The sequence below is a fragment of the Bos grunniens genome, chromosome 16 (genome assembly GCF_055505025.1).
Source record: "Bos grunniens cultivar Pamir isolate PY7600 chromosome 16, Bosgru_T2T1.0, whole genome shotgun sequence".
In the NCBI taxonomy this organism is placed as follows: Eukaryota; Metazoa; Chordata; class Mammalia; order Artiodactyla; family Bovidae; genus Bos; species Bos grunniens.
In genome coordinates this window covers 39,151,955-39,285,037 of record NC_141180.1, presented here as the reverse complement: position 1 = coordinate 39,285,037, position 133,083 = coordinate 39,151,955, and the positions used below count along the sequence as shown (strand labels likewise).

At 49.8% G+C, this 133,083-nt stretch overlaps 5 protein-coding genes across 48 annotated transcripts; 3 read left to right on the top strand and 2 right to left on the bottom strand.

Annotated features, from left to right (window-relative positions):
- The first annotated feature begins 44,961 nt into the window (after positions 1-44,961).
- NPPB (natriuretic peptide B) lies at positions 44,962-46,426 on the top strand. Of its 2 annotated transcripts, none has more exons than XM_086342626.1 (3): positions 44,962-45,138; positions 45,455-45,701; positions 46,235-46,426. In XM_086342626.1, exons 1-3 carry the CDS (start codon positions 45,055-45,057, stop codon positions 46,249-46,251), a joined length of 348 nt encoding a protein of 115 aa, XP_086198752.1. In that variant the 5' UTR covers positions 44,962-45,054; the 3' UTR covers positions 46,252-46,426. The 2 variants fall into 2 exon arrangements, with proteins under 2 accessions (XP_086198752.1, XP_086198751.1); XM_086342625.1 differs by having other exon boundaries at positions 44,962-45,180.
- Positions 46,427-56,651: 10,225 nt separating this feature from the next.
- Positions 56,652-58,110, top strand: NPPA (natriuretic peptide A). Its single transcript, XM_086344550.1, has 3 exons — positions 56,652-56,866; positions 56,964-57,290; positions 57,817-58,110. The coding sequence occupies exons 1-3, from the start codon at positions 56,747-56,749 to the stop codon at positions 57,826-57,828; spliced, it is 459 nt and encodes a 152-aa protein (XP_086200676.1). The 5' UTR covers positions 56,652-56,746; the 3' UTR covers positions 57,829-58,110.
- Positions 58,111-60,899: 2,789 nt separating this feature from the next.
- CLCN6 (Cl-/H+ antiporter 6) lies at positions 60,900-94,713 on the bottom strand. Of its 30 annotated transcripts, none has more exons than XR_015143410.1 (23): positions 94,576-94,713; positions 93,729-93,788; positions 87,694-87,759; positions 86,950-87,015; positions 84,278-84,344; positions 82,211-82,317; positions 81,042-81,168; positions 79,785-79,852; positions 78,447-78,505; positions 77,468-77,600; positions 76,334-76,447; positions 75,920-76,086; positions 75,255-75,381; positions 72,826-72,952; positions 72,400-72,553; positions 71,902-72,061; positions 71,706-71,812; positions 70,532-70,718; positions 69,435-69,592; positions 69,162-69,284; positions 67,473-67,580; positions 67,204-67,329; positions 60,900-64,111 (listed from the first exon to the last, which is right to left on the bottom strand). XR_015143410.1 is itself a non-coding variant. In XM_086344518.1 (23 exons), exons 1-23 carry the CDS (start codon positions 94,660-94,662, stop codon positions 64,031-64,033), a joined length of 2,613 nt encoding a protein of 870 aa, XP_086200644.1. In that variant the 5' UTR covers positions 94,663-94,713; the 3' UTR covers positions 60,900-64,030. The 30 variants fall into 30 exon arrangements, 20 of the variants coding, with proteins under 20 accessions (XP_086200644.1, XP_086200650.1, XP_086200645.1 ...); XR_015143414.1 differs by having other exon boundaries at positions 93,609-93,788; positions 94,576-94,664; XR_015143411.1 differs by lacking the exon at positions 94,576-94,713 and adding an exon at positions 94,001-94,515.
- Positions 94,714-94,906: 193 nt separating this feature from the next.
- MTHFR (methylenetetrahydrofolate reductase) lies at positions 94,907-110,975 on the top strand. 14 transcript variants are annotated; one of them, XM_086344541.1, is made up of 13 exons: positions 94,907-95,047; positions 95,392-95,553; positions 97,819-98,064; positions 99,457-99,695; positions 100,513-100,623; positions 103,834-104,027; positions 104,968-105,218; positions 105,493-105,627; positions 105,773-105,953; positions 106,210-106,392; positions 107,485-107,586; positions 108,411-108,530; positions 109,047-110,975. In XM_086344541.1, the coding sequence occupies exons 3-13, from the start codon at positions 97,832-97,834 to the stop codon at positions 109,263-109,265; spliced, it is 1,968 nt and encodes a 655-aa protein (XP_086200667.1). In that variant the 5' UTR covers positions 94,907-95,047; positions 95,392-95,553; positions 97,819-97,831; the 3' UTR covers positions 109,266-110,975. The 14 variants fall into 14 exon arrangements, 9 of the variants coding, with proteins under 9 accessions (XP_086200667.1, XP_086200669.1, XP_086200671.1 ...); XR_015143423.1 differs by having other exon boundaries at positions 94,913-95,047; positions 105,834-105,953; XM_086344543.1 differs by having other exon boundaries at positions 94,913-95,047; positions 97,739-98,064.
- On the bottom strand, positions 110,349-131,923 carry C16H1orf167 (chromosome 16 C1orf167 homolog). The gene is given in 18 exon segments (XM_086344549.1): positions 110,349-110,645; positions 111,102-111,212; positions 111,550-111,685; positions 111,906-112,056; positions 112,437-112,530; positions 113,890-114,166; positions 114,711-115,094; positions 116,439-116,583; positions 117,466-117,674; positions 118,368-118,757; positions 120,413-120,599; positions 121,058-121,233; positions 125,150-125,336; positions 125,879-125,994; positions 128,569-128,705; positions 129,796-130,003; positions 130,445-130,488; positions 130,692-131,923. Coding segments are annotated over 18 exon segments (4,332 nt in total). The 5' UTR covers positions 131,895-131,923; the 3' UTR covers positions 110,349-110,468.
- Between the last annotated feature and the right edge of the window lie 1,160 nt (positions 131,924-133,083).

The window sequence follows — 133,083 nt, the reverse complement described above, 5'->3', positions numbered from 1 at the left end:
CATGTCTGACTCTTAGCGACCCCATGGACTGCAGCCTACCAGGCTCCTCCATCCATGGGATTCTCCAGGCAAGAATACTGGAGTAGGTCGCCCCAATCAGGGATTGAACTTCTCACCTGCAGTGGAAATTCAGAGTCTTAACCACTGGACTGCCAAGGAACTCCCATAAAGCTTTTTTAAAAATATCATTCTAACAATTGAACAGATTGGAAATTAGAGGGCTTTCTTTTGTTTTACTGGAGAAGGAAATGGCGACCCACTCCAGTATTTTTGCCTGGAGAATCCCATGGATGGAGGAGCCTGGTAGGCTACGGTCCACGGGATTGCAAAGAGTCGGCACGACTGAGCAACTTCACTTGCTTTCTTTCTTCTGTTTTACAGTAGGTGGCGCTATCGGAGAAGGCAATGGCAACGCTCTCCAGTATTCTTGCCTGGAAAATCCCATGGACAGAGGAGCCTGGTAGGCTGCAGTCCATGCGGTCGCTAAGAGTCAGACATGACTGAGCGACTTCACTTTCACTTTTCACTTTCATGCATTGGAGAAGGAAATGGCAACCCGCTCCAGTGTTCTTGCTTGGAGAATCCCAGGAATGGGGGAGCCTGGTGGGCTGCCGTCTATGGGGTCGCACAGAGTCGGACACGACTGAAGCGACTTAGCAGCAGCAGCAGCAGCAGGTGGCGCTATAGCACTATTTTATTTTATTTTATTTTTTAGTTTTGTTAGCTGCTCTCCCTACGGCTTCCCTGGTGGCTCTGCTGGTAAAGAATCTGTCCGCAATGCGGGAGACCTGGGTTCGATCCCTGGGTTGGGAAGATCCCCTAGAGAAGGGAAAGGCTACCCACTCCAGTATTCTGACCTGGAGAATTCCATGGACTGTATAGTCCATGGGGTCGCAAAGAGTCAGGCCCGACTGAGCAACTTTCACTCACTTCACTCCCTCAGGTTATATTTGAGAGTCAGCACTTTCCATCCTCCACTGTCTCTGTATGCAGCGCTATCATTATCACTGCTTGTGCCTCCAGAGGTTACTGGTGCCTTGCTGCTGCTGGTGTCACTGGCATCACTGTCTGGGACACGGGATGGTGGGCATTGAGTCAGGCTTCACTGCATTTGAAAGGGGAAGGATGGGGGGAACCCAGATTGTGGGTACATATACCTTGTCATGCATATGTCTAGGGCTTCCCTGGTGGCTCAACATCTGCCTGCAATACAAGATCTGCCTGTAATGGAGGAGACCTGGGTTTGATCCCTGGGTCAGGAAGATCCTCTGGAGACGGAAATGGCAGTATTCTTGCCTGGAGAATTCCATGGACAAAGGAGTCCGAGGTCGCAAAGAGTCAGACATGACTGAGTGACTAACACACACACATACCTTGTCATATAGTCAGGTTTAGGCTTCACCTCTAGGGGCAGGGGACCAGAGTCGTGGATGTCTCTACAGCTGGAGGGATGCCATAGGAGTTGCCATATAGGGTCAGGAGGCTGGAGTTGTGTATACCACCTCCCCTGCTGCTGCTGGATTCTCTGGGGCTGCACATTCAGCCGTCCCAACTGGGAGTCTGGGATGGCAGGTGCCATCTCTACCGTTCCCCTAGTTCCACCTCCTCTGTGTGCTCCAGTCCATCCCTGTTAGATGTACAAATGTGTGGAAATCTCAGGTGAGTTGGGCAGAGACATCTCTGTTTAGCTGTGAATGTTTTACTTGTTGCACATTGAAGGGGAGAGACAAAGAGTGCATCTCACTCCATCATGATGCTGATGCCACTTCTATCTTGGTCTTATTTTATACAAAGAATAAATTCTACGAATAATAGCAAGTCCTTCCTATTTTCCCACCTTTGGTCAACTGGTAATTTTGTCCATTTTTTTAGCATGAGATGGAATACTTTACTGATAGAGTCAAATTTTTCCCCCAGGGGTTATTTCACTTGGCCCTTGATAGTAACCTTTGGAAAGCCCTGGAATATTGATAATATGGTTGCTGAGAATGGCTTTTAATTATTTTAATTGCTTGGTTAAAGGACTCAATGAGCATTTGCTGAATTGAAATGGAACTTCTCTCAGCAGTGGCAGACACAGCCTTCCTGTAGATTAGAGTACTGAAACAACAGGAGAAGGACCTCAGAAATGGTCCCAGCTCTTCAGACAAGACACGGGATGAGCCTGGACCAGGAAATACAAGCCCTCATAGACTTAGAGGCAATGAATGTCACCTGAGGTAAATGGGCCCCCTCTAAGAGTCGCACTCACAGTTTAGGTCCAGATGCTGTGAAAGTGCTGCACTCAATATGTCAGCAAAGTTGGAAAACTCAGCAGTGGCCACAGGACTGGAAAAGGTCAGTCTTCATTCCAATCCCAAAGAAAGGCAATGCCAAAGAAGGCTCAAACTACCGCACAATTGCACTCATCTCACATGCTAGTAAAGTAATGCTCAAAATTCTCCAAGCCAGGCTTCAGCAATATGTGAACCGTGAACTTCCAGATGGTCAAGCTGGTTTTAGAAAAGGTAGAGGAACCAGAGATCAAATTGCCAACATCCGCTGGATTATTGAAAAAGCAATAGAGTTCCAGAAAAACATCTATTTCTGCTTTATTGACTATGCCAAAGCCTTTGACTGTGTGGATCACAATAAACTGTGGACAATTCTGAAAGAGATGGGAATACCAGACCACCTGACCTGCCTCTTGAGAAACCTGTATATAGGTCAGGAAGCAACAGTTAGAACTGGACATAGAACAGCAGACTGGTTCCAAATAGGAAAAGGAGTATGTCAAGGCTGTATATTGTCACCCTGCTTATTTAACTTATATGCAGAGTACATCATGAGAAACGCTGGGCTGGAGGAAGCACAAGCTGGAATCGAGATTGTCGGGAGAAATATCAGTAACTTCAGATATGCAGATGACACCACCCTTATGGCAGAAAGTGAAGAAGAACTAAAGAACCTCTTGATGAAAGTGAAAGAAGAGAATGAAAAAATTGGCTTAAAGCTCAACATTCAGAAAACTAAGATCATGGCATCCGGTCCCATCACTTCATGGGAAATAGATGGGGAAACAGTGGAAACAGTGGCTGACTTTATTTTTCTGGGCTCCAAAATCACTGTGGATGGTGATTGCAGCCATGAAATTAAAAGACACTTGTTCCTTGAAAGGAAAGTTATGACCAACCTAGAGAGCATATTAAAAAGGAGAGACATTACTTTGCCAACAAAGGTCTGTCTAGTCAAGGCTGTGGTTTTTCCAGTAGTCATGTATGGATGTGAGAGTTGGACTATAAAGAAAGCTGAGCATTGAAGAATTGATGCTTTTGAACTGTGGTGTTGGAGAAGACTCTTGAGAGTCCCTTGGACTGCAAGATGATCCAACCAGTCCGCCGTAAAAGAGATCAGTCCTGGGTGTTCATTGGAAGGACTGATGCTGAAGCTGAAACTCCAATACTTTGGCCACCTGATGCGGAGAGCTGACTCATTTGAAAACACCCTGATGCTGAGAAAGATTGAGGGCAGGAGGAGAAGGGGACGACAGAGGATGAGATGGTTGGATGGCATCACGGACACAATGGACATGGGTTTGGGTGGACTCCAGGAGTTGGTGATGGACAGGGAGGCCTGGCGTGCTGTGGTTCATGGGGTCGCAAAGAGTTGGACACGACTGAGTGACTGAACTGAACTGAACTGAACTGATCAAGGCTGTGAAGAAAGAGGGACCCAGTGTTGCTATTTCTCATTTTCCAAGAGAAGCTATAAATTTAGAATTTGATTTAAAATTTCCAGCACTTAAAAAAATTGAGAATTAATTCAAAACTAAAAAGTAAGACCAGACACATCTGCAGTCAGCAGGTAATCAGTGGGCTGCCAGCAGCATAGCCAGTGGCGTAACTAACTGAATGATAATAATGACATTAGCCAGCATTTATGTGTACTTGCTCTAAGCTAGGTGCTGAGAAATGCTTTATGATCCTTTAATCCCCTCCCAACCTTATGAGGCAGATGGAGAGAGGTTGTTCAATATATTTAACGTCAGACAATATAAAATATAAAAATGACAAACTTGAATCTAGTCAGGTCCAGAATCTTACAGATCTGAGGTCCAGTCTACAAGAAGCTTAGAGGATACAGGAAAAAATTAAATTTGGAGGGAGAAATACCTACCACGAGGGAAAAATTCAGACAAATTCATGATGAGGACATTCCTTAGGACAACTAATCCAGTCCTTCAAAAGTTACACACACACACACACACATACACACAGAGTGTTGGGAAGCAAAGCTGTTCAGATTAAAAGGGACAAAAAAACCCCCATAATGACAAAATGCAATATGAGGATCCTTTTTGGATCTTAATTTGAACTGCTGCTGCTGCTGCTGCTGCTAAGTCGCTTCAGTCGTGTCTGACTCTGTGCGACCCCATAGACGGCAGCCCACCAGGCTCCCCCGTCCCTGGGATTCTCCAGGCAAGAACACTGGAGTGGGTTGCCATTTCCTTCTCCAGTGTATGAAAGTGAAAAGTGAAAGTGAAGTCGCTCAGTCATGTCTGACTCTTTGCGACCCCATGGACCACAGCCTACCAGGCTCCTCTGTCCATGGGATTTTCCAGGCAAGAGTACTGGAGTGGATTGCCATTGCCTTCTCCGTGATCCGAACTAGCTAATGATAAAAAGTCATTTTGGAGATAACTGGGGGCTTATCATATTAAAAAAAAAAAAAACCAAAAAAACAGAGCCTAGAAGACACTTTAAAATGTTGAAAGAAAAACAGTTGTGACTGCAAAATTCTGTATCCAGCTAAGATATCCTTCAACTAAGGGGGTGAAATAAAGACTATTTCAGACACACAAGAAGAGAGTTGAGAAAAATATTTCTCCAGCAGAACTGCATAACAAGGTATGCTAAAGGAAGTACTTCAAACTGAAAGGAATAACTTGGACACTGATGTTCATGGAAGAATGCACCAGAAAACATAGGGCCAAACATAAAACTATCTTTTATGACCTTAATTTGTTTAAAAGGCAATTGTTTAAAACAAAACTAGTGATTTTGTTTTGGGGAGTTTGTAACATATTTAGAAGTGAAATATATAAAACTGAGAGCACAAGTGAAGAGGTTAAATGGAATTATACTGTTTTAAAGTATTTACCTTTTACCTGAAGTACTAAAATATTAATTCTAGGTACACTCTGGAAAATCAATAATGCATAATAGATTCACTAGAGCAATATAAAAAGGTATAGCTAAAAAAAAAACTAGTAAAAGAAATAAAATGGAATATGAAATTATTCAATTAGCCTAAAATAAGTCAAGGAAAGAGTAACAAAGAAGAAGTAGACTAAATAGAAAACAAATAGTAAGATGCTATACTTAAACCCAACCATATCAGTGATCACATTAAATTTAAATGAATGAAATCTTCCAAGGAAAGGCCAGAGGTTATCGAATAGGATGAAGACAATAAGACTCAGCTTGTTGCTGCTGTAAGTGAAAGTGAAGTCACTCAGTCGTGTCCGACTCTTAGCGACCCCATGGACTGTAGCCTACCAGGCTCCTCTGTCTATGGGATTTTCCAGGCAATAGTACTGGAGTGGATTGCCATTTCCTTCTCCAGGAGATCTTCCCGACCCAGGGATCGAACCCGGGTCTCCTGCATTGTAGACAGATGCTTTACCATCTTGAGCCACCAGGGAAGTCTGTAAGTAATACATTTAAAATAAAAGGACACAAATAGTTGAAACTAAAAGGATGCAAGATTATGCATTTATTATAAAGTTTGTATGATTATAGTAATATGAAGCAATGTATATTTTAGGGCATGGAATGTTATCAGAGATAAGTGAGATATTTCATAATGATAAAAGTGTCAATTTATTAGGAAGGCATAACAATCCTAAATGATTATTTAATAATAGACTTTCAAAGTACAATGAAGCAAAACTGACAGAATTAAAGGAAGAACACTAAAATCTTAGAGAATACGTTGTCTGACCCCAAGAGAATTAAATTTGAAGTCTAGAAAAGCCCTAAATATCTGATAATTAAACAATATCCTTCTAAATAACCCATGGTCCAAAGAAGAACTCAAAAGGGAAATTAGGAATTATTTAGCAGTCTCAATGCTAATAAAACTAACACATCAATGTGGGATGAAGGGCTTCCCTGGTGGCTCAGTGGTACAGAATCGGCCTGCCAATGCAGGAGACACAGGTTTGGTCCCTGGCCCAGGAAGATACCACAGGCCATGGAGCAACTAAGCCCATAAGCCACAGATACTAGGCCTGTGTTCTAGACCCTGGGATTTGTAATATAACTACTGCATCCTGCACACCTAGAGCCCTTGCTTTTCAACAAGAGAAGCCACCGAATGAGAAGTCTGCACACCACAACTCCAGAGGAGCCCCTGCTCACCACAACTAGAGAAAGCCTGTGTAGCAGTGAAGACCCAGTACAGTCAATAAATAAATAATAATTAATAAAAAAACAATGTAACAACTATATGGCAGAGTCACCAGTCAGAACTGACACCTGCTGTGCCAGCTAGGGAATAAAGAGACCTGGGTAGGTGCTGTTACAACCTCTATATCACAGGCAGAGAATGTGGGGCTCAGAGAAGTCAAGTAACTGGTCGAGATCACAGTGCTGGTCGGTGAGGACCAGGACTGGCAGTCTGGCTCCAGAGGCTGCCTCCTGACCACTCCATCATGCTTCCTCCTTTGTGGCTTCAACAACAGAAAGTGATCAGCAGGACTGGGTCATGGGGACCTCCGTCTAGACAGAGACTAGCGTGGCTACCTCTGGGTATGAAACTCCCTTCTTCATTGGTCACAATCAAAGTCAATGAGACCCGGCGTGTAGTGTGTAGGCGCATGATTTGACACAAAGGACACACTTGAGAGATGTTAGCTGTGGGGAACAGCCTGGATCTCTTCCCTCCGCTCCCTGGGGCTGAGCTGCTTGCTTCTCCCGGGTTCCTGGGGCCAATCACCCCAGCCCCCCGTTCAGTGGATGCTGTAGACACTCAGGCTGGGAGAGGAAAGATAGGGAAGGTTTATAGTGGCAGCGGCCACAGGCTCATTAATAGTCATGACTGTTGTGAAAATTTCAGGCTGATCAGAAATAGAGTTGACATGAGTCTCCAGCTGGCCTCTCCAATCATTTTTTTGGACTTAAACAGCCAGGGCATTGTGCAGAAAATTGCCTAAAATTGCCTTGTTTCCATGATACAGCAATTATCTAGCCTTCCTCCTAGCTTGGCCCTCAGCAGCTGACATGCCTCCATCCATCCATCTGTACTTGCAAGGTCAGGTGTATTTTGAGCGCCAGATGCAGCTAAGTTTCTGGCAGGAGGAACCCACACCTATTTATAGGATCAAGTATAGGACTAATCTCCTGAGAAGCCGTCTTGCCCTGCTCCCTGCTGCTCGTCATACCTCCCCAACCCCAGTTTCCTCAGTGGCCAGGGATGACGTGTTCTGGGGATGCAGGGTCCGCTAGAGATGCTGCTACGGTATCTCCAGCAGGTGGCGCTGAAGGCTCTCTGTTCACCTGCTCATTTGGTCCTCACTTTGGGAAGGAGCAGGCCCGCCAGATGGTAGGAACACAGGGCAGTGGCTCTGTCCAAGGCCGGCGGACTAGGGAAACTCACAAGAGATTTTAGGGACTTCCCTGGTGGTCCAATGGCTAAGACTCCATGTCCCCAGTGCAGGAGGCCCAGGTTTGATCCCTGGTCAGGAAACAAGTTCCCACATGCCACGATTAAAAGATCCCATGTGCCGCAACACAGCCAAATAAATTAATAAAATAAAATAAATATAAAACTAGATAGATCTTAGTTCTTTTGTGGGAGTTCCTAGACAGTTCAGGAGGCCCCATCTCTTCTGGTCAGGGATCAGCTGCGCAGTAGTCAAAACCAATCTCACTCTGTCTCCCCTGAGAGTCATGCCTGGTGCCTTGAAAGGGCAGGGACCTTGTAGTTACATAGACCTCAGTTCAAATCCCAGTTCTGATTTTATGGGCTGTGTGACTGTGGGCAACTTGCTTCATCTTTCTGAGCCTCAGTTTTCTCACCAGTAAAATGGGGGTGTGTACGTGCTAAGTCGCTTCAGTCGTGTCCGACTCTCTGTGACCCTGTGGACCATAGCCAGCCAGACTCCTCTGTCCATGGGATTCTCCAGGCAAGAATACTGGAGTGGGTTGCCATGCCCTCCTTCAGGGCATCTTCCCAACCCAGAGATTGAACCCACGTCTCTTACATCTCCTGCATTGACAGGCAGGTTCTTAACCACTAGCACCGCCTGGGAAGCCCAGAATGGAGGTAATGCTCAGGTTAGTGGCAGGATTAAATGGGTCAGGATGCAAAAGCATCAAATCCTAATAAGTGGTCAGCTGGTTCTCTCTCCATTCCCAGGCCTCGTGTTGGTGGCCCTTGAGCAGCCAGAGCCCAGCATGGGGCCTATATTTCTTGCTACTGTATGCTGTTCCCTGAGCAAGGATAGAATTGAGCTCCTGGTAAGATAGAACGGAGGCGCCAAGCAAGGAAAATCCCAGAAACTGCTTCCTCAAGCCCACTTCTGGCCATACTCATGTCTGTCCCCACTTTGGGAGACCTGGGTGCATCACCCTGATTTTCCAATAACTCTTCCATACCTTTTTTTTTTTTTTTTTGGCCATGCAGCATGCAGGATCTTAGTTCCTAGACCAGGGATCGAACCTGTGACTCCTGTGGTGGAAACACAGAGTCTTAACCCCTGGACCACCAGGGAAGTCCCATTCAATAACTCTTGCTTCTCTCACAGCAAGTTGGAGGGAAAAACTCTACTTAAGAAATCATTGCTTTCTAGAAAAAAAACCCTTGATGTTTTAAGGCAAACATCATAGTGGTAATATATGAAGTTAAAACATGTCAAAGATGAGGGATTTCTGAAAAAACAACAGTCCTAGAGATGGGGGTTCAGTTCCACTCCCTTGAAAAGGCTGTGTTTGGCCCACTGGTAAACCGTGGGGCTTGGGGCTTGCTTCTGAGCAGGAGCAGCAGAATGTCCGGGGCCAGTCAGAGTTCCATCCACTTGGGATAGACGTTTGCCCACGTAGCAGTGAGTGATTACGCTAGGGAGGATGGGCAGAGAACCAGGGAAACTGCTAGACAGGTGTTTCAGAGGAATATCTATGTCCTGGGTGTTCTGAGGCTGGAGTCTCCTGCATCGATGGGTTGAGTGGGATTCCAAGTAGCTTCTCTGGGGTCTCTTTTCGGACATCAGTAATGCTATCTGGTCTCGAAGGCAGGATTCACAGCAAGCTTTCTGCTCCTGCTATAGAGGACAGATGAGTCCAGTGGGAGACATCTGGGACCTCAGAGCTGTGGGACCCCAAGAGGCAGGCGAGCCCCAGGACCCTTTGGAGGGCAAGGAGCCAGGGCTGGTCAGACACAGGAAATGCACAAGTGGGGAGGTGGCCTTGAAAGTGAGGCAGGTCTCAGCCCGGAGCCCCTGGGATTGACACTGGAATCTGCCCATCATGGACGCCCTGTCCATCACCTGACCTTCTCGTCTGCATTCCTCCGGCCAGACAGGGAGGGTGGGGGCTGGCTTTGGAGCTGCAAAAATCTGCGTGTCACATGGCTCATCAGCACCTCGGCCACCTTATCTCCACCCTTAGCTTTACTTGGGGTGCTGAGAGCAGGGAGCCGGGAGTTCAGGTAACCAGGTGGGGTCAGCTCTGCTGGTGCAAAAGTGCAGGCAGTGGCCCCCATTTCTATGGGCAGCCCCCCTACCTTCCGTTAGTACACAGACTTCACCCTCTGGGAATCAGAGACCTGAGTGTCTGCTTTGCCACTGCTGTGTGACCCTTGTAAAGTGCTACAGTCTCTTGGGTCTTGGTTTCCCTAATCTGTCAGGTGGGCACAACAGATGTTTCCAGGCTGCTCCCAGGCTTGGGGTGACAATTACACCAGACAATGTACTTTGTAAACAAGAAAAGCATAATTTCACAGCAAAGGCTGTCTCCTCAGCCCTCTCCAGGGCTGCAGACACCTGTTGTTAGAAACTCTCAGTGGTAATAATGGTAATGACAATAATAATTTCTTATCATTACTAATGGGCTTCCCTGGTGGCTTAGATGGTAAAGAATCTGCCTGCAATACGGGAGACTCAGGTTTGATCCCTGGGTTGGGAAGCTCCCCGGGAGAAGGGCATGGCAACCCAAGCCAGTATTCTTGCCTGGAAAGTCCTGTGGACAGAGGAGCCTGATGGGCTATAGTCCATGGGGTCGAAAAGAATGGGACATGACTGAGCAACTAACACCTTCAGGGGATCATTACAAATAAATATTAATAATATAGTAAAATAAATGTAATAATAATTTATACACTACCAAGTGTAGAATACATAGCTACTGGGAAACTGCTGTATAACACAGGGAGCTCAGCTTAGTGCTCTGTGACAAGCTAGAGGGGTTGTCAGGATGGAGACTCAGGAGGGAGGGGAATATATATATGTATACTAACACAACACTGTAAAGCAATTATCCTCCAATTAAAATAAATAAAATATAATGATACTTTATCTATACTATTTATTAATAATATAATAAATATAAAACAATTTACTGGTATTATGTTGGCCAAGATTTTAAAAAATCAGATTTTTCAGAAGACTTTGAATTTACTTCTGCACCTGACAATAGAGCTTGTTGTTGTTGTTGCTCAGTCACCAAGTCACGTCTGACTCTTCGTGACCCCATGGACTGCCACATGCCAGGGTTTCCTGTCCCTTACCATCTCCCAGGGTTTGCCCAAGCTCATGTCCATTGAATTGGTGATGCCATCCAACCATCTCATCCTCTGTCACCCTCTTCTCGTCTTGTCCTCAATCTTTCCCAGCATCAGGGTCTTTTCCAATGAGTTGGCTGTTTGCATCAGGATGATAGAGGTGTTCGCCCCCAAGATGGCACTCAGGCACACTGAGCTTCTCCTTCAGACAAGGTCCCACAGTCCTCCACATGCCCTGTTACATCCTCAGCACCTAGCTCAAAGGTCAGGTCCTGTTTGTCACCTGGCTTGCTACGTACACTCCTTACATCACCCACTTACAAGTGTTTGATCATTAGTCCCTCTGGCCATTTCAAAGTCTGGCACGTGAGCTACCGCCCCCTTCTTCCATTGCCTCCTGCGTGTGTGTCCACCTGCCAGGCCCCAAGCCCTGATTCTGGAGATGGCAGCATGTAAGGAAAGTTGTTGGTTTCAGAAGGGCGACTCTTTATCCACTCAGACAATAATTGCATTTCCTATTCTGACAGTCAAAGGCTGCTTGGATAAAGCCGGATGGTGTGGGGTTTGAAGGTTCTTCCCACTTCCCAAGGCCCTGACGTGCTCTCCTGCGTGGGAGCAGCTCATCCTGCCTGACTCACTGCACTGCTGCTTTCCTCCACCCCACCCTGGTCACTGCTGAGCCTGGTCAGCAGGCAGGCGGGAGCCCATGGAGGGAACTGGGCCTCGGGGACCCAGGAGGGAGCTGCTGCCACTCACAGACACCCATGGGTGTGGGGTTTGGGCTCTGACTGCAGCAAGAGGAGGCCTGGGAAGGCCACTCTGGCTTTTCTCCTTTGATGTGTCCACTTCCTAGCAGGATGATAGGTCCCCAGGGGCGTGCCCCGGTTGCCTGCTGAATCATGCTTCCTGGCCACCCATCATTCAGCCTGCTGGTGGCCCCTTTAGGAAGCATTTCTGCAAATGAGCACATGGGCCTGTTAGGGAGCGGGCTGCTGGTGAAAACATCCCAGCCCAGATGCACACACCCAGCGATTACCGGGACCACCTTGTTTGTCCGGATGCGGCTGACACATCTGTAGCTCTTAGTGGAGCTGCAGCCTCCTTTGGGAAATGCCCTGTTATTAGAATTTGGGGGTTGAATCTTCATCCACCACTAGTGTGCTGTGTGACTTCTCACAGGCAAGATGACCTCTCTAGCTTGCTTAGGAAGCCTAGAAGAATCTGAATGGAGTACTCTAGGAAAGGGCCTGGGACAAAGGCAGGGGAGACAGGGCTGTTGTGAGGGTCCAAGGAGGTGTTTGGGTGGAGATGTCATGTGAACAATGAAGCAGGGGGCTGGAGGTCAGATCTCCTGAGTTCCAATCTCAGGTGCCCCGCCGACTTGGTGGCTCCATACCTTGGGGACAGTAACAGTACCTACCTCACAGGGTGGTTGAGAGGATTAAATGACATCATGCATGAGAAGCACTTGACACCATAGTATGCTATGCTGTGCTATGCTATGCTAAGTCACTTCAGTCGTGTCCGACTCTGTGGGACCCCATAGACAGCAGCCCACCAGGCTCCCCGGTCCCTGGGATTCTCCAGGTAAGAACACTGGAGTGGGTTGCCATTTCCTTCTCCAATGCATGAAAGTGAAAAGTGAAAGTGAAGTTGCTCAGTCGTGTCTGACTCTTAGCGACCCCACGGATTGCAGCCTAACGGCTCCTCCGTCCATGGGATTTTCCAAGCAAGAGTACTGGAGTGGGGTGCTATTGCCTTCTCCGTGACACCATAGTAAGTGCTCAGAAAATACTACTACTAAGTGTTATTGATACAAGGATGGCACAGAACATACGGAATGATAAACAGAAGCTCCGCTGGGTCAAGGTGTCTGCTGACCCACTGTTACCACAGGCAGAGGCTGAGGCTCAGCAGGCTTGATTTCCAGTGGGCTGGGGACCTGAACTTGGGCCCCATAGGCCTGTGACATGCCTGAGCATGGCCAGTGGACAGGGAGAGGGCAGGAGTGAGCTCTGTGGGACCCCTGGCCTGGTGGGCGCTGAGCTGCCCTCCCCAGTAGAGCCCTCTGGGTCGGGTCACCAGGAACAGACCACAGAGACACGAGTCCCTCTACCGAGACCCATACAAGGCTGTGGGCCCGTGCTCACCAGGCCGGATCACGGGGATGCAGGGGGTTCACCTTCTCCAAGGAAGGGGCAGGGCCGGGAGGGAAAACAGGGAGCTATTTCAGGAAGGTGTCGAAGGCCGGGACACTAAAATTAGACCCTTGGTTCCTAAAAAGATATTGGCGCCATCCAAGGCCTTGGAGAGGGGCTCTCCAGCGCGGAATGTGACCCCAGGAGGGGCTCCGCGGGCCTGGGCAGTGAGGTCAGTCCGCGGGACCAACGGCACCGCCCGACGGCTGGTGGTCACGGGCATCTCTCCCCCACCCACCCCGCCTGCAAAATTCTGGAGCTGGTTCCAACTGCTTCCTGTCTGCACCCAGCGCACTCGCGGGAAGGCGAGGGGGCAAAACCGCCCAGTCCCGGCGCCATCTGGCTGCATTTTTCCTTGTTTGACTGTCCCTTTGCCTCCAGTGCGTTCTTTCTGCTCCATCCTGGGGGTGTGTGTTGAGGGGAGCGTACTGGGGGGTGCTCAGAAGTGACCATCTTGAAGCTGGGGCTCCCAGGCCTGGACGGGGAGTATGAGCCAACGCAGGGCCTGGGCTTGCAGGTCAGGGAAGCCCATACTCTGAGCTTTCTTTCCTTGTCTCCTCCCTCAGTCCTGAGGCTTAGCTCCAACCCTAAGTGATGTGGCTGCTAAGCAAGCCAGGGATGGGTTCTAGTGGGCCTCAGGCTCTTGGTTCCTCTCACCCCCTCCCCAGTGCCCTGGCCTGGGATACAGGACTTTGTCACCTGCATTTGCTCTTGTCCCAAGCTGTTTTCTAGGGCGGGGAAGGTGGAAGATTAGATCCTATCTCAACATCTGTCTGAATTCATTTAACAATTGCTCGTGGTTCTTGCCCTATCCCAGGTGGCGTAACAGTAAAGAATCTGCCTGCCAATGCAGGAGACACAAGAGATGCGATCCCTTGGAGGAGGAACCCACTCCAGTATTCTTGCCTGGAAAATCCCTTGGACAGCAGAGCCTGGTGGGCTACAGTCTGTGGGGTCTCAAAGAGTCAGACTGAGCAACAGAGCACACACAGACATTTCTTGGCATACAGTCTAGAAGGCCCACAGGGTCCAGCCCCACCTACCTCTCACCTCATACCCAACCTCACAGCCTCTTTCCCATTCCCCAACTCCCTGAGTTCCTTCCATGGGGCCTGCTACCGGCTCATCTCTCCTCCTTGCCCCGCTGAGCCTCAAGCATTCCATTTCAACGTTACTTTCTCAGAAAAGCCCAACACTAGCTCAAGACTCCTTTCTCTCTGTGACCCTCTCTCCTTTGCTAACATTCATCACAAACCATTGCCTGTGGTCCCCACGGGGATGGAAGCCCGGGTAGACTGGGCTATAGTACCGCTGCTGCTGCTGCTGTGATTCCAGCGTCCGACGCAGAATAGGTGCTCGAAACACCTGTAGTCAAGCTGACGTGGAACCTGAGACGGCAGTGCCCTGGTCACTCTTGGACAGCAGGATCCTGGAAGTTGGGGGAACTGGTTATATCCCTCTGCAGACTGGCCACTTGGGTAAAGGAGGATGGAGGCCACGAGGGAGGCCGAAAGGGAATGTGGGGGAGGGTGCAATTGGAGTGGGGTATCGCGCAGCTTCTGCTGGGCTCACTCACAGGGGTGGCTCGTCTCCTACCGGCCAGCCCACCTGGCCTTCCTAGCCCTGTCCTTGCTGTATAGCTTGGATTTCTGGAGAATCTCTAAGACCAGAGCAAACAAGCAGATGGAGCTTGAATCACTGCTCAGGGTCCTGCTGGAATTTTCAAAGCAAAACTAGGAGACAACCTCGAGAGGGGTGCTTGAGTCTTCCCCACAGCCTGGGAACTTGGTCCTCTCTAAACTCCAGGAGTCGCTCAGATGTGAAGGCTGATGGCTCAGAGCTTGGGGGAGCTCAGAGCCTGGACTGAGGTGTCTCCCGGCCCCAGGCCTCCCATCACCTGCTTGGAAATACACGAAACACTCAGAAAGATGTGTTCGGTTGTTGATCTATGTCCAACTCGGCTTTAGCTGGTCCCCTCTCATGACTCCTTCTAAGACGTGGGTGTCCAGGCTATCGAGTCAGCGTTCACCATCTGGTTTAAATCCACCAAGTTTCATGCTCAAAAGCGTCCTGGTTTGGACTTTATGTTGCATGATTATGCCATTAGGTCTATAAGTGCTAAGTCACTGCAGTCATGTGTGACTGTTTGTGACTCTATGGACTGTAGCCCACCAGACTCCTTTGTCCATGGAATTCTCTAGGCAAGAATGCTGGAGTGGATTGCCATGCTCTCCTCCAGGGGATCTTCCCAGCTCAGGATGGAACTTGCATCTCTTACATCTCCTGCATGGGCAGGCGGGTTCTTTACCACTATTGCCACCTGGGAAGCCCAGTAATTTAATTTACTAATTGACTAGCTTGATAATTTGGGCTTCTCAGGTGGCGCTAGTGGTAAAGAACCCACCAGACAATGCAGGTAGATGTAAGAGGCATGGATTCAATTCCTGGGTCAGAAAGATCCTCTGGAGGAGGGCATAGCAACCCATTCCTATTCCTGCCTGGAGAATCCTACGGACAGAGGAGTCTGGCGGGCTGCAGTTCATAGGGTCGCAAAGAGTCAGACACAGATGAGTAACTAACACACATACACATTTACTTCTTCCATACAATAAAATGAATCAGCCATAGGCATACATATGTCCCCTCCCTCCTACCCCCACCATCCTACCCCTCTAGGTCAGCACACAGTGCCAGGCTGGGCTCCTTGTGCTATACAGTAGGTTCCCACTAGTTATCCCAATTTTCTTATTTATTACAGTGAGCATGTGTTACTTTTTCTCAAACAATAAACTTAAAGAAAACAAAAGGCTGGTCACGTGCCACCCCTCACCCAATCCAGCCCCTCCCCGCCGCCTGTGTTTCTAGTTTTGATTTTATGGCATAGGGAGTTCTTGGTTGTTTTTCTTTTTGTCTCAATGTTTACTCATCTATTGCAGCACACCGACTCTCTAGCTGCGGCACCCGGTCTCCAGAGTGCGTGTGTGTTCTATGTAGTTTCCACATTCGGGTGTAGTTGCTTTGCGGCATGTGGGATCTTAGTTCCCTAACCAGTGATCAAACCCACATCCCTTGCATGGCAAAGCAGATTCTTAACCACTGGACTACTAGGGAAGTCCCTCCTTGGTTATTTTTCTATCACTTATTTCTGGATTTTGGCCAGAAAACTCGTGAGATCTGGCCATCACATTTGATAACATAGCAAAGTAAAATACCACAAGAAATGAATTGGTCATTCTCTTTCTTGATTACAAATTACCTGAAATCAGGGACATTTGGGGCCTCCTTTACAACAGTGTTAGGATCATGGTGGGTGTTGACAGATCTTTACTGAGTCCCAGGGATGGAGGAGGACCTGATCTGTCTCCCGGAAGCAGGAGGCCGGGGAGGATGTCTTAGAGGTGACCATCCTGAGCTGCCCTGCCCTCCTACTAGGAGGCAAACATGCTCCATCTGGCAGCAGTTTCTGGAGGGAGCAGCCCTGGGCCTGGCAAGGGCATTTGCTGGGATGTAGGATTTGAGAATGATGTGCCCACATGGGGGTAGGTTATTCTGCACGGGAGGTGGGTGGGGTGCAAAGCCATCCTGTGTGATGGCAGCCCAGGCTCTCATCAGACTGCACACTCCCCTGGGTCCCACACGGGGCTGAAGAATCCCTGGAACGTGGCAGAGCTGCTGATAGCACTTGATGCTCTGCGTGTGATCAACCACGTGACTTCCTCAGGGAACCGTGTGAAGGAAAGTCTGCCGGGCGGGCCCCAGCACCCCGATGGTGAATCTCCAATGTGCTCTTGTTCCCACCTCTGAGAAGCATGATGGGGTTCTGGGAAACAGGGCACGGGGGCCCAGAGATGATATCTAATCATCGTCAATAGCCCGACCCTCCATCTTCCTGGGACCATAAGACAGAGTCATACCACAGTAATAATCATAATTTGTTGTTGTTATTCAGTCGCTAAGTCATGTCCAACTGTTTGCAACTCCATGACTGTAGCACTCCAGGCTCCTCTGTCCTCCACTATCTTCTGGAGTTTGTTCAAATTCATGTCCATTGAGTCAGTGATGCTATTTAACTATCTCATCCTCTGTCGACCCCTTCTTGTTTTTCCTTCAATCTTTCCCAGCATCAGGGTCTTTTCCAATGAGTAGGTTCTTCTCATCAGGTGGCTGATGCTGAAGCATCAGTCCTTCCAATGAATATTCAGGGAATATTGATTTCCTTTAGGATTGACTGGTTTGATCTTCTTGCCCCAAGGAGGGACAAGACCCCAAGGAGGGTCTTGAGGGACTCTCAAGAGTCTTCTCCAGCACCACAGTTCAAAAGCATCAAATCTTTGGCATGCAGTCTTCTTTATGGTGCAACTTTCACACACGTACATGACCATTGGAAAAACCATAGCCTTGACTAGATGGACCTTTGTCAGCCAAAGTCTTGCTTTAAAGGACCTGCTGGGTGCTAGGGCACCTGGCCCAGAAGGAATAATAGAAACGTGGTCAGAGGCTGCCTTTAGTTGGACAGTTCAGAGCTCCACCAGGGGCCCACCCCTAGCACCTGTGTGACTGTATTAGTTCCCTGAGGGCTATTGTACAAAACACCACAAACTGGGTAGCTGAAGCAACAGAATTTCTTGTCTCACAGTCTTGGAGGCCAGAAGCCCAAGATCACAGTGTCAGCAGCTTGTGAGGGAATCTTGTGTCGCCCTGGCTGTTGGTGGTTTCCTGGCAATCTTAGCATTCCTCAACTTGTAGGTGCATCACCCCGATCTCTGCCTTTAGGTCTGTGTGTGTGCACATTTCTGTCCAAATTTCCCCCTTCTATGAGGAGGTCAATCTTATGGGGTCAGGACCTACCCCAAAGACCTTATTTACATCTGTTCACCTCTACAGAGACTCTGGGTTTTCCCAGGTGGGGCTAGTGGTAGAGAACCCACCTGCCAATGCAGGAGACATAAGACACTCATGTCTGATCTCTGGGTGGGGAAGATCCCCTGGAGGAGGAAATGGCAACCCCCTCTAGTATTCTTGCCTGGAGAATCCCATGGACAGAGGATTCTGGCGGGCTACAGTCCATGGGGGTAGCAAAGAGTCAGACATGACTGAAGTGACTAGCATGCACCCACAGAGACCTTACCTCCAAATAAGGTAACTCTCAAGCACTAGGGTTTGGGGCTTCAATATGGCCATAATAGTGACCTCGGGTAAATCAGGTAACAGCTCTGAGCCTCAGTTTCCTTGTCTGTTATAAGGGGTTGGCAATAACCCCTCCCTCCTGGAGTTGCTGTGTAGAAACTGGAGTGGGTAGTCATTTCCTTCTTCAGGGGATCTTCCTGACCCAGGGATCGGACCCAGTTCTCCTGCATTGCAGGTAGATTCTTTACCAGTTGAGCCACCAGGGAAGCCCCTTGTAGAAACATTAGAGGAAGTAAAATTCCTGGCTCAGTGCCCAATCATAGTTGGAGCTCAGGAAAACAGCTGCTATTATTTCCTATGTCCTTCCTAGGATGAGCTCAGATAAGAGGCTGCAAGGTCAGGATGTACCTGAATATGATGGCTGAGGGAACGACAGGACCTGGTGGGGCCAGTCTTGGGAAGATGCTGCCTTAGTCTAACTTGTCCCAAGTCATTTGGTACATGAGGATAGGGCTCTGCCTGGCTCCCAGACAGTGCCTGGGCTTGGCTTCTGCATCTCTGGGTGAGGCATTTGCAGACCCCACTTCCAGGCTTTGCCCCCTATGGTGTCCAGCTCAGGGTTTCTCAGTCTCGACACTGTTGGCATTTAGGGCCAGGTAATTCTCTTTTTTTGGCTGTGCTAGGTCTTTCTTGCTGCTCAGGCTTTTCTCTAGTTGCAGAGAGCAGAGGCTACTCTCTAATTGCAATGCGATGGTTTCTCATTGTGGTGGCTTCTCTTGCTGCTGAACAAAGGCTCTAGGCATCTGGGCTTCAGTAGATGTGGCACATGGGCTCAGTAGTTGCAGCTCCCAGGCTCTAGAGCACAGGCTTAATAGTTGTGGCACATGGGCTTAGTTGCTTCGCAGCATGTGGGATCTTCCCGGATCAGGAATCAAACCCATGTCTCCTGCATCACAGGGTGGATTCTTTACCACTGAGCCACCAGGGAAGCCTGGGGCCAGATAATCCTTTGTCATAGGGCTGTCCTGTGCTTTGCAGCATCCCTGGCCTCTGCCCACTCGAAGCAGATGGTGCCCCTTCCGTAGTTACGACTACCAGTACCGCCTTGAGTGTGTGTGAAAGTCACTCAGTCATGTCCAACTCTTGGACTCAGCCTCATGGACTATACGGTCCGTGGAATTCTCCAGGCCAGAATGCTGGAGTGGGTAGCTGTTCCCTTCTCCAGGGGATAATCCCAACCCAGGAATCGAACCCAGTTCTTCTGCATTGCAGGTGGATTCTTTACCAGCTGAGCCACCAGGGAAGCTGTGGTTAAGTCTTCCGGGGGTTAAGATCATAGCCTTGGTCTAGCTGGCTGCCCTAGGAAGGGCTAGGAGGGTGCTGAACTGCCTTAGACAGTCAGAATCCCACATGGCCCAGTCTGGAAATAGGGGCCTGAACAGTACTCGGGGCAGAAAGAGTCCATCACAGTTGGACCCCCTCCATATCCAGAGCAAATTGTCCTTCCCAATCTATTGCTGCAAGCCTGGCTCCCTAGGGTCATCTCAAGGTGACTGTGGCCTGGCCTAGGCACGGTGGCCAGGGCTTGGCTGTAAACAGGCAACAGGAAGCCCAGAGCAGGGATGGGCCTCCGGAGGCTGAGCCAGGAGAAGGTGTGGACGCAGTGCTGACAGGCCCAACTTATCAGGACCAGGAGCCCAGGCTGCAGGCGAGTGGTTTGTGGGTCTTTATCAGCCGTTAGAGTGACAGAGTTTGCAACAATCCCGCTGGCCATGGGTGCTGACAGCCAGGAGCCTGGCCGGCGGTGGAGCACAGCTTCTGCTCAGAACCCTGGCTTCCCGCTGCAGGGTGGGAGGTATACTCTGCTGGGACAGTAGAGGAGAGGATGGGCAGGAGAAGGAGGAAAAGAAAGAGATGATCAGAGAGGCTTGCTTTGTTCCTCACTTTTCTTGCCTTCACAGACTTAAAACTGTGTGTACAACATCAAAGCTGATGGCTCTTTACTGAAACAAGTTGAATTATTTAAAAACGGATGGGGTATAATTGGGGCCCATTAGAGAGAGATGGGAGGAAATGAATGAGGGAAGGGGCGGGGAAGATGATATACTAGGAATGAAATCTGAACTCCTCCCACCCTTCACCTGCCCTGCAGAGCCGGGCTCTGCTCACTTTCTCTTCCCATAAGTGAGATGCTTCCCATAGTCACAGGGCCCCAGGATGTGCTCAGTCAATGTTAACTAGTTCACGGGGCTCTCAAGGCTCCCGGTGTGTGTGTCTGAGCACAGGAGGTAAGCGGGGAACAGAGGCAGGAAACTGGCTCTGTGTCCTGGACACTGGCTTCTCCTCTCTGGGCCTCAGTTTTTTCTCTGTTTAAACAAGAGGGTGGAAAATGGATGATTTTTAAAAGTCCACTTCATTCTTGTTTGTTTGTTTTTAAGGCCGACAGCAGCTGAGCTGTCTTAGCAACAGGGGCTAAGCATTTCTCTCTCTTCAGATGGGCTCAGGGCTTTTCCAGGTGGGCTTGAGACAGGCTGGGACCTGGGACCCTTTGCTGCAGTGGTTGCACCTGGACAAATGTCTCCTGGAGCAACAAAATACAAACAAATTGTAAGGGACTAAAAATAACTGTGTGGCCAAGCAGTTGGGGGCAAGTTATGGACAACAAGATACAAAATGAACAAAAAAAATTTCAACTGCTACTTCTGAAGAGCTGGAAGCAAAAATAGGGTGTTGGGAGCAAAAGCAGGGTGCTGTGCATGCCCCCTGCACACATCACCAAGGAGGTAGGCAAACCACCTAAGCCACCCCTCCAGCCCCACCCTTAGACACATCCCTGTCGTTGTTGTTCAGCTGTTAAGTCGTATCCAGCTTTTTGTGAGCCTGTGGACCACAGCATGCCAGGCTCCTCTGTCTACCATTGTCTCCTGGAGTTTGCTCTCATTCATGTGCATTGAGTCAGTGATGCTATCTAACCATCTCATCCTCTGCCCCTCCCTTCTCCTTTTGCCTTTAATCTTTCCCAGCATCAGGTTCTTTTCCAGTGAGCTGGATTTTCACATCAGGTGGCCAAAGTATTGGAGCTTCAGCTTCAGCATCAGTCCTGCCAATGAATATTCAGGATGGATTTCCTTTAGGATTGACTGGTTTGATCTCCTTGCAGTCCAAGGGACTCTCGAAAATCTTCTCCAGTACCGCAATTCAAAAGTACCAATTCTTCAGTGCCCAGCATTCTTTATGGTCCAACTCTCACATTAGAACATGACTACTGGGAAAAATCAGAGCTTTGATTATAGCAACCTTTGTGGGTGAAGTGATGTCTCTGCTTTTTAATACGCTGTCTATGTTTGTCCTAAAGAATCTCCTGCAATGAAGAAGACCTGGGTTCAATCTCTGGGTTGGGAAGATCCCCTGGAGAAGGAAATGGCTACCCACTCCAGTATTCTTGCCTGGAGAATCCCATGGACAGAGGAGCCTGGTGGGCTATAGCCCATGGGATTGCAAAGAGTTGGACACGACTGAGGGACTAACACCTTCACTTTCACTTTCTAGGTTTGTCATAGCTTTCCTTCTAAGGAGCAAGCGTCTTTTAATTTAATGGCCATAATCACCGTCTGCAGTGATTTTAGAGCCTGAGAAAATAAAACCTCACTGCTTCTACTTTTTCCTCTTCTATTTGCCATGAAGTCATGGGACCGGATGCCATGATCTTAGTTTTCTGAATGTTGATTTTCAAGCCAGCTTTTTTCACTCTCCTCTTTCACCCTGGTCAAGAAGCTCTTTAAATGTACCCCTACCTTACCCTATATAAGGAACCAGCTCTCCTCACTTTGGGAACTGAGCAAGGGAACCTGTTACCTGTTTTTGCTTCCCCCTGCTGCAGCAAAAACCAGTGAAGCCTTGCCTGCATTTCTTGTCTGGCTTCTTATCAATTTCTATTGATTGGGGAAGGTCAAGAACCCTGACTGGTATCAGGCTAGTTTGGGCTTCCTGAGAGCATGGCAGTCCTCACACACAGCAGATCAGGAGTCCAGTGAAACTTAAACTCACCCAGACAGGTGTAGGTCCTACCCCACTCTCACACACAAGCAGACACCTCTGAAGAACTGAGATTTAGTTCAGATGCTGGTGATGGGGTGAAGAGGTGGGGACTGTGTTGTTCTAGAAGAAAAGATTATGAGCCTCACCTCTGAGCCAGATAGATTGAAACAGACGGGTGGACCCTGAGAGCAGGCGTCATCTCTTGTTGGCCATGAACAATGAGTATTTTAAATGATCTTTAAAAGGTGTGGGAGTCTATCCAAAAACTACCTTGCCCCCATGTAAAAAAATGATCCTAGTAAGTTGATTGCCAAGAAGGGACATTATAGTTATTGGTTGGTGTTATTCCCTGAGTGCTCCACCCTGGGGACATTCTTGCCACTCTCCTCCCCTTCCCAGAGTTTCTTCTGGGGCCTAAGTGCCTGACTTGCCAGCACCCAGCAGATCTCTGAGAGTAGGGGGCAAGGGAGGGCACACCACCTGCCCTCTTCACCAGTTGCACCCCGCATAGATCTGCACCTCTACCAGGATGTCTCTCTCTAGACTACTCCAGGGGGGTGGGCAGTGGGAGATGAGGTCATCAGCCCCCAAGAAATTAATTTGTGGGGTGAGGAAAGCCCTGGGTGTTGGGGTCACAGAATTAGAGACAGGTAGATTGAAGCTGAATCCTGGTTGTGTCATTTCACTGTGACTTGAGACCACATTACTTAACCTGCATGTGTCCTATGCTAGGTGAGGAGGGGAGCTCTGTATTCCTTGTTGTCTGTTAGGTCCCAGAGGTTAGACAGTGCTTGGCATATAGTAGACACTCAATATGTAGTTGTTGGAGGGGTGAATGAATGCCATACTTTCCTCATCTATAAAATAGAACAATACCTACCTGTATTAGTTATCTACTGCTGCATAACAAATGAACCCTAACAGAGGATCCTGGTGGGCTAGAGTCCATAGGGTCACAAAGAAATCGGACATGACTGAAGCAACTAAGCATGCATACAATGACTTGAAAAACAAACATTTATAATCCCACAGGTTCTGTGGATCAGGAATCTGGGTGGTTCTGGCCCATCTCTTGTGTGGTCACCACCAGGATATCAACAGGGGCTGCAATGTCTGAAGGCTTAACTGGAGCTGAAAGATCAGTTCCTGCTCCCCAGAATAGATACAACTGACTTTTTATTAATTAATTTTTATTGGAGTATAGTGATTTACAATGTTATGTTAGTTTCTGCTGTACAACAAAGTGAATTAGTTATACGTATACATATATCTACTCTTTTTTTAGATTCTTTTCCCATATAGATCATCACAAGTATTGAATAGAGTTCCCTGTGCTCTACAGTAGGTTCTTACTAGTTATCTATTTTATATATGTGTGTACGTGCATGCTAAGTCATTTCAGTTGTGTCTGACTTTTTGCAACCATATGGACTGTAGCCCACCAGGTTCCTCTATCCATGGGATTCACCAGGCAAGAATACGGGAGTGGGTTGCTATTCCCTTCTCCAGGAGATCTTCCCAACTCAGAGATCGAACTTTCATCTCTTACATCCTCTGCATTGGCAGGCAGGTTCTTTACCACTAGCACCACCTGAGAATCCCTATTTTATATATAGTAGTATGTATTTGTCAGTCTCAGTCTCTCAATTTATCTTCCCTTGTGGTTCAGCTGGTAAAGAGTCACTTGCAATGCAGGAGACTTCGGTTTGACTACACCCCAGTGCAGTCCATGGAGTCACAAAGAGTCGGACATGACTGAGCGACTTTCACTTCACCTCAGTCCCCCTTATACCCTGGTAACTTTAAGTTTGTTTTCCACATCTGTGAATTTATTTCTGTTTTGTAAACAGCTTCATTTGTACCATTTTATTTATTCATTTATTTTTAAATTTTATTTTATTTTTAAACTTTACATAATTGTATTAGTTTTGCCAAATATCAAAATGAATCCACCACAGTTATACATGTGTTCCCCATCCTGAACCCTCCTCCCTCCTCCCTTCCCATACCATCCCTCTGGGTCGTTCCAGTGCACTAGCCCCAAGCATCCAGTATCGTGCATCGAACCTGGACTGGCATCTTGTTTCATACATGATATTTTACATGTTTCAATGCCATTCTCCCAAAACTTCCCACCCTCTCCCTCTCCCACAGAGTCCATAAGACTGTTCTATTTGTACCATTTTAAAAAAGGCTCTACATGTATCATGTGATGTTTGTCTTTCTCTGCACAACTGGTTTCTTGGTGGAAAGTATATACAGTAACTGTGTATAAAGCAGTTATATACAGTAATCATAATAATAATGGGCACAATTGATAATTTGTATTGAGTACTTAACTTTGTGCCAGGCCCTGTGATAAGCAGCCTACATATTTCATTTAATCGGTCCACTGCCTCATGAGTCAGGTACTATTATCAATAAGCAAAGAGAGGCTGCAGTGGCTTTCCCTGAAATACAGCTAGCATCTGGTTATCAATTGCTGCATGACAAATCACCCTGAAACTTGGGGGCTTAAAAAGTGTTTTCTTCTCTCTTACAATTTCTGTGGGTCAGGAATATGAGAAGGGCTAGTTCAAGGTCTTTTGTCCCAGAAGTCAGATTGTCCCAGAAGTCAGATGGTGGCAGAGCAGTTATAGGTGGGGAACATCCTTCTCCATGAGGCCTCAGGACGGGTGGGTTAGCTTGGGCTTCCTTACAGCATGGCAGTCTCGAGGCTGTTGGACTCTTTACACGGCAGCTCAGGACTTCAGTACAAGTGTTCCGCTGGGCAAGCAAAACAGAAGCTCCTCCACCTTTTATGACCCAGCCATAGAAGTCACAGGGCTTATTCTGCCTTATTCACAAGCCTGTCCAGATTCAAGAGGAGGGAACACGGACCCCCTTTTCAATGGGAGGAGAGTCAAGTCCCCATTGTAGAAAGAGCATGGAGTGTGGGAGATCCTGCAGCCCTCTTTGACGGTTCAATCTGTCACACTAGTGAGAGGCGGGACTGAAATCTGAATGCCAACAGGCTGACTCCTGGACCCCAAACTCTGCCTTTCTGTACTGTGTTGCCCCATAAAGGCTAAGTCCCCCAGAGACCTAAGGCATAAACAAAAGGATATCAGATCAAAGATCCTTTGCAAATACTAGATGTCCCTGTCCTTTCTTGAGGCTGCTGCAACAAAGCACCACAAACTGGGTGGCTTAAAACAAGAGAGATTCATGCTGTCGCAGTTCTAAAAGTTGGAAGTCAGAGACCAAGGTATTGGCAGAGCCATGCTCTCTTCTAAGGCTCAAGGTAAGGATCCTTCCTTGCATCTTCCAGTTCTGGTGGTTTCACGAATTCCTTGGTGTTCCTTGGCTTGTAGACATGTGGTTCTAATCTCTGACTCGGATTTTATATGGCTTTCTCCTTACATGTCTGTCTGTATCTGTGTGTCTCCTCTTCATTTATTTATGTATTTATTTTTGGCTAAAGTGGGTCTTAGTTATGGCAGGCAGGATCTTCGTTGTGGTGCACAGACTTCTCTCTATGGGCTCCAGAGTGCACGGGCTCAATAGTTCCTGTGCATGTAAGTCCTGAAGCATGCAGAATCTTAGTTCCCTGACCAGGGATTGAACCCAAGTCCCCTGCACTGAAAGGCAGATTCTTAAGTGCTGGACCACCAGGGAAGTCCCTGTCTCCTCTTCTTATGAGGACACCAGTCATGTTGGATTCAAGGCCCTTCCTGTTCCAGTATGATCTTATCTTAGCTAATGACATTGGCGAAGATCCTATTTCCAAATAAGTTTGCATTCTGAGGTTCTGGGTGGTGTGAGTTTTAGGGGACACAGCTCAGCCCAGTACAATGCCCCTTTCTGATTTTCCAGTCACACCTACTAGGTGTGACTTACTTTCCGGTCCTTCTCATCACTCCACACAGCCATTCAAACGGGGGAGCACAGCTCTAGGTCCAGGCCATCAAGGAGGATGTGGCTAGCCCTTGTGGGGGTGGCTGCCTTCCCTGGGGAGTGGCGTCAGGGGAAAGAGCCAACCAGGGTGACATCAAAGCCCTGCCAGCGCCTCCCCCACTTCCTGTGGTAGGGCTCTCACGGGGCCTGCTTCCCGTACACCCGGGCCTGGTCCTGTGTCTGACCCTGCCCAGCACAGGGTGTCCTCTCCCGGAATGGCTCTATTAATATCCCTCATGTGGACGTTCCGGGCTGGCCATTCATGAGCCCGTCCTCACGTGTGTCCCCCACTCCACCATTCATGAGTGTTGCCCTCCAGGCAGGGCTGGCTCCCTCCCCTCTCCTGTGCCCTGTCTCTGTTCTCTGCTCCTTCCCACCCTCCTCTGCTCTGTTTGCGGAGAACCTTCAGGATCTAAGCCACCGTGTGCTTCTTCTTGACTGTGAGCTAGAGGCTCTGCGTTCACATCATGCATTGTACTCCGAATGAATGACATCGGTCTAGGACACGTCCCAGGGGCTGCTCTGTGAAAGGCGCCCCCTGCAAGTGTGTGAGCAGCAGTGGGCAGCCACTCTTGGTGAGATCTGCTCTTTCATAGGTGTCCACGAGGATCCTTCATCCCCTTATCCTGATCCTTGTGATGAGGCTGTGAACTGCTGCCATCCCTGGAGGGTTGGCCACTGGCTGGCATTGAGACCCATGAACAGACTCGTAGCCTCTATCAGTGAATCTCATTCTTGGGCATTTGTTATTTTATATATTTAATGTTTTTGGCCACACCACACAGCATGTGGGATCTTCATTCACCTACCAGGGATTGTACCCACACCCCCGCAGTGAAAGAGCAGAGTCCTAACCACTGGACCATCAGGGAAGTCCCCTTGGGAGTTTATCTTGAGTAAATATCTAAGACCATGGCTCTCAGTCAGGTGCATTTTTGCAATGTCTGGAGATACTTTTGGTACTTTTGATACAATTTGGGTAAGGGGCTAGAGACCCAGAATGCTGTCAACTACCCTGCAATACACAGGACAGCCCCCTGACCCCTACAGAAGATTATCTGACCCCAAATTGACTATAGGGCTGAGGCTGAGGAAAACTGATCTAAAAGTCTACATAGTTAAAGACTTTCATAGTAGCACTAATTAAACTAATAAGAAAAATCTAGGCACTATCAGATTAGAACAGTTAATTATATTAAGAATATTAAATTCAGTGAGCTATAAAATAGCCATTTAAAAGGATAAATATGACAGCTCTTTAGCAACATGTTGGGCTTAGTTGCTCAGTTGTGTTCGACTCTTTGTGACGCTATGAACTGTAGTCCATCAGGCTCCTCTGTCCACGGAATTCTCCAGGCAAGAATACTGGAGTGGGTTGCCATTGCCTTCTCTGGGATCTTCCGGACCCAGGGATTGAACCCAGGTTTCCCTCATCGCAGGCGGATTCTTTACCATCTGAGTCACTAGGGAAGCCCTGGTGGCTTTAGCAACATAGAGAAGTATATTAAAATTATATATGAAATGAATATTATACATAATTATATATATGAATTCCTCAAATGACTGAACATAGTTTTTCTATAATAGCTCACCAATTTCACTCTTAGGTATATAACTAAGAGAGATGAAGACATATGTCCACATAAAAACTTGTACATGGAGGTTCATGGCAGTATTATTCATAATCACCTAAAGGTGGAAGTAACCCAATCATCTGTGGATGACTGAACAAACAAAATGTGATATGTCCACAGGATGAAATACTATTTGACTATGAAAAGGAGTGAAATACTGATACATAAATCTACAGCATGGATAAATCTTGAAAATATTATGCTAGGTGAAAGAAGCCTAACACAAAATGCCATATGGTTTATGATTACATTTATATGAACTATCCAATATAGGCAAATATAAAGGTAGAAAGAAGATTAGTGGTTGCTTAGGGCTGGAGGTGATGATGGGGGTGGTGTAGGGGCTGAAGGTGATGATAGGGGTGGTGGAGGGGGGTAATGGCATGATAAGGTGATGAAAATGTTCTAAGATGTCTATGATGATGGTTGCATATATCTGCAGTGTACTAAAAGCTATTGAACAATACACTTTTAAAAATTTAATTAGATTTTTAAAATTGTTTTAATCACCTTCAGTTCACCACCAGCTGCACATTTCTTTAGCATGAATGATAGACTTTCAATGGATGAATTGTATGGTATGTGAATTATATCTCAATAAAGTTGTTTTAAAAATACCAACAGGGACTTCTCTGGTGGTGGCTAAGACTCTGTGATCCTAGTGAAAGGGGCCTGGGTTTAATCCCTAATCAGGAAACTAGATCCCACAAACCACAACAAAGATTGAAGATCCTGCATGCAACAACTAAGACTGGGAGCACCCAAAATAAATAATTAAAAAAAAAGAGAGAGCGAGAAGGAGATCTGAGACTCAGAGAAGAGAAGGTGATGTGAAGACAGTAGCAGGGATTGGAGGGATGCTGCCACACGTCACTAATGAACATCTGAAGCCACCAGAAGCTGCAAGAGGCCAGAAACAATCCTCCCCTAGAAACTATAGAAGGAGCAAGACCCAGCCAACACCTTGATTTTGGACTTCTGGCTTCCAAGAATGATGAGAGAACCAATTTCTGTTGTTTCAAGCTAAGGAATTTGTGGTACTATGCTTTGGCAGTACTGGGAAACTCATCTGCAGTGAATATGAGGGAAATCTCCCTTTTATCACCTTCAGGTCATCCTCAGAACTAGAGACTGGGTTTCATTCACAGGGGAAGGTCTGCCACTGAGGGTACAGCCAAGGGCCAGCTGAAGACAGGAACCATGTTGATTTTTTTTTTAAAAATTTTTATTTTATTTTTAAACTTTACAATATTGTATTAGTTTTGCCAAATATCGAAATGAATCTGCCACAGGTATACCCGCGTTCCCCATCCTGAACCCTCCTCCCTCCTCCCTCCCCTACCTTCCCTCTGGGTCGTCCCAGTACACCAGCCCCAAGCATCCAGTACCGTGCATCGAACCTGGACTGGCGATAGCATGTTGATTATTTTAACAGAGACCATTTAACATAGGAGAAGGTGATGGCACCCCACTCCAGTACTCTTGCCTGGAAAATCCCATGGACCAAGGAGCCTGGTAGGCTGCAGTCCATGGGGTCGCTGAGGGTCAGACACGACTGAGTGACTTCACTTTCACTTTTCACTTTCATGCATTGGAGAAGGAAATGGCAACCCACTCCAGTGTTCTTGCCTGGAGAATCCCAGAGACGGAGGAGCCTGGTGGGCTGCCGTCTATGGGGTCGCACAGAGTCAGACACGACTGAAGTGACTTAGCAGCAGCAGCATTTAACATAAAGTTACTTTTTTATTTTTATTTGCTTTTTTTTCTATGTGTAAACCTTTAAAAAACTGTTCATTATTTATTTATTTTTGGCCATGTGTAATTTGGAATCTTAGTTCCCCAGTGAAGTGAGTGAAGTGAAGTCACTCAGTCATGTCTGATTCTTTGCGACCCCGTGGACTGTAGCCTACCGGGCTCTTTCATCCATGGGATTTTCCAGGCAAGAATACTGGAGTGGGTTGCCATTTCCTTCTCCAGAAGATCTTCCCAACCCAGGGATTGAACCTGGGTCTCCTGCATTGTAAGCAGACACTTTACTGTCTGAGCCACCAGGGAAGTCCTACCAGGGATCAAACCCATTGGCCCCTGCAGTGGAAGTGTGGAGTCTTAACCACTGGACTTCCAGGGAAGCCCCTAAAATTGTTAATTAGCCATGAAAACCTGAAATATCATGAGAAGTCTAGGTGTCAAGGAGGGAGACACTGAATGAAGAAGCTGTGCCCCCTGGAACTGGTTAAAACTAGGTGTCAAGGAGGGAGATACCAAAAGAAGAAACTGTGCCCCTCTGGAATTGGTTAAAACTTAGAAGCTGAGAAATGGGGCTGAGACCCAGAACTCTGAGGAGGATGGAGAAGAAGCAGAAGAGTCCTTGGGGCCAGCTCTTCAGACCAGACATGGACACACTGAGTGTTAGGTCATGAGTCAGATCATATCCATCTTTGGCCTTAAACCCTGATGGCCCCATCTTACTTGGAGTAAAGTTAGCCCAAGTCTGAACGGGAAAGCTCTGCTCTGTTCAGCCCTCACCACCTCTCTGATCCCGTTTCCTCTCTCTCTCGTCTCACTCACTCCCTAATGCTGACCTCTTTGCCATTCTTGAATGTTGCAACTCACTGTAGTGTTGCCTGGCTCCCTCTTCCCCTAAAACCATTGAGGCAACCTCCTCACCTCCTTCAAATCTTTGCTCCAATATCACCTCCCTGGTGAGGTCTTCCTGAGCTTCCTGCCAACAACTCAACAGCCCCTAACACAGCCCTCCCTCTTCTCTGCTTTATTTTCCTCCTTAGAATGATCACTTTCTAATATATTAAATGGGGCTTCCCAGGTGGTGATAGTGGTAAAGATTCTACCTGCCAATGCAGGAGACGTGGGTTTGACCCCTGGGTCAGCAAGATCTCCCAGAGGAGGAAATGGCAACTCACTCCAGTGTTCTTGCTGGGAGACTCCCACAGATAGAGGAGCCTGGCGGGCTCTGTAGTCCATGGGGTCACAGGAGTTGGATATGACTGAGCAACTGAGCACACACACAGTATACTATATATTTTAGTTACTTCATTTTATGGGTCTATCTCCTTCTATTAGAACATAAGCTTCCCAAATATAAGGCTTTGTCTGTTTTGTTCACTGCTGTACCCTGGACACCTTGACGAGAGTAAGCATTCCATGAATGTTTATTGAATGAATGAGTTAGAACCTGGCCCAGTTCAAATGTAGGTGCTATAAAAAGAGATCACATGGCTCCTCATGTCTGAATGGCCTGGCCTGCCCTCCCTGCCCCTGGCAGGAAGCGGGCTGCTGAGGTTGTTCTGTCCTGGGCAGAATTGGAGACTGGCCAGTCACTCCTGACCCACGGCCATCTAGAGCCTCCAAGCCCCCTCCGGCCCCATCCAATCAGGAAGAGGGTGTGGTTTCCTGGGGGACACTGGCCAGAGCCTGCCAGGCCAGGGAGGAGAGCTCGGTACAACGCATGGGTGTTACCTGTCGCCCTCCCACCTTCAGATCCTAAAACCCTAGTGGGAGATGGTGGCTGAGAGCAGGTGACAGGCCAGAGGGCTGCCTTAAGATAAGTCCCTGGCAGCAGGGCCTTGTGACTGTCCTGCCTTCTTCTGTCTCATTTTCAGGCCTGGGGTGCCTTCCTCTCCCTCACACAGAGGGCTCATCTCAACCAGACAGAACCTGGACAAACCATGGACTTGTCTGAAGAGCAGACACAGCAGCCATAACCAGGAGGAATAAACACCCAAGGTCAAAAACATTACGTGATGGTGATGACAATGATGATGAAAGGTATTGGTGAGGGTGGAAGCAGAAAGCAGCAGACTTAGAATAATTCAAGGAGGTTTAATAAAAGGGGCTGTTTATGAAAGAGTAGACATGGAATACCAAGTCCTGTACACAAGCACTGTTTATAACAGCCAAGACATGGAAGCAGCCTAAATGTCCATCAACAGAGAAATGGATAAAGAAGTGGCACATACACACAATGGATTACTACTCAGCCATTAAAAAGAATGAAATGATGCCATTTGCAGCAAGATGGATGGACTTAAGAGACTGTCGTGCTGAGTGAAGTAAGTCAGACAGTGAAGGAGAAACATCATCCCTTATATGTGGAATCTAAAAAGAAATGATACAAATGAATTTATTTACAAAACAGAAACAGACTCACAGACTTAGAGGGCGAACTTATGGTTGCTGGGGAGAAAGATTCGGGGAAGGGATAGTTAAGGAGTTTGGGATGGACATGTACATACTGCTGTGTTTGAAGTGAATAACCAACAAGATCCTACTGTATAGCACAGGGAACTCTGCTCAATGTTATATAGCAACCTGGATGGGAACAGAGTTTGGAGAAGAATGGACACATGTACATGTGTGGCTGAGTCCCTTTGCTGTCCACCTGAAACTATCACAACATTGTTAATTGGCAATACTCCAATATAAAATACAAAGACTTAAAAAATATATATACAAATTCCCAGAAAACTGAGAAATTGACCTGAGGCTATCCATTCCAAGATATACACTGATAAAAATTATTAGAAAATATGATCAGGTCACCCAGGCTAAAAGAATATACCAAATTATTTTATGCGGATAATAAATTAGGCTATGATCAGACATCCCAAGAGCAACATACAAAGCAAGGCAACAACAGACAGAGCAACATTTTCAAGAGACTAAGGAAATAAGTGTGTCAGTGTTAGTTGCTCAGTCGTGCCTGACTCTTTGAGACCCCGTGGACTATAGCCCGCCAGGTTCCTCTGTCTATGAAATTCTCCAGGCAAGAATACTCGAGTGGGTTGCCATTCCCTCCTCCAGGGGATCTTCCTGACCAAGGGATTGAACCTGGGTCTCCTGCATTGTAGGTAGATGCTTTACCATTTGAGCTACCAGGGAAGCGCCAAGGAAATAAAGTGTGAAGTAAAAACTTTCTATCTAGTTAAATTGTCCTTCAAGTATCAAAGGTTGAAGATCTCAAAGAATATAGTTCACAGGCATCCTTTCAGAGAAATCTCCTGGCTGTAGGGTGGCACAGTGGAATCCATTTGTTACCTCCAATGATTAGCTCTTTCACACACAGAGTGTAAGCTAGAAGGGCATGCCCATGGATCTGCCCATTCTTGGAAATACTTGCTTTAAATTCACCAACACCAGCAGCAATAGTCAGGATAGCACAGTCAGCCTGGAATGTGCCTGTAATCATGTTTTTGATGTACTCTGTCCTGGGGGCTTCCTTGGTGGCTCAGTAGTAAAGAATATGCCTGCAGATGCAGGCAGGCACTGCAGGAAATGCGGGTCTGATCCCTGGGTTAGGAAAATCCCCTGGAGAAGGGAATGGCAACCCATTCCAGTCTTCTTGCCTGGGAAATCCCGTGGACAGAGGAGCCTGGAGGGCTTAGTCCATGGGGTTGCAAAGAGTCAGACATGACTTAGTGACTAAACAACAACAAAACTAGATGATGAGCTGGATCCAACCAAGAGGCAATTGGGGAAATGTAGGTTAAAAGGTTGATGGTGAGCATTTAATATATTTATTTGCAGAGCAAAAACTACAACAATTTTGAGGGTATAATGGGAAGAATAGTACCTATCAACAGAGAGAAAGTTTAAATGTCAAAAGACACTACTTTGTACATTCCAATACACATTAATATGAAAACCTAGATGAAATAGATAAATTATTAAGGAATGTGGTTTTCCAAAATCAGTTGTGACTGAGGTAAAATGAACTTACAAATAAACCTATTTCCATAGAAGAGGCAGAAAACTACTCCTGTAAAAAGACCAAAACACCAAAAACAAACAAACAAAAAACAACAGAAAAAACCCAGTCCCATATGATTTCATGGGGGAAATCCTACCTCAGCTCTAGGATCAAGATAACCCCACTGTTGCATTGTTTCAGAATACAGAAAATTAAGGACAATTTCACATGTTTTTACTGATATAATTCACATCCCATCTTTTAATCACACATTGAGAATATTCACAAAGATGTGCAGCCGTCACGACTAGTTCCAGAACATTTTCAACATCCTAAAAAGAAACCCTGTACCCATTAGCAGCTAGTCCCCATTGCCCTTCTCCTTCCAGTCTCTGGCAACCACTAATCTCCTCCCTGTCTCCATGGATTTGTCTATTCTGAACATTTCATAGAAACCGAATCACATAATATATGGTCTTTGTTTCTGCTTCTTTCATTTAGTGTGATTATTTTCAAGGTTCATTTATATTGTAGCAAGAATCATCATTATTCTTTTACGGCCAAACAATATCCCATTGTATGGCTAGGCTATGTTTGTTTATCCATTCATCAGTTGATGGACATGTGAATTGCTTCCACTTTTTAGTTATGATAAATAAAGCTGCTCTAATATAAACATTTGTATACAAGTTTTTGTGTGGACATTATTTTCATTTTTCCAGAGTATATTGATTGGAGTAGATTTACTGGGTCACATGATAACTCTATATTGAATGGTATAAAGTTTATCATATGGTATCTCTATATTAAATGGTATAGAGTTTATCATGTGGTAATTCTATACTAAACAGTGTAGCATTTATCACATGGTAATTCTATATTAGATGGTATATAGCTGTTAGTTGAATTTAACTTCTCTGATCCTCTCCATTCCTCTTAATCAGCCTCTTTCTTAAGGGAACTTGAAATCTGGGTGATACTCTGGTGTTTGTTTAGATTCTCATTCCACTTGTCTGGCTGGAATTTGGGAGGCAAGACCAAGGCTAGGGAATGACTCTGGGGGAGAGACTGTGTTAGCCAAAACACCCTTACATGCCTGCTGTTTAGCTCTCTTCACCTTTTGACCAAAAAAAAGGTATAGGGTTTCTCACGTGGTAAGTCTATATTAAATGGTATAGAGTTTCTCATGTGGTAACTCTATATTAAACAGTATAGCATTTATCACATGATAACTCTTTATTAAACTTTTTGAGTGGAGAAGGAAATGGCAACCCACTCCAGTGTTCTTGCTTGGAGAATCCCAGGGATGGGGGAGCCTGTTGGGCTGCCGTCTCTGGGGTTGCACAGAGTCGGACACGACTGAAGCGACTTAGCAGCAGCAGTGACTATATAACATCCAGCTGAAGACTAGCCAGGGGGGTACTCTTCCTGCCCCCTTCTGATGCCTATGTCAGAAGCTTTCTCTGTCTCCTTTATAGTTTAATAAAACTTTATTACACAAAAGCGGTGAGCAATCAAAAAAAAAAAATAAACTTTTTGAGGAACCACCAAAGTGCTTTCTTAAAGAGCTGCATCATTTTCCATTCCCACTAGCCACATATGAGAGTTCTAATTTCTGAACATCCTTGTCAACCCTTACTATCTTCCTTTTTAAAAAAAAAAATTAGAGGCATCTTAGTGTATAAAGTGATATCTCACTGTGGATTTGATTTGCATTTTCTTAATGGCTAATGACACTGAGCAACTTTTCATGTGTTTATTGGCCATTTGTACATCTTCTTTGCAGAAATATCTATTCAAATCCTTTGCCCGTTTGAAAAATGGGTTATTAGTGTTTTTGTTGCTGTGTTTTAAGAGTTTTTAAAATATATTCTGGACATTTAAATATATGATCCACAATTATTTTCAAATATGGGCTGTCTTCATGTTCTTGATAGTGTCTTTGATGCACAAAATTTTAAAATTTTGATGAAGTCTAACTTGTCTACTTTTTTTCTTCAGTTGCCTGTGTGTTAGTTGTCCTATTTTACCTGATCTGAGAGCAACGAAACAAATGTGGCAAAACATTAAAGAATGGTTTTATCCGAGTAAGGGGCATATGGAACTTCTCTCAGTTATTCTCAGAACTTCCTTATAGGTTGGAAATTAGTTCAAAATAAAAAGCAACTGGCCCTAGAAAGCCTTCAGTACACCGAGAGTGTGGGTGTCACCTGGGATGATGTGTCCTTTGTATGGACTGGTCCATGGGTTTCCATAGCCTCCCTGCAGGGCGGATACTGGCCTCATGTCCATCTCATGATTGAATCAGTTGAATCACTGCCTTCCTGTGTGACCCTGGACAGGGACTTTTGTCTTTCTGGGCCTCTGTTTTCCCATCTGTAAAATGAGGAGAGGGACCAGTGGCTGCATTTTCCAGGGCAAGAGTGGAGATGCACTGGGGAAAGGAGGAGGAGGAGGAGGAGGAAGAGAGCTGGAGGGAGGGGGTGCTTAGAGTTTCCCTGCAGTGGCAGCAGCAACAGCTCCTGGTTCTTTGGGACTGACCTGACCTGATGTGTGTGTGTGTGTGTGTGTGTTTGTTAGTCACTCAATCATGTCCAACTCTGCAACCCCATGGACTATAGCCCTCCAGGCTCCTCTGTTGATGGGATTTTCCAGGCAAGAAAACTGGAGTGGGTAGCCATTCCCTTCTCCAGGGGATCTTCCCAACTCAGGGATCAAATCCAGATCCCCTGCGTTGCTGGTGGATTCTTTACTATCTGAGCCAACAAGGAAGCCCCTGTGACCTGTGGGCTGGATTTTAAAGGAAGGATGAAGTTAAATTCCATTCTGTTCTTTATTCCGCTCTTACCTAAAATGCTTTCTCTGCCTAGTGGGAGTGGAACTCTGTCCCAAGAAAGAAGGTAACGATGAACTAAATGTGCAGGAAAAGCAGACTCTACTTTGATCTGATGCCGAGCAGAAAGGGCACCAAGTTCCAAGAAGAAACTAAGCTGTTTGACTATGGGAATTTTAGAGAATGCTCGCTTGCAAAAGGACCACTCAAGACCAAGAGCCTAACATAAGCCAAACACAGTTAGTTTGATAAATGTTTTAAAATGTTGAGTCATAACAGGAAAGATCTCTAGGGAAAGATTCCATGGTCTTTCCTGCAAGGACAGGATGGAAGTTCCAAAAACCGTTGTCTAAGATGGCACTATGGGGAAACGCAGAGCACAGGGATTGGAAAACAGCCAACACAGCAGCCAAGGTTTCTGAAAGATTGTATCTGCTTGGCATTCTCCTTTTATCCTCATGTGCACACATGGGTACTCAGTCCCTTCAGTCGTGTCTGACTCATTTTGACCCCATGGACTGTAGCCTGCCAGGCTCCTTTGTTCATGGGATTCTCCAGGCAAGAATACTGGCGTGTGTTGCCATTTCCTCCTCCAGGGGATCTTCCCGATTCAGGGATGGAACCTGTGTCTTCTGTATCTCCTGCATGACAGGTGTATTTTTTAACCACTGAGCCGCCATGGAAGCCCCTTAATCCTCACACAAGACCACATGTTCCTATTTCATGGATGGAAAAACAGCAGCACAGAGAAGTCTGTGACTTTCCTGAGGTGGCACAGCTCTTGGCACCAAGGGTGCTGGAATCTTGTCCATCCCTCTGCCCCACCTCCGAAGGTTGGATGAGGAGACTGAGGCCCCAAGGGGATGCGGCTTCCACAGAGCTGGAAGCTCAGTGACCAGGCAGGGCTGACGGTGTGGGGGTGGGAAGAGGGGTGTCGTGTTGTGAGCCTGTGCTCTTTCTCCTGATACTGGAGGAGGGGTGGGGTGCAAGGACCCTGCCGATTGATTGATGATGGCGATGAGGGGGAGGCATGCTGGCCTGCTGCACCTGCAGAGGTCCAGTCCTGTAGTTAGCCCCCTGGGCTGTGGGTCAGTGCTATCGTGCAGCAGAATCCTCTCCACCCTCTCAGTCAAGGGCTGCACTGTCTCGCCCCAGACTAGCGGTGAGGTGGTCAGACCCAGGATGTCAGCGCTCTTGAGGACAGACAGCTGGAGACCCTCACAGTGAAGGCCGGCGGTGGATATCCAAGCACAGTGAGGTGGAACTGGGTGGGGATGCTAATGAAAATTGGAGAACTCCCCTTTGTCCTGATTCCCACATCTACTACCTGCAGACAGAAGAACCTGGGTAAGAGAGCAGCCCCCAAGCCCACTCTCCTCTCCGCATGTCCTGTTGCCAGATTGAACACAGAACAATATAGGATGTCCAGATAAGTTTGAGTGTCAGACAACACGGGACTAATATTTTAGGGTAAAGACACCCCAGTTTACTGGGCTGAGCTGTGCCCCCCAGGAATTCCCCTCCTGAAAGAGTCCTGGAGGAGTGAGCTCCTGGCCTCAGTTCATTAAAAAAAGTGAAAAAAAGAAGTTGCTCAGTCGTGTCCAACTCTTTGTGACCCCGTGGACTGTAACGTACCAGGCTCCTCTGTCCATGGGATTTTCCAGGCAAGAGTACTGGAGTGGGTTGCCATTTCCTCAGCTCATTAATGCTCTCTATCCCAGCCAGTCTAGATAGGAGGAGACATTTGTTTAATTAGGGAGTCCCAGGTCTGGGAACAGCCTCTCCCACCTAAAGACAGGGCACAAGCTTGTCCAGGGTCAGCTCCTGACCCAGTGAGGTCAGCTGCTTGGGCCATGGAGCATCTCTCCAGGGGCTCCCCGATATGGCTTTTTCCCCTGAAGCCAAAACCAGTCCTTTAATTGGTGACCTTGAGCCTTCAAACCAGACAGGCTGGGTGAAGCCAATGCCCTGCCACCACCCTCATAGGTTAAGAGCTGCATCCCCTAGACCAATTTAAGTTAAATTTCTATCACTTCTCTCTCAAAGATTCTTAACTGATGCAGTTCCCAAAAGAAACTGCATACCTTTTCTTAGAAATGTATCTTAAGAACAAGGTATCTCAGCCCTTGGTAACAGCCCTAGGTCTAGAACCTTTGCAGACAAAATTGCTGAGCACTGTCCAATTTAATTTTCTCCTCTTGTAATGTGAGTTGATCCCCGTGGTCAGACAGAAAGCAGAAAATACTAAGTGCAGACTCCATGTCCCTCCTGGATTAGCAGGGCCAGAGAACGGTTGTCACACCCGCTTCCAGGCTCCTGGCTCTGAGCTAAGATAATCCTTTGTCTTATTTCCTGTGGGAAGGAGGTGAGATTCCTGGACCAAGACAACCTTGGGAGGGAACCGCCTCAGGAGGCAGAGGGACCTCTTCCCCATGATGTCTCTGGCTCAGCATCACAAGATGCACAAATGTCCAGCTGGTCGGTGGGGGTCAACATGTATGTCCTCAGTCCTGCTTCTTAAGGACCCCTCCTCAACCTGCTGAAGGGGGAAGTCTGTCTGCCTGTTAAGACTGTAGGCAACTTGAAGGCAGTCTTTGGACTTTCTAATTCCTCCGTCTCTCCCCACTGTGCCAGGACAGAACTCCTGTAAGGTGTGGATTCTGGGGTGGATTCTCTCATCCTTCCTTCTGTATCCCTCCCACCTGCTGAGACAGCTCAGACTTTCCAGCCTTTTGGAAAGTTATTGAATGTGTTTTCTGCTTTCTGTCTGACCATGGGGATTAACTCACATTACAAGAGGAGGGGGTTAAATTGGACAGTGCTCAGTACTTTAGTCTGCACAGGCTCTAGACCTTGGGCTGTTACCCAGGGCTGAGATAGCTTGTTCTCCAGATACACTTCTAAGAAAAAGATTTGCCGTTTCTTTTGGGGACTATGTCAGTTAGGAATTTTTGAGACAGAAGTGATAGAAATTTAACTTAAATTGGTCTAGGCAAAGGAGGGGTATATTTATTGGTTGAAAGTAAATTGACTTCAAGATTTGCTGAGTCCAGGGGCCCCAGTGATGTCACTAGAATGTCAGCTATGGAGACAAAGAATGAATACAACCCTTTTTGGAGGTGAGGGGAGGGATAAGGTGACCCTTTCAGAATTTTTTTTCCTTTTGAGGTTATAACAATGAGAAAGAGAGGGGAATAAAGGAGAGACAGGGAGAAAAGGGGAGAGAGAGAGACTATTACCCTGCGACACACAGGCAACCATAGTCAGATGCTTTGAATATTGTTGTTGAAGCTGGACTTGGGGTGCATGCTCGATTGTGTCTGACTCTTTTGTGACTGCATGGACTGCAGCCAGCCAGGTTCCTCTGTCTGTGAGATTCTCCAGGTAAGAATACTGGAGTGGGTTGCCACTTCTTTCTCCAGGGGATCTTCCTGACCCAGGGATCAAACCTATGTCTCTTTTGTCTACTGAATTGGCAGGCAGATTCTTTACCACTGCACCACCTGGGAAGCTAGACATGGAGTAGGAAGAGTTAATAGCTATTTTTTTCCAGGCTACCAAACTCAGACCTTCCTCTGCTAACAATAAGTCTAGAAGTTCACTCCAAGAGCAGAGACAATCTACACACTCAGATTGGTTTCTAAAGTACCTTCAGCATACATGCGCACACACACACACACACACACACACAGGGCTGCCACTGCTGTGAAGGATCTGACAGTCTCTCTGTGGGTGGTTTCTGGCTTTTGGAGAAAGTCTAAGGGTCATAGAGGATAGAAGTTTTGCCGGGGGCTGGGAGTTGGCAAGTAGACCTAACCAAGAACTAGGTAGGGGTAGTTGACTATAATAACGTTTTTGTCTAATTTCATCTTTCTGCACAAGGGGAAACAGAATCCCAGCCCATAGAAAGGACTTGCATAATGCTATTCAGTGAGATAGCAGTAGGCAGAGGCTCGCCAGCTGCTGACTCCTGGGGCAGTGCTCCTTGCCCCACCTTCCCCTGTCCCTGGGTGCCCAGTGCTCTTATGCTGCCCCATAGCTGCCCAGGGCTGTGCTAGAAGTAGGGTGTGAAGAGAAGCTGTAGGGAAGTAACTCAGCATGATACAGCCAAGCCACACTCCCTGATGGGATCAGCTATCCCAAACCTTTCTTTCTTGCATCTTTTTCCTTCTGCCAAGAGCCTAGGTGCTATAGACTGAATGTTTGTATCCCTCCAAAGCAGAGACATTACTTTGCCAGCAAAGGTCTGTCTAGTCAAGGCTATGGTTTTTCCAGTAATCATGCATGGATGTGAGAGTTGGACTGTCAAGAAAGCTGAGCGCTGAAGAATTGATGCTTTTGAACTGTGGTGTTGGAGAAGACTCTTGAGAGTCCCTTGGATTGCAAGGAGATCCAAACAGTCCATTCCAAAGGAGATCAGTGCTGGGTGTTCTCTGGAATGAATGATGTTAAAGCTAAAACTCCAATACTTTGGCCACCTCATGTGAAGAGTTGACTCATTGGAAAAGACTCTGATGCTGGGAGGGATTGGGGGCAGGAGGAGAAGGGGACAACAGAGGATAAGATGGCTGGATGGCATCACCAACTCGATGCACATGAGTTTGAGTTAACTCCAGGAGTTGGTGATGGACAAGGAGGCCTGGCGTGCTGCAGTTCATGGGGTCACAAAGAGTCGGACACGACTGAGCGACTGAACTGAACTGAACTGAAGTTCATATTTTGAAACTTAACCCCCAATGTGATGGTGTTAGGAGGTAGGGTTTGAGGAGGTGATTAAGACATGAAGGTGGAGCCCTCTTGAATGGGATCTATAAAAAAGACCCTGCTGGGACGTTCCTGGTGGCCCAGTGGTTGGGACTTTGCCTTTCAATGCAGGGTGTGTGGGTTCGATTCCTGATCTGGGATCTAGGATCCCAAATGCCTCATTGTCAAAAAATGAAACTTAAAGAAAAAGCAATATTGTAACAAACTCAGTAAAGACTTTAAAAATGGTCCACATCAAAAAATCTTTAAAAGAAATCCATATATCTCCACCCCTTCTGTCCTGTGGGATTTCAATGAAGACAACTTATGAGCTCTCGCCAGACACTGAATCTGCCTGCACCTTGATTCTTGTATTTCCCAGTCTCCAGAACTAAGAGATATAAATTTCTGTTGTTTAATCCACCCAATCTATGGTATTCCTAGTTCATACAGCAGACTGAATGAACTAAGATGCTAGGAGAGGTAGTTGAACACTTAACCAGCCCCCTAGTTCTCCCTGGAACCCTCCTCATCTCCTCTCTCATGGCTGACCCATTCTTATTCTTCAAGCATTAGCCAAGAATCACCTTCTCCAGGAAGCTGTCTCCTCAACTGAGTGTTCCTGCCACGTTCCCAGAGCACCCAGGTCTCATTGTTGGATCAGTCACCACCTTACCCTGGGGGCCTGTGACTGTCTGTTTCTCTCCCTACACTGTATGCTCCTCAAAGGCATAGGGATTTGAGAATTTGGATATATACATCTTAGGGAGGCTCTTATTCAGCTTACCACATATCCATCTCATTTAATCCTTGGGTGGTAGTGCTATGACATAGCTCCATTAAACAGAAGTAGAAAAGTGCATGGCACAGAGTAGGCATTCAATAAATGTTGATGGAGATGATCTGCTGTAAGAGTTGTCCTTCCCTGGACAGAAGTCCCTGGAGTGTGTATTCAGTCTTGTGTCTGCCCTAAAGTCTTCTCCCTCAGTCTCCTCCCCTGGAAGAAGATAGGGGTTCAGTCAGAGTGCTCAGCACTCATTTTCCCCTGGAATGGCTCTGTCTCCCCATTGAGACAGAATCTCCTTTGAAGCAAAGATGAACTCTTATATGTCTTCTGAATTCTTTGGCTCTTTTCACACTGCTATTGACTTTCAAAGACACTTTTTTCTCCCTTTTAGTCCGTGAAAGGAGGGAGCATATGCCCATTTTGCAGAACAGCAAAGCAAGGCTCAGGCTAGATACAGAATCAGTTCTTGAAAGGTATTGGTTGATGGACTCTCTCTTGCTCCCAACCCTTAGTCTCATGACTTCCAGCTCTAGGGATTCTCTACACCCTCAGCAGCCCCAGTCTTAAGTCCCATCTCTGCTCTTGGCTGCCTTTTGTTGTCTCTCTCCACCATTTAACTTTTGGATATTCTTCCTTTGGTGTGCATGTGCACACACACACACACATACACACACACGCACACACTGTTCCAGCTCCCAGAATATTTCCAGGACTGACATCTTTACACAGTCCTTAACTCTCCCCCATCTTTATGTGTAAAATGCTGAACTTGCCTTTGCTTGACCTCCTTCCCCTTGTGTCAGGGACCAGATTTACACATACTTCACTGCACAGCTTTCTGTAACTTCAGAAATGACCATAGGGTAATCTAATTTTTCTTTAGTAGAAACACCTAACAATCACCCTGGCAGTGATTAAGAGCTTCAGGTCTAAAAATCAGACTACCTAGGTTAGAATCCAGGTTTTAGCACTTGTCAGTTGTGTGATCTTAAGAAAATAGATTAAGACAACCTAAAAATTCCATGGATGGAGGAGCCTGGTGGGCTACAGTCCATGGGGTCACAAAGAGTTGGACACCACTGAGCGACTTCATGATTCACGATATTGAATGGGAGAAAACATTTGCAAATGATGTGTCTGATAAGAGGTTCCTATCCCAAACAAACAAACAGCTCATACAAGTCAATATTTTTAAAATCTGATGGAAAAATGGTGAGAAGACCTGATTTGATGTTTTCCCAAAGAAGGCATACAGATGGCCAAGAGGCACATGAAAAGATGCTCAACATCACTAGTGGAGAAATGCAAACCCAAACCAGAATAAGATATCACCTTACACCTGTCAGAATGGCTATCATCAAAAAGACCACAAAGAAAAAATGTTGGCGACAATGTGGAGAAAAGGGAACCTTGATGCACTGTCAGTGGGAATGTAAACTGGTACAGCCATGAAAGACAAATACTATATGTTTTTATTTCTATGTAGAATCTAAAAAAATAAAACAAATGAATGATATAGCAAAATAGAAATAGATCCAGAGATACAGGGAACAAACTAGTGGCTGCCATTAGGGAGCGGGATGGGGGAGGTGCAAAACAGGAGTAGGGTATGAAGAGGTATACTACTAGGTATAAAATGATATGATACAAGGATGTAATATATGGTATATGGAATATAGCTAATATTTTATAACTTTAAATGGAGTATAATCTATAAAAATATTGAATCACTATGTTATACACCTGAAACTAAGTAAATCAATTGTACCTTGATTAAAGTAAAAAAATCAATTTTGCTGTAAAAAATAAAAGAAAAAAAGTACATTAACTTTTCTGAGCTCAGTTTCCTTATCCACAAAAGTGAAGGTGCTGTTTTTCAGGCAAGATTTGCTTAGTGGTCCCAGCTTCTGCCCCTTTCTCCATTTTTGTCACAACACCGTTCCTTTCCTGAACAACCCTTCTCCCTCATCCCGATGCTTGCCAACACAAGTTATCTGGAAGGGGAGGTGACATCAGTCATGCACACTTTACGGGGGATTTAATCTGCTGTTTCTCTTCCCAGGGCCATTTTCCCCTTGGAGCCCCTTTTGCTATCACAGGCAGGAGGCCCAGACCTGCAAATTGCAGACCAGATCTGCAAATGGGAATGAGATCCTGGACAACCAGTTGAAGGAGGCACTGCAGAAGACACTCCTTCACACCCATAGTGTCCCATAAATAGATAACCATCTTGCAATCATCCCTGCTTTTTCCGTTATGTTGACTTGGTGGGGGAGAGGAGGTGTTGGCACCTGGAGGAGATGTGATAGAAGGCATTCCTGAATGACTTCATCTCTGGGCTTTGCCTCTCAAAATTCCTGTCAAATCAGCTCTACCCTTTAAGGGACGGAAGAAGGGTCAGCATTCCAGAAGTTCCTTGTCATACCCAGACTTTTAATCAGGTGACACTGGAGAATTAGCATCCTAGTGCAGGAGGACGTGAGAGGGCGGGGAGGGGGTCTCAGGCGTCTCTTGGCTCCTGCCCCGTGCTTGTCTTTCTGGCAAGACGGGAGTTGAGGAGAGCAAGAACTCTTGCGTTGGTGGCTCAGCGTGATCAGAACCACGGACAGCGGTCAGCGCGCCCGGGGGACCGGCGGTCTGGCGCAGGGCAGAGTTGCAGGCTTGCGCGCTTTCAGGCGGGGTGCCGAGTTCCAGGCGGGGAGCGAAGACGCGCTGCAGCGATGGGGTGTTGGCTGGGGCTGTTCTTTGTGAGTCACCTCGTGCGCCCGGCATTTGCGTCGAGTCTCTGATCGCTGGGGTTCTCTCTGCTCAATCCAGGAATGGGGGTGGGGAGGAAAGAAAAAAATCCACGCTAATGCCCCCGGAGGTTTCGCAGGAAAGGAAGCAGAGAGAGACGAAGGACCTATTGGTGTCTACTCCTCCCTGCCTACGCCCCCACTCCCGCATCCCACCCCTCCAACCGCCCCCCCCCCCGCCCCCCACCCAGGGCACGCGTTCCAGCTCCCGGTCAGGTCCATTTCTATACAAGGCCTGCTCTCCCCAGCCTCCACCCCCTCGGCGCGGAGAGGTGCATTCCCCCGCCCTGAGCTCAGCGGGTCGGGCCGGAATGCGGCCGATAAATCAGAGATAACCCAGAGAGGCAGGGCCGGCCCGGCTCCCAGGACCAGGAATAAAAGGCCGCTGTTGCCCAAGGATCCGGGAGAGCGCCCACCGGGCTCTTTGAGAAGGTGAGACGTGAAGCGCAACCCAGCGAAGCAGCCGCGGCCGCAACCTCTATCCGCTCCGCCAGCAACATGGACCCCCAGACGGCGCTGTCCCGGGCGCTTCTGCTTCTCCTCTTCTTGCACCTGTCGCTGCTAGGATGTCGTTCGCACCCGGTGGGTGGCCCCGGCCCGGTCTCGGAACTACCTGGGTTACAGGTGAGCGCTGCTGAACTGCGTAAACCCGGTTCGCCAGGAGGGCGCGGACAGCAGCAACTAACGGGTCCCCATCCACGCCCCTACTTACATCCCAAGAGGTCCCCACCCTCCCTAGGGAATTAGTGATATGAGAATCAGAAAGGGAATCAGAAAATGGCGAGACCGGGTGCGGGAAGCCAGTACTCAGCGCGGTTGGATCGCTTTGGCGCCGTCGAGGGCGGCTGGGCCCAGGTGCGGGTTTCTGAAGCTCTGGCTCCCCCACCGTGCATTGCAGGAGCTGCTGGACCGTCTACGGGACAGGGTCTCGGAGCTGCAGGCGGAGCAGCTGCGCGTGGAGCCCCTCCAGCAGGGCCAGGGCCTGGAAGAAACCTGGGATTCCCCGGCGGCAGCCCCCGCGGGGTTCCTCGGGCCCCACCACAGCATCCTCCGGGCCCTGCGGGGCCCCAAGATGATGCGCGACTCTGGCTGCTTTGGACGGAGGCTGGACCGTATCGGCTCCCTCAGCGGCCTGGGCTGCAACGGTGAGCACCTATCCCCATTCCAACTGCACATCATTAGAGCCACTTCTGGGTCCGATGTCTCAGGAGACCAAATTTTGAACAAAGAACATCACTCTTCTTTGCTGGCAGTCCTCAGGGCCAAGGCATGCCTTTCTGGGAATATTAAATTTGGACAACATTCATTATCATGTCTGGGAGCCCCTTCTATCCACCTCCTGCCTCTGACTGAAAGGGGCAGAATCACCTTAGGATGTAATTCAGTCACTATTCAGCAGGCCCTCCTTGGAGCAGAGAATAGTTAACATTTTTCCTCCTGGTTTCCCCTGAACTGTCTAAAGCTGTGAAGGCAGAGGGGAAGGTCACCAGGGGGGATGGTAATCCCCGGTTTACAAGGAGGAAGGGGAGGTCCAGGGAGATGGGTTAGTCCAAAGTCCCAAACATGCAGATGAACTGAAGAGGGGGGTGGCAGGGGTGGCACAGGGTGAGGGCAAGCTCAGATCCTGCCTGTCTCCCACCTCAAAGTCATCATCACCCTCTCTTTCCCCCCCCCACAGTGCTGAGGAGGTACTAAGAGGAGGTCCTGGCTGCAGATATGGCTGCATCTGATTCTCCATCAACCCCTGATCCCCTTGGAAGCAACTCCTATTTATTTTTATTTATTTATTTATTTGGTTGTTTTATATAAGATGGTTCTTCTCTTTGGACACAAATTTTCCATGATGAAATAAAGTCAGTATTATAGCTTTTTCCTTTTGAAATTCATTTGTCTCAGTGTTTAAAAAAAATAATGCATCATTTAAAAACAACAACAACAACAAAAAACCCTGTGTTTTCTTGCAAGTCCCAAAGGTGTCCATTTAATGGTGGGGTGGGGACACAGCTTCAAGGGCTGATGATCAAGCAGTTGGTGGGAGGGGGACTACTTTTCTTGAAAGATTTTCTTGTTTGGAAATATCTCTAAACACTCAGACACTTGAGACACTTTCCAGAAACTACTTTTGAAAGCCTGACAGTTTCTCCGTGGGAGCTGAATAGACCCTGATGTATTCCTGCTGCATGAGGGTGTGTGGCAGGGTATTTGCCCCTTGACAATAGCCTTCCTTCTGCCTAGAATTCTGTGACTGAAGGCACTCTCCGTATATTTGTTGTTTCCAGAAGCTCTCAGAGATCGAGGGCAGTGTGTGTGTGTGTGTGTGTGTATCAGAGAGAGAGAGAGAGAGAGAGACAGGGATGCTGGCTCATTTGCATTCCTGATGAGTGAGTTCTCCCTCCTGCCTCCAACCTCAGGTTCAGGCCTTCAATTCCTGATGTCATCCTGGAAAGGTGACTTCAAAACCCTGAGTTTAATAGCATTTTCATTTTCTGAGCCCACAAGCATAGAAGTGCCTGAAAGAGGCCCAGCATTTCAGAGTGCCCTTCCCTTGGGGTCCCACATTTTTACTTCCTCTCTGCCCTAGAGAGGAAAGATTTTTATTCTAAGGCAGGAAAAGAGACAAGCCCCAGAACCCTACTGTGCTGCCTTAATCAGCTGGGAGTCCTGGTAGGGGGTCACTTCCCTCTCCTCTCAGGATGCCCCTCCCCCTGCATCTTGGGTTCCAGGCATCCCACGTCATGTGATGGAACTTGCTCTTGCTTTCAGCCTATGCAGTTTCTTTTGCCAAGAATGCCTTTTATGGTACCAGCTCAGCAGGAGGACAGGACTATAAGTATCTCCATTTTATGGACGAGAAAACTGAGACCAAGAAAAGGGAAGCATCTTACATAAAAGCATACAGCTGCTAAGTTCCAGAGCTAGAATTTGAGCAGGGATCCTTGTGAATCTGGAGCCTGTACTCTTTCCCTGAGCTCCAGACCTTTAACTGCACTCATGACTTTCCTGCTGTCCTCATCTGATGTTTCTTTGAGTGAGGGGGAACCAGAATTGGTGGATCTTTGTGTTATTTCTCATTTTAACCCAGTTTGCATCTGAGGTGATAGGTATCTAATGAGTTTAAAGTTTTGAAAATAAGGTTTTAGGGCCAATTTATTCTCAAAACAAAACAAAAAACCCGTGAGTCATCTTTGCCTAATTGTTTTGGCCCTGGGTGGTAATGAGTAATTAGCATAATTAACATTTATAAAGGACTTATAATGTCCAGGCACAGTTCCATGAACTCATATCAGCCCTCACAACAGCATGCAGGAAGAACTCTTATTATTGTTCATTTTACAAATTGAGGCACAAAAAGGTAATATATCTTGCTCAGGGTCTCTCAGTTGGTAAAGTGGCAGAGCCAGGATTCAAGCCCACACAGGCTGGCCCAACATCCATACACCTAATCACTGACCAATCCATCCCTTCCCAGGCCAGTGAATTAGGCTTGCTGGTGGGATGGATGGTCCCCTCGTAATAGCATCAGTCAGTTCAACATCTGGGGCCAGTGCCTGTTGTCAACTTCCCTCCCCTGCTCAGGTGATGAAGACAGATTCCTCCCAGAACACCCACTTTACAAACCCAGCCAGCACTTCAGAAGTCTTCCAGGTAAGTCCAGTTCTTCCATAAATAGGGCTCAGGTGATAAGAGTCTGTGCATGATACAGACACATCTGTTACTTGAGGCTTTTCACCCAAGCCACGGTCCAGGAAAAAGGACTCTAAAACAAACCGAAGAGCCAAATGTGACTTCTGGAGGGTGGGGAGTTGGTGGTCTGATGTACCCAGCGGAATGACATCTCAGCAAGCTCCTCCTGTTTGATGTTTGTGGGCAGTGAAATGGCACATGAACTGTCTAAGGATGCCCTTTAAAACCAGCCCTCCCTGACCTGTGGCCCTGGCCCTTCAAACACGTCCCCATGGAGCTACAGCCATGGCCTTAATCTCCCTGACTTACCTATGATCAACCTTGTCCTCCAAAGAAGCTGCTAGATAATGTATCTCCATGGATGCTTGTCACTGTAACCTACCCAGAAAAACATGGTGAACACAGACCCATGCTTCACAGCCCACAGCTTTGCTGCTGAAAGGAGCTTCAGTAGAGGGTGGGCCTGCTCTGCTGGGTCTCCAGTGTTAAAGCTATTGAATGAAGTCAGGACAGAGTTGGACCTGAATTCTTCATCTCTTGTCACTGATTTTACACTCCCCTCTCCATCCTTTTTGGGGAAGCTTTGACCTTCTTGAGAATGATTTGTGGCAAAAAAGTGCATCTCCCCCCACCTCCACAGAACCAGGTCTAAGCACGAAGTCATGAACTTGGCCATTTGTCTTGTTTATGTTGCAGTTCTCAGCTGTCTATCTTTGTAGAATTTTTCATGAAATCAGTGCATTTCCACTAAGAGGCCTGTCTCTCTCATGGAATGAAGAGCCAGGCCTCATGGAACTGTGTGGGCATTCTATAGCATTTCAGCCCTGGGACAGTGGCTCCCACTCTCTTGCCCCTAGTATTGTGTCTCTGACACTGCCAAACACAATCCTTTCCCTCACAGTGCACAACAGCCCTGCTTCCATCTGGAAGTATCCCACTTTCCTGCCCCAGGACTTTCTCTGGCAGCCAGAGCCCACTTCCTGGGGGCAGGCAGGAATCTGGGAAATTGACATGGACCAGGAGCAGCACTCAACCCATACCAAGTAGTGCCTTCGGTTCACAGGCAGTGTGCATCTTTTACTGGTCCCCAGATTTCTCTGCAGGGGATGGGGATTAAGTTTCAGCTGCCCATGGTGATCACTAAACCCCTCTCCCTGGTCACTTCCCCAGTCTCCTGCCAATATTTCCTGGGATTGTCTCCAAAATAAACTACTTTGCTTGAATACATGTCTCAGGCTCAGGAGAACCCAAACTAAGACACTCCCAAATGAGTAAACCTTCTTCCAGGGCTCCCCACCCTTGATGACTTCAGCCCTTGGAATCTTCCTTGACTCCCTTCTTTGACTGGACCACCCAGGCAGGTACCATGTCCATTCCTCCTTCTTTCCCTCACCACTCATGCCCATATTGGTACACCAGCTTCCTAACTGGCCCCCCCTGTTCCAGGCTTTCTACTTGGTTCTTCCTGCATCAGGGGGACAGAGCAGAACCATCATGCCTTAGCCAGAGGGAGACTCCTCCTCTCTGTGAGGCCCCCAAGGAGGGCATGTATTCCTTGGAGGGCATACACCCAGATATGTCCATGGGTGGTGTGCTGGAGTGGGGGTGGTGAATCAGGTCACTGCGGAGGAAATTAAGATGAGGTCATCCTGGAGTAGGGTGGGCTCCTGATTCAGTATAAGTGAGTGACTGTTAGCTACTCAGTTGCGTCTGACTCTTTGTGACCCCATGGACTGTCATCCACCATTCTCCTCTGTCCAAGGAATTCTCCAGGCAAGGATACTGGGGTGGGTTGCCATTGCCTTCTCCAGGGGATCTTCCAGATCCAGGGATGGAACCTGGGTCTCCTGCATTGCAGGCAGATTCTTTATAGTCTGAGCCACCAGCGAAGCCCAATTCAGTCTGACTGGTGTCCTTACAAGAAAAAAAGAAAGAAACCCAAGAAGGAAGAGATGACGATCAGAGAGATGCATCTGTAACCAAGGAATGCCAAAGGCTGCTGGCAGCTACCAGAAGCTTCAAGAGACAAGGAAGGATCCTACCTTACAGGTTTTAGAGGGAACATGGCCCTGCTGACTCTTCGATTTTGGACTCTAGCCTTCAGAACTGTGAGACAATACAGTCCAGTTGTTTTAAGATACCCAGTTTGTAGTACTTTGTAACAGCACCCCAAAGGATCCGATGCAGTGCCCTCATCCTTTTCTTTCCTCACAGACTGTTCCAAGATGCTGGGCCCCATGAAATTCTCTGGAGATGTGCACCATGAACAACCAACCAACAACCAACCAACACACTGACCAACCAATAACCAACCAACCTACCACTAAATTGTTTTCTCAAAGCTGTGACCAACTTGGTAACATATCACTGTGTATTTGCTCTTTCTCTTTCCTTACCTGTGGTGGGCAGCCTCTGAGATGGTCTGCAGTGATGCTCATCCCCTAGTATTCATGCCCTTGGTAATCACCTCCCTCTGAGTATGGGCTGGACTTAGTGACTCACTTCTAATGAACAGAGGACAACAAAAATGATGGGATACCACTTCCAAGATTAGGTTACAAAAAGATGGCGGTTTTCTCTCTACCTAAAAGAAGTCAGCTGCATCTCTATGGAGAAGTCCATGTCATTAGGAAACGACATCTCCAGGCAACAGTCAGTGAGGACCCAAGGTTTGCCAAAAGACACATGATTGACCTTGAAAACAGGTCCCCAGCCAAGCCTTGAAATGACCATAGCCCTGGCCAACATCTTAACTGTAGCCAGTGCAAGCTCTGAGAAAGTTGGTACCCAGTTAAGCAGAGCCAGATCCCTGGTCCACAGAAACTGTTAGATAATAGATATGTGTTGATTAAAGTTGCTTAGGTAGGGACTTCCCTGATGGTCCACTGATTAAGAATCCGTCTGCCAATGCAGGGGACACAGGTTCTGTCCCTGGTCTGGGAACTAAGATCCCACATGCTGAGGGGAACTAAACCTGTGGTGCCACAACTACTGAGCCCTCGCACTGCAACTACTGAAGCCCACACACCTTAGAGCCCATACTCTGCAACAAGAGAAGCCACTGCAATGAGAAACAAGCATACCATAACCAGAGAGTAGACCCCACTCACTAGAGTGAAGCAACTAGAGAAAGCCCGTGCACACCAACAAAGAGCCATTGCAGCTGGAAAAACAAAAGGTTGCTAAGAGGTGGGTAATTTGTCATGCAGCCATAGTTGACTAATTCTTCCCTTTTCCCCTCACTCTTATTTCACTTGAAGTAGAAGCCCCAAAAGCTTTAGCAAATACACTTGCCTTGGGCCTTTTCCCCTGGGCAACCTGCCCCCAAATTCCAGTTTCAGTGACCTCCAGTTTGCACCAAAGAAACAGAACATTATTTTCAAAGTCTAAAGCAATCATTCCTAAATACGGACCAGTGTCCTACCGATTTCTCCCAACCGGGGCTTCTGCTTTAGGCTCTTTAGGTCTGACAGAGTCATGCCAGGAATGTGATGGGTTTTTCACACCAGTTCTGCACAGGTGTAACATCTCTGGGGACTCGTGGCTCCCTGAAGCGGCCCACAGCATCCCCCTGGAGGATCATGAAACCAAACTCAGCTAGAGACGAGATGCCCCAATTCTGGATTCTCCCAGCCATTTGCAACCCTCATTCCATCATATGACTAAGACGACTTCTTTCCAGTGATAAGGAAATAAAGGCTTTTGATTTTTCAGCTAGTGGAAGAGGTGGGGGTGGGGGGTGGATCTGATCTCCTGTGTCTTTTGCTTTTCACTCCCACAGGCTGGCTTCTAAACACCCCATTAAATATTAACTCTTTCACACACATATCCTGAAGTGGATCAGGGGCATGGAAAGAAAGAGAAAGTGTACGTCAAGTCATTTTCCATTTCAGGCTCAAATCAAAGGCTTTCATAGCACTGGGGTAATGAGTATATTGGGGACTCTCTGTTTTCCCTGGGCTCTGTTAGTGCAGGAGGTGGTGTTCTGTACAAAGTCCTCAGGGCAGAAACTAAGTATTCTTTTCTTGCCACCCACCTTCTGCCAAAAAAAAAAAAAAAAAAAACACAAACAAAAACAGAGACAAAAGAAGAAACTCAAAAAATGACACTTGTGCCCCTACTCCAGATTCACTCTGGAAGGGGAAAAGTTTTAATAATAAAAGTAAACTGAAAAAAGTTCTAAATTCTTCTTCTGGAAACTTGCATGGGACTTTCACTTTTCCTTGAGCCACTGACAGACTTCAGAAGAGGCGCTGGATGCAAGAGCAGCATCAGCCCTCAGAGGCTAAGCCACAGCAGAGGCCACCCACCATGGTGCCCTTCCGGAAGTCTTGCCTGCATCAAAAGCCTATCTCAAAGGACATCTCCAGGAGACAGCCTGTGTGACGCACACTCAAGGAGCATCAGTTCCCCCAGGGTGGCTGCTCACTGAATCCTCTGCTAATAATAACCCTGCTACCCGAGCAATTAAGCTGTGAGCTCATTCTAGGATACGTTAGGATATGGTGGTTCTTGGCCTCCCGAGATACATATGTGCAGAAAGTCTCCTTGAAGGTCAAAAGTCAAGGGATACCAGGCCATAATGGGTCTTGCTTCTTTCCTCCCAGACGCCTCCCTACTCAGAATTGCACTCATTTTGGATTTGAAGTTGAGTTTGGCCAATCCAAATTAGTAAAGGGGTTTGCTTTCTCCTTTAGAATAAAGCTACCCTGGATGTCTCTCGTGTCCTCTGGACACGTACTGCCCTGATACCCTGTCCTCTTGCTGTGTAACAGCCTCTCCATCTGAGCAGCCAAGGACTAAGCATAGGTGGAAGAGGGTCTGGCTAGGACAGAGCTGTCATTCCATTTGCAATTCCTGAAGTTCTAGAGGGTAGATTGAAACAAGTTAGGTGTGTAAATAGGTCACGGTAAGGCAGGAGATAGATGGGCTCCAGTTTAGGCATTCAAAGCTAGCTTCCTGTTTACATTTCATGGGGCAAGAAAAAGGGGGCTTCAGGCTGGACCTGTACAACTAGCATCCTGTTTACATTGCCTGAGACAGGACATAGGTGGGCTCCAGGTTAGGCACTTTCCAGGTGGCTCAGTGGGAAAAGAATCCACCTGACAATGCAGGAGACGCAGGAGACACAGGTTTGATCCTCGGGTTGGGAAGATCCCCTGGAGAAGGAAATGGCAACCCACTCCAATATTCTTGCCTGGAAAATTCCATGGACAGAGGAGCCTGGTGGGCTACAGGCCATGGGGTCACAAATAAAGCCCCAGAGATGCATGCAATTTGACTGCTTGGGGCTGCAATGCAGGGTTCTCATCCCTTCAGTGCAGTGTTTCCCCTCTGGACTTGATTGAGCACACATGCACTCTCTCACTCCTGTTTACCCTCGGAAATGAAAGTAACAATAGAAACAGGGTAAATAGCCAGGCTTCGTCTCTTATGCACACCTTAAGATAACAATCATGGCAAGAACAGAAAAGGGCTAAACCTTGTTTGAGTGAAGGGTCAAAAAATCACATATTCCCCCTCCTTGGGGCAAGGGAGACACTACACAAGTGCAGAAAGTCTCCCTGGGGGTCAAAAGTCAGGGGATGCCAGGCCATAATGAGTCTTGCTTCTTTCCTCCCAGATGTCTTTGTGTTGAAATCTATTTGGTTGGGAGGGGAGGGTCTTGAGACAAAGTAGCCAGGAGGGGCAAAACAAGACTATTGGCCAGAGGGGAGACAAAGACGCAGAAAACTGGCCCTTTATAACGATTTAAACTTTCCAAAGGTGTGACTCTGGAGACAGCTCTCACAGAGTTCGCCCATGCGTCTTTCTGCAAGCACTCTGCCTTTCCAATAAACATTTTACTTTTCTCTTTACCTTCTACCTCCTCATCAGAATTCCTTCTTATCTCAGTAGGCAAGGACTGGGGATTTAGGCCCTAGCTGCTGGCCTCTCTGGTCTAACGGTTAGGATTCTTGGTCAGGGAACTAAGGTCTGGATTCCAGCTCACTACTGCTGCTTACTGCAAGATACCACTTGCTGCTGTGTGCGTCCAAAATTAATGGGGCTTGGGTATGCTGATTTCCCGAGACAGTCCACATACTCACAGACTTGCCAAGCATGCAAAGCTACAGCCCCAGGACAGGGGGACGGCAGGAGGTGCTCAGAGGCAATCTAAAGGACTGGGACTAGGGCAGTGTTTAATCAGGAACTGAGACTAAAGGGATTGTTAAGGAAACTTTGTGCTAAGAAGCAGCAGTATCTGAGAAGTGGGCTGAAATTACAGGCTTTGGCGTCAGATCTGGGGTTCATGTCCTGATCCTGCTGAGTGACACTGGGCAAGTGACAGATGCTCTCAGGCTCAGTTCTGTCCCTCTGTGAATGGGGACAAAACCCACCTCCTGGGGCTTGTGATGAAAATGGAAGAATCCACATAAAGCTCTCAGCACCATGTCTCGCATATTTCAACCAAACAATAAAGATAACCATTATGAATATCATGCAGTTATATGGCAGTTCACACTTCTGATCAGTTCAGTCGCTCAGTCGTGTCTGACTCTTTGTGACCCCATGGACTGCAGCACACCAGACTTCCCTGTCCATCACCAACTCCCGGAGCTTGCTCAAACTCATGTCCTTTGAGTCAGTGATGCCATCCAACCATCTCATCCTCTGTTGTCCCCTTCTCCTCCTGACTCAATCTTTTGCAGCATCAGGGTCTTTTCCAATGAGTCAGTTCACCCTTCAAAATGCATTTATACAGTAACAGTTCTTTTAAGGCTCACAGATGAGGAAAAGAAGGCTACAAAGATGCATGCAATTTAACTGCTTTGGGCTGCAATGGAGGGTTCTCATCCCTTCAGTGTAGTGTTCCCCCTCTGGGTACATTGCATTGAAGAGTGTATAGCGTTGGGTCTGGCACTTAGTAAATGGAGGCCAGTGCTGTACATTTTCTCCAGTGGTTATGTATGGATGTGAGAGTTGGACCAGAAAGAAGGCTGAGCACCAAAGAATGGATGTTTTCAAATTGTGGTGCTGGAGAAGACTTGAGAGTCCCTTGGACTGCAGAGATCAAACCAGTGAATTCTAAAGGAAGTCAACCTTTAATATTCATTGGAAGGACTGATGCTGAAACTGAAGCTCTAATACTTCAACCACCTGATGGGAAGAGCTGACTCATTGGAAAAGGCCCTGATGCTGGGAAAGATTGAGGGCAAAAGGAGAAGGGGGCAGCCTCTGAAGAGATGGGTAAGATGGCTCAATGGACAAGAGTTTGAGCAAACTCCAGGAAATGGTGGAAAACAGGAAAACCTGGCATGCTGCAGTCCATGGGGTCACAGAGTTGGACACAACTTAGCAACTGAACAAATGAACAACAACAACAACCAAAAGAGGCCATTCATTGCAGATAGAGAGGCTCACTGCCTGGTGTTTCTCTTTGGGGGGCCAGGAAAACAGAGACCTTGATGGCTCATTGCTTGCTGGGCCTTAGAGAAGGACATGAAAGACCTTAAAGGAAACTGCATGGGTCACAGCTGCCTCCATCAGCCAACCTCACCTTGGGAGTGTTCCTAGGAAGGTGCGAGGTGTTACAAACTTCACATCCGAGTGTGAGTTTCTAGAAGCAGCAAGCTTCCATAAATGAAAATATCAGCATCCTTCTAGAGTCAAGTTCCCCCCACACCTTTGAGGGAACCATGCAGTGAAGGAGGGCAGGCTCTGCACAGGAATGATCGTGTTCCCAAAACTTGTCTTGTGTTTCTTTTGGGGAGTGGAGTTCTTGGGACATTGGTCCCATTTGGTTCCGGCTGACTTAGGACTCTAGAAAACTACTTTTTCTTCACCTGGACACTGAGAGGGACAGTCAGGGGTGGGGGAAGCCCTGCGGAGGGAGAGGTCTGCTCTCGCCACTGCTGATGAGTCAGGTGTGAGGCCAGCGCCAGCATCTGGACTAATTTGTCCTGAGCCGAGCAGCCGGCTGCCTGCCACATCCTCCCCTCCCGCCCTTATTTGGAGCCCTGACAGCTGAGCGGCAAACCAACAGGGGAGCTGGGCGCCCGCCAACCGTCACCCTCTGCTTCCCCGCATGAGTCCCGTTGCCGAGGAGAAAGAAGCCGGAGGCATCGTTGTGAGATAACCAAGGACTCTTTTTTGCTCTTCTCACACCTTTGAAGTGGGAACCTCTTGAGACAAATCAACAAGAATGTGGCTCCTGCAGCTGAGGGTCCTGGGGGTTGTCGGGGCTGCTCAAGGCAGAGGGGCTGTGACAAGCAGGCTGGACTGATAACTTTAAAAGGGCATCTTCTGCTGCTTCCTCACTCAGCTGCTTTATCACTGCAAGTGACAGAATGGGGAGGGTTCCGTCCCTCTCCCGGACGAGCTCCCAGAGAGCCAGGGGGCTATAAAAAGAGGAGGCTCAGGGCAGCTGGGAGACAGAGACGGACAAAGGCCAACAGCAAAAGGCCAAAGAGGACAGGGAGGAGGCAGCAAGCACCAGACCGACCATTCCTTGACCGACGCCAGTATGGGCTCCTCCGCCATCACCGTGAGCTTCCTCCTCTTTCTGGCATTTCAGCTCCCAGGGCAAACAGGAGCAAATCCCATGTATGGCTCTGTGTCCAATGCAGACCTGATGGATTTCAAGGTAGGGCCAGGGAAGCGGCATGGTCTGGGGTGAGGGGGGTTGTGACATTGTGCCAGGCAGCGAGACCTCTCCCTTTCCCTGTTTTCCTTTTGTAAAGAATTTGCTGGACCGTTTGGAGGACAAGATGCCTTTAGAAGATGAGGCTGTGCCCTCACAAGTACTAAGTGAGCAGAATGAAGAAGCTGGGGCCCCTCTCAGCCCCCTTTCAGAGATGCCTCCCTGGATGGGGGAGGTCAACCCAGCCCAGAGAGAGGGGGGCGTCCTCGGGCGGGGCCCCTGGGAATCCTCCGATAGATCTGCCCTCCTGAAGAGCAAGCTGAGGGCACTGCTCACTGCCCCTCGGAGCCTGCGGAGGTCCAGCTGCTTCGGGGGAAGGATGGACAGGATTGGAGCCCAGAGTGGATTGGGCTGCAACAGCTTCCGGGTAAGAGGACCTGAGAATGGAAATGGGATGGGGAGGAAGGAAATTGTGGCTTCATTGAAGTTCAAACCTTGTGAAAGAACATCGCCAGGGAATGCCTTCAGTAGGAAAGGGACAGCATAGAAGCAACCCCTTTGAAATTTCTGCCCCAGCTTGGCAGGGAGGAGGGTGTGCTCTGAGTCTCAGGACAATGATACCAACCTCAGCTACAGTTTGCTGAGAGAATGCCAAGAAAAAAAGACTTTACTGCCATGAGCACTGGGGACTTAAATTGTTCATGGGGCCAAATAACCTGTGCTTTGCTGATTGGTAGTTTGTGTCCTTTGCAGAATCATCAGATCCCAAAGGATTGAAATTGAGCAGGACTGACTTTACTAGTTCCTAATGGGCAATTTGTTTACCAGTTTATAGAAGTCAGAGGGTCATCAGGCTGGAGTGGAGGCTGGTGGGAAGGGAGCACAGTCTGATGAAGCTGGCTTTTCCGGTGGAGTCAGGTCACCAAACCAAACATGTCTCTGCTCTCTTGTAGTATCGAAGATAATGGCCAGGGAGGAAAAGGCAGGCCAGGCCCCGGGCAGTCTTCAAGAGAATCCCCTGGGGTCTCTCACTCAACTTTGTCGCATCTGGTTGCCATCAAGTTGAGCTGTGACGAGCATTCTATTCAAGCATCAGCTTCTTGTCAACATTTCTCACATTTTATGCTAAATGTAGACAAAGTGATTTAACTGTGGCTTCTCCACCTCTCCCACCCATGTGTTAAGTTTTAATCACCTGTTACCAACATCAGTTTGAAAATGAATAAACTTCAGCACCATGGACAGAAGCAGTAGGCTCGGGTTGGTGTGATTTCTTTCATTTCCGGAAGGGAGTTCAGCCTGATACTCCTTGTCATTTTACCTTTTGTTGGAGAGAAGAATTCTCAGTTCCTTTTTCATTCTTTTTTTAAAGGAATTAACTTGTTTGGGGGAACAGTTTTAGGTTCACAGCAAAATTGAGCCACTGAAGAGGTAGTTTCTTTGTATCTGCTTCTGAAATGGGTGTTGCCCTGGTTTACCTGTAACAGGGAGCAGGGCTACCGAGTCTCCGTACGTACCCCTGCCCACCCCTCGTTCACATCCTCTTCCATAACCAACATCCCCACCAGAGAGCGACACTTGTTACCATCGATGAACCTACACTGACACATCATAATCATCCAACATCCGTAGTTCACATCATGTTCATCCTTGGTGGTGTGTGGCTTTGGGCTTCAGCTTCCTTTCATTTCTCCCTCCAAGTGTGTGTGTGTTTGGCGGGTAGGGGCTCAAACTGCAGCTCTCTACTTGCTCTCACTCACACTGCAGCCTCACCACTGATTCTGAAAAAGCCCTAGGAGACCAAAAGGGCCTTTATCTTTACTCAGACTTGCTCACATTCAGAGCACTTAGGTATTGAAAAGAAAACTTATGAACATTTGGGTTTTTTTCCTGGTCACATCTAAGGTAGACTGTCCTCAGTATGACACTTTTGTACACACAGTATTATTTGGTTACAGTTATCTTTTTTTTAGAGGGGCATATATGAAATCAGGACACTAACTCTTCTCTGACACCTTTTGAGAGTTAAGTGTGGCAGCTGAGTGAATTGCACTTTCGTTCTTCTTCAGCAGTTCTTTGAAGAATAGGCAGAATATTTGGGCTTAAAAGCTGAGCAAAATGAAGAAAGGAATGTTTGCTGTGCTGACATACTTCAACTTCATGCATCTTTGGGGCACCAAATTTAAAAATTAGCCACTGGTTTTCCCAAATTCATGTTCAAGGTGTTTGGACTTGCATGTTTTACTGAGGTGGGAGCTGCTGAAGAGGTAGTTTCTTTGTATCTGCTTCTGAAATGGGTGTTGCCCTGGTTTACCTGCACCAGGGAGCAGGGCTCTGAGCCACCTCCCACCCATTACCCCTGACACCACACTCGCCGTGTCAGATTTTATGACATTCCTCCAACACCCCTACACCTTCACTTCCCCATGCCTTTATTCATGCTGTTCCTTCCACGTAGATGCCCTTAATCCAGAGCTCCCCACCTCTCCCAAACATTTTACTCATTTCTTAAGCTCATTAAGAATGCTACTTCTTCCCTGAAGCCTTCCAGGATACCACATGCCCAGGACAGATCAAGCTCTTCACTGGCAGCATTTTATAACTATTACCAGTCACCACAACATGCCTGGGTATGCAACTGGGTCTGTGTCCCTGATCTGCAAGCTCCTGGAGGTAAATGCCCCTTCAGCAGGCCCTGCAGCATGTGGCACAGCAGGCACCCTACATATAGTTGGTCAGATTGTACAGAAACTGAGAGAAGAGGAAGTAAAGTAGTAATATGCTCCATGTAGAGTGAGGGGGAGGCCAGCAGAGAATTGATGGTTAGGCAGGGAGGTAGGGAAAGAACTCTAAGGTAACTGCTTCTAAAAGAGATGTTCTTTGCGTGGATTTTGAATGCAGAGGGTGGAAAACTAAGAACAGAGGACTAACAAGGACCAGGAGGGTGGAGAGAAAGGAAGCGTCTGGCTCCTGAGGTCTGGCACTGGGGGAGCAGGGGCTGCTGGCAGGGGAGGGGGGGGGGAGCTGGGCTCACTGCCAAGGTGTCACAGTGACACAGCAGGTTCTCATGGATGGGATTGACTGAACGTGCCAAATACATGAGACGCCCCTGGAACCTAGAGGACACTGGGGAATGGGTGGAAGGGGTGATGAATTGCGGGAGGGACAGGTTGAAGCAGGGATGGGTGAAGGGGTGACAGCTGAGGGAGGATGCATGGAGGGGCCTGAGTAGGCTGAGGCTGCTTCTGCCACTGTGCTTAGTCGCTCAGTCCTGGCCAACTTTGCGACCCCATGGATTGTAGCCCGCCAGACTCCTCTGCTCATGGGATTCTCCAGGCAAGAATACTGGAGTGGGCTGCCATGCCATCCTCCAGGGATCGATCATCCCAACCCAGGGGTTGAACCCAGGTCTCCTGCACCGCTGGCAGATTCTTTACTATCTGAGCCACCAGGAAAGCCCAGCCAGTGTTTCTGCCACTGGGGGACAGCAACTCAAAGCAGATCACCCAGAGACCAAGAAATCACATTTCAGGCAAAACACAATGTGACCCAAAAGCCCTGAAAGGTGGCAGTGATGGAGGCTGGCACCAAGGTCTGAAAGTCCTTAGGCCCAGCACCGGGTCCATTTCTTCTGGTTGGACACTGGGGGAATCTGCCCGCAGGGCTGTATCCTAAATGAAGCACTGGCAGGAACTGAATGGATTCACCAGCTGTTCTGTGAGGGAGTGCCTGTGAGGACAGGCGATATTATAGGTGGAAAGGACCCGTGAACAAGCCCGGCAGTGTTGATCTGAAGGGGGGACAGAGCAGGGCTACTGCTGTGGTTTTTGCTGAGATCTGTAGGACTAAGTGATTCTTACATTAAGGTGCCAAGTGGCCCCCTGAGGATGAACAGTCCTGCTGGGAGAGCTACAGGAGACCTGAGGCTACACACCCCTCTCTACCTTTGCAATCTGTACATGTTAGAGAGGGGGAGGAATGAAAGGAAAACAAGTCCTCACCACGCTAAAAAAAGGGCACTGTGGAGACAAAAGGATGATGGAGATGGATGGAGACGTTTTATTCTGACACATTACGGTTACAATGAGAACCTCCAAGTTTCAAGAGTTCAAATAAAAATAGAACTTTACAAATTAAAAAAAAATACAATTTATATACACCATAGAATTAGCTAACATTACTGTATAAACAGTGCAAAGAGAAGAAGGAAGCTGCTACTGATGAGATGATCAAGGTCCACAAGCTGTGGCGTAATACTGCACATCACTGCTGTGGGGCCGCCAGGGTGCTGCTGGCCTTCCTGCAGGCTTTTTCGTCCCCAAGGGCCATGTCAGTGCGTGACTTTGCATGAGAAATGTCATATGGTCAGCTGGGTCAAGCAAGCAAGTGTCCATCCCAGCCAGGAACTGTTAATGAAACGTAGCTGTTATCGTTCAGTTGCTGAGTTGTGTCTGACTCTTTACACCGCCATGGACTGCAGCACACCAGGCTTCCCTGTCCTTCACTATCTCCCAGAGTTTGCTCAGATGCATGTCCACTGAGTTGGTGATGCTATCTAAACATCTCATCCTCTGTGGTCATGAGCAGTTATTTCTCAGAGCACAAAGGTCCCACAGTGGGGTGGGACTTGCTCCCTCCCCTGACACCTCAGCTGGGGAACATGACACCACCTCTAGCCAATCCCAAGCTTGGCCCCTGAGAATCTATCGAGGCCACATCCCTGGGAGGTGACCGTGCTGCAAACAGGCAAGATGTTGAAATGCAGGTTTCTAACTAACAGAAATCAAAGGAATGAGGCTGACAGTTAATTGTGTTACAAGTGGAGCTGTGCTAGTCTTTGGGCTTGTCTGGAAAGGGCAGACGCCAGGAGAGGACAATGACGTGCCATTCCAGAGGGGCTGGGTTTGGGTCTGATGCATCTGTTCAGGGGGAGGGAGGTGTCTGCATTCTGCCGTCTATCTCTGGGCTGCACCGATGGGAACAAAATATCAGGTGACTTAAACACAACATGGTGTGCGGGAAGGATAAATTCCAGCAACACTCACCCAGGGCAGCCTCCCAGACAGCTGTATGACCCCGCCCCCTGAAGGTGGGAGGACCTCAGTCCTGCCAATTTCAGGAAGGGGAGAAAGGCAGCAAGAGGGGAGCAGGTTCCAGTTCCGGATGCTGCCTGAGAACAGTGGCAGCTGGCTGAACACCATCACACTTAGGAGGGCTTGCTCTTTTGTTCCTGGTGAGTTCCTCAATTACTTACTGGAATGTTCATCTGTGTTTCATAAGTCAAGTGCACCCAAGGGAGTCAAAAAATTTATATATCAAAGTCATGTTGATCAAAGAGATGAGAAAAAGGGAAGAACAGCGGGGCCCTAGTCACTGGGGACGATGTGGAAACAGCCCCTGGGTGCGGGTGTTGTTCCCTAGAGTGCGCGGAGCACAAGACCAGAGCTGGCAAAGCAGGGCAGGTACTCATCCCCAGGCTGAACAGCAGTCTTGGCAACAAAGCTGGGAGGCTCAGGGGAGAGAAAAGCCTTGCTGTGGCCTGGCACTAATGCCCTCTGGCAACTTCCATGATTAAAGAAAAAAAAAAAAAACGGGAACAACTAACTAAATGCAAACAGATGCCATCTTGAGTCTTCAAGCACATTTGCTGTGGGGCTGTCTAAAGGGATGGGAGGGAGGGAGGCTCCAGAGAGGGGGCTGTGTGTATATGTATATAATTATGACTGATTCAAGCTGTTATACAGCAGAGACCAATACCACATTATAAAGCAATTGTCTTCCAATTTAAAAAAGAAAAAAACATGCTGCTGAATGTAGAGAGAACAAAGAGGAAAGTAAGTGCAAATGCCTGACACACAGATGCTCATTCTGGGTGCCTGTTCAGAGATGACCAAACAGCCGAGAGGGAAACTGAGTCACAGAAACAGAGAGGGAGGCTTCCTATGTCTGACGCTAAAACCTTGGGGTGTGAGCTGGCAGGAAGCACCTCCCACTACCCATTAACCCTTCCTGAGGTTGCCACTGCTGAGCCCCTCAGGAGGGTGGGGACGGCCGGCAGCAGGCGAGTGTGAGATGCTTATGAAGGGCAGACACCCTCTTCCTCGAATGAACACCTGCTGTGCGGTCACACTCGGGCTTTCTCAGCCACATCACGGACCCGCCCACATTCCTGGTTCAGGATTCACTCCCTCCCGTCTTATGAATAATGGCACTGTTCCCCAGGGTCAAGTGAAGCAGTTTTATCTAAGGGAGCCCTGCTTTTAGGGGTGATGCAAGGTCCTCTGGGCTGTGGCTGCTTCACCACGAAAACGCAGGTAGAACTTGAGGAAGTTTAGTAATCTGATGGAGAGGAGAAGGACCGGGGTGAAAACACAGCACAAGGAGACCACGGGTAATCAGGAAATTAGAGAGAAAGCCGAAATGCTCAAAGCTGGGACAGGTGGAAATCTGACCCTGTCATCAGCTTTATCATAAAGTTCAGGGACCACGAGCAGGATTTAAACGCTTTGTGCTTCTGGAGCTGGTGGTTCCAAGGAGGTTCACACCACAGGGGCCCCACCTCACACCCAGAAGAACTTCCCTTAAAATGAACTAGTGAAGGTGTCAACTTGAGTCTCAATGAGTTGGAGGGGGGTGCTCTCTGAAACATGGGTGGTTTTCTCAGGGCCCAATTCCTCATTCACTGAGTTCCGCAACTGGCATATCTCCCCCAACCCGTGTTTGCCTTGGCCAAAGCCCCTCCCATGATGCTTTAAGGCAACAGCTGGCTTCCCTAGGAAAGTGGCAAAGAGGAGGCGGGACACCTGCTCTGAGGGTCACCCTCCAGCGGGCAAGGCCTGACTCTCCTCTGGTCCTGGTGCTAGCAGGGACAGGGGCTGGGGCCTAGGTCGGCACTGGATGGAGGAACGCAGGAAGCAGAAAATGGGAAGATACTTGCTGAGCAGTGAGACAAATCCAGGCTCTAATGGTCCCATACCACCCCCAGGATCTCTGACGGCAAAGTGTTCGATGACTGTAGGCTTTCCAAGCGAGTGGGTGACTGGGGATCTTCCATGCCCGGGAACAGTCTGGCCAGCCGTGGTGGCGGAGCCCGAGCTGCTGCCCTCCAAGGCGGCTTCCGGAGAGGGCAGCCGGCACGCGGCTGTGAGGCTGAGCCTGAGCCCGCTGTCAGAGGGTCTGGTAGTGCTGCCGCAGCCGGGCCTGCAGAAACTCGTGCGTCAGGTTGTGTCGTGTGATGACCCCCACGATCTAGGACCAGGAAGAAAAGACCCAAGTCATCTGCAGAGTGAAACCCACTGGGAAGACAACTGACTGACAGGAGTGAACAGAGCTTGCCCGGCCTGTCTCAGGCGGCAGGGCCAGAATCAGGTCTCGGAAGGACCAGGGCAGACCCGACAACACGATCAGGACGCTTGTTTCGAAGGGCACCTCATTTCTAGATGGAAACGAGATACAGAGAAAGCTCGGGATCGCAAGCTGGAAGCCAATGGGACAAATTCAGTCGCAGAGATTTGAGCTGGGCCAGCTGGATCTGGACACTAAGGTCTTCTTAAGCAGAGCTCACCGTCTGTAGCTTCACAGCCACCACACCCAGCCAGCTTCACCATTCAGAACTACCTGAGTCACTGTGATATTGGATTTATAGTAAGAAAAATATATTTGGTCATCAGCCTAGTTTCTGGCACACAGCTCTTAAAACTCTCAGCACTTCCTAAGTGGTGAATAATAAGGGTGTCTTGTTATTCATAACAAGCCCCTTTCAACCACAGCTGAGTTTATGCTAATGTCATCACTTCTGGGAAGCCTTTAAGGATGGAGGCTGGTTTCCCAGGGAACTAAGTGTATGACTAAGGGATTGGAGCTGTCAGCCCTACCTACCCGGTGGGGTGGGGGTGGGGGGCGGTGGGAAATGCTGAATCCATCGCCAATGGCCATAGATGTAATCAACCACACCTGTGACATGAAGCTTCTATTAAACCTGAACCACAGGGTTTGGAGAGCGTCCAGGCTGGTGAACCCGTGAGGTGATAGCAGGGTGCCCAGCCTGCCAGAGAGGAGGCAGAGCTCAGCCTCCCCTTCCCCCATCCCCTGCCCTGTGTATCTCTTCCATCTGCCCATTCCAGGTTATGGACTACAATCTATTATAAAAGAATATGAGGGGGTGTTTCCCTGGTGGCTCCGTGGTAAAGAATCTGCCTGCCAGTGCAGGAGACATGGGTTCAACCCCTGGTCTGGGAAGATCCCACAGGCCATGGATCAGCTAAGGCTGTGACCACTACCACTGAACATGTGCTTTAGAGCCCAGAAGCTGCAACCACTGAATCCCACCTGCCTAGAGCCTGTATTCTGCACAAGAGAAGCCACTGTAATGAGAAGCCCATGCACCACAACTAGAGAGTAGCCCCCCGCTCACCACAAACAGAGAAAAGCCTGTGCAGCAACAGACCCAGCACAGCCAATAAGTCAATAAATAATGAACAAATGAGTAAACAAATGACTGAATGAAGAAAGACATTAATGAAAGAATATGAGTAACTGTTGCTCTGAATTCTGTGAGCAGCGGGTCATGGGAACCTTCTATTTATAGCCAGTCAGTCAGGAGCACAGGTGACAACCCAGACTTTCGATTGAGAACTGAGGTGGGGGAGGGGTACGGTGAACCGTCTTTGGGGCTGAGCCCTTAACCCAAGGGACATGACACCATCCCCAGGTAGACAGTGTCAGGACTGAACTGAGTTGAGGACACCCAGCTGGTATCCAGAGAACTGCTTTGTGTAGGGAACTCACCCTCCTCCCTAAACCAGCAAAAGCAGCTCAGCAGAGCAGGAGAGTCCAGAAAACCAGGGGGTTCCACAGTCACTGCAGCGACTCATGTCTCACTGGGGTGGGTGTCCCAAAACTGTCAGCACAGCTGTGTTCCAAGGAACACGATTCCACCTCCAGCCACTAAACACATGTAAGGGCATGTATGCTATCGGGGTTCTGCTGGGTAGTCCTCATTTTGGAGAAGCGTCATTTCCTGCAAGGCAGCTAGGGGGCACTGACTGAAAGCCTCAGAAAGGTGACCATTACAGTGACTGTAAAAAAAAAAATCTGCCTGCAATGCTGGAGACACGGGGCAGGAGACCTGCGTGTGAGCCCCGGGTTGGGAAGATCCCCTGGAGAAGGAAATGGCAATCCACTCCCGTATTCTTGCCTGGGAAATCCCATGGACAGAGGAGCCTGGCAGGCTACAGTCCATGGGGTCACAAAGAGCTGGACACGACTGAGTGAATAACACACTCACATTTTCACTTTCACAGTGAAATTTAACTAAATATCCCACCACAGAGAACTGAGTAAGTGACCAGGCAACTGTACAACAGAATGCTCTTGAGCCATTAAAATGTCCTAAAGGAATACTTTTTGCCATGGAAAGTCATTTCCCATAGATTCATTGAAAAATTAAGATATGAAACAGTACAGGCACTGGTAACGTTTTCACTGAAACTTGACATACAAAGTCTCTTACTCCTAGATGCAGAAGAAAAAACAAGAGATACTTTAAAAAATTAACATGGCTGCCTCTATAGAGATTTTTTTTTTTAATCTATAGTTTCACACTTTTCTACAATCAAATACTGCTGTAGTAAGAAAAAAAATGAAGTTCTAAGAAGAAAAAAATGGAAAAATCTGTAATAATAATTAGGTAGGTAGTTTATCTTTTAACACTCTCTTGAGTAGTTTGCCTGAAATTCTCTCATTTAGTGTTATAAATTCCCGTAACAGGTAGGGAACTGACCCCCTTCCCATAAGAAGGCACCACCAAGTCCAACGAGAAGAGAAAGATTTTAGGATATAGAGAGGTTTGTTGTTTAGTTGCTAAGCTGTGTCCCACTCTTTTGTGAGTCCATGGGCTGTAGCCTGCCAGGCTCCTCTGTCCATGGAATTCTCCAGGCAAGAATACTGGAGTGGGATGCCATTTCCTTCTCCAGGGGATCTGTACGACTCAGGGATTGAACTCGCGTTGCCTGCATTGGCCGATGGATCCTTTACCACTGAGGCCCCAGGGAAGCTCCAGGCCTAAGCTTTCCTGTTCCACAGAAAGGAAGACCAGTGTGACACTGGCTCCACCTGCCAGCCACACAGGAGACCACATGTAGGAAACACCCAGGAGGCCAAAGGGGAAGGTTTCGGAAGCTGCTTCTCTCCCGCCCACCCCTCCGCCCCTCACTTTTGCTGGGGGAGCGCAGAGCAGGTTGAGTTTGAGGGGCACCCCTGTGGGGTTCTGCTGCTCCTCCTATAGCGCTGAGCTTAGAGGCTCCCCTCCAGGAGACACAGCCTCACAGGTTCTGACTCACCTCGCCCACCGCATTTACCACTGGCAGATGCCGCAGGCCCATCGTCCTGAACAGGTTGAACACTTGGGAGACGTGGGTGTTGGGCGAAACAGTGAAGGGTGCGGGGTTCATGTACGGGGTGACGTCCTGCAGAGGAGACAACATGGTGACCCACAGCCAGTCCTGCCTGCCCAAGATGTGACTCTAGCCACGCAGACGAGGAGCAGGCCGTGCGGGATGGGCCCTCAGCCTCCTCACCCAGCCCCGGCCCCCAGGGAAGCCCTGCTCACCACAATCATGCGCGGGTTCAGCAGGGTCAGGTCCAGGTCGTGGATGTCGGGGTACCTCGGGTAATCCTCGGCCATCTCGGCGTAGGAGAGGCGTGGCTGGCTGGCACTCTGCAATCCCAACCCAGACACTGTCCTTTGCACTGGATGTGGCCGCCGGTGGAACCACGTTTAGGGGACCCTCCCTCAATGTCTGAGAGCCAGGCGGGCAGCGCAGGGCCAGGACAGGTGCTCTGGAGTGAGACCTCCTGCTCCAAAGCCATTTCTCGGCCAATTCCCTAGCTGTGTCCCCTGGGCGGGTCTCCTAACTTCTCTGAACGTCCCCTTCATCTGTAGAACAGATGTGAGCTATTCTAGAGTTTCAGTGAGAAAAGTGCTAATAGTAGCTGTAGCTGTAGCGACTTGAGTCCCCTAAAAGATTCGTCTGCATTCTAATGTCTAGAATCTGTGAATGTAGCCTTCTTGGAAAAGAGGCTTTTACAGATGTAGTCAAGGTAAAATGAGGTCACGTGGAGGAGGGTGGGCCCCAAACCCAGGGACTGGTGTCCTGCTAAAAGAGGCGAGGGCACAGAGGGAGGGCCGGGTAACAAAGAGGCAGACACAATTGATGGGCCTCCAGCCAGGGCAGGCCGAGGGCACCCACCACAAATGAGGAAGGCAAGAATCCTCTCCTGGAGCCTTCAGAGGAAGCACAGCCCGGCCGACCGGGCGTTCTGTCCCAGGGCCTTCAAAACCAAGCAAGGACACACTGCTGTTGCTGGAAGCATCTGAGGGGCCCGCCTGCGGGATTTTGCCCAGTTTGCAGCGACTGCAAACGGCAGCCCCAGGAAAGTCAGCCCAGTAAAGTCACAAGGGAGCTTTACCACTATTCCTGCATCCTGAGTCTTCTGGACTTTCCCTCAGCTCTCAAGGCCGCTGACCATCACAGGGCACCGAGACCATCAGCTCTCAGGCCAGTCACCACTCCTCCCCAATCTTCTTCCCCTTCCCTCCCCTTGGCCCACGGTCTTTGCTGTCCACCGCTGACCCCCAGGGCTTCCTCAGGCCAGCACTGGTGGCTTCTGTCTGCAGGCGAGGCCCTGTATAGTCTGGCCTGCTTCATTCCTCCAACTCTCGTCCCTTGGGCCATTCCAGTGAGGTTGGGCCTCCCAGAGGCCATACCCCCAAGCCTGAGCCACTCCATCCGTGGCCCTTCCTGTCCTGCCCACGTGAATTGCTCTTCTGCAGACTAGTCAGACCATGGGTGACCTCAGGCTGGCTGCCCACGGGCAAGACCCAAAGGAAAATTAGTTTGGGAACTAGGTCTCTGTGTGAGTTTTTCAGGCTCCATCTGAAGGGGTGAAGTGTGTTGCAGGTCACTATATGGACCACTTTGAACACACATAAACCAAAGGAAAGAAAAGACTACAGGGAAATGAACAAGAACAAAGGCATTTCTTTGGATAACACATGTAACAAAGTGCATACATGGCAGAAATTAAAGTGTAGAAATTATATTAAAAGGCTACTGGCTAGAAGGACACTTAACAACAGATGCAGAGACTAAGGGGCAAGGCCCTGGAGGGACTCTGAGCCCTGCTCAGCATAGGGCAGCGGGGATTGCACGCACTGCTCAACAGCAGGTGTGGGGACTGGGTTCCAAGCACCCTCATGCTTTCCAGAGGCCTGGTGTGGACAAGAAGGGAGACTCACCGACTGGCTTTCAGAGTAACAGACTCCTCGGACGAGCAGGGTGACGAGCTGCGAGCGCAGGATCAGGCCGTGGAAGGTCAGCGGGCGGAAGCGTTCCTCCATGGTCCAGTCTTCGCTCGGGGACTGGTCAGGGTATAGGTTGGGGTAGGGGGTGTATCTGTTATACAAAAACCAGACGCTGCCTAGGACACCCTCAGCAGGACCGCGTCCCGTCCACAGCCCCAAGCCCCGCCCGCACTCCCAGGGATGGCCCCGGGCGAGGGGCCCCCTCACCTCCGCTCCAGCATCTGCTGCAGGAGATCCTCCTTCTCGCCTGGCTCCTCAGAGGTCACATGCTCATCGCACATGTTGCGCAGCTCACTGGATGGGTAGGACTTCATGGACTGGCTTCGCCGGCGCTGCTCGCCGGCGCGGGTGAGGATGCTGGACTTCTGAGGATGGGAAGGGGCAGTGATGACAGACTGCTGCTCAAGGGCGGACTAGCATCCACTCAGGGGAGGAGGTGGGTGACCCTGAGGGTCAAAAGGCACAGGCCCACACCAGAACGGCAAGAAACCTGCATGGCGGCTCAGAGACTTGTGATTCAAGGAGCCTCCTGGAGCCCAAGGTTTCTGCCGGCTCCACGGCCCGACTCCTTTGATGTGGGGACAGCAAGGCAGTGCTCCCACGTCATATCTCTGCAGGCCTGTCAACTGATGTGCCCCCAACCTCCAAAGCCAAGGGTGGGCACGTGGCCCAAGTGAGGCAGTGGGACCCTCCCTCAATGCTGATGCCTCCTGGTACCCACAGAGGAGCCGCCAGCCACCTGCTCATCCAGGGTGCACCACGCCTGGTTCCTCAGCTTCCCTGTCTGTCCCCCAGCTTCCTACGAACGTCTTTCTTAAGTAGGTCAAAGCCCACTGTTGGCAATTCAGAACCCTCTCTGGGACAACCTGCACTGAATGCTAACCACTGCTGATTAAAACCAGGCTTCCCTGGTGGCTCATATGGTAAAGAATCTGGCTGCATTGTGGGAGAGACGGGTTCGATCCCTCCATCAGGAAGATCCCCTGAAGAAGGGAACGGCTCCCCACTCCAGTATTCTTGCCTGGAAAATCCCATGGACTGAGGAGCCTGGTAGGCTGATTAAAACCACCACTTATCCACAGGCTTGCTGGAGTGAGAATGCACACACATCCTGATGGCCTAACGAAGTCCTTACTCCCTGTCCAGTCCTTACTCACTGTCGCGTACGATGACAAGAATGCTGACTTTCTCAAGAGCCAACCAGGGCCACCCTGTATACAGGGTACGACAAGCATGGGGTCAGTGTGTGTGTCAGGGAACCACTTGTCCATGGTCCACCCCTCCTCCAGGATCACTTTCTTTACCTTGAATTTGATGTTGTTACTGATGAGCTGGTTGCCCTTCATGAACTCCCTCTCGTTGCCCCGGTTCTCTGTGACCACCGGGAAGGCGTGGTGGACGGTGGTGCGTAGGATGCTGACCAGGGACTGGATGCGGGTGTGCGGGTAGACGTAGGTCAGATTGGGCTCCATGATGTCGCTGGCTCGCAGTCTGCGGGAGGGAGAGAAGTGGTCCAGCCTCACGACGGAGCCTGTGGCACTGGGAGCAGCCGTGACATAGCCATGCTCCCTCTCCGTACTGCCTGGACCACCAGGGTCCCTCTTCTGAACCACCTCCAGCTGATCCTTGAACACACGTGTTTCTTGGTACTCCCATCCCCTTCATATGCACTGTTCCCTGTGCCTGGAATATGCTCTTCCCTGCCTTGTCAGATGGGTGGGCCAAGACCCTCATCTCTATACAAACGCCCCCTCACCATGAACCCCATCTGCTTGCCCAGGGTTTCGGCCATCCCTCCTCAGCACCCCATGGCACATGTCATGTATCACCATTGAACTGCTAATGACACGGGAATTAAAATGAAAATCTTTGGGTGTCCCTTTAGACCAGGGATGGCAACTATCACCCACAGGTCCAATCTGGTCATGCTTGCTCATTTACATGTTGTCCACGGGTGCTTCTGCACTAAAATGGTAGAACTGGATAACTGTGATAGAGACCACATAGCCTGCAACGTTGGAAATACTGACTGGCTGGTCCTTTCTGGAAGCTGGCTGACTCCTACGGGACAGACTTTAAGCACCTCACGTGATTCCAGACATGAGAGGCCTGATGGATAAGCTGGTGTTTATGCCCAGAGGAGTCACCGCTGATAGACAACTCTTCACTGGGCACACATGAGGCAGCTTACTGTCACTCACAAGGATCGGACGCTTAAACATTCAATTGTAACACTTCCTGTTTCACTAGAATGCCACAGCGGCTGAACAGTCCATGAAGCGACCCTGCCCACCCCAGCCTCCAGCCCACGGGGCCACTCCACTCTCCAGAAAACACTTGGGGACAAACGTGCTTGCTACTGTTACTTACCTTCTTCCAACCCAAGAATCTGTACTACTACCCCCTAATACAAAAGTTCCTGGGCCCTAGACTTTATAAATTCTGGAACTAGGACACAAAGAGAAATCCTGGCCTTACTTGTCCATTTCCACCTCTGTCTCCCATTCTAGCAGCGGCACGCCACGCAGGCCCACATGGATGTCATAAATGCCTTTATTGAAAAAGTCCCCTGTCCATTTGGCCACCTGAAATACAAAGGAAAGGCTTAAAAATAGGCTGCTGTGGGGGGAACTGGGCCCTGAACCTGAACGAGGCCTAGAAGGGGCGCACTCACCATCAGGGTGATCATAATGGGAAGACCATAAGTGATCTCGTTGGTAGACTCAATCAAGATGACCGTGAGACTGATGGTCATGCGGACGACCCCACCCAAGAAAGCCGCAGCACCAATCAGGGCAAAGGTCCCGGAGTAGATATGGCCCAATCCAATGTAGCTGGTGAAGAAACAGACCGAGAACATGGCTCAGAATCACACAGTGTGTGGTGGGGTGAGGGTAGTTCAGTCGCTAAGACATGTCGGACTATTGAGATCCTACAGACTATGGCCCGCCAGGCGCCTCTGTCCACAGGATTTCCCAGGCGAGAATACTGGAGTGGGTTGCCATTTCCTTCTCCAGGGAATCTTCCCGACCCAGGGATCAAACCCAGGTCTCCTGCACTGCAGGTGGATTCTTTACTGCTGAGCCTCCGGGGAAGCCATGTGGGAAGCTATGATTCCTACACATGTGCATACGTGCGCACGCGCACACACACACACACATGCACAGAGTACCTTTTGAGGACATTGGCAACTAAACGTCCAAAAGCAGCTCCACACAGCAGAGAAGGCACGAAAAGGCCACTTGGAACAGAAATGCCGTAAGTCCAACACGCAAGTGAGAAATAGAGGACGAAGAACAAGGCCAAAGTGACGGGGCTAAATGTACCTGCGAAGCAAGAGCAGACTGACCTGAGTCCACCAAGATGCTTACCAAGGCCTCCCAGACCAGCCAGCTCCCACCAGGTCCTACTGCATCCTGTCCGGTTCACCTCCAGTGCTGGAGGCAGAAAGCCTATCTTTGTCTGGGGTGATGTCACCAACAAAAAGCCCTGTTCTTGCTCAAAATTAGGGGTAAGCCAAGCTGTGTCTGAGGGTAAACGGAAGGGGCGGGTGAATAATCATTTGTACCTGCCCCAAAGCCCAGCCCCTGAGACTCACTATCCTGGTGGAAAAGCTGAAGGATGGCAGACTCCTGGGGATTGAAGAAGAGGGTGGCCATGTCATTGTAGGTCTCGTTGGGACAAAAAAAGGTCTTGATACTTGAATTCACATCTTCTGATGTGACCTGAGAAACAAGAATCAAAAAGTCAAACACAGGTCCCTGACCAGGGCACTTGAGATTTCAACTGGGACGTCTCCAGAGAGGTTGCAGCAAACCTGGCATGCAAGCTTTACTCATAATAAAACAGGTAGCAAAAGTAGATTGAGATCCAAAAGCAGCCAACTGTGATATTGTATTCCTCAGATTTTGAGAAAGAATCAGGAATGATGGCCCTTATTCATCCACAGCTGCAACAAAAATATAACTATACCCAAGATTCACTGTAGGTCTGGCTCAGTGCTACTTCTGTCAGAGGCACTGGGGGAAGCCTGGCCCCCAGGGACCACGGACCGTGGAGGACGAGGTAGAGGCCTGACAAGAGGCCCAGAGTGGTCAGGTGGCTGCAGAGGAGAGTGGGCACTGTGTACCTAAGCCCAGCTTTGTTCCAAGTGGAAAAAGCCTCTGCCCCGAGTTTGCTGCAGAAGAAACCTGTGTCTATGAGGCCTACTGCAGATACCTTGCTCCTGGCTGCCTATCCCTCACCTGGCTGAACAAAACCCAAGTTGGGAAAAGACGGGATTTCTTCACATCCCAGCCCTCTTACCCCCTTCATCATCTTGTGTGAGCAGATGAGAGCCTGGCACTGCTAGACTCATCAGTGCGGTGTTTGTTTTCTGGCTGCTGGTGTTCAGCAGCACAGGGGGTGAACCTCATACCTGTCCCTGGGCAAACAACTAATGGGTGTTACTGCAAAGCTAACTGAGGAGACGGATTGTTCCTGGATCCCATTCTATCAATGATACTGTAGAGATGCCCTTACGTGGACACTGTAACGATAGCAGGCCATGGGCTAGTATAATTCTACGAGGTGCGCCTGGCTGGGCAACAGCTCAATGAAGGCTGCTGCAGGAAACAGGGAGCGCCCCCTATGGGCAGAACCTGGCATGGAGGAGAAGGCAACTGGGATGTGTGTGCACAGTTGTCGAGGGTGGACAAGCTGAGGAAACAGCTTAATAACCAACAATGCAATGTTTCCCCAACTTAGGTCTGGATGAACCCAGTGCTGAAGGCGCTCTGGAAAGAGTCCTGTGGTCAAGTGCATAGAGGAGCATCACTGCACTTGCTGGAAATCAGTGTATCTGCAACGAGCAGGGAACAGGCTCCATGATCAGACAGACCCAACATGCACCCTGTCACCCTCCTATGACTTCAGGAAAGGTACTCCATTTCGTGAAGCTTCCGTTTCCTCATCTGTAACAGGGGAATGACACCTATCTCAGGCTACCTATTACTAGCTGACTGGTCTTGGGCAAGACCTCAGTTTGCCTCAGTTTTCTCATCTGTCAAGTGGGGACAATACTAGCCAGAGTGGCCATGGTAAAAACTAAGTGAGGTCATGTGTGTGCAGTGCTTAGTGGAGCACCTGGCACACGAAGAACACGCCGAACATTCCTAACACTTACTGGAACTTTAAAGGCCCGGAGAAGTCCTGTGTTTAAGAAACCTACTTAGGCCTGGTTATCTCATTTGACCACAGAATCTGTTTCCATTTGTTTGCTCTTGAATCGTGTATAAATGCTCCTTAGAACACACTTTGGAAAGTATTGGCCTGGAAAGGAGGTGGTCTTGGGGAATAACCATCAACCGGGATCAACAGATTTTTCCTGTGAAGAGCCAGAGAGTAACTATTTTAGGCTTTGCAAGCCACATATAGTCTCTAGTGCATGTTCTTCTGGCTTTCCTTTCCCAACTCTTAGAACTGTAAAAACCATTTTTAGCTTGGGGGCTACACAATAACAAGCAGTTGCCAAGGGCTAGATGTGGTCCATGGACCATAGTTTACTGACCTCTGATTGAGTACATTCTAGCCATTTAGTGTTCCTGGGGACATGGAAGATGCAGCCGTTCTAGACAAAAGCCCAAAGGGGCTCGGAGGGACTCCAGTAGCTCCTCAGGGGCCATTAAGACATGTACTGAGAGAACCTCCAGCCTCCACCCTAGGGTTCACTCTTAGACCCAACACACATTGTAAACTAAGCTCCAATGCCTACCTCACTGTGGGGGTCGGGGGAGAGACAGGAGTCCCCTCTATGATGACCAGGACTGTTCACAAAAGTGAAAAAGAGCCAGTTTGGTGAACACCCTCTCTTAGGTAAAATGACAGCTACGAACCCCAGCCCACCCCCATCCCCCACCCAGCAATCTGACTCAGGTGTGGAACAGTGAACCGATGCACCTACTGGCTCTCAACAGAGGCACGTCGTACATTCTCGATGCTTCGTCTCTGTGGACGTAGGACAAGGGCAGCAGGTGCACAGGGGGTTACCTGGAGCGGGATGGAGTCATTCCCGACTTGAGCCGCAGAAGTCACCTGGCGGCATTCTCCCAACACCATGGAGGCCACAAACACCACCACGGTGGTCACCAGGGTCACCAGGAGGCTCTCCAAGACTCTAGGGGGCAAGCACAGCTGTTAGCATGGGTCACAAAGCTACCTGGTCTTGAGAACTTGAAACTGCCTACCCCCAACCCTCCCTGCCCCAGAGCACGCAGAGCTGCCCCTGGGCAGTCAGCACACGTGCAGAATGTATCAGCGGCTTGCTGTGTTCCAGCAATCTCTATGTACAAATCTGTACAGGTGGTAGTGGCGAGGCTGCTGCGGCCACATCATCTCTCTCCAAGGAATGAACGGCTTCCCACTTTAAGTCCCAGGTGAGAGTCTCATGACAGCGCACCCCTTGGCGGGGCCGATACTGACTCTGCCACGTATCCCGTGGCCAAGTCCAGAGAGGCCGGGAGCCAGAGTGGCTCTGATATAAGTTAAGCTCAGCCGCAGTCTCTTGGTCTGTCTGATAAACACGTTTCTGTTCTCAGTCTTAGACGTGACCTGGAAGCTGGCATGGGAAGTGAGGTCTATTCCTCAGGAGAGATGGCCCGGTCCACACAGGGCCGGGGAGCCACAGCAGGTGGGGGAGGCGACTGCGAGGGTACCTGACGAGCTTAGGTTTCGGGTGCACGTTTCGCATACGGTACTTTGCAAGCCTCTTGTTCAGACAGTTGAACGTGGCTCCCAGGAGGCCCCCAATGACCCCCATCGCGATGAAGAAACCCAAGTCCATAGCTGTCCAGAGATGACATTTTTTATCAGAGTCAGAGCACTGAGAGAAAGGGCAGGGGAGGGAGAGAGAAAAACCAGAGTGCCTGTGAGAACAGGAAGGGGCAGGAGCAGAGAAGACAGAGACGAGAGCCGAAGCGGTGCTGGAATCCTGCCCACACTGAGCACACGCATGCAGAAGACTACAGGGCCCAGGTGCACCTACCTCTGCCAGCTTCTCTCTGATACTTTACTTAAGAGCAATTGTCACGGGTCAAAAAAGAAATTCTGAGCGCAAGGACAAAACATACCTTAAACTCGCCGAAGTTCAGCAGCCCAGGGAGCTGGAAGGAACCCCAACTTCCAAACTGAATTCCAGAACGAAAGAAATTGAGGGTGAAGGTGGCAGACATGGAGCAGAAGAGCTGGGAAACAGGGATAAAAACAAAAACAGCTCATAGCCGCAAGTCCTACTTCTTCCTGGATGCGTCCCGTAAACCTACTGCTCCACACAGAGACCTCCAACTCCAGGTCTGGACATGGGGCTCAGGTGACCACGGCTGTAAGTTCACCTCAAGTGTGAAAAGCTGGAAATCGGGCTAGTAGGAGTTTGCATTCAGCCTTTTGTGGACTATTTAAAGTCTATGGTGCACCAGACCCTATGCTAAAAGAGGAACAGCAAACACCAGAGGAAGATGTGTTCCCTGAGCGAGCAGACAGGAGCTCAGTCAAGACCACAGCTGGTCTCACGTTTCCAGTCAGATAGTTCGTCATAAGAGGGTAACGTCTCACTGGGGACGGGAAGTATGTTAATGTGGGAAATAGAGAACAGTCCACAGGAGTTAATATGGGAAGTAGAGAACAGTCCATAGGAGGATATAGGCATCTAGAGCAAAGGAAGTCAGTGTGGCCTCATCAAAACTATAGGTTAGCCTGAAACTATCCATTAAATCGAGCCTTTTACCACTGCTGTATGTCCCTTATTCACTTTGGTAATTCCCCTTGTCTCAAAGTCTGCTTTAACACTAATAAATTACTTTTTGTTGTTGAGTTGCTCAGTTGTGTGACTCTCTTGCAACCCCATGGGCTGCAGCTCATCAGGCTCCCCTGTCTATGGGATTTCCCAGGCAAGAGTACTGGAGGGGGTTGCCATTTCCTTCTCCAGGGGTCTTCCCGACCCAGGGATTGAATCCAAGTCTCCTGCACTGGCAGGCGGATTCTTTACCACGGAACCACCGACAGCAGCCTTATTTTGGTTAGTGCTGACATGGTCTACCTTTTCTGTTCCTTTTATTTTCAGACATTTATGACTGTACATAAAGTATGTCTGTGGTAAACAGCGAAAGAGGAGAAAAAAAACTCCTGGTAAATGTATCGAGTAAGAGTTGTCCAGATGAAACCTGGGGTGGGGGTGGGTGGTTAAGCTCGGGGAAGGCCCTCCTTACCACTCTCCATGTGAGCCCTTGGTTCCAGAAGGACGAACCCTCCTCCAGACTGAACAGGGTGCCCCCAATGGGGGCCCCAAAAGCCGCAGCAACTCCGGCAGCTGCCCCTGCTGATACAAAGTCCCGCTTGTCTCTAAGGGGTGGAGAGAGAGATGGTTTATCTGAGAAACAGTCCTCAGGCTGCAAAGGGCAGTTTTCTAACTTCCTTATGCACCGACATTCTATTATCTCGAGACCCAAGAACAGTCAGGGCTCACAAAGGGCTTCGATTTCTGCCGAAGTGACTCAGCACTGAACACAGTTCACGAACCAGCCAGGTGCTCTCCCCTATTTGAACTCCGCCAGGCGGGAGGCTCCCTGACATTAGTCAACTCCAAGCATGAACTCTCAGAAGGCAGGTCGAAGACTTCCGGTGTCACCACTGAGCCACCGGCTCCGTAGACCTTCCTTCCAGAAAGCCCAATACCAGAGAAAATGGCCAAGTGTGGCTGCAAGCAGAAGGACAGGTGACAGTACCTGGCAGGAAGGTGAGAAGGTGGACCCCAACCTGGGTGTGGGCCCCTGACTGCAAGGGCCTCGCCAGGCATGCAGGTCAGTAACACCTGCAAATCGCACAGGGTGCAGAGACCTTCCAAGCCTGAAGTGGCGAACCAAGTAAATAAACTCCATTCTTGATAATATGCCAGTGGACTTTCTTGGTTGTATTTTTTATCTTGGACCATGTTCTTTGTTGCCAGAGATGCTTCTAGGCCCTGGGTTATGGCAAAACAGAAGCTGTGATGCCTGCTTGCCCCTTGTGCTCCTAATTTTCAGAAAAATAATTCAAAGCCCACCTACTTCCTGATGGTCGGGTTCTGCATGCAGCCCACCCAAGGCAGGGAGACTATGAGCCTGGTTAGAGCAGGTACAAGGTCTCAGTGGCAATAAACAGCTTGTTTAAAAAAAAAAAAAAACACCCCAATTTCTAACCTTTCCATACCTGTCACTTCGAAAATAGGGAAAGTTAAACTGGATCTTTCGTAAGGAGATGCTCTGAAACTAGAACAGGAGAAAACAGAGTTAGAGAGGGGCCTGAGGCTGCAGGAAGCCACAGCACTGGGAGTCCCTGCAGCCTGACCGCTCCTGGGCAGGAGCCACAAGGAGGAGAGTCTAGGACAGCAGCTGCTGAAAGAGCTGACTTTGAGGAGGAACTTCTTTCCTACCCCCGGATTCCTTCAGAAACTGCGTTTTGTACATAGTCAACAAGTCTGAAAGGAAAAGGAGAGACAGCTGGGTAAAGGGTGGAGAGGAACTGAAAGCTGCTACAGAAGACGTGAGCTCTGCTCGGGGCAGTCACCAGGGAAGAGCCAAGTGATTGCCTGACAAAATCTCAGACTACGGCCCCGTCCTGGCCTGGCCTCCTTCTACCTCTCGGCTTACTTCCTAGAGGCCAGTGCATGGAGATGAGATGAGGCAGTAACGAGAGAGATCAAAAGATGGGCTCTGGGCGACAGGGTCTTCTCTCCTTCTCCTGGACAACACAGCGACCGCAGCAACTCCCTCCCCTTAGAATGTGAGACATAAACTGTCTACAAGTGACAGTTCACAAGGAACTGAGACTTTCCTCTGTGGACCAGCCTGTGAGAAGGGGAGTCTGGGAGTCCTGAGTGAGCCCCTTGGCCTCCCCGAGCCTCGGCTCCTCATCTAGGAATGATGCTGATGAGGACAACTAAACCCGAGGGGGCTTTTTTCTGGTTGGGCCACATGGCTTGTGGGATCTTAGTTCCCTGACCGGGGATGGGACCTGGGCCCATGGCAGTGGAAGCTCAGAGTCCTAACCACTGGACTCACCAGGGAAGTCCCTGAAGTGGCTTTAAAGAAGAGAGGAGATGGGACAATAGAGTTTGGCCCAGATGGCACCTGATGAACAGCAGCTGTTATTCCCTTGACGCATCCAACGGTATCAGCATCGGCCTGTGCCTGAAACCATCATAGCCAAGGCTTCCAGCCTCTCTCGGGATGCTCTGCAAGCCACCCTGTGTGCAGGCGCTTGGCAATGGCTGTGGGAGCATCGGGTGACTTTCGTTTGAACTTTCTCTCTGTTCCATTTCTGCTCCCAGGACCCTGCAGGGCCCCAATACAACCTCCAGGTACCAGCTACCTGCTCTCCTGGGAGATAGACCTCATAGTTTCTCATCAACCCAAACTGTTAATGGATCCCAAGGCCACATTAGGGTGCTCTTGATGGATTTTCTCCCGATTTTAACTACGGACACGTCCCTGCCCAGGAGGCCCACTCTGAAGGCCAATCCGCCCCCGACAGCCCATCAACCCTTACCTGTGGGAGGCCAGCCCCCACCACTGCTCCACTGTGGATCATGGGGCCTTCCTTCCCCACAAAGAGCCCTGGGAACAGGTGGAAAAAGGCAAGACAATCTATCAGCACAGAACAATCTTTGTTACATAGACCTTTCTCTTTACAACTATAAAACACAGGTGATCAAGTGACTTGCTAACAGTGAGTCAAATCCTTATCAAATAAAGAGAAAGTAACCTTGAAATTTTTGGAGAAGGAAATGGCAACCCACTTCAGTGTTCTTGCCTGGAGAATCCCAGGGACAGGGGAGCCTGGTGGGCTGCTGTCTCTGGGGTCGCACAGAGTTGGACACGACTGAAGCGACTTAGCAGCAGCGGCAGCAACCTTGAAATTCCAAATTGGGGGTCAGCAAATCGTAGCCTGTGGGCCAAGACAGGCTTGCTGCCTATTTTTATACAGCCCAAGAGCTCAGAATGGTTTTTACGTTCTTGAGTGGATACATCTGAAGTGGTTATGTAAGTTTAAGCACCTACACAATAGCCCTTTTTTGCCACTTGGCCCACAAAGCCTAAAATATTTACCATCTGGCACAAAAATCTTGCTGACTTTGCTAAAAGCCAACTCCACAAACCAACTAGATAGTCGCTCTACTTTGAAACTCAATGGTGCGCTGGTCAGACAGCTCTGAATGGTAACTTATTAACAGCGTTTACATTTAAAAACTAACTCATCAACGAAAAGTGCAGAGATCTGTTTGAGGGTAGAAACTTCCAAGGCCACATCTGCTTAATGTACACCCATAATGATTCTTGTCGCCTTCAATCCTGGAAGGCTTGAAAGATAAACGTCAGGAAGATGCTTTTGTGACTTCCCTGGTGGTCCGGTGGCTAAGACTCCAAGCTCCCAATGCAGGGGACCTGGGCTTGATCCCTGGTCAAGGAAGTAGATTCCACATGCTACAACTAAAAAGACCCTGTGTGCTGCAAATAACAGGGCTTCTGAGATGGTGCAGTAAAGAAATGGTGCCTCCTACAAGAAATGTAGGAGATGCGGGTTTGATCCCTGTGTTGGGAAGATCCCCTGGAGGAGGAAATGGCAACCCACTCCAATACCCCTGCTTGGAGAATCCCAGGAACAGAGGAGCCTGGCAGGCTACAGTCCATGAGGTCAGAAAGAGTTGGACACGACTGAGGATGCTTGCACACCACAAATAAGACCCGCATAGCCAAATAAATATTTTTAAAAAAGAAAAAAAGAAGAAAGAAAGACCCTCCTGACCTCCAGCCACACTGAACAGCACTCCAAAGACTTTGCAGAGCAGGGTCCGGAGACGGACGATTCCAGGCACTTTCACGCCATTCAGATAGCATTTGATCTCGGGGATCCCAGAACCGGCTGCCACTGGCTGAGGGGGAGAGCAGGCATACTCAGAAACTCAGAACCCACTGGGCTCACCCTGGACAGCACCACACTCAGTAGGCCTGATGCATTTCTAACAAGTTCCTGGTGATTTAACATCTCCTGCGAGGGGAGGCTTTTCAACAGTCAGTCAGTTCAGTTCAGTTGCTCAGTCATGTCCGACTCTTTGCGACCCCATGAACCACAGCACACCAGGCCTCCCTGTCCATTACCAACTCCTGGAGTCTACTCAAACCCATGTCCATCGAGTTGGTGATGCCATCCAACCATCTCATCCTCTGTTGTCCCCTTCTCCTCCTGCCCTCAATCTTTCCCAGCATCAGGGTCTTTTCAAATGAGTCAGCTCTTCGAATCAGGTAGCCAAATGCCGCCCTTCATTTCCGGAGACTCTTACCTCATTTGTCTAAGCTGGGTATTGGTCACTTTTAAAGTTCTTTAAGGTTTAAAGCCGGAGAAGGCAATGGCACCCCACTCCAGTACTTTTGCCTAGAAAATCCATGGATGGAGGAGCCTGGTAGGCTGTAGTCCATGGGGTCGCTAGAGTCGGACATGACTGAGCGACTTCACTTTCACTTTTCACTTTCATGCATTGGAGAAGGAAATGGCAACCCACTCCAGTGTTCTTGCTTGGAGAATCCCAGGGACGGGAAAGCCTGGTGGGCTGCCGTCTATGGGGTCGCACAGAGTCGGACACGACTGACGCGACTTAGCAGCAGCAGCAGCAAGGTTTAAAGCATTTGTTATTCTAAGGTGTTTTCACAATTCCCCAGGTGTTTCTTCTAATGTGCTGTCAAGGTTGAGAGGCAACCTCCTAGTCCAGATTGTTCCCCTTTAATCTCCCCAGAGGCTGAAACCACTTTCAGAAAACCTCTCTAAGTGAAAGAGAGATCACTTTTTCTACAAGAATCTATACTCTTAAGACTAAATCAGTGTCTTGACATTTCGGAAATGGAGATGGAGAAAAATGGACTCCCCAACAACCTCATGAGCAAGAAGACCCCCACTGCCTCACCCCCATCACACCTCACCTCAATTAGGACAAGAAGGCTTGCGAAAAAGACAAACGTCAAGTTGAAACCCAAGAGTTCCAGGAGGGACAGCGCGAGACAGCCTTTCTGGCTGCACTCCTCCACCGCTGCAGAAATGGGGTTAAGGAAAACGAGCCTGCCAGTAGGGGTGGTCCTGCCACTAAGTATGAAGCAGTTTTTCTTCCTCTGAAGCATGGGGGCTGCTTACTGCACATCTTCCTGTTTTCCACATATAAACTTCACAAAAACACAACTGTCTGAGATATCTTCTCACTGGTGTTTTCAGTCATTAAGTCATGTCTGACTCTTTCGCGACCCCATGGACTGTAGCCTGCTGGGCTCCTCTGTCCAAGGGATTTCCCAGGCAAGAATACTGGAGTGGGTCGCCATTTCTTTCTCCAGGGGATGTTCTCAACCCAGGGGTAGAAACCGCGACTCTTGCATGGGCAGGCATTGAGCCACCAGGGAAGCCTTTGTCTCCTACACTAGGAACCATTTTAAAATCATGAAATACTTCAAACATTACAAGATGTACAAACATCTGTACCCTCAGAGCCTTAACAAATCTCAGTGTTAAGCCACATCTGCTCCAGGTGCTTTTTGAAAATTCAAACACTAGATACCGTTCAAAACAGCAACAAAACCCCTTGTGTCTCCCTCCCTCTTTCATGGAAGAAACCCCTAAGCTGAACCCTTGCACATCCTCCCCGGAACACGTCCATGTGCATCCATACTGTTCTGAGTGTTTCTGAAATTAAAACAGTGGCGTTGCGGTTGATGCACCTTCTACCCTTGCTCTCTCTCCCTCAACACTTTTTGAGAATTAGCCATGTTGATCTAAAAGCTCTGGTTCATTTTAACTTCTATGTGAAATTACACCATCTGAATTACAACTGGCCCACTCTCCCATCTGCTGTGACAGCAGTGTTCTGCAGTCCCAGAGATGCAATGAACATCTCTGTGCATGTCTGAGCGCCACGCCTAGAACACAAACGCAGGAGTCAGGGACGCGCACCGTCCTGTGTATTTAACTTTCACTTCCCTGCTGGTGGGAGGTTAAGCGCTCTTCCACAGGTCATTTTCCTCTTCTGAGAACTGTCTGCTCACATCCTTTGTATGTTTTTCTACTGAGCTGTTTCGGCTTTTTTCTTAATTGAGTTGCTGTTCTCCCTCTATTATGGATACTAATTATCTGTCTCTTAAATGCACAGAGAGTCACTTCTCCTAAGCTGTAAACTTGTTTTTCAGTTTGTTTATGGAGTTTTATTGTCTGAGTTTTTTTTTTTGATGCGTGTATAAACAGAATGTTTACTTTGATGTCATCAAGTTTATTGATCTTCATGCCTTCTGGAGTTCTTAGAGGTTACTCCCTGGTCTTGACGTTACACAGTCTCTTCAAGTTTTGTTTTGCCTATTTACATCTTTAATCCATCTGGAATTAATGTATAGTACAAAGTAAGAATCTAATTTTGTATTTTTCCAGATGGGTAACCAATCTCCCAGCATCTTTTATTAACAAACCCATCCTTTCTCACTGATTTATAATATCAACTCTGTCACTCACTGCATTGCTGTATGTGTGTGGGCCCATTTCTGCTTCTCTATTACTTTCCACTGGTCTAACTGGGTGTTCTTGTACCAATATGACACTGGGTTAATTACTATATCTTAAATTATGTAAATCTTGACATCTAGGACGGCCAGTCCCATCTGCTGTTCAAAGCTGTCTCAGATACTTTGGGCTCTTTATGATTCCACACAAATTTAGGAAGAGAATTATTTTCAAGTTCCATGAACAATTCTAGTGAGATTTTCCTTGGAACCACAATCAGTTCACAGACTGATAAGAAAAAACAGGTATCTGGGCTTCGTGTCTTACTACCATGACCATGAGCATCTTTCTATTCAAGTCTTCCTCTGTGTCCTTTGATAATAATGCAAAACTTTAATCACAAGTGGCCAATAAGTAGCTCTTCAAAGATCACGTCTGTAAACTCATTTCTGTATGGGAAAGCAGGGTGAGCAACCACACATGTTGGGGAACACTGTGACCCTTGTAAAGGATACATGCCTGCACCACACCAAACTTGAGCTGCGTGAAAAGCCGAGCAAAGAAGTCCACGAAGAGACCCACCTGGGAAGAGGACAAGAGCTGTCACCTGAGTTTCCACACTGTCATAGGCACTCCCCTGGAAACACAGCCCCCCACCCCCCACCGCTTGTTCTCCTTGGTCACACGCACCCATGCTACCAACAGGCCATGTGTGAACAGGCCTTTCCTTAGTCAAGGAGTGCCCCACCTGAGTCTGGTCCCACAGCCCTTCTGAGGACAAAAGAAGGGGTGTAGCTAAGTTGTCAGAAGGAGAGTTACAACACATAGGGATAAGAATAAAAAAAGAACCTCAGACCAAGGAAGACTGAGTGCTTAGAAATAGTACAGAGGCGTGTGAGGGCCTGCTCTGCTCTTCCCAAAGGTAGGGTCAAAAGAAGAAAGCCAAACACACTTTCAGTGATCCTTAGCTGGGTAAGTGTAGAAAACATTAGGGTATCAGAATATTACTTTGAAAGCCAGTACCTACTCAGGAGTAGTATATGGCTGTTGCACATGTTATTGTTCATTCACTAAGTTATGTCCGAGTCTTTGCAACCACCTTGACTGCAGCATGCCAGGCTCCTGTCCTCCACTATCTCTCAGAGTTTGCTCAAGTTCTTGTCCATTGATGATGCCATCCAACCATCTCATCTCCTGTCACCCCCTTCTCCTTCTGCCCTCAATCTTTCCCAGCATCAGGATTTTTTCCAATGAGTTGGCTCTTTGCATCAGGCAGCCAAAGTATATTCAGGACTGATTTCCTTTAGGATTGACTGGTTTGAACTCCTTGTATTCCAAGGGACTCTCAAGAGTCTTCTCCAACACCACAATTCAAAAGCATTGATTCTTTGGCACTCTGTTATTACCATTTTATAAATCATGACTTCGATTTATAACCATTGTATAACCAATGATTAGCCTGGTGAATAAGAGAAAACCACTCCTGTTCCACTAGCTCACTCTCTGAAGGGCATGCTCAGGACTTAACAGAGAACTGGGAAGACTTCTGACCATGTGAATTCAGGATCAAAGGCTTTGTGCCTTTAACTCTGGTCTTCCCACAAACCAGTGCTTGGGGGGCTTTTAAATATTGAAACAATAAACAGTGACAGATCAAAGGAGAAGAGAGCCAGCAGCAAGAGGAGATGGTTGCTACATTATTAAGGCAGGTCTGCTTTCAGACCTGCCTTAAGGCAGAACAGGAGGGTGTTCGGTAAAGTTGCTAGAGTTTGACACGACAGTTGCAGAAAGACTAACACCTATATGGCTAGTGACTATGCTTATTACAAGGTAATCTGCAACCAGGAAACTATAAAGCAAAATAAAACAATTAAATCAGCCCACGATTCCCCACAATGGCAGAACATTATCAAAGAGGCCTCCTGAATGCTATTAATCTTAAATAGTAAGATGTTCCTTCATCTCTGAATTTACTGCAGTAAAAATCTGAAATTAAAACCTGTGGTCAGTTCCTATGGCTATGTTATGTTTAAATATGCATTTACACTTAATGGGTACGTTATCTAGAATTAAGTTTGAAACCTGTGGTTAATTCTAGAGAAAGGTGATGAACAGGCTACTGCTTAAGAATACATATACACTGTTACGGGCTAATGTTTGTGGTCTCCCCTGCCCACTCCCAAATTCATATGTTGAAATGCTAACCTCCTCTAATTAGGAGGTGGGGGGGGGGCCTCTGTAGGTAATTAGGTCATGAATAGGATTAGTGTCCTTATAAAAGAGACCCCAGAGAGCTCCCTTGCCTCTCCTGCCACCTGAAGACACAGCAAAAAGATGGCCATATGTGAATGACGAATTGGGCCCTCACCAGACACCAGATCTGTTGGCCTGGACATTTCAGACCCCAGAACTATGAAAAGTAAATGCCTGTTGTTTAAACCCCTCAGTCCACGGTACTTTTGCTATAGCAGTCTGTATGGATGAAGACAATCCCCTTTTCTAACAATGTATTGTCAGAAAATCAGATTTGACATTTATCATTTGGATTGTCTACTAACTCTTCCAGCTTCTCTGCTCCGGGTTGAAGCACGGTGAGTCAGCAGTTATGGTTCCAGACTTTTGCTATGACAATCTTTGGCAATATTTCATGATTTCTTCTTGTCTGGGATTCATCTGTGAATGTGCTGACCCAGAACCCTGTGCACTCAGGCGTATTTCTCTACCCACAACTGCCAGCTCTACCTTCTAGGTAAAATGAGCAGTGTTCAGGGAAGAGGGACGGCGTAATGAGTTCATGGAGATCCGCGATGTCCTATTTACTGGCATGCTGTGCTCGAGCAAAGAGCATAATAGCCACACTTTTGTTCTCATCATGTTGCTTTCTCCCTGCACAGTGACCTCAGCATCCACTAAGCACTCTCCCCATTCTGCCATCTACCTAATGGGACCACATAACAAAGGACAGGTCTTGAGCAAGACTTCAAGTGCTTTAAAGGACATCAGTGTTGCATGGCTCACTTTCATTTCAGAAATTGAAAAGTATAAAAAAAGTATCAGGATTATACTTAAAAAAGAAAGAAAGAAAAAAGGCATTCTCTGTTAGAAGGACAAATGACTTATCTGCCAGACTGGCACATGCCCTCTGCCCTCTGCTGCCCCTTGGCCCACGATCTCCTCGCCTGCTCACCAGACCGGTGCAGACTCCAATGGCAAACACCATCATCCACTTGACTGCCTCATACTTGCGACCTTTCTGTTCACAAAGGAAAAGAATGACTCAGGATTATGATGGCAGCAACGGGGAACTACATCTTAGGCAACCAGTTTCAGACTAAATTCCACATGGACAGCAAGCACAGAGGTGATATCTGGTGTGGCAGGGAAGCTTTACAATGCAAGAATGAAGAACGCGAAGGGCCAGGCCAGGTGCACTGACAGTGGACATGCTGGCTGGCAGGTTGAAGGACTAAGGAATTAATAGATTTAATTTAGTTAATAGATGGTATTAATAAATATCCCATGAAAAGGATTAAGAGTCCAAAGGTTAAGGAAATCACTAAAGTATTTAGAACAAAAAAGAGGCTGTCCAAAAGAGACACAGATGTATAGAAAAGCCTTTTGGACTCTGCAGGAGAAGGCGAGGGTTGAGAGAATAGCATTGAAATATGTATATTATCATATGTGAAACAGATCACCAGTCTAGGTTCGATGCATGAGACAGAGTGCTCAGGGGTGGGATGGGGAGGGAGGTGGGAGCGGGGTTCAGGATGGGGAACACATGTACACCCATGGCTGATTCATGTCAATGTATGGCAAAAACCACTACAATATTGTAAAGTAATTAGTCTCCAATTAAAATAAATAAATTAAAAAAAGAAAAAGAGGCTGTCATAAAACCTACTTGGTCCCAAAAGATCAATAAGGAACTCACCTTATTATCCATAGTCTCCAAAACTTCCAGATAAGGGTCATTGATACAGCGATCATAATCCAAACTCTGAAAGAGGGATGTGTGAGTAAAGAAAAAGTTATAAGCAGATAGGAAGAATTACCATAACCTGGAAAGGATAAACCTTCCAGTTCCCACCACTCAAAGCACTGATGGCCAGAGCAGCACTCAGGAAGGGCTTGTTAGAAACACAGACTCTTGGACGCCCTCAGGTCCTTCTTAATCAAAATCACTTACATGGACGTTTCAGCAGCACCCCTGTAGGTGAATACTTTACGCTTTAGGAAGTTTTAAACTACATATTTTTAAGTGCCCTGTTTCTGCCAAACACTAAAGTCCTCATGCCCTCACTGGTGTTACCCAACTTACTCCATTAATGAACAAATGCTTCCATTAACCAGAACCAAATTAATTTAGCAAGTCTAATTTTAAGTATCTTCTGCAGTTAGGATCTGTGAAAAAGAGGTGAGTCACAAGACAAACGTGGAGACTGTTTTAAAAAAACAACTTCCAGTTTATGTTAGAAGAGGCACAGATCCAGCCTGGCTCCTAAAACAGTTCCTTAAACTTCACGGAACACAGCAGTTTCGCAAACAATCTGCAGGTGTGCCAGGGACATTTCTGAGGAACAGTTCAAAGGAAGTGATTTTATTTCTACATCATGCACAAGCAGTAGCAGTCTGGCACCAAAGGAAAACAGTCTGCTGTGTGCTCTCTCCCCGTAACCTGTTGCTACCTACACATCAGCTAGTGAACAAACTTGGGACACTGGCCTGGTGGCCACACTCCCACACAGGAGTTCAGAGTCAGCCGCTAAACAAACGCAGGTGTGACATGTGATAGTTCATTCCATTTCTGTGACTACCCAAAGTCCAAATTCCTTTTCTAAAAGGGTCCTGGAGTAGCAGCAGGTGACTGATCAAATCAACTTTTATCCACCCAATATGCAAGACTATGTAGTCATAGGGCTTCCCAGGTGGTACTAGTGGTAAAGAACCTGCCTGCCAATACAGGGGACGTAAGAGACTCGGGTTGGGAAGATCCCCTGCAGGAGGGCATGGCAACCCACTTCAGTGTTCTTGCCTGGAGAATCCCATGGACAGAGGAGTCTGGCAGGCTACAGTCCATAGGGTTGCACAGAGTTGGACACGACTGAATCGACTTAGCACGCACACATTCATGTAGCCATTAAAAGAATTTGGACAGGTCTTCAAGGACAGATGTGGCCAATGTGCAAAGATTAAGTTAAAAAGGCAAGATGCAAAATAAATAAAGGCAGATGTAGATTAAAAGGTGTAATAGCATCCTATTTTGATTAAACAAAGATTTGTATGTCAGCAAACAATAGAAAACGTTTGGGAAAACCGTTCACAATGGTTAACTCTGAGGTGGTATTTCAGTAGGCACTCACATCTGGATATTACTTAAAATTTTCCTGGCAAATATGGTGAACATTTTTTTATATTAAAACAAAATTGTCTGCCTGATTATAAAACAAAAAAAAACAATCAGGGGAAAAAAAAAAACCAACCATTAAACAATATTTCTGCTGGGAAACTAGACCCATCAGTGAATGATTAAACATATGTGTATTTAGTGGTAATATATATACACATATATGGTTTACATACACACACACACACACACACACACATATGCACACACATACAGTAGACCCTTGAACAACAAAGGGGTTAGGGGAAGCAACTTTCCACACAGGTAAAAATCCACATTTTGCTATTTCTTCCTCAAAAATGAAGAATTTGATAAATGGCTCAACCAAGGACAACAAGCTGAAATAATGTGGATAGAATCAGGACTCAACCCTAGTTCTTTAGATTCCACACACTGTGATCTCTAATGCAACACAAATTCTTCCCCACACTTAAAAGATTTATAAAATGAAAATACAATATTTATTGGAAAAAACAAAAACAACAAACTTGCATGTAAGTGGACCTGAGCACTTTAAACTCATGTTGTTCAAGGGGTAATTGTATGTCCACACACATATACATATATATGTGTGTATGTATACACACACACACATTTTAATCAATTAAGTGACATCACATTCTAGGAACAAATGGGAAAAAATTAACATGTTGAAAAATATGATATCCTTCATGCCCAATATGTATAAAAATCACTAGCAATTATTTGCTTGATGGTTCTAATAATGCTTAGGCTCCATAAACATTGAGAAGGTTTGCAGACATCCACAACAGGCAAAGGTATAGCCACAGAAAGTAGATTAGTGCTTGCCTACGGTCAGGGGCAAGAAGAGTGGGCGGTGACTGCTAACAGGTGCATGTTTTCTCTCCGGGTGATGAAAATATTCTGAAATTGATTTGATGATAGTTGTGCAACTCTGTGAATATACTAAAAACCACTGCATGTACAATTTAAATGGGTAAATTGTATAGAATGTGAATTATAGCTCAATAAGGCTATTAAAAGGGGCATTTAGAAAAAACTGTAATACAAGAACACCAAACTTTTTTTTTAAGCTTTGAAAATTTGACACTTGGTAAACATGTACCCATGAACTATATGATCTATTATTAAAACCAGATAATTACTTCTCCTTTGTCATGACTAATTTTCTGTTATTTCTGCTGTATATGTTGCTCTTTGGTTTGGGAAACTAACAACTTCTTTAAAATAAAATTCTTTAAAAATAAAACTTGTATAGGTAGGCTGCAGGGCTGATGTCCATGGTTATGAGCAAACATGGCATTCGGCTACAGGGCACAAATGGGGACTGAGGTGTAGCCCAAATTCACTCAGGAAGGCATCTTACGGCCCACACAAAAAGCACCTTCGATGGGCCTTTAGCAGAGGTGTCGGCGTTGAAATGACTCAGAGAGGGGAGGCCTGTTAGAAATTCTAAGTCCTCAGCTCTAAGGGGGTGCCTTTCTCTACCTCAAAAGGGCACTATAGGTTCTGTGGCATGCAGAAAAACAACACTCCTTGGGAATGGTCTCATCCCACAAACAGGGAGTTGATATTATTCAAACCATCTATAATGAGAATGGATGTCAAACGGGGATTCTAACATCTTGTAAGATCCCGAACTTATTAAAGAAAAAGTCAAGTACATACAATGAACTTTTACTAAGGCAGGAACTGTGTGTGCTAGTCACTTGGTTGTGTCCAACTCTTTGTGAGCCTGCCAGGCTCCTCTATCCGTGGAATTCTCTAGGCCAAGAATACCAGGGTGGGTAGCCATTCCCTTCTCCAGGGGATCTTCCCAACCCAGGGATTGAACCCAGGTTTCCCGCATTGCAGGCGATTCTTTACCAGCTGAGCTACCAGGGAAGCCCACTAAGGCAGGAAGTAGCACATTTTAGAAAGATCTTCAGCAGAAGGGTTTTCTAGTTGATCCCTCATAAATAAAATCTGAGCTGACTTTTCTGAATCAATGCCTAACTAACTTGCTCTTACAGCAGATGCTCTCAAGAAGATGGTTAATTGAGAAATATTAATGACTCACATGGAAGAACATTAACCCATAAAATTTACACAAATATGCATATCAGGTGAGAGGAAATGCATTACTGACATGAGTGCAATTTAGCAAAAAGAGTGAAGGGAACAGAAGATCAATGGAGCAGACATGCAGTGTTGAGATCTCAGGAGGAGGATAAAGGCTGGGACAGTGTCAGTTGTAACCATCAGAATGATATCACCAGGTTCAAGGAGGGATGGCGAGGTGACAGCACGAAATGGATTATCATACTAATTCTTGCAAATCTTTCTACTGTGTACAAGCAAACACGTATTTAAGAGTTATGGGACTTCCCTGATGGTCCAGGGACTAAGACTCCATGCTCCCAAAGCAGGGGGCCCAGGTTCCATCCCTGGTCAGGGAACTAGATCCCACATGCTGCAACTAAGAGTTTGCATGCCTTGACGAAGATTCAAGGTCCCGCTTGCTGCAACTAAGACCTGGCGCAGCCAAATAAAATAAATTTTTAAGAAGAAATATGAGACAATACATCATTGGATATAGTGCTTTTTGATTGATTAAAAGCACTCACATCAGAGTAACACATTATGCCACTGCGGTACAGTTGGCAAATTTTAGACTCTTAAAATTATTTTGTTAAGTCAATTGCAAGGGGAAAAAAAAAGATGAAACAAAACAAAACAAAGATGAAGGTGGAATCTACTTCCTCTCAAACCTATTTGACTTAAAAGATGTATCAAGTGCAACGTTAGGACCTTACTTGGAACCCAACTCAAACAAACTATGAAAAAGTACTTATGACATTTATAAGACAACTAGAAAACCCAAACACTGGTTGTTTGACATCAAGGACTTACTGTGAATTTCTCAGGTGTGAAAATGGCACTGGCTTATGATAGGAAAAAAAGTGTCCTTACCCACTAGAGACTCGAACTGAATTATTTATGGGTGAAATGATATGATGCATAGACTTTCCTTCAAGATAATAGGGGACCGGGGAAGCGGATGGGCACACACATGCAACACGGTCAGGCACGACTGAACGATGCTGTGTGACGAGTACGGGGGGTTTTCAGTGTACTATTCTGCCCATTTGTCTACATTTATGATCTGTAGCTTCTCATGGAACTTAAAAAAAGTTCCATGAGAAGCTACAGATCATAATAGATACACTAAATTCTATAGCAAGAGTACATAAGATATTAGAAAGAAAATTAGTCTGGGTATGTTATTGCTCTAGAATATTGAATTTTTTAAGTACATGGTATTATTTTTTTTTAAGTCATTAAGTATAGACACGATTAATCTCACTTTGGGAATTAGTTGTAAGAAAGCAATTAAAGATAAACAAGTAAGGATGGTCACCACCATGCAATTCATAACACAGAAAAGTCAGATAAAAAACATTATCTTATTTCATAGATAATGAAATACTATTTCCCCATTTAAAAATGAATTACAGAAAAGTATTGATAAACAAAAATTTGTTATCAACTGGGAGGGAAAACCATGTTAAAATAGTGTATTTAGTAGAATTTCACTTTGTTATTTAAAAGAAGGCACGGAAAAGGACGTTTAATAAAATGAACAGTCATCTTTTCATGAACAGGATTGTAGATTTTTCCCTAGCTTCTTTTTGCAAATCATATGAAAATCCTCTATCACAACCATGGCTTGTTTTTGCCATTTCAAAAGTCATAGAAATGTCACTATAAGCTGACTAAATAATAAAAGGTATACTCTAGCAGCACTGGCCTTCAGAGAAGGCAATGGCACCCCACTCCAGTACTCTTGCCTGGAAAATCCCATGGATGGAGGAGCCTGGTAGGCTGCGGTCCATGGGGTCGCTAAGAGTCAGACATGACTGAGCGACTTCACTTTCACTTTTCACTTTCATGCACTGGAGAAGGAAATGGCAACCCACTCCAGTGTTCTCGCCTAGAGAATCCCAGGGACAGGGCAGCCTGGTGGGCTGCCGTCTATGGGGTCGCACAGAGTCGGACACGACTGCAGCGACTTAGCAGCAGCAGCAGCACTGGCCCTACTGCTCCCCACCACACAAAACACACACACACGCTCTCTCTCTCTGAGTCCCGTGCATGAAGTCAGGAACTATAACCAAGAACTGACAATTCCAAGAGAAGCTGCTTGGGCAGGAAACAATCATCTGAAAACTCAGTTCTCTTAGAAGAAAAGCAAGGCTTCCTGGCTCACACATGTTTACAAGCAAATGCTGTCAGTGGCTTTGACTCTGGGTCTCTACAAGTTACAAAAGCAAACAGTCTAATGGCAAACACATGCTCTAACCAGGTTAAGGTGCAACAGACTGATGAAAGCCTGAAGACACACTCAGACCCTGCTTTGAGGCTAAGGTGAAAAAAGGGCTTCTTAAACAGCCCATTCTGACAAAGAAGTTATCTCTTACCTACTCACTCCCTGGGAGAGAAGGTCACAGAGCATCTCTGGTTGGAATCCCAATGCTTCAGTCTGAAGTGAGCTGGTCATTCACTTCTTCTGTTACCCAGACAGCATCTAAGAATCTTACCTCATAGTCTTTCCTTGGAAGGATCTCATCTTCCTCCTCCTGTGTTTCTCCAAGGATGGTCTAGAAAAACAAATACAGAGCAGGGAGACCCTTTCAATGTTTTTAAAAGTGGAAAGAGACAGAAGGATTTACTGAAACCAGCTACTAATTTCTAAATCCTCTGTAGCCATTATCATCAAATGGGAACACCTAAAACAAACAAACAAAAACATTTTGGGATGGGGGTGATGTGGTGAGGGTATACAGTCATCAGCTGAGTTCTTCACGCCTACCATACATTCTTCAAATCACCACTCATCTTCAGGACACTTCAAAGATGTCACCTGCCAGCTTAAGAGGGAAAGAATTCAGGTTCCTTCTGACAACACGTGGAGTCTTACATCAGGAGAGACTTGTCAACTCTGAGGATACAACTCAAGTTTTCCCAGGGTGCTTTGCAGAGGGAAGCTGGATTATCAGTGACCCAGAAAGGGTGAAGGATACAGTCACAGAGCGCTGGAAAAACTAAGCCAGCGGCATGATATGCAAAGTCCAGTGAAGGGGCTCATTCTGAAAATGCTCGTTTCATTCAAAACTCCTTTTAGGTGAAAACTAAAAAATTAATATGGATGAGATTGACTGGAGCTGGCCTAGATCTTCCCTCAGATTCCAGGGAGGGCTTATGAGAAAAGACCCCAGACTTGGGCACGTGAAGTCGTGCAGATGCTTCGAGAGCCCGGCGTGAGGAGCCCAGGCCCCACCCGCGGCCACCTGCGGGCCTAGCTCGACCCGGCCCCACCCCCGGCAACGCCTCTTGCAGTCCCTTAGCAACCGCCCCCTCCCCAGCCCGACTCCACCCGCTCCTTACCAGCTCCTCCGGGGTGCGGGTCTCACGGTCACCGCAGCAGCAACACCACCTGCAGCAGCAGCACAGGGACCCCCTGCATCCCGCCATCTTCCTCCTTTACTGCCACTCTGGCCCCCTCTGCCAACCCCCCTCCCACCCAGGATCCGCGCCTCACGTGACTGGTCCCGGGAGTGTCACGTGGCCCTCTCGAGCTTGAGGATGGAGACGGGGAGTGGCTGCAGACGGGTGGGGCGAGGGCTCGCGTCACATGACGGCGGAGGGCCGGCTTCCAACGAGACTTCTGGGCGCGGCCATGTTGGGGGCGGGGCTTCCGGGCGTCCGCGAGGGCGGTTTCCGTCCTCTGCTCCCGCCTCCCTTAGCAACCTGACACCCGCGCCTCGCCTCCTCCCGAGCCCCGCCCCCTCCGCCGGAGCCTCATTAGCCGCCACACCGCTGCGGAGGCCGCTAGCTCTGAGTCATCAGTGACCAGAGGGTGAGTGACGGCGAGGCATACGTCGCCCGCAGGGGAGACCCGGGCCTTGGGGGCCACCCACCGGGGGGCGGGCTCTTGCGGGGGGGGGGGTGCGGGGAGTGGTGGAGGCTGGCCAGCCCCCTCTGCGCGCGCGCCCTCGGTGAGACTAATGTAGCCCCCACTGACTGCCTTGCGACCCCCCAACCCTGGAGCAGAGAATCAGTTTCGGCCCCCAACCTGGACGGAGGGACTTAAGGGCTGAGGCGGCCCTGAGGTGGGGTGGTGACCCAGTGCCCTGGGACCGGACTTGGGCCTTGGTTTCCGCCCCCACCCGTGACCCAGTGACGCGGTGATTCTGTTCGCAGCGTGCCAGAGTGGCTGAACACCTTGAGAAGAGCCGAGGGCCGCTGGCACTGCTGTCCCCGACGCCCACTGCATCGGGCTGCACACAAGTGCCCACCCGGGCCCCTCTAAGAGTGGTGGACTCCAGTATTTCTCCACTGTTGCGGGTGCCTGGCACCGATTAAGTAAGTGCTCATCAAATGGCAGAGGGGCTTCCCAGGTGGCTGAGTGGTAAAGGATCCGCCTGCCAGTGCTGGAGAGGCAGGAGACACCGGTGCGATCCCTGGGTCCGGAAGATCCCCTAGGGAAGGAAAGGACAACCCAATCCAGTATTCTTACCTGGGAAATCCCATGGACAGGGGAGTCTGGCAGGCTACATGGAGTCAAAAAGAGTTGTACACACTGACTGACTGAGCACGCACATCCATTGGTGGAGGGTTGTTCTGAGAACGGTGTAACAGTGCCTGGCCTGTTGGTGCCCAGTGAGTGCCAGTTGTTATTACCGGATGCCAGGCATTGGGATACCATAGGCAGAATACTTGGCTCTGGTCTCAGGGAACTGGGAAGAGGGGAGATAAACATGTGAATCCACAGCTGCAAAAGGGTCCTTTGGGGTCCTAACTTAAAATGGATTAAGTGAAAAAATGCTGAAACGAGTTTAGTGCCTGGTTAGAGCTAATAAGTCTTCATGAACAAACGAAGGAGCAGTTAGTTTGTAGGCGGTTCAGCCTCTTCCCCCGCTCCTGTTTTGGTCCAGCAGATGATTAACGATGCACTCACTCGCTCGCTTTCTGAGGAGAGGCCAGACTCGGCTGATCTTGACACACTCCCCTTTCTTACTCTTCGTGTTCATCCCTTTCAGAGAAACTAGAGCTTTAGGTCAGAATCAAAATGGGCATCCCTCAGGATGGAAAGCATAGTCTGGAGTCAACTCCTTGACCCTGCATGTACCAAGGACACTTGTGTATGTTTTAGGGTAGAGGAGTATTGGATCTCATCAGTTTCTCATGAGTCTAGGACCCCAAACTAGTTAAGAACATGGGCTTGGCAGTAGGCATTCCCTGAAACACATGATCTTGGCCTGGTTGTTCCTGTAATGTTCCGCGTTGCCACACACTGGATACTTTTGCGTTATATGAGTAGCGTGTCCCATGTTCCGCACCAAACTGCCCCATGGCCCTGTGCCATCTGTCAGCCTGGCCTGCCTGTGGTTGCCATGGTTCAGGGCTTCAGCTATGGTGGCTGTGCAGTTTCTTGAACTGACTTCACTGATGTGTGTAAGGACAACAGCTTGGAAGGCATGCACAGACTGGACAGTCTTTGTTCCAAGTTGGACATAAATCCATGCCCTTACAGAGCTTGGATCTGGCTACTTTTGGAACCCAGCCAATCCATGGCAACCTACTCCAGTACTCTTGCCTGGCAAATCCCATGGACAGAGGAGCCTGGTAGGCTGCATGGGGTCCATGGGGTCGCTAAGAGTCGGACACGACTGAGCGACTTCACTTTCACTTTTCACTTTCATGCATTGGAGAAGGAAATAGCAACCCACTCCAGTATTCTTGCCTGGAGAATCCCAGGGATGGGGGAGCTTGGTGGGCTGCCGTCTATGGGGTCGCACAGAGTTGGACACGACTGAAGTGACTTAGCAACCCATGACATGGACTTGTCAGAGAAGCACAAACTTGGGAGAAAGCTGGCAGCTTCGTCAAGCCCTAAGCCCCTCCATCCTGCGTGCACACAAACTGTTCCCAGTCCCAGGAGATGTTTCGGGCTGAACTGTTCCTTCTTGGCAAGTGCTGCAGTCGCCCCGAACATCTGTTGACCTCATCTCCACCCAAACGCTGCGGTCTGCAGCCCCATGTGCCCCTCCTTCTATCCATCTTCAACGGCTTAGTGCCTCAGCCCTCCCTCTCGCCTGGAATCCTGCGCCCGCCCCCTTGCGCTGGCCCCAGCCACAGCTTTAAGCTCTTCCTTTGTCATGGCTCCGCCCAGTCAGGCACACCCGCTGGGGAAGGTTCCTCGTTTCTCAGGAACTCAGAGGTCCGGGGTCTAAGTTTACCCTGGAAGAGATGGACCGCCCAAAACCCAAGGTCTTCCCAGTGGGGCACTGCTGCCCCTCCCTGGGAATGCGAGCTTCGGAGGCTGGCAGCGGAAGGCTCTCAGTGCCACCCTCCATCAGGTAGCGGTCACAGAGGACCCAGGGGCTGAGGAGCATGTGCCGGGTTGGGGCTGACGTCCCTGGAGTCAGGCAGCAGTGGAGGGCCAAGCTTGGAGCGAGGCAGCGCAGACAGTCCTTACTGCGGAGTCTCTGGGTGGGGGCCTTGTCACCCAGACCCTCACCAGCCTTCTTCCTGCGTGAAAACGCAGCATCTCTCACCTGACCCTGCCACGTTGGGGCTTGGCCACCTGCCCCGCCGTCTCACGCCCCCTGCCCTCGCCCCGTGCAGCAGGAACTCGGCCATGGTGAACGAACCCAGAGGGAACGGCAGCCCTGGCCCCCGCTGGGAGGGCAGCAGCAGCGGCAGCGAGAGCTCCAAGGACAGTTCAAGGTGCTCCACGCCGGGGTTGGACCCCGAGCGATGCGAGAGACTCCGGGAGAAGATGAAGCGGAGGATGGACTCTGGAGACAAGTGGTTCTCCCTAGAGTTCTTCCCTCCCCGAACTGCCCAGGGTGCTGTCAATCTCATCTCCAGGTGAGTTGGTGTAAGATAAGGAGTACAGGCTGGGAATGGAGGCAAGGTGAATAGGTGAACTGTGCCCTGCGGCTGGGCTGCACTTTGACCCAGCAGAAAAATGGTAGCTCCAAGGGGTGGAAAGAAGACAAGCCCGGAGAGATGCTTTGATACACAACTTGCCACTTTCTGGTCTGTAAAAGTCTCTCCAGGCACGTGGAATTTTTATTCACAGTCTTCCAGGAGTTAAAAATGTTCGTTCTCCCAGACAACATTCTTTGATGGAGTTTGTGGCTAGATCATGAGTAGAGTTTAGAAAGTTGAAAAACAGTGGCTTGGAGAACATTTTTAGCAAGTTTGGCATTTGGATTATGCCCTTGAAATCGAGAAATGCCAACTGGATTGCATTAGCGCTTTATGAATAGCAGTTCTTTTTTTAAAGTTTATGCTTTGTATTGCTTGCTCTTATGTGTCATTCCCATGGTTGTGAAATTTGAAGGCACAAAAATGTGCAAATGCACCACAGCTTATAATGGGCTTCCTTGGTGGTTCAGATGGTAGATAATCTGCCTGCAGTGCAGGAGATCCGGGTTCGATCCTGGGGTCAGGACGATCCCCTGGAGAAGGGAATGGCTACCCACTCAAGTATTCTTGCTTAGAGAATTCCATGAACAGAGGAGCCTGGCAGGCTACAGTTCATGGGGTCACAAAGAGTTGGACACAACTGAGCGACTAACACTTTCACTTTTTCACAGCTTATAACACAGCATATCCATGTGGCTCTTGATACTAGTCCTGGTAATGTGGCCGTGCTCTGCAGGACTCTTGGCTGCTGCCAGGACTGGGCAGTGGTGGGGGGCTGGGGAATGGTGGAGGCAGGTAGCATGGAAGAAACTTGTGTCTGCTGACCCTCTTTTTCCCTAGAATAAGGCCTTGCTTGCCACTCTGAGGAGTGCCCTGAACCCTTATCCATCAAAATGTCTTAATTCACCCAAGATGGTAAATATGCAAGCACTTTGAGAAGTCCAAAGTGCTGCTCTCACAGAAAATGGCTTTATTGTTGTTATCTTTGCAATAAGAGTAATCATAATTGCAGCACACTGATTGCTTGTTCACTGCGTACCTGGCACTGTTCTTGAGTTGTGGAGCCATCTGTCATGATATCCTCAGAATGTTATTAAGAAGTAGGCACTGTGCCTTGCCACATTGTAGAAATGAGAAAACTGAGGCACAGAGAGTTTAAATAATTCTCCCAAGATCGCACAGTTGGTGAGTAGCAGAGCCAGGATGTGAATGCAGGTCAGTCTGATGCCAGCCTGCAGGTGAGGCTTCTCTAAGTCCAAGACCCCATGGGAAGGTGGTGACGGGTGGTGCACCCCCAGGAGCCCCTCCTCAGAAAGAAATTCCCTACAGGTTTGACCGGATGGGAGCGGGTGGCCCCCTCTTTGTAGACGTGACCTGGCACCCAGCCGGGGATCCTGGCTCCGACAAGGAGACCTCGTCCATGGTGATTGCCAGCACTGCCGTGAACTACTGCGGCCTCGAGACAATCCTGCACATGACCTGCTGCCATCAGAGCCGTGAAGAGATCACGGGCCACCTGAACAAAGCCAAGCAGCTGGGCCTGAAGAACATCCTGGCGCTGAGGGGAGGTGTGGAGCCAGCGGCCTGCTCTCTGGGGTCTTGCTTTCTGGAGGACCTCTTCTGTCCCTGCAATGGTTCTTTTCTTGTCACCGGGTCCCATCCCTGCCAGTAGCATTAGTAGGTGTGGGTCAAGAGGACCACGGGCGACACACAGATGGAGCCACTTTTTGACCTTTTGACCTCCCAGTAGGCATTCAGTCAGGACCGCGGCCGGTGCCTGATAACCCACTGTTGTGATGTACACCACTGAATCGATCCCTTCCTGCTCCCAGCTTTTGACCCAGTCACAGAGTTCCGCTCTGACCTGTGTCCCAGGAGTGAGAGTAGCTGATTATGCCTCTGGCCCCGGCTGTCATTGGGGCACACAAGTGTGGGAAGCGGCAGTCTGCTGGGTGGGTCCTTGTGGCCTCATGCTCCCTATCCCCAAAGACCATGTCTCACCTGAGATGAGTGGAAGCTTCTCCCAGGAGGCAAGAGTTCCCAGGGAGTGGGAGAGCGAGCAGTGGGCTTGGGCGAGGTGCCTGGACACACCTAGGTGTGAGCAGGTGGGGGGGATCTCAGATGCTCCAGGCTGAATGCAGAGCGGCAGCTGTTCTCTGCCAGCCACTGCCTGCATCTGTGCCTGGCGACTGTTTGCTGGCTTGGCTGCTGTCGTCCTTCCTACTGTTAACAAGTGCTACAGTGGAAAGCGCAGACACCAAGTTCAGCAATAGGAAGGCTCTGCCTTCGAGATTCTGTTGGCCCTGGGTGTGGGCGTGGGAAGAAGGAACAGAGAGGTTCCTGGAGGTGGGGTGAGACCCAGCACTGTGACCTCCAACCCTGCAGACCCCATAGGTGACCAATGGGAAGAGGAGGAAGGAGGCTTCAACTATGCTACGGACTTGGTGAAGCACATCCGAAACGAGTTTGGTGACTACTTTGACGTCTGTGTGGCAGGTGAGGGGCTGGGGCATCCCAGTGGGTGGGGCCTGAGAGAGGAAGGAAGGAGAGGCACAGGTGAGGACCCGGAAGGTTCACTGCACCCCGGGGCCTGCCTGCACCGTGGCGGGAGGCCTGTGCTGTGATGGAATGGAGTGATGGAGTGCAGAGGTGGCTTGGACAGGCCACGTCTTCTGCGTTTCCTCCTCCTCTCATACATCACACTCCTGGGAGTGTCACCGTCCCCTAATTTTTTTTTTACAGTTTTATTTTTAAAAAACATTCATTTCTTTTTGGCTGTGCTGGGTCTTCATTGCTACACGAGGGCTTTCTCTAGTTGCGGTGAGTGGTGCCTACTCTCTAGTTGTGGCGCTCGGGCTTCTCACTGCAGTGGCTTCTCTCGTGGTGGAGCGTGGGCTCTAGCGCACGTGGGCTCAGTAGCTGTGGTGCTCGGGCTTAGTTGCCCCACAGCATGTGGGATCTTCCCAGACCAGGGATTGAACCTGCGTCCCCTGCATTGGCAGGCAGATTCTTAACCACTGGACCACCAGGGAAGTCCTCCGTCCATTTTTAAAAATGTAATGTCGCTCAGATGTCTTGATACAGAGCAGCTTTTCTTTTCATTTTGAATTTGGAAGTACTATACAACTGAATACAGTGGAATGAAAAGTACCAAAACTGAACTTGATTTTCTGTTCATGTAGCATAAGCCAGTGTCGTATGGCCAGGGCTCTTCTGTCCTTACACCTGTGCCCACCATTGGGAGCCCCTTCCTCTCCCCTTCTTCAACTCCTGGTGGCCAAAATCTAACCACCCAGACTTCCAAGGAAGATATGTATGTGTTCTTGACCTGATGAAAAAAGGATGTTGTGTTTTCATGTGAAAGGGAAAAGGGCCACGTTATTTTTAACTGTATTAGGGAGGTGTGAACAGTTTCAAAATGAGGTTTTATTTACTCAAGGTGAACACGAATCAGAACCAATGATTTCCCCCTACCCTGTATCCCTTCAAATTGTAAAGTTTTGTTCCTCTGCCTTCTCTTGCTATTAGCCTGTTCCCCAGCTCTATTCCTTCTCAAACAAAAGAGAGATATTAAGATTCCGAGGGCAGAGAATCTCAGAATAAGGTCAGGAAATGGCATCAGACCTCACTAAGCCCTGGAATCCACAGCCCTCCCTCATCCTCTCTGGGGCCACAGAGCCCCATCTCGGCCTTCCACTGCTCCATGCTTCACCCAGTAGATCTGATATGTACACTTGCCCTGTCTCTGATATGTATGGTACACATGTGACCCACTTCTTGCTCCTGGGTGTAGCCAAGATGGACCTTCAGGCCTCAGTGATAAATCCAGATCTCAGGAGAGAGAACTCTAGTTTCAACTCTAGTTTCTTTAGCTACAGCCAGGAGGTGAGGTTTACCTGCTAGAAAGGGCATGGCCTTCCCTCTTGCCCTCACTCTTGGGGTCTGGGCCTTAAGCTTCTTGAATAGGGACTTAAGTATGATGAGGCAGTGTGTGCCAGACACACTGGAAGTCCAGGGATTCGTTTGATGCATCATCTTGGCATGATTTTTTCAAATATTTTGGAGAAAATTATATCACTCTTATTAAAACGAACCCAGTTATGTTATGGAGTAGAACATCGGAGTGATCTGAACTTTAAAAAGTAAGCCATGTGACTTCAAGGAAATTACTTCTTGTGAGGGCTTTGGGCTGTGTCCCCAGGCCCCCAGTGTACAGGTCCACTCTGTTAGGAATAGGGTGTTGAGGTGGATGAGTGTGGGAGGCCCTGATGAGAAATTGGGAATTCAAGTGTCCTTGCTCACGGGGCCACGAGATGGTTGATTGGGGAATGTGCCCACATGTGGTGGGTATTGGATGGTCACAAGTAGAAACCAGCAGAGCTGTGAGCGTACAGTTGCCGAGCGGTTTGGTGCCTTGCTCATGGTGAAGTGGATGAGAAAGTGGACGGGTGGATTAGGAAGCACCCAGCTGGCCACCATAGAATAAGAACGTAGCAAAACCCAAACGTCAGCAACGGCTGGATCTCTTGGGTGCCGTTGAGGTTTTCTAGAGTTTTGGCTGTTAAAACCTCTGTTTTTGAAATTCCTGCTGGAAAAATAGCCTTGTTATTGAAAGTGTAGCAGTCTGGTGTTTAATCCTCCCACCCCCTTATCCCTGAAACAGTAGTTCTTCTTTCCATTTTTGATGACTCGGGCTTTCTTAAGAATGAAACTGCCCTGTCACAGCAAAGCAGCCTGGCTGTCCAACAGCATGGGTTCAGGTCTGTCACTTCCTTAGGGTCCTGCCCTGGCCTCAGGCTGAAGAAGCCAGTGCTCTGCTTGTAGTTCATTAGGTCCTCGAGTCTTTCAGTGCAGGCAAAGGCACTAGTGAGTTTAGTCCTCTGGGGAAGTGGGGTGGGGTGAGGTATACTGTTCCTGGATCTAGATGTGCCTTGGGGAGGTCTGGCTCCGCCTCCCAGACATCCCTGCCATCGCAGGATGTGGACATCTGTGCCCCGCCCCACCAGCCGCACCCCGGCCCCCCCCCACCCCCATGTTTTCACACTCTGGGAGTTTGTTCTTTTGTGGGGCTGCTCTTTCCACTGTCAGTCAGCTCTCTGAAACTGATTCTAGTTCTGCCATCAGAAGCAGCACAAGATGTAGCGAATAAGGAACTCTGTTTTCCCGGTGACAGACCTGTGGGCATTTAGGAATAATTACCGTGTTCTCTCCATTCTTTTCTTCAAGCAGAACCTCCACTCTCTTCACTTCTTCCTTGTGTAACATGGTTCTGACTGTACTGTGTGGAACCACTGAGTGATTTTGATGTGAAATTAAAAGCACCGTTTTCATCCGGTACCTAGAGTCAAGCCCATCCTCCCAAGCTGCCCAGCCAGTGTGAATGTAGCATTTTCTCTTTTCTGTGGCCACCAAATCCAGGTCAGCTTGGCCTGACTGCATGGACCATGAAGCAGGACAGTGTGGGAATTTGAGGGCAGTCCACCCCCACTCTTGGGAGCGGTGCTGACTCTAATCCAGCTCTCACCGAGGGTCACCTTCGGGGCGAGGGGCCCATCTGAGCAGTGCAGCCGTCACCACTTCAGCCTGTCCGTGCTGAGAGGCTAGAAGGTATGGGTCCGGAGCTGTCCACTGCCGGCTCTCTGGTTTCTTCATCACTCACCTTGAGCGGGTGGAGCCAGCCTCTTTCTACGGTATCCCTGTTGGCAGGTTACCCCAAAGGCCACCCCGAAGGAGAGAGCTTTGAGGCTGATCTGAAGCACCTGAAGGAGAAGGTGGCTGCGGGAGCCGACTTCATCATCACCCAGCTATTCTTTGAGGCTGAAACATTCTTCCGCTTTGTGAAGGCTTGCTCCGAGATAGGCATTACCTGCCCCATCCTCCCCGGCATCTTCCCAATTCAGGTGAGGGTCCCAGGAGGGCTAATGGACTCCCACCACTGTCCCTGCTCATCCTAGCACTTCCCCCTCAGCCAGGGCTCTGGGGTGAAGTTCAGGCTCAAGTTCTTTCTGATGCTTATTAGATTTTCATTAAACGGATGCTCAGTCTTTGCAAAATGCTATCTTTCTAGCCACTTCAGACCCCTGATGTCTTCTCAAATAGCAATAGTATCTGTTGGAGAGGCTTGCTGTTACGTGTCATTGAAAGGGATTATTACTCTCATTATAAATTTTGGTTAATGGTTTCCAAACTTCACTGTCACCAGTATCATTTAATGAGCTTTTTCAAAGGATAGATTTCCAGACCTCGTGCCTTGAAGTTCTGGTTCAGTAGATCTGAGGTGGGGCTTGGGAATCTGTCCATTACTTCTTAAATGTGGTGGGCGATTTTGGTGATTGGTGAGGCTTGGGAACCACTGGCTTAAATGACCACCGTGCTATCAATAGATCCATCTAGGGGCCAAAGGGCTGCCTCAGGCCTGTGGCTGAGATGCTATGAAGTATGAAAGTGTTAGTCATGTCTGACTCTCTGTGACCCCATGAACTGTAGCCCGTCTAGCACCTCTGTCCATGGCATTCTCCAGGCAAGAATACTGGAGTGGGTTGCCATTCCTTTCTCGAGGGGATCTTCCCAACCCCGGGATCGAATCTGGATCTCCCTTGTTACAGGCAGATTCTTTACCACTTAAGCCACCAGGGAAGCCCAAGGGATGTTGGGGGCAGCTACTCTAATCTGCAGAGTAGAAAAAGCTGAAGTAGGCAAGGGTGCTTGTGCTGTATGGCCTGACTGTCCTGGGTCACCTGTGTCACATTACAGGGGCCAGGAGACCCGGCGGGGGGATGAGTATGGGGGGTGAGAGACAGGCTGGGAGATGGCCCCTGCAGCCCCCCATGTCTTGGGCAGGGCTACCACTCCCTCCGGCAGCTGGTGAAGCTATCCAAACTGGAGGTGCCACAGCAGATCAAGGATGTGATCGAGCCCATCAAAGACAATGATGCTGCCATCCGCAACTATGGCATCGAGCAGGCCGTGAGCCTGTGCCAGGAGCTGCTGGCCAGTGGCTTGGTTCCAGGCCTCCACTTCTACACCCTCAACCGCGAGGTGGCCACCATCGAGGTGCTGAAGCGCCTGGGGCTTTGGATTGAGGACCCTAGGTGAGGCCAGGGGCCCCGAATTCAGGCCCGGGAGCCACAGAGGAGAGTTGGGTGGGCCAGGAAGTCAGAAGTCCCAGAATGTGCGCACCCTAGCTGTGCCAGCCGCCATGGGGCACAGAGGGTTGTGCGGTGTCTAGTGTCTTAGAGCTCCAGTCTCAGCCAGAACTGCCTGTCCAGCTTGATGTTTGAGTTCGATGGAAGAACCTGGGCTCAGTGCTGCCTCCCTCCCTCCCTCTGTCCAGTCCTTGACCCTTTCTTCTCCATTCTCACCCAGGCGTCCCCTGCCCTGGGCCCTCAGTGCCCATCCCAAGCGCCGGGTGGAGGATGTCCGGCCCATCTTCTGGGCCTCGAGACCAAAGAGTTACATTTACCGCACGCAGGAGTGGGACGAGTTCCCCAACGGCCGCTGGTGAGTGGGGTTCTGTTTATCCCAAGGAGGAGGGAGTCTGAGTGTGGAGGAGCCTTTCCGACAATTCACAGGAATGCACCGCCCCCGGGGCAGGTGGAGGCCATTGTCTGGAGTATGACTTGACCTAGGGCACCTCCTCCGCCAGGGGCAATTCCTCCTCTCCGGCCTTTGGGGAGCTGAAGGACTACTACCTCTTCTACCTAAAGAGCAAGTCCCCGAAGGAAGAGCTGCTGAAGATGTGGGGGGAGGAGCTGACCAGTGAGGAAAGCGTCTTCCAAGTCTTTGCCCACTACCTCTCGGGAGAGCCCAACCAGAATGGCTACAAAGTGAGTGCGGCTGGGGTGGGATCCCCGGGTACTGCCCCTTATCCTGTGGGCCACACGCCCTACCCTGAGTCTTGTCACCGTGTCTGGATGTGGCACCTCGGCCAAGGGAGGAGGTGAGTCAGGGGGTCCCCATGTGGGGTGCCTGGAAGGGGCTTACAGAGGGAGAGACAGGCTAGGTCTCTGATGGGGACTGTAACAGGGAGGGACCCAGGGCGCCAGGTCGGGTTGTTGTTCCAGCTGGGCTCACCCTCCTCAGGTGACTTGCCTGCCGTGGAATGATGAGCCCCTGGCAGCCGAAACCAGCCTGATGAAGGAGGAGCTGCTGAGAGTGAACCGGCGGGGCATCCTCACCATCAACTCCCAGCCCAACATCAACGGGAAGCCGTCCTCTGACCCCATCGTGGGCTGGGGCCCCAGTGGGGGCTATGTCTTCCAGAAGGTGTGGCAGGGACCCATAGGGCTACCCACCCCTTGACCTGCATGCAGGGGTTCTCCAGGGCTGAAGACAGAGCGGCCTTCCTCTCGGGGACTTTTTATTCTGAGCAGCAGTAAATCAAAGTGGAAGGGAGCTCAGGCTCGGAGTCGGACAGACCTGGATAGAATGGTCACTTGGCTGCTCTGAGCCTCAGCTTTCCCTTCTGTAAAATGGGGATATGCCAGGTGTTTTGGGAATGAAACACAAAAAAGCACGTAAAGTGCTTAGCACGTGGGAAACGTCCCCTAACTGGGAGCTGTTATTAGTGTTCCTTGTGGATCCCTTTCTCCAGGGGCTGCTAGAGTCAAAATTACATTCTAAACTAAAGCCTGAAGGCTCAGGGGTTAGACAGACTTGCGTTTGTATACCAACTCTGCTGTGTACAGTCAGTGCAGACAAGTTCCTTAACTTCCCTGAACTTAAGTTTCCTCATCTATAAAATGGAGCTAACATCCCCCACTTTGCAGTTTTATGAGTATTATAGCAAGTGAATTTAGATAAACCCAGCTTCGGAGTTCCCTGGTGTCCAGTGATAAGACTCCACACTTCCAATGCAGGTGGATGGATTAGATCCCTCAGTCTGGGACCTAAGATCCCACATGCCGTATGGTGGCCAAAATTTAAATAAATAAACCCAGCTTAATTCCTGATGGCCAAGTAGTGCTGGAGAAGCCTCCACCCAGCAAACAGGATAGGTTGTGTCAGGCCTCTCTTGCCAAACTGGGCCCCCTGTACAGCTTCTGAAATGGTTTCTCCGTGGACACTTTGTCCACTGGATGGAAGGGTGCCAGATGGCCCTCAGACCCGTCGAGACCAAGAAACTGCACATACCTGCTCCCCTCCCTGTCATTCATGTATTTGCTAACTCCAGCCAGTGGCCGCTGTTCATCCCGACACCTTAAGTGTCCTTCCACACGTGTCCTCATGGGTGTCTCCCCAGCATGGTCAGCAGGACAAGCGTCCAGTGTTTCAGAGCACAGAGCTCGCTCAGCAGCGCCCATGGAAGGTGTCCAGCGAGGCCTGCAGGTTATATGACTGCCTGTCTCCCTCCCGCAGGCCTACTTAGAGTTCTTCACTTCCCGAGAAACGGTGGAGGCGCTTTTGCAGGTGCTGAAGAAGTATGAACTCCGGGTGAATTACCACATCGTGGATGTGAAGGTAGGCCAGCCCTGGGTCAAAGGGCGCCCGGCAGGGCCAGAGCACCAGGGCCAAGGGCCCCACATTTACTCTGCCATTCAGCAATCACAGAGTGCCCAACTGGGCCAGGCATCATGCCAAGCAGATTAGCAGACAGAGCCAGGCCTCACTCCTAGAGCTCCCAGCCTAGCGAGGAGGCCATCAGTGGATAATTATGAATGGGCGCAAGCGGCTGCACTTTGTAACAGTGAACTTCAGCGGAGGAAGCTGGAGATGAGGGAGGGATGTCTAACTTGAGAGGTCAGAGGAGGTGATGGGAGGGATCTGTGTAATCTGAATCTTTAAGGATGAGGAGTAAAGGGCAATCCAGAGAAAGGGCCGAGGGTGTGCCAAGGCCTCTTTGCTGAATGGGGTCAGAGGGAGGCTGAAGTGTTAGCCAGGCCCAGGTCTTTAGGGGTCTCAATTGTCATGCTTGGCATTTGAGGTTTCCCTTATAGGCAAGAGGTAGCCTTGGCCCTGTGTTTGATTGGGGGCAGGTCCCAGTGGACAGCTGTGTGGATAACAGGGCTGGGCAGACAAGAGTCCCCAGGCCTGGTGGTCTAAGTAGCAAAGAGAGGCCTGGCCAGGCGAGACATGAGAGGAAGTGAGCAGAACCACTGAAAGAGGAGCTGATTGGCACTTCGGGTGGAGGACAGAAAAGGCCAGGATGACTTCTGACTTTCAGGCTTGTGGCTGGTCACAGAGCTGCAGAGCTGGGGGGTGGAGAGGGGAACAGGGGTGCGCGCTCCAGGTGAGAGGACTGCAGCTGTCTGCACCCCAAGTCTGCTCCTGCCCACCTCCCCCAGGGTGAAAATATCACCAACGCCCCTGAGCTGCAACCCAACGCGGTCACCTGGGGCATCTTCCCTGGCCGAGAGATCATCCAGCCCACAGTGGTGGACCCGGTCAGCTTCATGTTCTGGAAGGTAAGGGGGCCAAGAGCAGGCCTGCCCTGCCCACCTACAGAGCCTTGTGCGGGCCGTGTTGCCAGGTCCTGGGTAGGTGGCTGGAGGCTGCACCCCCAGGGCTGGCAGCAGCCTGACTCTGACTCACGGTGTTTTACCTCTCGCCCGGGGAGGGGGGTGGTACTGGCAATGGGCTATGCTGAGTTTTTGGAATACATCCTGTTGGGCAGCAGCAGAGGCCCTTGGGGTGCTGAGCATGGAGCCCCGACGTAGGGGCAGCTCTGGTAACTTGGCTGTTGTGTCTGTGTATCTCTGTCTGTCTGTCTGGGACTGTGCGTACCTGTGCCTCTCTGTGTGCCTGTGTCTCTGTGTGTGTGTTTCTGTACGTGCGATTATGCGTACCTGTGCTTTCTTGTATGTTTGCCGTGTCTCCGTGTGTGTCTGTGCGTACCTGTGCCTCTCTGTGCGTGTGTGCCTGTGACTCCGTGTGTGTGTGTGTGTGTGTGTGCCTATGTGCTTGCATGTGCACACACGCAGGATGAGGCCTTCGCGCTGTGGATTGAGCAGTGGGGCAAGCTGTATGAGGAGGAGTCCCCCTCCCGCATGATCATCCAGTACATCCACGACAACTACTTCCTGGTCAACCTGGTGGACAACGAGTTTCCGCTGGACAACTGCCTGTGGCAGGTGGTGGAAGACACATTTGAGCTTCTCAGCAGGCCCCCCCAGGACAAGAGGGAGACAGAGGCGCTGTGACCCTGCACCCTGACAACCTTAGCTTGAGGCCACTGTGTCCCGCCTTCCTCATCTCCATCCTGGCTCTTTGGGAGACCCCTATTCTTCGTTTCTCCCCAGCCCTGGCCTCCACCTTCTGACACAATGATGGCAGCTAGACTGGTGTGAGGTTCCCAGGCTCTGGCTAGACTTGAGTCCGCCCCACCTGGGAACCTGGTGTTCCTGCTCAGCTGAGAGTCTGTGCTCTGGTGGGGAACAGCCACTTCCACAAAGACCCCATGGGTAGAACGCCGTCCACCCCGAGAAGGGCTGTTGCTAATAGAGCCCCTTGGGGCCAGCCTGGGACTGACTGCCAGTGACCTTGCTCCTGGGCGCAAGGAGAACAGGCAAAGTGAACATTGCAGCAGGCCCTGTGGGACTGCAGAGGAGACACGGCAAGGTCATAGCGCCTCACGCTTCCACCTCCAAGGCATTGGCAGCCGGGTGCCACCCATTTGGGAATGAAGAGGCAGCCACTGCCCTGCCTGCCAACTGCCCCGTCAGGCGGTGGCCCCTGGACGGACCTTGGACTGAAACCTAATAGTTTTGGCCTCCTTTTAGCAGAGAGCTCAACTGGGTTTCTCCCCTTTCTACAGTGCTGCTGTTTGAAAGACGTATCCCTGTGACTCAAGAAACTGCCTCTTAAGGGTTAAAGGTGTTTGAACCCTTGTACCCTTGGCCTTCCCATTTCTCCCCTGGCCCTGAAGGGTGAAAGGATACCCTGCCTGTTACCATCAAGGGTGAAGATGAGGTTGGTCGAGCTCGACTGACTTCTTCCTGGCTTATTTTTCAGGCGGAACCCCCTCCTCCTGCCAGCTGCTTCCTCCCCTCGGAGCACCCTGTCCAGGAAGCTGCCTGCCTGGCACTGCTCCCCGCTGCCCAGGGGCTGTAACTTGACACAAGCACACAGGCTGGTCCCTGTCCCAGTCCCTCTTGTGAGTCTTCACCATCTCAGGGGCAGGAGAAGGGGGCGAGTGTCAACAGAGCAGCCTGATGGCAGAGAAAATGGATCACAGGGGCTAGCTGGCAGGGGCAGGCACCCTTTAGGAGAGACAGAGAAGTGGCTGGGGTTAAGAAGGGTGTTTTATTGTCCTTCAGAGTTCTTGGCCTGGGCTCTCTGTGGCCTGAGCCTGCGCTCCGCAGATGGGTGGGGCTCCGATCTGTTTTCCTTTCCATGAGAACAAGTCACAGCTGCAGCTGGGCCCCCTTCTCCGCCCCAGGTCCACCCAGTGCTGGGGCTCTGGCAGTTTCCAGCCTGCTTCCAGGCCTCCTGAGGCCTGCCTTGCTCCAGGGCCTCATGCTGCTGCTGGCTCTGGTCCTCAGGGCCCTGGCTGCCAGACACTGGTGCCACTTCTTAAAGGCCTGGAATCAGGGAGGGAGGTGCTCTTTGGCTCCCTTCCAGGTCTGTGTGGTCAGTACTGGGCCCAGATCCTTCTGTCCCTGAGGAAAGCGAGGGCCCTTCCCTCTGCCCCAGGCCAAAAGCCCTGGCTCAGGATACATGTGATCTGTGACCAGGGAAGCTAGGCTCTGCATGTCAGGAAGGGGTGACGCTCAGCAACCCACAGCCATCACGGGCTGGTGTGACCAACAGTTGTGTCACGGGCCAAGCCTTGTTCTCAACCAGTGACTGTAGGGCTGGGTGGAGCCCTTGGTCACCAGCTGAATTAAAGAATCCAGGCTGTTTTCTCCTAACTGAATTGATCCGTCCTTGAAAACGGAGAGGCTCAGGGGACAGCCGCCAGGGAGGGTGCAGCTCAGGAATGCTCAGGTGTGGCCCTGTTGGGAAGGGCCTGCTGGAGATGGGGCCCCTGCCGGTACCTGGGAAAGGACCCGGCTGTCCTCCTGACTCTGTAACCGCTGAGCCACCTGCAACCGCAGGACGCGCCACCGCCACAGTCGCCAGGCCCATCTCAGGTGCCACTGCCTGAGCTGTGGGGACAGTTGCTAGGAGGCCCTGAGCTGGGCCCACCGCTGTCCCTGGCAGCCCCCAGCACCCCAGCTGCCTCTCCCCACCTGCAGCCCTGATGGAAGAGGGGGCCATTCCCTCTGCTTCAGGCCAAAAGCCCCAGCTCGGAGGAAAGGGGGTGTGACAAGGGGATGTCATCTGAGATGTAGTAACAGTGCAGGTCCCTGGGCCTGTTCCCAAGGTTTCAGGCTTGGTAGGTTCAAAGACCAAACTTGGAGAGACAGCGTGTCCAGAGGTTAGGGCTGGGAAAGGGACGGGATGGGCAATCAGCGTGGGGTTGGGAAGGGGCCCCCCACTCACCAGAGTCCGCACCAGCCTCTCCGCCCCCTGAACATCTACCCAGCGCTGCCACATGGCTGCCTGGAGGCTGGCCTGCTGGGAGCTCTGCAGCCGGCGCAGCCGGGCCTCAAGTCGCCAGCACTGCAGGTATTTCCTCCTAAGGGGAGAGGCCTTGGTGGGTCCTGATGGCCATTACGACTTCCTCGTGGTCAGGATAAAGGGCAGAGCTCCAGGCCTGGGCCTGTGCCCCTGGGATCCTGTGGGACGAGCACTGGCCGGGGAGGGGTGGGGGCCCAGGTCTGGCCAGGGTCAGGCAAACCCTTCGGCCTGTCCCCCATCTTCATCTCTCCCTCTCTACGCACACCCTCTCCTCCTACCCCAGATGCCTTGTCTTGCCCTCGAGGTCTCTGGTTTCAGAGCTGCAGTCCCCTCCTGCCCCGGGAGGGCGCTGGCCCGAGGTCCAGCAGGTGCACCTGGGCCCCTGCAGCTGGAGCTGGGAGGTGGGGCAGAGGGGAGGCTGGCTGTCACCTGGAAAGGGGAGTTGGAAGAGGTTAACACATCACTCAGGGGAGGAGACTTACCGCCCCGATGCTTCTGGAGGTTGAACTGTAAGAGAAGGGTGAACAAGAAATGGTATTGAGCGAATGAAGCCAGTGTCCCTGCTTCCACCACAGCTGCCCAAGTCTCCTGTGGCCCAAAGAGAAGGAACCGGGTGGGGTGGGAGAAGTTGTCATTGTTTTTCCAACATTGGGAAATGTTCCAGAATAGGAGATGGGTAGGGAAGACAGTAAATAGAAAAGACAGGTTCGTAGAGAGCTCGATGCTGATTTCCAGGCCTCTGAGGGCTGGTAACTGACTCACCACTGCACTTCAGACCTCGTTTATCCCCAGAGGGAGGGTCTCCTTACTCTGAGCCCAGGACGCTTCTCCCCGCATCTGTCCACTGGGGCTGCGGTGCTGGATTGGGCTGGGTCCCATGGCCCATGGCCTGCAGCTGCAGGTCTGAAGGAACAGAGAAAAACCTGAACCCCAGTGACCTGGCAGGATTCCTTTTCTGTCCTGCCCCAGCCAGTCAGGGGACTTCTGTTTGTGTGTGCACAAGTGGGACGGTTCACATTGCCTCAGGTTCTCCTGTGAGGCTTCCAGAGGAGACAGGAAAGGGCCAAGAGTAATGTGGCCCTTGGTACACGCCACTGCCTCTTCCCACATCCTCCTGCGTGGCCGGAGACTGGAAGGCAAGTGGACTGATAAGAGCTGCTGCTCAGAGCCTTCCTGTGTCAGGCACAGCCTGTGAGGTGGGCATTTCTGTCCCTAGTTAGTGACATAAAAGTTACTTGTTTGAGGCCCCACCTCTCCAGAGTGGTCTGACTCCAGGGCTGGAGCCCCCAGTGACTGCTCTATACAAGTGGGGGCGGGGGGTTCTCGAAGGGAGCCTGTGCCACCAAGAGATGGCATAAAGCCTGTCCCTGTTAAGTGAGGGCTGCCTGGGCACATGTGTGCATTCGGTAGAAAGAAGGGGGCCTGGAATTCACCCTAGTACCACTGGCCATTCCTGGCATCTACTGTATTTTGTTTCTACAAGCCTCAGTTTCTCCATCAGTAGATGGGATCCCTGCCTGCCTTTGCTGACAGGAATGGAAGTGTTTATAAACATACTCTGAAAATAAAGTTGTCTTGAAACATAGATCTAGAAAGAAAATACCCAGAGACTTCAAAATCTGCAGTTGCCATAGCCCTGCATAGGTGAAAATGCAGATTCTGCAAGTAGCCAAAGCTAGTCCCTTTCAATTCCACTTAAATGACTTGAATCTTTTTTCTTAGAACCTTCCTAGAGGCTATGGCATGCTTCCTGGCATCCTAGAATAGGATTCTTGATGCTGCCAGTCATCTAGAGGAATACTGTGTGCCCTGCAATGAAGTGTCCCTAGACTGCTGTGCAGTGGCACTCCTTGTGCCTGGAGTGACGCTCTCACTGTGGCTTCTCCCCTCCTGTTAGGCTACCCAGCTCTTTGTCACCATTTCTACTGAACTCGATTACCTATGTTGATCCTAGGCTGCACCTTGACTTGGGAGTTTAGGTGTCTGCTCTTTAACAGTTGCCACCCAGGGTGTGCCTTTGTAGCAGACTGCACTGGCCTGGCACTTGGCAGGTGCTCAGTAAGTATTTGCTGATGGTCCCACAGTTGGCTGACTGCCAGACCAGAGGCTGTCTGAGAACTAGTAGGGGTGGTGTCCACAAGGCCACTGGGATCCTGGAGAAGCATCCAGCCACCCTTGCCACCTGGGCTGAATCAAGCTGATTCTGAGGCCACTGGCCCTCGGGTCATTTGGGACCTCCCACCTGACCCAGCCCGGCCTCACCTGGGTCTTCAGGGCTGGAGGGTTCATCAGCACCAGGAGGCGCCCTCTGGTGGCCATCCCAGGCCAGCGCCGGAGGCTGGCCCTGGGCCTGGCCGGGTGGGCTCTGCTGGCCTTCTGGACCTCCGCCTGTGGTTCTAGCCACACTCTGAACAGCGCTGTCTGCCACTGGGCCCAGTGGGTTCGCAAGAAGCGCCTGGGCCCAGCCTGCTGGAAGTGGGTGACTGCAGTTCGCTGGACATGGCCCCGAGTCGCTGATTGGGTCCAGGTCTCTTGGACCCTGGGGGGAGGGAGGAGCCCACACTGAAGTCATCGGGGCTGGACTCTCCAGCGGGTCCAGGCAAAGCCCCATGCCTGTGCTCCCCTCCCTCATCCCTCTCCTGTTGAAATCAGGTTCAAATGGGCACGGAGAGCGGCAGAATATTACATGTGGGGACAGAAAGCGGGCCTGCCCACTGCTCCTTTGTTCCCATCCCCCCACAAGCACTGCTGTATATTTTCAGCACCTGGTGTGCGTCTGGCCTGAGCTGAACTGAGAGCATGCCCATGGTAATCCTGGGACCACCCTACAAGGCAGGCCTGTTATCTTCCTTTGACCTTCAAAGTCAGACTTGCCCAAGGAGGGAGTGGCATGGCTGGAGAGTACAGAGCTGGCATTTAACCCCACGACTAGCTGCAATGACCAGGATGTCCTATCCCATGACCCCTAGCCCCCTGAGCCCCACCACTAGCCACCAAATACCCTGTACCCTGACACTAAACAAGTTCAAGGTCTAAGCTGGCCCCACACAGTACGGGACTGCCCTCAGGTCGAGGGCACCCACCTGGCGCTCAGAGTTGGGACAGCATGGTCTCGAATGACCTGGTGCTGGCAGGACTCACGTGCCCACAGCATCCAGCAAAAGGCCTGGGCCCTGGAGCTCTCTCCTGCCTGCCGACGGGCCGTGCGACACAGGCCTGGGGCCACTCGCCTTGCAACGAAGGCCTGCTGGGCCCAGGTCCTCCTCAGCTGCCTGTCTGCCTGGCACCTCTGCTCTCGGCTTCTCCAGCAGGAGGCCTGGGCCACACGCAGCTCCCAAGGCTGGGCTGTGGCCGCTGGGGCCTCACTGGCAAACGTGGCCCTGGGTATCCGTCTGCTCAGATCATCTTGGAAGGCTGGATGCTTGGCCCAGGAGGCTTTCACGACTCTACACCAGGCCTGGAAGTGGCTGCAGAACGGGCAGAGGAGGAGCCTAGGTGGCTTCCCAGTCAGAAGTCTCATTTATTCAAAGTTCAGTTCAATCGATCAGTCGTGTCCAACTCTGCAACCCCATGGACTGCAGCAGTCCAGTCCAGGTATTCAAAGCTACACCTGAAACTCGTCCACAAACCATCACAGGTTATACACGGTTTTGTATACACAGCCTCGGTGCCTTAAGAACATCTGGACCAGACTTCCCTGGAGGTCCAGTGGTTAAGACTCTGCCTTCCACCCACTGCAGGGGGCTTGGGTTCAATCCCTGGTTAGGGAACTAAGATCCCACATGCAATGCTATGCAGCATGGCCAAAACAAAAAAATCAATAATTTCTTTTTTTTTTTAAGGAAAAAAAGGAAATGTGGACCGATGTGTGACAGGTGAAAGTCCTGGCTTTCATTTAGGGGCCTCGGCATGCGTGCACCCTGGCTGCTGAGGGCAGGCTGCCTGGGACGGTGTGGGAGCCTGGTGGTGTGGGTCCAGGTCCCCTGCATCAGGGGAACAGCTACACCCTGTCTTCCCTCACACGGCAACTCTAGGGCAGGAGGTCAGTGAGGGGACTGTGGTCAGAGGGGCCAAGAAAACATCAGGCTACTCTGCAGTGAATGGTTCACTGCCCCTGTGGGAGCACTGAGAACGCCTGTGAGTTTGTATAGAACCAACCCTGGGAGAAAACATGATCTGTCCCCTTCTGCTTTTAAACACGCGCCCAGGTAATTCCCTGGTGGTCCAGTGGTTAGATCTCCATGCTTTCATTGTCAAGGGCCCTGGGTTCAATCCCTAGTTGGGGAACTAGGATCCCACAGGCTGTGGGGGTGTGGCCAAAGATAATTTTTTTAAAAACCACATGCATCTATGATCTGTAGATGTGTGTCACTAGACCATCTCTGTTTCAGATTTCACTCTCTTCTTTGACTATGGAATTCTCCTGTGCTGTGATTCATTAAACAAGATGTGGAGTTGGAACACATGTTCCAGTGGCTGTTTGAGGAATTGGTTCCCCCATCTTAGCTGTGAGCTTTGAAACCAAAGGGCTTACCCAGCCAGGAGGTGGAGACCCAGGGCTTGTCAGGGAATTGGGAGGGGTTAGGGGCTTACTATCCCCCACCCCCTGAACAACATGGAGAATGGAAGCTTGGTGGTTTTTGACTCCAGGCTGGGGTCTCCCTTCATGCCCCTGTTGCCTGGATGCCAGGTCTCCAGCCTGGCCTGTCTCTTGAGCTGCAGAGGCCACCCAGCCTCCCATCCCTAGGCGCTCTCCCTGCTGCTTCTGGGGTGGGGATGACCCTCGCACTCCCACCCCCAGGCCCACCCACCTCTGCAGTAGGAGCTGCTCTGGACTGGCCACCACGGGTCTCCGGCGAGCTGCCGCCTGCTGCCAGCCCCAGAACATGGCCCTCCGCAGGCCCTGGAGGCGGGCCTGCACCCACCGCTGGCACTTCTCTTGCAGGAATGCCTGTCCTGTGGCCAGAGAGATGCTGAGGTGCCTCTGAGTGCTCATTCCAGCCTCAAGCCTAGGCCTTGGGGAACCATGGGCCCCTGCTCCGCCAGCCTCAACCCTCTACCCAAGCGGTAACGGCTAACTGGGTTAAAATTCTCCCATTACAGGTGTTCTACTGGTGACTAAGCCAACCAACTCATAGAGTTCTTTTTTAGTTTCTTGATGATGTTTAGGAATCAGGAGAATTCACACAAAAATATAGATTTCCAGCTTTTCTGTAAAAACAAAGGTCTGGCAACACTGGGTCAATATCCCTGGGCAACAATTGGGTCAGGGAAGCTGCTGTCCCCAGTGGACAGGACATAAATTTCTGAACATCCAAGTCCCCACCTGCCAGCCCACTGATATGACATTGGAGGAGTGAGAAGCCTCTAAAATGGCCCCACTGACCCCTGCTTTCTGTGCTGGGCTCTGAGGACCACCTGACTCCTAAAGGCCAGGTGAGGATGATGAGGATGCAGATGAAGATGGTGATGATGATGGTAACACCCACAAGGAGCTGGGTTCTGAGCCAAGCACTTCATGTGGATTGTCTTATAGAATCCTCACCACCACCCTAGCAGGTGGGTACCACTGTCCCCATTTTATGGATGAATAAGCTGAGACTCAGGTTAAGTAGCTTGTTTAAAGTACATACAGTCAGGGAATGGAAGAGTGGGGAGTGTGTACCCAAGCATACAGCATCTGCACACACACACCACACCCCGCCCCCCACACCCTGGTCCCAATCTGTCACCCAGTCCATCACTGGAGTCTGTGCTAGAGGACCTGAATCCTGGACATCCCTGCCGGACCTTGGCCCCTCCCTCACCCCTGGTGCCCTGTCCCAGCCCCTGACTCACTCTGCCAGTAGCAGTGCCAGTGGCCCAGGGCACGTCGTTGCAGTCTCCGGCCCCGTTCCCGGGCCCGCAGCTCCACCTCCCGCTGCTGTACCAGCCGCTGCCGCCACAGGCCCAGGGCAGCCCTGCCCCTCCGATCCCAGGCCCAGCGGGCAGCCAGCTCTCTCTGGGCCCCTTGGGCTGTTGCCCAGTGGCTCCAGTCAAGGAGGATGCTGGAAACAGGAGTGTCCACCCTCAGGTGGTCACTGCCACCCTGGGCCAGCCTGGCCCTGCCCTCCCCTCCCCTCCCCTCAGCAGCAAGGAGGGGCTTGGGTGACCCTTTCTCCTATTTCCATTATGGAGGAGGAGGGGTTGCTAGGGGCTGGAGGGCTTCAACGCTACCCTGAGGGTCATGCTGACAGGTGGTCAGGATACAATGGGACCCCAGACGCCCGATACCAACTGCTGTGATGAACAGCGCTGTGAACTAAGTGCTTACTAATGCTAGGTACTGTGCTTGCTAGGGGATGTGCGTGCCCCTACCTCACTGAGGCCCACCAGTGAGAGCCCTAGTATGAACCCCATACAAATGGGGAGATAGAGGCACAGAGAGGTTAAGCAACTTGCCCGAGATCACACAGCCGGTGTGGGACAAAGCTGAGATGACCACAGCCATGAAATTTCTGGGAGAGATGAATACTCTCCCATACATGATCCCTACCCTCCCCCTCATGTCTCACAGCAGGGCAGGGTAGGAGGGCAGTACCTGAGTCTGGGGAGTGAAGGGGGGCCCTCTGGGATGTAGACCCGGGAGACGCAGATGGAAAAGCAAGGATTTCTGGGAAACAGTAAATCCACAGGGCTGGGGAGGGGGCGGGCAGGGTGGGCAGGCAGCATGGCTCCCCTGCCCTGGGAGGGGTCCCTACCGCCTCTGAAGCGTGCTCTGGTGCCACCTCGCTGCGTCCCGGGACTGCTGGGCCCGCGCCCGCCAGAGCAGAAGGCATCGCCCCTGCTGTCGCTGACCCGCTGCCCACAGAAAGCTCAACTGGAGCATCTCCAGGAGGGCGGGGGCCCTGGAAGCCTGGGGAAGGAGTTGTGGAGTCCTGGGTGCCCTGGCTTGCCATCATCTCCTCCCCCGTCCTCCTCCCCACCCTCTGCCCCTCACCTCGTCCCGGGAGCTTCTCCGGTGTGTGCTGTGGCCTGGTGGTGGATCTGGGGCCGAGGCAATCCTGGTGCTGCCCGGATCCTGTGCTCTCAGGCGCCAGCCCCTCAGGATGTGCCGCAGTGCCCGCCACTGCACGCCCTTGAAGAAAGAGCTACAGGAGGGGGCAGGGGAGTGCCGGGGTCACACGTCACCTGTGGCTGGGGCTGCTGGAAAGGCACAGAGCTGGGCACCACCAGACTGGCTGCACACTGGGACCACCTGGGACTCTAAGAGATACTGGGATCCACTGGGGCCCCACCCCTGAAGATTCTGCTTTACTGGTCTGGGTGCTGCCTGGGCTTCCCAAAGTCCCAGGGTGACCTTTATGAGCAGCTGAGGCCAAGAGCACAGCTCTACCTGCTGTGATCACCTGCTTGATTCTCACCACACTCCCAGTGTGGGGGGGACATGCAGTTGATGGGGGGTGGAGTCAGGCCCAGGGCCCGGCCCCCAGACCCAAGACTCAAGAGCCCACACCAGTATTTCTGCCTTCACTTGGTTCCAAAGGTAGGGAAACGGAGGCTTGAGGAAAGGTCATTTCCTCAAATGCCAAACAGTGGCAAACCTGGGATCCTAGCACTGGTCTCAGGCTACAGGGAACCCCAGACATGTCGCAGGGAGATATGGACTGTGCCCTGGTACCCAAATGCCAGAGGACAGCCTGGCAGAGGGAAGGCTACATTCTGAAGGATCATGGTGAGTTGAGTTTCCCTGGAGTTCCAGCATTAAAAGAGACTGAGGGTCCAAGTGGACCAAGTGGGTGTGGGGCTGATGGATGCCAGGTGTACAGCTTTTAAGGACAGAATTCTTAACCCTGCAGCTGCTAATTTTCATTCCTCCTGACATCCCACTAGTGAAGCTGACCCCTCCTAACCTCCACCAGCCCCCTCACCCACAACCATCAGCCTGGGCCCTGAATCCCAGCATCCTGTCTTGTATAAAAGCATCATGAAGAAGGTCTCACTATAGGGACTTTCTTGCTGAAGATTCAGTGTGATTTAGAGCACGGTGCTTGACCCCTCTGAGCCTCAGTTTCTCTAGCTGTGTAATAAGGCAACTGTGCTGTGTATTGGTCGTTCAGTCGTGTCCGACTCTTTTCGGCCCCATGGACTAGCCCACCAGGTTCCTCTGTCCATGGGATTCTCCAGGCAAGAATACTGGAGTGAGTTGCCATTTTCTACTTTAGGGGATCTTCCCAACCCACGGATCAAATCTGCATCTCCTGCATTGGCAGGCAGGTTCTTAACCACTGAAGGGAAGCCCCAGTAAGGCAACTGGGGTCAGGGAAAAGTGGCTCACTTTTATTCATTTAGAGTATCTACTCTGTGCATACAGGCAGTCCAGGCACCTGCGAAATACTGGGAGGCACTGGTGAGGAGACAGACATGGTTTCCCACTTAACTAGGAGATGGGTGAGATGTGGGTTCAGGTTCTGAGGAGGGAGTTGAGCATTAAACCAACCTCCCATCAGGTTCCGGCCATCCTGGTGGGATTCCATGTCTGTGCCCCTGGCACGCCCTGCCCACCCTCCCCACCCCCCGCCACCAGCTCTCTGCTCAGCCACTGTCTCAGTGTCCCTGGGTCACCTCCCACAGCCCCACACCTGCTGGGCACCACAGGGTGCCAGGCCCCAGGCTGAGACCACAGGAAGGAGCAGGATGCCACCTGTTCCTTATGGAATGCTCCATCGTGTGCTGAGCACTGCTCACACGCCCACCCTAGGTTACCCCAGACCCTATCCCAGGTCACAAGCTTGTGGTCACCTACTCTGCCCGCTGGCGCTGGGACAGCCGCGTCCTCCAGAGCAACAGCACCCGCTGGAGGGCCAGCTTCCGGCAGGCTTCTTGCAGGGAGCCCTGGCCTTGCTCCTGAGGCAGCACCCGGGCCGCAACCATCAGCCTCAACCCATGGGCTGTGGCCCCTCCAGGGACTGAGCTGAAGAGAGCCATGTTCCCTGAGAAGTAGACAAGAGAGGAATCAGTGACCTCTCTCTTCCCAAAGCCATTGGCGGTCACTGCCTCAGCCCCTGAGGACCCCTCTCCTCATGGGCACTGCCCCCTCCCACCACCTCCAAACCCTTCCTCATCAGGACACCTAAAGATCCTGTTTGGTCTGAGGTGCAGGGGCTGTGCGTCCCCCTTAGATTCAGGGCTTCCCAGGAGTAGGGGCTACATAGTCCTTCGAGGCTTCTCTAGAGGAGCTCATGACAGTGGCCAGGATGGGGCCCACCAAGGCCTGCTGCTCCAGGGACCCTCCCAGGTCTGCCAGGCTGCACCCTTGAGAAAGCTCCCAATCTCATCACCTCCCATCCTGAGAATCTGTAAGTCAACCAGAGCAACTGCAGAAGGAGCTGAAGTGGCGCTGTTTGCTGGGTGCGGGGAGGGGAAGCCCTTTGGCCAGCCGCTCACTCACCTGCCTTCTGCCAACAAAGGGACAGCTGGGCCACCTTCGCCCCATCTGAGGCCCGGAGCTGCTTCATCTGCATCCACTGCTGCAGGCACGTCCTCAGGGTCCCTGCCTGGCAGTTGGCCACATGGTCCCGGTACCGGGTCCCTCTTTGCACGAAACGCTGCCAGGCCCCAAAGCACCTGGATAGCCAAGAGAAAGTGCTGGTGTTCATCGTAGTGGCAGCAGCTACAGCCACCGGCCATGTGCCAGACACACCACTGAGGCCCTGGGCGAGCCACTCACCTCACTGAGCCTCAGCTTTCTCATCTGTAAAATGGGGCTGCTTTAAGGATAGTGAGGCATGCCGTCTGCTCAGGCCACACCACCACCACTTCTGGGTGCCTGGCAGTTCTTTGCTGCCTCCTACCTGGCCTCCCACATCCACTGTCATCCCACCCCTCTGGTCAGTGCCTACACCATAACCAGAGTAATATTTTTCTTTCTTTTTTAAAAAATTGTATTTTTATTTTTTGGCCATGCCTCAAGGCTTGTGGGATCTTAGTTCCCCAACCAGGGATCAAACCTGTGCCTCCTGCAGTGAAAGTGTGGAGCCCTAACCACTGGACCCCCAGGGAAGTCCCTAGACGTCAGGAAGCATTTAACAGGAGGCTTCCTGTGTGCTGTTTTGGATCTGTCAGGAATTCTCTATTCCTTATTAATTCCTGAATATTCAGGAATTAAGAGGAGAGGCAAGCCTGTCCCAGGGGCTGAGGAATCCAGGCATTTCCTTCGTTAGTTTTTCTATACGGTGATAAGTACCCTCTTCCTTCTTGTGAACCATATGGTAAAAGTGATTATTTACAACTCTCTCTCTCTTTAATATGGATCACCTATGTTTTGTAAGTCTGGAATTTTAATCTTTATCTTTGCTGAGAATAACTACAGTATATATGCCCACACCATGTTGATTAAAACACCTTTGTTCCATCAGAGCTTTGGTCCCCGTGTCTTGCTTTCTCTCTCTGTCTCCCTCTCTCTCTTTTCCAGGCTGATCCCTGGAGCTCAGAGGCTCTCTGAGTTCACTTTTCTGCCCAGGCTTCTAAGACCCTCTCGAGAAGGCGCTCTGCGCCTTCACCCCATTGAGAGGGCACCTGAGGCCTCCTTGAACAGAGCAAGCCCTGTGCCAGGGGCTTTATTGGCTTTCTGTGTAAACCAAGGAATATCAGCCTCTTTCTCTCTCCTTTACTTTCTTATTGATCGACTCCAGACCACCAGGTTCTGGTCCATTAAAGGACCTCAACATCTAGAGAAATATTTTTCAAGTGTTAGTCATTCTATTGTATCTGACTCTTTGTGACCCTGATAGACTATATCCCATCAGGCTCCCCTGTCCATGGGATTTCCCAGGCAAGAATACTGATGTGGGTAGCCATTCCCTTCTCCAGAAATCTTCCCGACTGAGGTATGGAACCTGGGTCTTCTGCATTGCAGGCATCTTATTCTCTTACTAAAATCCTCTAGCAGTAGTCTCCTTGCTCTGATGAAAATTTCAACTGGTCCCCACTGCCAACAAGGCCCTCTCTGATGATCTGCCCCCCAACACCACTGCACACATTTCCAACTTCATCTCAGACCACCCTGGCCTCCAACTCTGTACTAACAGGGTTCCAACTTGACCGTCCTTCTTTGAATTTTCCATGTTCTCCTGTCAGAGGCCTTTGAACATGCTGTTCCCTCTGCCTGGAGCTCTTGTCTGCTCTCCCTCTACCAGTCAACCATGCATCCTTCCCATCTCTGCTGAACTCCGGTCGAGGTCAGCTCCCTTTGTTAGACGTTCTCACAGAGAAATTCCCTAATGGTCCAGTGGTTAAGAATCCACCTGCCAATGCCAGGGACATGGGTTCAATCCCTGGTCCGGGAAGATCCCACATGCCATGGGGCAACTAAACCTGTGCAACACAACTACTGAGTCTGTGACCTCTAGAGTCAGTGCTCTGCAACAAGAGAAGCCACTGGCGTGAGAAACCTGCACACTGCAACTGGAGGGTAGCCCCCACTCACCACAACTAGAGAAAGCCCTCGCAGCAATGAAGACTCATGCAGCCAAAAAAAAGTTCTCACGGAAAACTCTATCAGGGGATGCAATCAGCAAAATGCAGACAGTGGGAAACTATCAGACAGGCAACCTGGTTTCTTCAACAGATCACTGACAGGAAGAAAACAACAAAAAACTCAGAGGGAACGCCATAGACTAAAAAGACTTTTGACGATTCCTCAACCAATGGCAGCACATGGGCCTTATTTAGATCCCGATTGAAACAAATGATAACAACACATAGTAGAAGTGGAAATTTGACTGTTGACCAGCTATTTCTTGGTGTTAAGGAATTATTCATATTTCAGGTGTGATCATGGTATGGTGGTACGCGCATGCTCAGTTGCTTCAGTCCTGTCTGACCCCATGGACTGCAGCCCGCCAGGCTCCTCTGTCCATGGGATTCTCCAGGCAAGAGTACTGGAGTGAGTTGCCATTTCCTCCTCCAGGGGATCTTCCCAACCCAGGGATCGAACCGGTGTCTCTTGTGTCTCCTGCATTGGCAGGAGGGTTCTTCACCACTAGCACCACCTGGGAAGCCCATGGTATGGTGGTTCTGTTGTTTAAAAGACTCTGTTTTAGAGATGCTGCGGAGGTATTTACATATGAAATGACAGGATGCCTGGGGTTTTTGTGGGGGAAGTAGCTAGGGTACAGATGAAACAAGTTTTCTCAGGAGGTGATTTTCTTGATGGGTACATTGAAGCTGTTTATTCTGTTTTCCTACTTTTATGTAAGATAAAAATGTCCCATAATAAAATAGTTAACAGGGAAAAAAATCTTCATGTAGCTCTGTGTCCCTTCCCTTCACAACACTTAACTTGGGTGGTATTCACACACACACACATCCTTTGTGATTGTTAATTTCCTTCCTATCTGTCCCTGCACTGAGTCATGGGTTCCACGGGCCTTAAGCTCTGCTTATAATTGAATCCCTGGCTTCCCAGGTGGCTCAGTGGTAAAGAATCCATGGTACATATACACAATGGAATATTACTCAGCTATAAAAAGGGATGCATTTGGGTCAGTTCTAATGAGGTGGATGAACCTGGAGCCTATTATACAGAATGAAGTATGTCAGAAAGAGAAAGACAAATGCTGTATATTAATGCATATATATGGAATTTAGAAAGATAGTACTGATGATCCTACATGCAGGGCAGCAAAGGAGACACAGATGTAAAGAACAGACTTTTGGACTCAGTGGGAGAAGGCAAGGGTGGAATGATTTGAGAGGATAGCATTGAAACATGTACATTGCCATACATAAAATAGATGACCAGGGCAAGTTTGATGCATGAAGCAGGGTACCCAAAGCTGGTGCTCTGGGACAACCTGGAGAGATGGGGTGAGGAGGGAGCGGGGCGGGTAGAATGAGGGGAACACATGTATACTTGTGGCCGATTCATATTGATGTATGGCAAAAACCATCACAGTATTATAAAGTAATTATCCTCCAATTAAAAAAAAAAGAATCCACCTCCCAATGCAGGAGACACAGGAGATGTGTTTTGATCCCTGAGTCAGGAAGATCCCCTGGAGGAGGAAATGGCAACCCACTCCACTTGCCTGGAAAATCCCATGGACAGAGGAGCCTGATGAACTGTAGTTCATGGGGTCACAAAGAATCAGACAGGACTTAGCAACCGCGCACGCATACATAAATAAATCCCAGCCCCTGGGTGGTGTCTGGCAGGTCTTAGTGTCTCACTAAATGGTGGATGTATTCATTTCTTATTTTCATTGGTCTCTCAACACCAGGAGTCAAGAACTGACTTAAGGGGCTTCCCTGGTGGTCCAGTGGTTAAGACTCCACACTCCCGTGCAGGGGCCCAGGGTTTGATCCCTGATCAGTGAACTAGATCCCACATGCTGCAACTAAAGATCCTGCTTGCCTCGACTAACACCCAGTGAAACCAAATAAATAGATATTTTGTAAAAAATGGACTTAAAAGGCCTCTCCCAGCTGCATCCCACCCTCTGCCTCAGGGAAGGTGGTCCCCATCCTCTCTTCCCCCTACCTGCAGAGCCAGGCTCTCCGATGCTGAGGGTCCAGTAGGGCCACCCAGGCTGCACCTGCAGCAGGAGAACGCCAGGTGTGGGGGGGCCTCCCCATCCTCTGAGTCCTCAGCGTGGCCTGGGAGGCCTCTCCCTGGACCCCCTTCTCCTGCCTGGCCCATTCCTTCTGATGGCACCACAGGAGGAAGACTAAAGGGAGGGAAGAAGGCGGGAAGAGAGAGTGAGTGGAGGGGAGCAACAGGGCCAGGAGGGACCACTGAATCCTGGGATGCCAGGCTGAGTGGCCTGGGACCAGTCAGTCACTGTCCATCTCTGGGCCTCAGTTTCCCCATGAGTGAGTCATGTCTAAGGACTTCCCAGTTCTAACATACAAGCTTCTGTCTGGCCTGTGTCCATCTTCCATGGCACACAAATGCGGGATGTGCCCCTCTCCTACTATGTGTCCTTGAGCTGGGCACTTAATTTCCCTGTGCCTCAGTTCCCCATCAGTGAAATGGGCACAATGCCTTGCCAAGGTCACCATGAAACTTAAATGAGATCTTGTCTGGGAAGTTGCCAGGGTAGATACTCAGTAAGCACTCACTTACTCACTGAGGAGCCCCTAACCCCCCTGCCCTGCCCAGTGTGGGGGCCTGGGCCTACCCTGCCTGGCTCCATGTGCCCAGTGTAGGGACTCGGGCCCTGCCCTGCCTGGATCCATCTCCCCCTTTCCCCAGAACCCCACTTCTCACCAGCCAGATGTTGCAGAGCCTGCAGGATCGGGACTCCCCTCTCTCCTCCATCTGGCCTCAGCCCAGAATGCAACAGAATCGGCTGGGCTCCCGCCTCCTCTCTCAAACTCCCTGGACTGAGAGTGAAGTTGCCCAGGTAGAAACTGATGCCCTCCCTGGCCTAGGGAGGGCACCCAGTCCCAACCCATCCACCCCAGTCCTGAAGGACCATTTGCTGGCAGGAGCGAAGGTGCGCTGAGCCACCCCCCTGTTCTATTCCAGACAGTACATTCTGTTCCTGATATGTGAGTAATTTGTGGGGAGGGTTCTGCTTTTGCTGTAATCTCTTTAATACTATTTGGATTTTTTTACAACAAACATGCATTAAAATAAATATTACTTAAATAAATATTTTAAACACAATTGTTTAAAAATAAGAATGGGACTTCCCTGATGGTCCATCCAGTGGTTAAGAATCCACCTGCCAACAGGGAACATGGGATCAATCCCTGGTCTGGGAAGCTCCCATGTGCCTTGGGGCAACTAAGCCTGTACACACGACTACTAAACCTGTGCTCTAGAGCCCGAGAGCCGCAGCTACTAAAGCCCATGAGCCTAGAGCCTGCGCTCCACAAGAGAAGCCACCACAGTGAGAGGCCTGAGCGCCACACAAAGTGTAGCCGCCACTTCCTGCAACCAGCGACAGCCTGCAAACAGCAACAAAGACCCAGCAGAGCCCAAAATAAATAAATAAAATCTTAAAAATGAAAAAAAGAACAAAAACAATACATCGTTGGAACAGAAAACTGAGGAACTGAAAATAAGCATCTTAAACCTCACTGCCCCAGAAATGACCACTATTTCCATTTGACCTTTTTTGGGGGGACAGGGGAAAATGAGATTTACTTACTTATTTTTAACAGTGGTAATTAAAATACACATAAAATTTACCATCTTAACCATTTTAAGTAAATATTCTAAACACGATTGTTTTAAAATAAATATTTAAAACACAATAACCATTTTAAGTGAACAGTTCAGTGGTGTTAACTAATTCACACTGTTATGCAACATTTTAATATTTTTCTTTCTGGTCTTTTTTCTATGCACTATTTTTCATTCATAGAAAACAATATCTTGGGTACTGAAGTGAAGTGAAAGTCACTCAGTTGTGTCCGATTCTTTGCAACCCCATGGACTATACAGTCCATGGAATTCTCCAGGCCAGAATTACTGGAGTGGGTAGCCTTTCCTTTCTCCAGGGAATCTTCCCAACCCAGCGATCAAACCCAGGTCTCCCGCATTGCAGGTGGATTCTTTACCAGCTGAGCCACAAGGGAAGCCCAAGAATACTGGAGTGGGTAGCCTATCCCTTCTCCAGCAGATCTTCCCAACCTAGGAATCAAACCAGGGTCTCCTGCATTGCAGGTGGATTCTTTACTATCAGGGAAGCCCATTTGGGTACTATTTTTTCTTTTTGTTGCCACACAGTTTGTGGAATCTCCCCAACCAGGGACTGAACCCAGGCCCTTGGCGGTGAAAGCACAGAGTCCTGCAGCAAATTCCCACTGGCTGTCTATTTTACATACAGTAATGCTTATGTCTCAGTTTGCTATATGATGCAGGGAGCTCAGACCCGGTACTCTGTGACAACCTAGAGGGGTGGGATGGGGAGGGAGGCTCAAGAGGGAGGAAACATATGTATACCTATGGCTGATTCATGTTGACGTAGGGCAGAAACTGGCACACTATTGTAAAGCAATTATCCTCCTATTAAAAATAAATAGAAAAAAAATTTTTTTCTTTTTTTAAAGCACAGAATCCTAACCACTGGACTGCCGGGGAATTCCTTCTTAGGTACTATTTTGATGTGGGGGAGCTGTGCTGGGTCTTCATTGCTGCATGGGCTCTTTTCTAGTTCTGGCAAGTTCTAGTTGCAACTAAATGCAACTACCCTCTAGTTGCATTTGAGCGGGCTTCTCATGGCAGTGGCTTCTCTTGTTGCGGAGCACGGGCTGTAGAGCACACAGGCTTTGATGTTGTGGCATATGGGCTCAGTAGTTGCGATTCCCTGGGCTCTAGAGAAGAGGCTCAGTACCTGTGGCACACAGGCTTAGTTGCTCTGCAACAGGTGGCATCTTCCCAGATCAGGGATCGAACCCATGTCTCCTGCATTGGCAGGTAGATTCTTCACCACTGAGCCACCAGGGAAGCCCATTAGGTACTGTTTTTTAACCCTCTTTTTTTTTCTCCCAGCATTAAAAATACCCATATGCAAACACCCATAAAGCTACTTCTAGAAAGGAGGATAAGATATATAAGGAGGGAGATGAAACTTTTGAATTAACTGAAATACTTGCAACTATCTTCAATGTTTTTTCAAATCAAGCATGCATTCCTATTATGATTATTATAAAAGGAAAAAACACCAATAAAGATATGGAAACAAAAAATAAAAAAAGAATGGGGAGGAATTTTTAAAATCTTGATAAATGTCATATTGAACAGTTGCCAAATGTTTATCACATGGTTAAATAACAATTTTCTCACTTGATGTTGGATAGTGAAGTTTTCATAGGTATAAATAACGCCACGATGGACATCCTTTTGCACAAATCCTTGTCCACATTTGAGGGGAAGTAGGGGACAAGAAGGGAAGGCCACAAGCACTGTCCAGGTCACACTGACCAACCTGGGGTGTCCCAGACTACCTGCTTCTCCAGGCACCATCCACCACAGGCTTCCTTCCTGAGGGGCCTTGGTCCTGGTCTCCCCCGGAGGACAGAGGTCTTGGCCCAGCCTGGACGTGAGGCTGCCCTTGTTTGTGCTGCTGAATCAAGTGTCTCCACTAGGTCAAGAGAGAAGGGGAAGAGGGACGTTGGCTGATGCCTCAAATGTGCTCTGAGCGGGAAGGGCAGAGACAAAGTCAGACACTGTGGTCTTAACCAATTAGATGCCCCTGCCTCTTTGGGAATGAATGGATGGATGAATGGATGGAGAAATGGAGCCCAAGAGGCAGGGTTTTCCTTGGGAGACAAAACCTGGAGCTAGACCCTCCCAAAGCACTTTTCCTAAGGAGGGACAAACACTGAAATGCCCTCCCAGTCCTGGCTAGCAAACCTCTAGTAAAAAATTGTTTAATCGCTAAGTTGCGTCCAACTCTTTTGACTGCATGGACTGTAGCCCACCAGGTTCCTCTGTCCATGGGATTTCCCAGGCAAAAATATTGGAGTAGGTTGCCATTTCCTTCTCCAAGAGATCTTCCTGACCCAGGGATTGAAACTGCATCTCCTGCATTGAGGGGCAGATTCTTTACTGCTGAGCCACCAGGGAAGCCCCTAGTTTAAAAAAAAAAAAAAAGCAACCACTTAAATAGCAGTTTGCTATTTGCTTGCTATGTGCTAGGCAGGATTCTGAGTTCCTTATATTTATTAATTTAACCTCACAACAGGGCTTCCCTGGTAGCTCAGCTCGTAAAGAATCCACTTGCAATGCGGGAGGCCTGGGTTCCATCCCTGGGATGGGAAGATCCACTGGAGGAGGGCATAGCAACCCACTCCAGTATTCTTGCCTGGAGAGTTCCCATGGACCGAGGGATCGCAGAGAGTCGGACACGACTGAGCTAATAAGCACAGCACAACCTCACAACAACCTTGAGAGGTATGTACTATTGTGAGTGCATTTCAGAGCTAAAGAGACTAAGGCACAGAGAGGTCAAGTAACCTCCCCAAGATCACACAATGAGAAAATGTGGAGGAAAGGAAAGTGGTGGAAATAGGATTTGAACTTGAGCAGAGTTCAGTCACGTGTCTGGGCTGATGCCTGCCCGCTCTCCTGCTAATCACTCAGGGGGAACAATCTGTTTCCCAAGAGAACCTCCTCCCCAGACACACAGGTGTTTCGTCACCTCCTCATGCCCCAATCTGGAGGTTCCTAACCTTCTGGAAGGTCCGGGCCAGCAGAGCCTGCGTGTGTCGCTCCCATGCCGCATCCAGCTGGGCCTCCCGGAGCCACAGTCCCCACCGCAGTGCTCGCAGACCCCTGCGTAACAGCTGCCGCCGGCCCAGCGCCACGGCCGCCGCCACTGCCCGCTGCCGCTGTGCCCAGCGCCACCATCCTCTGAAACATCTGGACAGCCACTGACAGCTGGGGACAGACGAAGCTGACCAGGGGTGGGCCTGGCCCCCAGCCCCAGAGAGCAGCTGGAGGCTCAGCACCACCCACATTGCCTTTCCAGCATGGAGGGTGATGCTCCACCCCAAGGCAGGAGGGCTGGCGGGACACTGGGAGGACTTTCCTCTGCAGAGGGCTAGCCTTGGAAATCCCATAAAAAAGGGCTCCTGGAGGTGGGGGAATGCCCTGTTTGACTGCCAAGAGTGCAGGGCAGCCTGACAAGTTTCAGATCCCAGGAAGCAGCAGCCCCCACGTTCCTGTCCTTAGGGGCCTGGGAGGTTCCCTCCCCCTTAAATTCTGCAAGGATCTGCCAGCCGGGCCTTATGGCCATCAGGCCCGAATCTGCAGGCAAGTGGGACAGGAGCTGTTTCCAGAGCATGGCCTCGGTCCCCACACCACAGCACATATCCTCACCGGCCTAACTCAGGCTCCAGATTCACAGTGTTTCTGGGTTTGTTCTTGGAAAATAAAAGAACACAACACACTCTCAGGCCGAGAAGCAAGCAGGACTAGATACCCCCTGCTAAGCCTGCCTGCCCAAGGCCTCCCTTTCGAGGGAGGGTGACAGGGTAGTGACAGCCATCTTGGAGTGAGAATTCCTGGGAGGGAGGGCAGCCCCCAACCCAGAGTCCCCTAACTCCCAGACTCCTCTGGCCCCTACCTGCAGGGCACTCCTCGTGGAGGCTATGTCTGGCGGCCCGGAAGTTGACCTTTCTTTCTCCCTGCTTATCCGCTCCCTTGGGGCCCTGTTCCCTCCTTCCTGCCCAGGGAGGATGCCCCGGGCTGAACTGGATGAGGTTGAAAAGCAGAGTCTGGCCTCCCTGCTGGCTGCCCCTGGAGGGAGCAGGGGGTCCCCCCTCTGCCCCCAGCCGTGTGTAGTCCCTGGGGAGCACTGCTCTCCTTGCCTTAGGGGGCAGGCAGAAAGGACCACCTGCTCAGGGTCAAGGGCATCCCCAGGCAGCATCTCCAGAGTGGTCCTCAGTGATGCACGCTTGCTGCTTGCCTGAGAGTCTGAGAGACCCTCCTGGGCCCCCTGTGTCTCTGGGAAACCGGAAGTTCCCCTGAGGCCTCGGGAGTGTCTCCTCCTCTCATCCCAGGAATCAAGAACAGGCTGGCAGGGCCGGGAGCAGACAGGGAGTGTCTGGCCAGCTCTGGTCCAGAGCTCCTGCCGCACAGGGCCTGGGGGTTCCCGGGATGCCTGGCACCTGAGCCTCACTGCCTCGCGCTCCAGGCGTTGCACGCAGACCAGCAGCTGGTGAATGGCAGCTTGGGATGGGGCCCGAGGCGCGATCTGGGCAGGGACAGCCAGGTCTTTCAGGGTCAGGGGTTCCTCCACGAGCCTGGAGGTCCAGCCCCCCAGGCCACACTGGGATCTGGGGTCTGACCATGTGGGCCCTTTGAGTGGGGCCAGCCCTGTAGTAAGCTTGATGTCTGGGCAAGAGGTATCTGTGGCCAGCAGCCAGGACCGCCTCAGATTGGAGGATGGATGAGCCAGTGGCCCTCGTGGTAGGGGGCTTCCCTGGGGCATCAGGTGGGGCGAGAAGCTCTCCTGAGGCTCTGACCAGAGTTGGGGACTGGTGAGATGTCCACACTCAGCTGTGTGGGTCTCCCTGGCGCATAAATTACTTTGCTGGATCGCAAAGTCTTTGGCTGTCCCTTGGGGTCTCCCAACCAAGGACTGCAGGTTGACCTGCTGCCGGAAACTTGAGTTGGTCAGCCGGCCGGTCGTGTCCCTCAGGATGAGGCCCAGGCTGGGGCTGGGGCTGCGGCTGGTCAGGTTGCTCTGGACTTGGCAAGGTTCCTGGCACAGTGCTGTCCCCAGGCACGGTGTGGCAGCAGGTCCTGCCCTCTCAGCCGGGCCCATGGGCACCCACCGGCCGTGTCTACTGCCCAGGCCGACACCGAGGCTCTTCCGGAGTCTCCATGGCTCTAAAGAAAGGACAGACAGTTATGCGCTGGGGGAGGACTCTGTGGTCAGTGCTCGGGAGGGGCAAGGGAGGGAGCCCAGAGTCCAGAGGTCTGTGTCAGCTATTGTCCCGGGTGGACCGATGGATGCACCCCAAGAGCAGCAACCTGGCATCAATGCAGGGAATCAACGCGGGGATGGGGCAGGGGCTCGGAGGAGGGCAGCAAGAAGCAGGGAGAGAGTGGGGAGGCGGCTGAGGGGTGTCCCAGGTGACAGGTGATGGGGCTGGGATGGGGGCAGTAGGGTGGAGAGGAAGCAGATCAGATCTGCTGAGAAGGTGAAGGCGTAAAAGAGGGTGAAGGGGAAAGAAGCATCAAGGACGACTCCCTAGTGTCCAGCTTGAGCAGAGGTGCTGGGTGAGGGGGTGCCTCACAGCTGGAGTGAGAGCAAGACCCAACACATTAAAGTGAAAAGGGAGCTGCTCTGGGGACCAAGGGCATGGGGCTTAGAGCCCTCCCCTACGCAGCCACCACCCCCCCACCCCTCTCCACTGCCACCAGTCTCCCCAGCCCGCCTCCCTTCCACCTGGCCTCTTGGGTGCTGGTGAGATGCCTGGGAGGGCCTGGCAGGTAGAATGGGCCATGGAAGTTTGCAGACTGGAACTAAAGTTCAGAGAGGTTAAGTACCTTGCCCTATGGTCACACAGCTAGAACACAGAGAAACTGGCGTGTGACTTGGAATCTGAACTAGTTCTTGGGTTGCTCCCACTCTTGGCTGCACAGCTCTGTAGCCTTCTGGAATCCCCAGGCACCTGAGCAGGAGGGTTCCCCAGCCCACCACTGCAGAGACCTAGCTCTGGGGCTCCTGTTTCCCCCTTTCTCACCTCACGTCCTGACTTCCTGATCCTCCCTTGGGGCCTGGGCTGGAAGACTTTGTCCTGGTCCAGTTGGCCTCAAACAGCTAATCTCAGGAATTAACAAGGCCCTGGGCTGGCCTGTCTGCAAAAGGGGTTCTGGGCAGCTACCCAAGGGGGCCCTGCTCTTGCCACCTGTGACCCAGACCCACTGAAACTCTTGCCTGGCCTCAGGGAGGTTGCCGGCCTGGGGGGCACATTCTCCTTGTAGCTGGCATCAGGTCTCAGTTCCAT

What these genes read in the sequence shown, in the direction of transcription:
- CLCN6 (XM_086344518.1), bottom strand. Translation starts at nt 94,662, where the DNA reads ATGGCGGGATGCAGGGGGTCCCTGTGCTGCTGCTGCAGGTGGTGTTGC. An exon ending in CCCTATTTTCGAAGTGACAG is followed by an intron (nt 77,601 to 78,446) that starts GTATGGAAAGGT and finishes TCCACCCCTTAG; the next exon opens with AGACAAGCGGGACTTTGTAT. An exon ending in CCATTATGATCACCCTGATG is followed by an intron (nt 71,813 to 71,901) that starts GTGAGTGCGCCC and finishes TTTGTATTTCAG; the next exon opens with GTGGCCAAATGGACAGGGGA.
- NPPA (XM_086344550.1), top strand. Translation starts at nt 56,747, where the DNA reads ATGGGCTCCTCCGCCATCACCGTGAGCTTCCTCCTCTTTCTGGCATTT. An exon ending in CAGACCTGATGGATTTCAAG is followed by an intron (nt 56,867 to 56,963) that starts GTAGGGCCAGGG and finishes CCTTTTGTAAAG; the next exon opens with AATTTGCTGGACCGTTTGGA.
- MTHFR (XM_086344540.1), top strand. Translation starts at nt 97,441, where the DNA reads ATGGACCGCCCAAAACCCAAGGTCTTCCCAGTGGGGCACTGCTGCCCC. An exon ending in GAGTTCCCCAACGGCCGCTG is followed by an intron (nt 105,628 to 105,772) that starts GTGAGTGGGGTT and finishes CTCCTCCGCCAG; the next exon opens with GGGCAATTCCTCCTCTCCGG. An exon ending in CCAACCAGAATGGCTACAAA is followed by an intron (nt 105,954 to 106,209) that starts GTGAGTGCGGCT and finishes CACCCTCCTCAG; the next exon opens with GTGACTTGCCTGCCGTGGAA.
- NPPB (XM_086342625.1), top strand. Translation starts at nt 45,055, where the DNA reads ATGGACCCCCAGACGGCGCTGTCCCGGGCGCTTCTGCTTCTCCTCTTC. An exon ending in CGGAACTACCTGGGTTACAG is followed by an intron (nt 45,181 to 45,454) that starts GTGAGCGCTGCT and finishes CGTGCATTGCAG; the next exon opens with GAGCTGCTGGACCGTCTACG.